General features: G+C 37.0%; 2 protein-coding genes across 4 annotated transcripts; one reads left to right on the top strand and one right to left on the bottom strand.

The window, feature by feature from the left end:
- The first annotated feature begins 7737 nt into the window (after positions 1-7737).
- PLEKHA7 (pleckstrin homology domain containing A7) lies at positions 7738-116781 on the top strand. Of its 2 annotated transcripts, XM_026041123.1 has the most exons (28): positions 7738-7820; positions 7906-7982; positions 8265-8322; positions 67833-67916; positions 74751-74862; positions 76625-76729; positions 78344-78416; positions 79424-79524; positions 85731-85909; positions 87893-88378; positions 90096-90621; positions 91579-91665; positions 93935-93988; positions 98296-98364; positions 98539-98619; positions 99505-99654; positions 100497-100598; positions 104117-104225; positions 104763-105004; positions 105417-105605; positions 105818-105935; positions 106551-106630; positions 107025-107225; positions 110266-110418; positions 111405-111538; positions 112131-112273; positions 114848-114956; positions 115915-116781. In XM_026041123.1, the coding sequence occupies exons 1-27, from the start codon at positions 7738-7740 to the stop codon at positions 114943-114945; spliced, it is 3894 nt and encodes a 1297-aa protein (XP_025896908.1). In that variant the 3' UTR covers positions 114946-114956; positions 115915-116781. The 2 variants fall into 2 exon arrangements, with proteins under 2 accessions (XP_025896908.1, XP_025896907.1); XM_026041122.1 differs by lacking the exon at positions 115915-116781 and having other exon boundaries at positions 114848-115109.
- Positions 116782-123932: 7151 nt separating this feature from the next.
- On the bottom strand, positions 123933-129491 carry CUNH11orf58 (chromosome unknown C11orf58 homolog). 2 transcript variants are annotated; one of them, XM_026041137.1, is made up of 5 exons: positions 129362-129491; positions 129056-129136; positions 127882-127942; positions 126224-126333; positions 123933-124994 (listed from the first exon to the last, which is right to left on the bottom strand). In XM_026041137.1, the coding sequence occupies exons 1-5, from the start codon at positions 129419-129421 to the stop codon at positions 124782-124784; spliced, it is 525 nt and encodes a 174-aa protein (XP_025896922.1). In that variant the 5' UTR covers positions 129422-129491; the 3' UTR covers positions 123933-124781. The 2 variants fall into 2 exon arrangements, with proteins under 2 accessions (XP_025896922.1, XP_025896923.1); XM_026041138.1 differs by having other exon boundaries at positions 126224-126349; positions 129362-129388.
- Between the last annotated feature and the right edge of the window lie 14688 nt (positions 129492-144179).

Consider the following 144179-nt stretch of genomic DNA (forward strand, 5'->3'; position numbering starts at 1 on the left):
ATGTTTAGAAAATGCCATGCAGGCCATTTAGAAAATGCCATGCCTTGAGACAGCCCCGCACTGGGCAAGTGCCCCACGTGAAGCGGTCGGCTGAGCGCCCTGYGTGGCTGCGCTGCTCGTGTCAACACCAGCTCCCCATTTTTTTTCTCCTTAAACCAGGCAAAAGAATGTTTTATTTCTATTTTACCCCGTTTCGGGCTGCAGGGAGAAACCAATAGATGAAGACATGGAGGAGGATATTAAGCAATATTTGGGGAGAAGATAGGTGACTCTTCTCTTGGATTATTTTAGTCATGTTTCTGCTCAAAATATGCTTTTATGTTGCTATAGCTACTAGCTGTGTTATGCTCACAGATGTTTTATCATCTCTAGGAACTGGCTGCTGCTTCAAACTATCCAAGCCAGAGGGGATGTAAATGTGTTGGCAGGAGACTGGAAAACCATGGAAGAACCTGAGTCCAGGATAGGAAGAGAGAAGCCTGGACATAGATGACTGAACAAACCAAGTGCTGACAGTCACGGCCAGATACATGCGTGCTGACGAATGGGGAGGCAGGGGGGTTATCTTCACTACTGTCAATGAAAGGCACTGCCACATATGCTATTTTAGGACAACTCCAGTGCTAAGATTCTGATAGTGTTTTATTCATTTGAACTATTGACTATCAAAAATATCTTAGTTTCAGGATGCTAGCATTACCTATGTAAAGTATTAGGATATTGTGAAGTAAAAAAAGAGGAAAAACAAAGCAAGAACGAATAGGATTGTGTTTTAATTAAACCTATTTACATTAATCATAAAAGCTATTGTGAAAGAAAAACTAAACAGATACAGTGACTAGGAAACAAATTCATTTTTTGCTTTCACGTGCATTTTTCTTTTTGTAAATTTTAAGGGATAAGTTTAAGTCAGTCCCTGAAATATAAATCTTTGGGGCAAAAGTATATTCAGGCAAGTGAGGTAATCGGATATCCTTGGAGATTATCATCCAAAGGTAAATCAGTAGCATATCTTTAAAAACAGTACTTGTAAGGAAAATAAAAGGTGAAATTGTTTTGAAGGTATCTGCTGGATTCCACAAAAAGATATTTTCAGCATGAGCTTGCATCTAAATACTAACTGTGTTTTGGGGAAGAAAAAAAAAMCCAAAAAGATAATTACCATCATTCTTTCTCCTGGGAGACTTCAGCATGTTGTGGAAGGAGAAGTTTGGGTTTATTATGCAGGAGGAGTATTCCCTTCCCAATGTCATTTTCCCATCTGTCTTGCTCAGCAGCGTTACAGTCTCGGCWGGTATCTGTGTGCGGTCATCAGTCAGATCATGCTGCATATTGATACAGTAAGAGTGAATAATCTTCTCGAGCACTGTCTGCAATGTTTGATACCTTTCTCAGAGGGCTTTTGGATACCATTTAAACTTGTTTACATTCTTTCCAGTACCTAGGAAAATGAATAATTCCTTTTTCAGCACTTGAAATTCCCTCAACAAYAGATTTAACTTTCTGTAATGTTACTTACTTTATGAGCTATGCTATGTTCATGAATGGATAGAATTCTACTGCCTGATGCTAGTTGCATAGAAATTTAGGAAAAACTCTCGACCTATTGCAGGGAGAAGAGGCAGTCCTCCTTTGTCTAAAACTTGTCATCACTTTTTGTGCAGCATAAATTGCATTCAGCACAACATGCAAAAGTCCTATTTCATTTAATATCGACGTTTGTGCTAAAGATGTAACACAACTTGTTAGAGATGATACATCTGTTGTTCCATTAAAACTTTATCTGGCATTGCAAGTGATCAGTTACTAATAATTTTTGGATTATGAAGCTTTTTCGCTATGTTTTGTGAAAAAAGTAGCCCTTGTTCTCAGTTTGGTAAAATCTTGTATATGTATGAAACCTGTCCAGGACAGTGCTGATATCGGAAAGGGCTGCTGTCTTTTGTATAAACTTTACCTGCATTTTGTAGAACGTTTTCCTAACTTCTRTAAATATCATTGTGAGATCCAACAGAAAAAAAAATGAGATTGGGGTGAGGTACACATGCTAGTCAGTCCTTCCCTGCTTGTAAATAACTGAGGTCTTTAGTTCATGTGCTTTGATATATTCCTTGGGGGGCTAGAGAGATGACTGATAATGGTACAGTTTAGTAGGTATTAGGTGATAAAGTGTATGATTTTCACTTATTTCCAAAAACCTTATCATTTTGAATCAGTTTATGTTTTCATAGAAATCTAGGCTAAAGGAGATCATGTGAGATTATCTGTTCTGTAGCTTCTGGTCTGATAAAAAAAAAAATAGTATTTTTAGAAACCTTTCTGACATAAGTTTTGCCTGAACAGTCTTTAAATAACTAAGTAGCATCCATCTTGAAATGTATCTTGGCAGAAAACTATCTGATTGCCACTTGTCCTGAAATGGATGAGCATGGAATGCAATTGATTGGAATGCATTAAAACAAAAAAGTTTTCATTTTGAAATAATACAGTAATGCGTTTAATCATTTCTATAGTGAGCAAATTCAGTTCAGATTTGAATCCCATTCTTTTAGATCACTGCTTTATAAATATCTTAAGATGTTTTCTTAAGGATGCAGTCTTAAAGATTAGAGCAATCTCCAAATTATTTGCTTTGAGTAATTTCTCAAATGCCCTGAGATGGATATCAGCAGGTCCCATTAAATATATCTAACTTATTCAAATATTGTCACTTCTTTTCTCCTTATTCTTGATTGTACTTGACATAATTGTCCATATGAATTATGATAAACCAACTCTTTCTGAAGTTTTTTGAGCACAAAATCATTAGCAGTCAGCTTTTTTTTTTTGTAATCTTTTGGCTTTCCGTAGTAAGAATGCTTTATCTTCCTTTGATTTGAATGCCTTTTTATAGTTACAACTCTCGTTGTAGATAATTTTTGGACCTCAGACTTAAAAACAAACAAAAATCTGTTCCTTTATAGTATTTTTTTTATCCCAAGATTAGTCTTTGGCTTTGCTTTGCATGGCCTGCTTTTACTTTTCAGGCCCTTAAGGATTCCTATTCATGTCACTAATATTTCTATTCAGCACTGAGACACTGACTTGAGGTAATCAAGTAAAGATATTCTCCTGTTTCTTCATAGTTCTTCTCCAAGAGACCCTGCTTGTAAATGTTCTAATTTTGAAGCCTGACATTTTTGTGGATGGACAAGGCAACCCATTATTCTTACTGTGCTATTTTTTCCTCTGTGGAATCAATAATGCTATTATCTCGATAGGACTTTCTCTATGCTATTATAGAATTCTGCGGTGAAATTTGAATAAATAAATCATAGCTGTTCCTTATTTCAGATGCTAGAGGATATGCACTAATGCTGCATTTTGGAGAAGAAGCATCAGAAATTTTCCTGGAAAGGTAGGTACTTGCCTACCTTCTCCAAGACTTCTTTCACATTTCCACTTATTTCCTGATTAATATGCTCATTCATCTGTAGGAATCACTGTTTTGATTTCTGATCTCTAAGTACTTGTCATTGTTGAATGGGAATCTCCCTGCATAATCTTGAAGAATATTTCATTTACATATGTATCTGAGCATAAGGAGTAAAAGTTGTGCAAACTGTTCTGAAATAATCCTGCAAATTTATCTCTCTTGCTGTGACACTTTTTGTTATTTTAATTATCAGAGTTGGTAGATCAGGCTTAAAGGCATACTACACATTTTACAGTATGGCTTATAAGCTTTCTTAATGTCGTAATTCAGAGGCATTGCTTTTCAAGTGCTCTGCTTCTGGGCTCATTTTATAGGTTGCACTTGTCCTTTAAAAAGTGTACAAACCATGAAAACTTATGAAATAGTAATAATTAACAGGCTTTTATGTACATTGTAGCTTCAGTTAAGTTTCCCTAAGCAGCTTATGACCTCCGAGATGTTAAAATTCAAATATTAAATCCTTGGAAAAACAAGGAAATAGACCATGCAGCAGCCTGAAATCCAACTTTGATCCTATAATCTCCTAGACTCTGGGTCTAATGGTGGCTAATGAAAAGCATATTTAAGGTCTTCCCCCCGACCCCCCAGTTAGTTAGAAAATCTCATACAGTGTCTCTACTCTTATTTCCGGATTGCTATTGCATATTTCTATGAAAGGTTAGAGCATACGAAGGCCTGAAAAAGTKCAGGGGAACATACAGACCTGAGTGGAGCAGGGGACTCTCTTAATTTCCACTAGTAAATGTTGTGTATGGGGGGGAGCGCGGGGGGGTGGAACAGGATATGAGATTTGGATACCGTCAGTGACAGGGTCATCGATAAAGCTGAGCTTTGAGGAAAAGGGCAGAAAAGAAAGGAAAAGGTGGAAAGGATGCTCTTCTTCAGTTGTTTGACCTTCATTTTGGAAATAGCAAAGTGTAAACACAGATTTAGGCACACTTGAGAAAACATTGTTTCCCAAGGCAGAAGAAACTGAGTGCAGGTCACTCAAGAAGTGTTTTCGGAGGACACAGAGCAAGTAACACTGGAAGTGTGACCGTGGGGTTCAAGCTGGTGGTATTCAGGGACCTCGGCTTTTTTCCCTTGAGTTATCTGGGTATCATGAAAGGGAATCTGGAAACTTTTGTTTTCTGTAGAGCCAAAATCTTGCTGAACATGCATATTTTACTCCCATCAGCCAAGTTCTTGAATTCAACTTACCCCGAAATAACTACTACTGCCCCAGGAAGGCACTGGATAATATATTGTAGAAAATAAAATGCAGGTGGCTGAGATTAGCCAGAGAGAACTGGAACCAGAGTCTGTGTGTCAGCTGTATACAAAAGAAATCAGAAGCAGCCTGGTGGTCTACTTAATGAATGATACTKGGTGACATTCTCACTCCAGTGCCTTACTTAATCGGTCACAAACTTGCCTTCTGATGAGCCCAACAAAAGGTCAACTTGTGGAATTTTATAAATTTAGAATATTTCTCACCTTAATTTTATATTATTTTAATGCTGAAATAGAACTGTGCTAGCTACAGAACGTGAACATGGTTTTCAAATAGAACACGGTTTTCAAGTGTTGTGCATATCTGAACCTAACAAGTAGATCTAATCATCTTCAAATGGTGCTGACTACAGGATGCATCAACTGAACATTTAGTCATATGACAAGAGTCATAAATTGAAGCAGAGGAAGTTCCCACTTGATGTGAGAGGGAAAAAATCATCACAAGGACAGTCAAGCAGTCAAATACTGGAACGGACTGCTGAGAATGCCGTGCAGTCTCTGTCCTTGGAGGTTTTCAAGATCCACCCGAACAAAGCCCTGAAAAACCTGGTCTAAATCCAACGCTGACCGTGCCGGAGGTGTGAGAATAGACAACTTCCCAAGTTCCCTTAATGTCTGAATTGTTCAGTGTTTCAAAGATTAGATATTTGCCTTCATGTTGAGAAAAGAACTTTTTTGGTTTTGTCCCATGTAAATTCTCTTAAAGTACGTAGAATTCAAGGTACATAAGTGGTCCATTCACACTCAAGGTGAAAGAAAGGCAGTTATTCATAATACTATTATCAATAAGATAACTTATCAACTCTCTGGGATAAAAATGGGTCTTTATTATGTAGACTAAAGAAATAAAATTGGTATTAGGAAGCCACTGTCTTTTATAGCAAAATTGTAAAGTAATTTTATAATTTTTTTTTTGAAAAAATAAATCTCATGTGCAACATAGAGGTGGACTTAAAGCTGCATGGAACTGTGAAAAGYATTTCCCAGAATTTTAAAAGGATGCTTTTATGTGATGGAATGGGCCTGACTGTCCACTGTCTTTTCCATTGCAGGAGGATAATCAAATAAAATAGCCAGCTTGAAAACAAACCAAGGAGAGGTGATTCTTCATACAATGTGCAGGTAAGATGAGAAGYTGGGAACAATTTGTCATGGGCTACTTTGGATGAAAAATATTGTGTAGGCTAAAAAGTTAGGAGCTACCAAACGCCTAGATGTTACATGTTGCTGAAGAAGTGTCTGCGTTCATAGCTGCTGGAGGCAAATGCAGGAGGCAAAGGGAGGGAGTGCAGGTGGGGAGTTGGCTCTTAAACTATTTTGTATCTCTTGTTCTGTATTTGAGAGAATGCTTGGCTAAGCAGACCTTTGTCTTGACCCAGTACGGCTGCTCTTAGGACCTGAGATCTACAATTAAATGTTTATTTAATTAATTTAGTACTCATTAGAAATTGAGAAGCCTATATTAACACAGTGGTCTAGTGGCCAAAGTGTGGCAGTTATAAGCTGATTTTAATGAGTTCATGTAATTGACAGAGCATGAAAGGTTTTCTCCATGACATCAAGGTAAATTAATCTCTCCAAAGCAGGAGACTGTTTTATCTCTTCTGCACCAATCTGAACATGCTGTGACACTAAGCAATTTTTGTTTGATGTATTTAGCTGCGTGAGAACAGAACTTAGTACAGGTCCTTAGCACTGCAATAACACACTTCTGACCACATTATCAGAATAATGCAAAGTTGATAGAGTTTCAAAGAAAAGCAGTGCAGAAGTCTTAGATTCAAAATTTAGTTTCAAATTTAGATTTGAACTTGAGTTGTGACAAAGACCTGCTATTTAACTGATGATAAACTAAAATGTGAATTGTTAGAGGGGAGAAATGTTAGTGTATAATAGTGTACTATAAGAGTGAATTCAAATTTTAGTTGTTAGAAACAGCTATGCAAGTGCAAGACTCTTGGACTTTCAAAAGCAGAAGAAAACATTGATCTCTATGCCAAGCCCACACACTGAAATCTAGCCACTTTCCAACGTTTATTCCTTAGCATGGCCCACAAGCACGACCATATTCTGGGTCTATCCCAGTAGTGTCCTCTCCAACAGTGGCCGAGAGGGCCAAGGGCTGACCCAGCAGGCCTGACCCCGCCACTTCCCGGTGCTCTGAGCACAGGCTGTGTTGCCTGAAGCATCTACAGGACCTGCTGCCTGAGGAAGAAACGTTAGAGCCCTGCTTGGAGGGAGAGACCAGCCACGGCACCCTCCCTAATGAGAAGCCTTGCTCCTCCTTACTTTCCACCACGGTTAAAGTACATCTCTGGGCATAATGGAAGTAAAATGCTGTGCCGCTCATGCCCATCATCCCTTTTGTCATGCAGTAGAGTTATGTGAGCTGCTAGGAATTGCACTGCAACACGGGAGATTCAGGTGGGATCTTTTTTAGGAGTAACTTGCATTAAGGCTGTGCTCCTTGCTGCTCAGAGMGTGGAAAGGGGTCTTGTCTGAGCTGTATGTTTCAGCGTTGGCATCCACCACTCCTTAGTGGCTTTGCGACTCCAGTGTAACCCTCGCAGGCTGGAGCGCAGCAGAGACCCTTCAGAGCGGTAAGTGTGACCCCCCTTTGCCAGCACCTTGGTTCTCCCCCTTGCTCTGGGAGGACTGATCCCACTCCCGCCCTGCCCRCAGCGGCCGCCTCGGGGGCGCCACGAGGGCTCCTCGCTCCCGCTCAGGGCGCGAGGCGGCGGCCGGGCACAAAGGCCGGCGCTTCCCACCTCCCCGCCGCGGGGCTCCCTGCGGCCGCTGCCCCCGGCGCGGCGCCGCTCCGGGCTCCTCGTGTCGCCCGCCTCCCGCCCCGGAGGGGCGCCCGCGCGCGGCGGCCGGCGGCGGCGGCGGTGGCGCTGCCGAGCAGAGCCGGGCACTCGGGCGCCGAGCGGCGGCCGCCCGCGCCCGCACCCCCTCCCCGGCCGGCCGGCGGGCTGCGCTGCGCGAACATGGCGGCGGCGGTGGGGCGGGACGCTCTACCTGAGCACTGGTCCTACGGCGTCTGCGGCGACGGCCGCGTCTTCTTCATCGAGTAAGGGGGGCAGCGGGAGGGCGCGGGCAGCCGGCGGCGGCGGGCGGCGCTAACAGGTGCATGTTTGTCCGCCTCTCCCTCCCAGCGACCTGGCCCGCACCACCACTTGGCTGCACCCGCGCACCGGGGAGCCCGTCAACTCCGGCCACATGATCCGCTCAGGTGGGTGCCCCGCGGCGCCCCCGCCTCGCTTCGGCTCCCCTCGCGCTCCCGTAACGGCCGCCCTGCGCCCCCGCCTCGCGCGCGCACCGTTAACGGTCGCCCCCACCCCCYCGCCGCGCGCAGCGCTAACGGCCGCCCCCAGCCTCGCGCACCGTTAACGGTCGCTCCGGGGCCGCTCGCGCCCACCCCGCGGCCACTGAGGCACCTCGAGGGCATGGGCGCAGTTCTCATCCCTTCTTTCCCTTTCTTTTCTCTTTCTTTCTTTCCTTTCCCTCGCTGCAGACCTGCCCCGAGGATGGGAGGAGGGGTTCTCGGAGGAGGGAGCCAGCTACTTCATCGAGTGAGTGTTTGTCCGGCCCGGTGTGTGTGCGCGGGGGGTTGCGTCTCCCTCTTTCCCCCCTTCCCCCACCCGCTTGTACCGTTTAACCTGCCCTTTTCGCCGCTTTAATGATTAACGCGAGGGAAAGTGAAAATGATGCGTGTGTTTGCGGGGGGGGTGGGTGGGGTAACGGGGAAAGTCGGCAACTAGGAGTGGATTTTGCAACGAGGTCGAGGGGAAAGGCAGGCTCCCCCCATTGCTGCCGCCGTGTCTTCTTGGGTGCAAGCAACAGGTTTCCCCCGGCGTGGGAGGCTGCTTTGTTTGTTTTTCCTCTTCCTCCTCCCTTCCTGATGTTTGAAGCYGTTCTTGGCAGGTGGAGCATTGCTGCTGTGTGTGGGTCGTGGTTGAAGGTGGTGGCTTGTTTTTGTGTTAAACAGCAGGTGCTTGTGGATGCAGCGCTGGGAAGTTTTGTGAGCTGCCAGCGCTCGGTGCCTCATCCAAGAGGCAGGGCTAAACGGTTGAATTTGCTTCGCTTGTGCTGGCGGTGCTTGTTGAGTCTTCAGTAGAGCTGACCTTTTTTAGAGATCAGTGAATATGGGATATGCTGTCTGCTGTTTTCTTTTTCTTTCTATGAGATGCAATTAAGTTGTAATAAAATACAGTCATTGAAAGAAAGCTTCTTTCAAGATTAGTATAAGGCTTTTAAGTGTGTAAGCTAGAATGTTTTAGGAATGTAAAACAAGTTCAATCAAATCAGTAAATGTCTAGAGTGTCCTGGATATTTAGTTACATGTCACTTGTGAGGTCTCTTCAGATTTCCAAAAGAAGATGCACACTTGAATTGCTTGCAACTCATGATTACTATCTTTGAGGACTGTGAAACAATTGAACCACCACATTGCTTCAATGCTGGACTGGAATGGTTAGCCCAAGTCATTAAGTGCATTCCCATATAACTTGGCGACTATGTTAAGTGTCTGTTTTGGAGAAGCTTTCAGGGTATTCCCCAAGACCTTGSGGCAAACTTAAAATATATAGTCAAAATTTAACTGCAACACATTATGCCAGCTGAAGAAGGGAGTGACTGAGGGCATTGTGAGTATTTCCAAGAGCAGGATGCATGTTAAGTAAAATTCTGGATTATTCTCTGAGGTCAGGCATCACTCTAAACATGTGGAACAAAACCCAAGGTTCCTCTTTAGCTGACCCAGGAAACTTGGACCAGAGCCAGACTGGACCATTAATTTGCCCTTCGAGAGCAAGAGATATGAGCCAGGCATTGGAAAGAAGCTAAATACCATCCATGGTTGCCATTCTTTAAAAGTGGTCAATCTCCACTGCCTCAAAAAGAAAAATTCTTTCTGGTTCCCCAGATAACTACTAAAATCTTAAAATATCTATATTCAATATAACTGCTGTAAGATAATAAGATAATTTCTGCAGATACAACACAAAATTATGTCATCACAAAAAATGTGCTCTTTGATTCTGTCCATTCCAGAAGCTTACTGCTGAAATTTTAAATCATTTAAGATTTCTTTTCCTGGCATCTTTTTTTTAAGACAATTTGTGTGTATCTTGTCAAGTGATCAAAAAACTTATAATACCCAGCCCGTAAATTCATCTTATGTCCAGTGTGTTCTCACTTCAACTTGGGTTAATAGTGTTAAATGGAAATTGGTACTGGAAATTAAATACAAAATAGACTGTATACTTTACAGAGCGATCAGATAAGCCTGGCTGTTTTACTTAGACTAAACAAAATTTGGAGAGGTATTTTTTGACTTAAATCTGTTCAGCTCTACATCTTCATACCAAGGTTCAGCAGAGAGGCATCCCCTTCTCATCAGTGCTGAAGAGGTTACCCTGTGGAGTGTGGCATGGGATGTTTTCTCTAGCACTATTCAAGCCTTTATGTTTCCATCTTGCTTGGTGGCTTCCTGAGCCAAATTGAGTTTCTCTCTTCATCTTGCACTAACACGTTCACCTTGGGGTCATTTAAACTGCTGTATCTTAGGAAGTTCATAGCTCTTATTTTCATTTTCCATACTGTGCTGCTTCCGACTGATGATTTCTCATGTTTATAGAAAAAAATATTGTTTCTTAAATGCTTTGTCACATGCTCTGCTATTAAATTACATCTTCTAGCACTCTAGTTGTGCAAAACCATGACCTCTTTGGTGTAATAGTCTTTGTACTGGAGATAATTTCCATTTTAGACACACACGTAGAAATTTCTTGAGCACATGCATAGTTCTTCCTTTTTAGCTACTAATGAATTTATGAAATTGCATCAGTGTACTGAGCACCAAGGATTGCTGCTAGTAACATCTTTCTCTCATGATAATTTACAATTTTAAAGTAACCTGTTCTAGTTCTTATTTCCTCAGTTCTTACCTCACGTGTACTTTGAGAAATTTCCTGTGGGATGTTGTATCAAACCTTTTTTTAATATATGTAGACTAACTCTACTTATAAATGATTTCTAGTACAGTAGTAATTAAAAGGTTAGACTATTTGGATATGAGCTTTGATAAAAACATACTGTTATTTATTCTATGTTCAGTTTATTTCTTTGTCTTTACTACTTTTCAGTACTCTGGGCTTCAAACACTGTAGTAAAAGATGGTGAAGCTTAATATTAAAAGTGGATAAGCTATTTCCCCTACCCCAGCAAAGGAGACAAGTTTCTTTGTCTGATCTKTATAAAATGTACTCTCCAGCTGTTTTATCATCATGTAGTCCTCCTTTGGAACTCTTAGTAATATGAGGCTAGGTTGGTTGCATGGAGATGGGCTTTTGTGAAACCTTTGAATTCTTCTGAATTTTAGTTTATTTGCATTTTTGGGAGGCTACCCACATGCAGTGCACACGAAAGCGCTGCCAATTGGCCAATGTATGAAGTTCTTTCTTTTCTTCTGTTGCTTTAGCTGATAAGACCCTAACTTAGATTAGAAAGTCATTTCTGAAGCTGCATTCTTGTTCTTCCTGTTTTGGCACATCCAGTTCTTCCTGAATAATCTTTGTTTTGGTGATTCTTCAGGATTTTCTGGTAGTAGCAAACTCTATTTTCTATTAGCTTAGCATGCCTACTTTTGATCCATTTCAAGAGGACTTTTGCTTTAGGAATGATCCTAGGGCTGGATGTTTCTTTGTCTTCTAGTATCACAGTTCTTGAGCTTCCGAAGTGCTGAAGACAACTTGAAGTACTCTTACCTAATGTTTCAGAACTATGTTCTGTAGGTTGGGCAACTGTTTATGTTGGGAGTCATCACAGAAAGAATGTTGTTGCTGAGCACACCTGTGGGGTTGAATGAAAACCTGTAAGTCTTATGCAGATTTATTTCAGGTAGTTGGCTTGTTGATGTGACCTGTTAAGTCTAGTTGGCAGACTTGTGTTAGGAGGGGAATGTGACACACAGGGAAAAGTAACTGATGATAAAGCCGTGCATATATGCATTAAAATTAAGGTTTTTATTTTAATTTGCTTGTCATCTTTCACTGATGATCTAAAGTTGGAAAGCACTGAGAAACTGATAATGTTTTTTGTTACTTTTTCATAGATTTGAAAAATTGAGGCATGTACTTCTGTATAAAAGGATCCATTCTTTTGGTTTTAGATATTTAGCTGTGACTCGAAGCATTACAAAAATTGTGCTGCAAGCTGCTGAGACTGTTTTAGAATGCTGTAGTAATATTGTACATTATAAAAGTAATATTGTATTGAAGCTGTAGCCTAAAATCAAGAACAAACAAGTGGGAATTGTCAGTTAAATAGCTGAAGCTGTCTCTGTGTTGATTTATTTCTGAAGTCAGAAATAAAGTGTTAAGAGTATGTCTGACTTGGTCTCTTGTTCCGGTAAACCGATGAGGAAGAAATGATTCATAGCCAAAATGTTTGCAACTACTACAATCTAATGTAACATTTAATCTTATTGTTGTATAGAAAATAGAATTTCAAATATACAAGTAATGACTATTTAATCATAAAACCTTGAAGGGGAAAAGACGATCTGGATTATTGAGTGCAGTCCTTTGGATTACCTGAGAGTATTGCTTTGTAATCTCATTAATAAATTTAATCAAAATGTTGCTTAAGTGCTACAGAACTTMCTATCTTCCCTGCTTCTTTTAGAATTTTGAAGGTTGCTTCTCTTCAGTGATGTTTTAGGTGAACTAAAGCACATAATTTAGTATGACTTGAAAAGCCTGATTTTACAGTTTTGTTTCTTTTTTTCTTGTGCTGTTTTCTATGATGATCTTTTCTGTAGGAATAAAATATCTGGAACTCTCAGCTGTGATGAGTAAAGAGTGGTTGTCTTTCTTATAGTGAGATATCCAAATAGGTGATAATCTTTGTCTTTTGGAGCCTGGGCTTGAGATAAAAGGTCTCAGTGTTAGTGTCTGTCTGTAAGTATACAAAATGATGTGAAATGTACCTGTAAATACCTGTGAAGAACAGACCTATGAAATACTTCACTCTGTCATTGCTGTGTATAACCAGTTTTGAGTTGCATGGTGTTCCTGAAGCAGAAAATAAAACGTGTAGCTGAGACCATAGAAACTGGCTAACAGAAACTGAAGTTTCATTGCCATAAGAGAATTTGAGGGTAATCAAGGTACTGTGTATGCTGTGAAAATTTGTGATGAATCTTAAGAGCGGAAACCTGGATTGATTCCACAGCAGAAATGTCAGGCTTGAGTTGTATGAATCTTGAGACAGACTTTGTGCAGCAGATACAGGCACAGGTTATGATTTGTTAGTAGATTTCAATCCAGAATTCTTATGAATAAAATAGATTTTATTGATGTAATTTGTACTGGTGGAAGCACAGGTACAAAATTAAAAAGTGGCAGAAAAACACTAGAGTTTAAATTTTTTTGTTGAAACATAAAGGGAAAAAGATGTTCCATCCTGCAGTTCTGCTGAGATGATAGATGGTCTTTAGCGGCCTCTGCTGGTTTATTAACAGGAAATTAGTCAGTGAGAGAAAAGATGGAGACGGGTTTTTTTAGTTGTTTCAGAAAGTGTTCTCTTAGGCAGATGATTGGGGGCGAGAGAACTATATTCAAAAGTAAATTGTATTGCATCTTAGAGTTTGTCTGCATCTTTTTCTGCAGTCGTGTCTTCACCAGCTCTGGACTTGATCATACAGCATGTTTAATAAGTCATATTGCCTGGAATGGCAGACAGAACTGACATAGGAATATTGAATTTGCTGAGTAGATAGAGTAGTGATGTTTCTTTCAAACACAGAAACACTTGAATTTCCTCTTTTGATGGTTGCTAAAGTGAGAGAAAACTGTTGAAAAATTTGGATGGAGGCAGAGGGATTGCAGAAAATTGCAGGCAGCAAGATAACTGCTTTGTAGTTTAGCTTCCACAAAAAGAAAAAAAGTTCCTGCTTCCTTGAGGTAGTGTGTGATTCCTGGAAGAACATGTTTGGAATTGGGAACAAGGGTGATGCTGAGTGTAGTTTGATGCTGTGATGTATGTGAAGAGGAACATCATGTTTATTCCTTGGGTAAGAGGGAGAAAGTGTGTGAGAGGAGGTGCTGGTCTTTGTTTTTTTTCTAAAGCAAGGTTTCACCAAAGGTGTTTGGTTTGTTTGCCGATCTCTGTTTATCCTTCTTCCAAAATACACACTTGCTGGAAAACTAACAAGACTATAGGAGAACGCAGCAAGGTTAAGCATATTTAAAACGTAGTTCTCATACACTGAAATGTTGAGTGTTGAGTACTTCTGAAAATCAGTGTCTGGAGTTTCAAGGTCTATCTGGGAAGCAGAGGAGTGTTCTTTTGTCCCAGTCTGCGTTTTATGGCTTGCTCATGAGCAAGAGTTAGTCCTTGCCCACAGATTTACAAATAACAGACTTTACATTCTAGTAGTTTTCCTTCCACTTACTGAGCAATGTTCTGCAATATTAATATTTCTGTAAAGTGATTCCATCAGGGAGAACTTCAGTAATAACATCTTCAGGATTTTGTATGTATSTGATGGTTGGATATTTGCAAGAAGACTAGCAGTCACTTATATATGCTGACTGCAGTAAGCAAAATGGCATCTGAACTGTGCATTTCCCTTGGAAGGTTGCAGAGCCAGACCATAGCTAAGCTATAGCTGCAGTGTCTGAACCTGTGATTCCCAGAGCTCTTGCAGTGCTTGCTCCATGTTAGTGCTGCAAACCTGTCAGCCAAGGGGCAGGATGCCCTGTGTGGCAGGCCCAGCAGCTAGTCYGTGATCCCTGGCCCCTTGTACTGGACCAGCAGAATTGTTGTTATGCTGCCAGTTTTAATAATAAAATATAGCCCCAGCATTTGAAGAAGGTATGAATTCAGAGTGCTGCAGTCTGTGAAGAGTGCAGAATTAGATGTGAAGAATTAGAATGGACTTAGTAGTGTTAGGAAAGCCCTTATGTTATCAGCTGATTTGAAATTGATGCGGTTGTTCCTGAATAGCTTTTTTAGGCTGAACTCTAGTTCCACAACTATGAAATGTTTAGGAAACATCCAAACCTACTGTGTAGAAATGTGTGTGTTTAAAATCATAACAATCTTCCTAGAAGTTTTTAATGTCACTGCTAACTTTTTTTCAGGTGACTTGTGTAAGGGCATACCTCTGAAATGTGTTGTCTTATTACTTGGAGTAGCTGCAAACAATGAAGGAACCTATAATAGATGCATTTTCACAAAACTGATACTGCAGATGATATAGTGACAGTTACTGATGGGGAAAATGTTCCTGCTTTGTCGAGAAAACTGTGAGATACAAGTGTGAGATATTAGTGGCCAGCAAAATTTCTTTAGACATGAACATGCTGATGTGAAATTCTAAATGACAGACCTTCTTTAGCATTTAACTGCTCAAAGATAATGAGTTATTTCCTGTAGGGGTTGGGAAACAGCCTGCACTGCATGAAGGTATGAGCTTTGCTCTGGATGGGAGACTTGTTGAGTCCAGATAGGTGGGTACAGTAAACTGAGGATTTCGATCCAGGAACAGAAGAAGGGGCGGGCTAAGAGAGCTGTAGATATCCTGAGATATCTACAAGTTAGTGGGTTAGCGCAGGTTAGTGATGTAGGTTAAATTGTAGGTGGAGGAATTTTTGTGTTACAATATGCCTGAGGAAGGCTGATATGAGATGAAGCCCTGCAGGGCTGTGTCTTTAGTGGTTAGTGACTTCTCTTTTCCAGTCATAGGTGTGGCTAGCTAGCTCTTCTAAGGTATTAAGGAAAAACGTTTTTTTTTTTTTTCTTTCCAGCCCAACCCATCCTGTTCTTTCCTTGAATGTGTTAATGCATATTCTTTTTCAGATATTTTTCAGGCAGTGGGGGCCATTAGACTCCCCCTAAACTTTGGCTTTGGCCAGGTCCTTGACCAGATGCCTACCAGATGCAGTTTTATCCATCTTTCTGTGGACTGGTTTTAGTCACTGCCTTACTGCTCACTTTTCCCTTTAGGTAGCAAGATGGTGAAGYAGAGAATGGACACATCTTAGCATAACAATAGAAAGGAATGTTGACTTATCTGGTTCAAAATGGATGAAAACTTGATTGATCTTGAAAAGAAAAGGGCTATTTTGTTGGACTCCTATGCCTGTAGGATGTAGCATAACAATTCCTGATTTTTACAGTCTTTACTGCAAATGCTGCATGACCAGAGATTGATTGACAATGCCCCAATCCTCCTAATTTTCAGGATAGCTTGTCATGCTAGTAAACTCCTTGACAGTTCTGTTTTCCTGAATTGCCTGAGTAAATTTGCAATGTGGTTAATGGAGTTTTGTCCCAAGGAGGGAAGTTGTTTGTTCAGTGTCCATGAGGTGTTTGTTTCCTTGATGATTTCATGGAAGAGTTCTGTTGTGTTTGTGTATTCTTTAATYGGTGAGGTTGTCAATACTACAAGAATAAATAAATAATTCACTGAACAGTGGAAGACTTAAGTCTCAGTAAAATGCAAAGCAGCTTTGAGAAATTGCTAAATGACACTCCTCAAACACTTTTTTTATTTACAATTTTTCATATGTGATACATGATTCCAGTAAAGTGGAATTCCGKTGATATCTATTTCAGTGATAGAGTATGTATTCCAGTGATAGTTTTGATTTAAAAACATTGTTTTTGTACTGTATTTTATTTTTAATTTCTCATATAATTTGAAACTATAATTGAAAACTTTTCAGGTGCCTTTTTATGAACCAAACATGGAAAGTTTCTGTCTCAAATGAGAAAATTTGATATATTCACATCACTGAAATGTTTTAGTTTCATGTTGACATAAAAGTATTGTTTGGATAACTTGTGAAATGAAAGGAGTTTTTCTCTCAGACCTAACACTTTTAAGCTTCCTTTACAGTCGTCTCTTCTGCTGAGCAGTATATGTCRTAACTAAAACTATGTGTGTTTGTAACAGGCATGTATTAATGAAGTATCATCTTCTTGGTGGCTGTAGATGAATTGGCAGCTGAAATACGGTGATGGTATGCTTGCTTACCAACAACTGTTTTCTACTTCAAAAGCGTTTTGAACAAAGAAAGAGTAACACCTTTTAAAGTAGGCTGTTTACTTAGGAGCAAGACTATGGAAACAAGCAGTTAGTGACTATGCTCATGAATAATTTGGCATACTGCCCAGTAATTTGAATTGCTGTGGGTTGGGAAAATGCAACCAAGAGTGATCTGTTAAAGAATGTGCTTTTAACTGTGCTGTATTGTAGATGCAAGCCGAGAGATACCCCCTCCTCCTTGGGCCTTGGGATTTCCATGCCTGTTGAAATTTGGCCTCAATTGAAAGGCTTTTTTTAGTGTTTTTGGTTTGCTTGCAAATGAACCACTACATTACCGTCTTTTTTTATTTTTTGTAGACTAAGAGATGAAAAGCAACAAAATAAAACTAGTGTGAAATAACGGAATGTAATTGAATTGAATAATAATTGAATTGAAGCCTCCACAGTCACACTTCTGCTATAGAAAAATATGTACTTTGTTAGCTTTGCTTCATGGGAAAACCAATCTTCTATGTATATTCAGGCATTCATTTACATTCTGAACAATGTCTACAGTTTTTTTTTTTTAATACTCTGTCCTGTCCCTTATTTTCTTTTCAAAGTAAGAATAAGCCAACAGAAATAAATCTTTGTTTTAAGTATTTTAGTTTATTCTAAGTGCTGTGGACGAAGTCTTGCAGGGTCCTGCTGTGCCGCTAGGGGGCATTTTTGGTGCCAGTTCTGCAACACTGGTTAGTAAGGGCAGAAAAGTGCTTTTAAATTTTGTGCTTTGGATGAGTTCATCTTGAAAATAAAATAGAAATCCTTTTATACTTCGTTTCATAACTAAGAATAGCTTAAAGATTATATAGTTTTCCCAGCTGATGTGGAATTGATAATTTCATTTTTATAATTACATAAATTACGTATTATAACACATAATACAATATAATATGCAATATATACAATATAATGCATAGTAATACAAAAATTATATATTATGATTAGATATAAATTATGTATTATCACAGAATGGATGAAGTTGGAATGGACCTCTAAAAATCATCTAATTCAACTTCCCTGCTCAAGCAGGGATTTGCAAAGCACGTTGCATAGGATCACATCCAGGCAGATTGGGAATATCTCTGAAGAAGACTCCACAACCTCTCTGGGCAGCATGTTCCAGTGCTCTGTCACTCTAACAGTGAAGAAGTTATTTTTCATTTAGAGATGGAACTTCCTGTGTTTTAATTTGTACCTATTACCCCTTACTCTGTTGATGGCTGTCACAGAGAAGAGTTTGCCCCATCCTCCCTACATTCTCCCCTCAAGTGTTTGTGCATGCTAATAAGATCCCTTCTCACTCGTCTCTTCTCCAAGCTCAACAGGCCCAGCTCACTAATTCTTTCCTCATACAATAGATGTCCAGTCCCTTAATTATTTTTGTTGTATTATATCACTATATATTTAAATATTAAAAATATTATAATATAATTACTTTAAGCCTAAGAATTCAAAATAAAATAGGAATTTGTGGAATTGAGAGTTCTCTGCGTGGCCAAGTTAAATAAAATGATCTGTTGACATGGTACTTACTTGCACAGAATAAATTTGGACAGTTAAGGAAAATGTGCTAGGCCTGTTTCCTTTTTAAGTCAAATAATTTTTAATAATGTAGTTCAATTTGAAGGTTGTGGTTATCAATCAGTGCGTTCAAGGATACTTACCCCTTGTAATGGGATGGGACACAGTTTCTTACAGAAAGCCCTGGAGAGTTGTCTGTGGTTATTCCTTGGGTTTATCCTGGTGGATATCTCTATGCCATTGCTTCATCATGTGAATGGGATGTGCAAGTGATTGTTATGTATGTAACAGAGAGCGCATATACGCTTGGCAGTATAGAAGTGTCTTCTGGACTGTGTTTGTCAGATGAGAAGACACATTCCTGTGCTTCAGTTTCTTGTCCTAACTCAAAAAGTTGTTTTTTTGTTTTGTTTTTCTCGCAAAGTACAGGGGCTTTCCTCTGATCAGATGCAGGATCCAAGTGGTTTTTTTTCGACTTGAAGTACCTGCATTTTTGAGCACCCCTGAGGAAATATGGCAGTTAAAAAGCAGYATATGAGCTAGATTAATTGTTCTGGCAGAGTGAATTTCTTATGTCATCTTACTAATCTTCAATGGCTTTATGATCTCACTGAGCACAGAACATAATTGTAGGGGATCTTGGTTTGTTTTTTTAGATCTAGCAGTTTAAGCCTTACTGAAAGCCTAGTGCTTTCAGGTTGATGAACCAAACTTAGTATGAAGACATTTATAAACATTAAAAAAGCAACATTGAATATTTGGAAAGCTGAAGCTAAAGCTCTCTGCAGCAAAATTTGGCTAGATTATATTTAATGCATTTTTTGGCCAATCAAATAAATGTTTAAAATAAAACATAACTTAATTCTGTAATAAAGCTGTACATAATTAGCCTCAAACTATTAAAATATTTTTAAGAATAAAAATCAGTTATCTGTTCATGACATTTGAAATGTCCGTAGTGTTGTTTTCTTTTTGTTCTCAAATTGAAAGTGAAGTCATTTTTCATTGACATTTTTTGCTGATACTTTACGTTCTAAAATATTGTTATTTATAGGTTAAGTTTGTACTAAGTTGTGCCTATAAAATTCAGTAGTTTGCTCTGTACCAAGTTTTTTTTGTTGTTCCTACATATAGCATCTCTGAATATTCACTTGAAGGATGGTTAAAGTATTTGGAATGCTTCATATGAAGGTCTAGTGGCACCAATAGCTTTGTTTTATCAGTTAAAACAATGTGGATGTTACGTAGTTAGATTTTGCATGGTTCATTATGAAAAACATTTTATCTTCTTCTGAGGTGGTTCTGCTGTGTTTTTGTTTTTATTGTGCTGCGTTGTTTTCTGAAACTTAAGTTCTTTTGTATGTGATATACAACTTTGTGTCTTGTTTACTATAAAAAAATTAGATTTCTTGCAAAGTATATGAAAACAATAATGCATATGCTTTGAAAGAGAAGGTGGAGAGAAAAAAAAAGGCAAAATGAGTACATTTTGGGGAAAGATATTCTGAATAGACTTTTTCAGCTGCATAGTGCTGTGCTACCATGTCTTCACAGCAATTGCATTTGGAGGTGCTGTGGAATTTTAATCTTGTTGGAATGAGAAAGCAGCGCCTGTGCTGGTCATGTCCATTGTTTGCCTTCAAGGAACGAGGTTGTAGTCATTAAAATTTATTAGCTTTGGGATGGCAATTAATGCTGAAAGCTATTTATGTATTTCTATTTTTGATTTTCTTGTTAGATTGTTTTTGCATGCAAATACAAACATTGTTAGTTAACAGCTAAAGATCTATTCTTTTCCCAGGGTTGTGCACTATAGTGAAGCTAGCTGGTGGAGATCTGACTATGTACATATTTTAAGGAAATTCTTTCTGAATAAAAATGAATACAGGCTGAGTATACTCAGTCTTCAGTGCTTTTTGGGTTCTTAAAGCCTCTTCAGATAAGAAGTACTGCTAGAACTGGCACCAAGTAATTATTTTGAAAGTCATAATTAAGGCTTTACTTATATTACTCATGGAATCCAGTTGCTTTCCTTTATAAACTCTGCTATAAATTGGTATAAACTGCAGGGCAGGCTTGTAGAAGTCCRCAGGTATACACCTATGCAACAGATGTGCTTGCCTGCAGATACATACCTGACTTGGATGTATTACTGCCTAGGAAATACTTCAGAAACCTTTCTGTTCTAAATCTCGAGTCTGGGAGTGCTGACAAGTTGTGCTGACTCTATTTAAAAACAAACATTCCCTCCCTCTTCCCACACATGCACATGTATAAAAGACAAGACTTTTACATCAGCACAGATCTGCAAAACTTGTGTCCATACACATGGAAAAAAGTCGCACTAAATTTGTAGAAACAAGATAGCAAATGCCAGAAGTCATGCTCCGAATGGTGAAGTGTTATAAAGCTACTGCTCGTAATATTTTCAGTGAAGATTTATCCAGCAACTAAACAGAAGATTCCAGGGAAGTTCTGTTAAAACTCCAATTGTTTGAACTGGTAAAGCCCTTTACCTCTACAATAAAGAGCCTGTTGTGCTCCTAAGTGTTTGCAGTCAGCCTTCTTTGCACCAGACAATGATAGCATTTTGTTTGTATGTGTAACGTGAATAGTGCTTTTAAAGTAACCGTGTTTAACTTCTGATGCTTTTGAACAACTTTGGTAAATAATATCTTTGGCTAATATGAATTATCTAGCAGGTTTTGCATTTTTGACTGAATATTTTTCATAATAGTTTTCAAATTTGGCACCAGCTTGTTTGGAAAAGCACTTAGTGAAACATGTTCTACATCATACATGCTTTAAAAACTTTTAAAGTGTTAGAAGAATGGATGGTGTTTTTGTGTGGTATCCAAGATACTTTACCTTTTTGCAACTCATAATGTGCAAGAGAGAAGGAATTGATGGATGGTATATATAAAATCCACATGACTGTTTCTAAACATAAAATAATTGGACACAAAGTTTTTCAGGAAATGCCTTGGAGATGAATTATCTGTATTATGTACAAACCAGTAATCTTTAGTCTCTACTGAACTTCTAGGTTTGCTATATGACTAGATTTGGAAAAAAATACAGTACAAAATAGAAACAAAATAGTACATTGGAGGATGTAACTAAAGCAGATTAGCTTCATGGTTTAAAGACTGGGCCAAATCACAGTGTGTTAATTTGGCCATGATACACATTCTTCTATTCATATCTTATGTTGCCATTCTATTGCAGATAAAACAGTAATACAGCGGAAAATGCTTCAACAAGGGTGTCTTACTCTTGTAACGTGATCATATCACATATCGCACCATATGATATTCAAGGAGAAGGCAAGGTGGAAAAGGCTTCTTTAACCTGGAAAAATCTAACTATTTGACTAGAACAAGACATCTTTCGAGTATATTATGCATGAACATTYTCCAGTTTTTGTACTTAAAGCAGTAGCATAGAACAATTAATAGCATGGTGTATTTCAGTCCATAAAGTTTCTTCTGCTAGTACTTAAAAACTGTGAGGTTAATAGAGTTGATAAAGTTAATAAAAGTTGCTTTTATTGGTACTCGGCACACTTTTTTATCTACATGTTCTTACTATATTTGGCACAAAATAATGTATCTGTACTGTCTCCTAGGGAACATACATTATCATAGATGAGCCAGTTGCATTAACTGGATTGTTTCCATGATGATTTTAAAAGAAGAAAACGTTGAAATATTATTGAGTTATCGTTAAATGAATAAAAAGATTATTTGATTATGATTAAATTGGCCATCTTGACAGTACCTTTTTGTAATATGAAGTTTCTTTAGCAGTTGATATCCAAATTTATCAACCATTTTGTGACTTTTTGCCTGAAATTTTATAGAAAGATGACTTGTTTTTATAAAAGAGCATTTAATTTTTTTTATGAAACCATCATCTTGACAAAAGTCTAGATTAGTACAGTCTATATTAGTACTGATATGGTATTTAACTCTTACTGCTTTTAACATCACTGTAATACACTTGTTTTTTACGTGAAGACTTGCAAGATTTGTGTAGTTATAACTGTAGCTGAGATTTAGTGTGACCTTAAATTCAATTGAATTATGTGACTATAATTAAGTCTCATTATGTGTGCCTCACAAATTCCATTCAATTTATCTGGGTTGTAATCATCTGCAAAAGTAGTGGAGATAGAGTATTCAGCAGCCACTCAAAAGAAATGCAGAAATGTGTGAACAGTGATTGATTTTTGTTGGGAAGTGCTCAAGCTTGGTGGCCAGTACAGTAGCCTCCGAGATAAGAAATCTGAGAATGTAACTAAGAAGGAAAAAATATCAGTAACTCAGAATAGTATTGCTAAGGCTAAGGATAGAGGGAAATATATAAATAGAAATACACAACAAAATGAACAAGAAAGATGTTTTATAGCAGTTAATTCTGTCAGTTTCATGGATATAGATTTGGCCATTGCACTTTCAAAGTGAGCAATGAAGCAGTCAACTTTTTAAATAAAAATCAAAGCAATATTGACGGTTTTAAGAACCTTGTCATACCTCTAACTTTTGAGAAGATGCCACCCTTCCTACCCGTGTAAAGCCAGTGAGTCCTCCTTAACTGCAGTGTTTGCTGGAGTGGTGTCCTCTAGTGTCATGAGATTGCTACCAAGTTATCCTTGAATAGTGAGCATTCGTGGAGTATGTAAAAGGTGTAAAAGGTGTCTGGGAAATAGAAGATGACTTTTAAGAAGCCTGTGTTTATTGGCAGACTAATAAATTAGCATACACAGATGTACTGCTGAATAATAATGCTTTTATTCTGTTATTTTTATATCTCAAGCATTGACTTTTTTCCAGAAAATGTCTACCTTCTCTTTTCATTATTTGTATGTTGTTTAACTGTATGCATTTCTAATTGATTTTTTTATGTTATTTTAGTGGATATATTAAAATTGAAAGTGTGATTGTCACAAGTGTGCGTTTTAAAATGGTATCTTTGTAAATGAAACATTTCCAGCTATATGGTAAATATCTTTAACACACCCAAGTGTTTTGATAAAGAGGTAAGRTTTTAGTTTGTGTCAAGAATTGAGACCTCTAGTAAAGTTTTGGAATTTTGTAAAAGGCTATATTAATTGGGATGAATGGAATGAGGAACAGAGAAAAAGAAAATATATCTGCAGGTCCACTGACTTCCAAATATGCTTGTTTTTTAGTTTCTCATAGATAATACACTGACCTACTTTCATTAACAAATATTGGAAAACAAAATGTCAATATTTTAAATATTTTTATAACTATTGCTTTAACCATTTCTTACTAATTAACAGTAGGTGAGACTCTTTTCTTTATTAAATGATCATCCGACTTGCTTTAACATGTGTTTTGCATACTATTCACTCATTTCAGAGTGGTGAGTAGTATGCATTTCATGGGGAAATTCAATTTTATTGAATTTAGTCTTATTTGTATTAAGAATAATTTTTCACCACTTTAGATGATGTATTTTTAACTTATTTGCTAGTGCTGCTACCTTTTACTGTTTGCTGTTAACCTTTAAAGTAAATGAAAAGGAAAATCAAGGGATTATAGAAAGACTTATCTAGATTCTTGCTCCTAGTGTGGATCACATTTGATTCTTGCAAGGTTGAGTTTTGGGAGACCTATATGGATTTTGGCGTATTGAGAGGATATTTTAAAGAGCCAGAGGTGTATTTTGTTATTTTGTTGCCTTCTGTAATGCTTTGAACAAGACTCCTGAAAATGTCATCTTTGGATTCCTGTCTAAAACTTGCTACTATGAATTCTCTTCCCTCTGCTTTTCCAACAGCTTGGTTTTTTTTTTCCATTGAATTTTTCAACTATTCCCCTCACTACATTAAGTTTTCTTTTCTTTCTTTCTTGGTGATTTTTGTGACTTTTGCAATTCTTATAAAGTTTTACTAGTTGAAGTTATGCCAGGTTTAGTGAGACCCCTATTTCTTTGCTTTCCACTGATGAAGTGGATGATTAGCTTGACTATTCATATTTAGAAATGAGAATTAAATCCCACATCATAGCCTAAGAGAAGGCTTTGTGTGCAACTGCTTTCTGGAAGCTCACCCTCCAGCCAACATCTGATTGATAGTGGTTCTCAGTACGGAACTAGAAAAGTTGCTTACTCTGTGGCTATTTTGGGTTAAGAATCCTTCTTTAGGTGCTGTCAATATAATTCTTAAAATCTACTTGCTGATTTGTTGGTTTGTTGATTGGTCCCCAAGAGGAGATCTTGTAAGCCAGTATTTTCAGCTTAATTTTGATACAGGTTCATATTGGTTTGATGGAGTATTGAGAACTTTATAAGAGACAGTAGTGTTACCATTCAAAAAATTACAATATTATTTTTTCAGAATGGATATTTATTCTTCTGTTGTAGCGATTTGTAGTAATTCCAGAGTTTTAGTCATTTCACTGAGATGTTCTTGGAATTAATCAAAATTTAGATTCTAAAATAGAGTCTGAACACAGATCCAGACGATTTTCAGTGTTCACTTTGTCTCTAAAATGTATTCCTGGTACATACAATTAAGCTATTCATCAGAGTCCCCACCTTTCATTTATGACAATAGTTGTTATGAGTTTAGAATTGCAAACAACTGAGCAAATACTTGTTGGCAGAAACATCCACCAAACAGAGCTGATTGGTAAGAAAATACGTAAATTAAATGACTGAGGATGTAACAGGATCTATTCTGAAATGTGCCTGTTTACTCTTTTTTTTTTTCCCCTTTTTTTCCCAGCTTATAGAATGAATGGGAGAGGAGAATCAAGATTTTTGAAAACCAAGTACTTTTGTTCTTTGGCTTTCTGTTTGGAACTTCTTAAATCAGCTCCCACCCCATATGAAGCACATGCGTTGTATTTTTATGTTTCAAATGGTGCCCTGAACATTTCCTGGATACTTTTTAGAACTTGGCAGAAGAGGTGCTTGGTTGAAATAGCTGCTGTTACCAGTCATTATTATGTACTTTTACTTTACACATCGTTAAAGGTGTGATCTAAAACTTACTGATTTTGATGAACTTTGAATTAATGTGTAGTTCAGTTACAGAAGCCAATTAATTCTTCTCCACTATCCCTGGAGGATGGAGGTGTGAAGTTCCTTTTTGACTGCTGTGGAGGAAGTGAACACAAACTGACTAGCTAATAGAGTTTCGTGAGACACATTAAACCATCAAAAAATGAGCTGTCAATGAAAGGGATACTAAAATTTCCCCTGTGTCTTTGCTTTGCAGCCCTTTCCTCACCAGCTCTGAAACATTTGAATAGTAACTTGATCATCTAGCTCACGTTTTGTTTTGATTTAGCTGAAAAAGAAAACGTTCCAGTGAGACATCATTTGCTTTTCACCCTACTGTATGGCTGCATAAGTATTAGTGGTGGTGCAAGAGAAGCATTGTGAAGGCAGGAGTGGGGGCTTTTCTTTCAGTAGCATTTGGACATAATGTTCTTAGTGGCAGTTGAAAACACATGATAAACAGGAACTGAGCAGCACTCATCTTTAGAAGTTGACTTCCCAAGAGACTAAACATTCCCTTAGATTTGGCAATAGCCATGAAGGATTAATATACATCCTATTTGAAGTAATTGATTTGATTCTTTAATGTTTAAAACATTAAGTTCCTTTAGTCTTAGTTCCTTTCATCTGATTTTAGATTTTTTACCCTGTCATTGCTGAGCAAAACTATAATGGCTCTAAGTAACTATAAACAATGTCTAATTAAACAAATTAATTTTACCTGTGAAAGGTTACTTTAGATTTCATGTGAACTTTGAAATGAAGTTGATATGCTGGAAATCGTGTGGGAGAGATAGGAAAGCTTAATGATTTTCAGTTAGATGACATCTGTGTTTAAGCTTTATTGAAAAAGCTGCAGGCTTTTTTTCTAAAACATCAAATGGACAATTTAAAAGGGCATTTAGATAACAAGTGTATTATGAATATATACAGATATGCACAACTTTAACATCTAACTTGGGTTTTAAAGTACCCTTTATGGAGACTTGAGTATCGTGTAAGAATGTGCAGAGCCCTGGGTGCTCTCACTCTTTTGTTCTGATTTTGTTCTGATCATCTCTGTAGATCATAGTGCTTGGTGGTTCATTTGTTTTGCTGCACTTTTTGACTAGGAATCTGAGTAAATTTCCTTTTTTCCTTTTCCAGATCCCTAAAAACATGGTAAGGCATTATGTTGGAGCATAGAGAGTTACTTTTATAAAATTTGGATAATTTCGTTTTTTTTTTTTTTTTTTTTTTTCATTTCAAACAAGAAATACAAAAGGAACATTGAAGTTTACAGTTCTGGTGGGAGGATAGGGACACCATGTACATTCCATTTCATGGAATGTGATATGTCATTTAACATTTGTTAAATGTTAAGTTGTTTTACTTTACAGCTCTTGAAAGTCCAGTTTAATTCTAAAGATTTACTCAGTGAGAGTTTCCTGCTGTTCAACAAAAGATACTTATTGCTAAGATGTGAAATGGGTTTGTGCTGCTGCAGAATGTTCTCCAGGTATTTCTGGTCTAGACCAAATTACAGGAGACATGCTTCTGTGTGTGCTAGTAAGCAGAAGGATTACCTGACCATGTATACTTCATGGTAAGAAAGTGGAAATGATTAATTTGGATAAGTCATAGGAATTGTTTTTTGTTTCTTAAATGTTTATATTGACATATTGAAAATTGCAGTTAATCTGTAGTCTCCTACTTAAGCTACTAAGGTTTTATTAGCAGAGTTCTAAGAAGAAAGCAGAGTATTAAGTTTATTCTGATCTTTTTGGTATTAACTTGATGCAAGATTATTTTTGTAAGTGACAAAATAAACTCGTATTTCTAAATTACGATGATGAATTTGGATGTTACTGTATTTTTATTTCTTAATGAAGTCTGACAAAAACACAGGAAATGTTTTGTCTTTTTTCTAATGAAGTTTACCAAAAGATTTGTTTTAAGTTTTGAGAGCTCTGTTTGACAAAGTATGTCAATCTTGCAGTTTTGGGAATGGAACTGGTAACAGTAACTCTCTCTTCAGAAAGAATTATATACATAAAAAGGGAAAACTATTGGATGTAGACCGTTGAGAGATGATTACAGATTTAAGCTTCAAGAGATATCAGTTGTGAAGATTTCTAAACAGGAGATTGCTGTTTAGTTTAACAGTAGTATTTTTTTTAAAGAACAGTTTTTTTCTAAAGATGTGCCTGACATGCACTAGAAATACCATATTGCAATTAATGCAAGATTACAATGAGGTTAGATGTCTATTTTGATGAGGAGTTAAAGTTTTTGGTATTATAAAAAGTAGCTCAGAGAGAATTGCATTAATTAAAACATCTAACTAGCTAAGCAAGAGTCTTACTGAAACGGTGGTTTGGATAAGTGTATAGATGATGATCTACGTGACTGTGTTTAAATGCACTGTTAATATTTAAGACAGAGGAAATTATTATACTATTGGTAATTCTACTCTCTGTCGGCTAGTTCATGGTAAAAAAAAAAAAAAAAAAAAAAAACTTTCTTCTTTTCTCAAGTCTGTTCCTGGCATGAACTCATGATTTTTCTGCAATGTTGTATCAGACAGTCAAATAAAAATACCGTGGTTCTTCACAGATTATTTTGTTCAGGATTGAATGCTAATATTCTGGCAACTTGTTATAGATGGTGACAGGTAATGGCTGCTGGTGATGATTTGAGTGAAAAATGATGTTAAGGAGCAGCTTTATGACAAAAAAAAGGTGTTTTTCTTGCAAGGTGTGCAATGTAGATTACACAGTTGTTTTTCATAACCTTTCTCTGATGAAAACAAAGGATGTAGAACTAAATTTATTAAGCTATATGTCACTAAGTTGATTTGATACTTAGGTAAACTGCATTTATGTTATTCCCCCAATGATAATGGTAGTTTTTGGAATTTGTGGTGCACATTTGGAATGTGCTACTCTGCCATTTTAGAATCATAACAGAAGGGTTATTTGGGGGGAAATCCCTGAGAGAGAAGATGCAGATTCTTAAGCCTGTAAATGTAAGACCGGCGTTTAAATAAAACATAAATACTCTTCCTTTYCCGTAAGTTTTTACTCTACTTGGGATTGTTTGATTAGGCTGACTAAATAAGACAGTTCTGTATATAAAACTACATTAGAGTTACCTATAGTTTTCCAGTTCTTTTTTATATAAAACCCAAACTTAGCAAGAACAACTCAGTACCAGGAAATGTGTTTTTTTTCTGTAGCTAATTTAACAAAAGTATTAAAATAGGTAGAAYGTTATCACTACACCAGGGAAAGTTGGATTCAGTTACTTTCTTTTCAAATATCAGCTGTTCATTTCATTACAACTCTTTATGTTCATTTGTAATTCTCAAAGCTTAGGAAGGTGCTTATCAGTGTAATTCCTGTAATTTTCTTCTGACTTTGAAGAGCATGTGAGATGATGATGCTCAGAGAGAAAGATCAGGGCAGTGGAAAGCAAACAAGATTTAGTGCAGAGCCAGACTTTTTGTTAGGACTAGTCTGAGCTGCACCTTATGAAAATTGTGATATTTTAAATACGTCTGTTCTATGCTTATAATAATAGCATGCAAGACAAACTAGTTTCATATGTAATTTTAATAGGACAAGATTATGTTGAAATTTTGGTACAGCTTTTTCAAGTAAGGAAAATTCAGTTATTCTTCATTCTACTTATTTTTTTTCACCCATCTGTGTTTGTAAATACATTACAAATTTAGGCTGTAGATAGCCTACTTGTTTGCAGCATTGATATCGTGCGTTTGTTTTAATATTCCTTATGCTAATATTTAATCATCAAAATGTTACTTGGACATTTTGTTCTCTACAAATGCTTATGTAGTGAGAGAGCAGTTCTGGTTCTGAAATTATGCTAAGTGTAAAGCAAAAATACAGTTTTTCATCAATTCCACCCTACTACTGTTTTTTTCTAAAACACTAAAACTGCAGGGTTTGCTGTCTGCTGTCACCACATATATAACATGTACATTGATATAGTATCTGTATATATTTTACTTGTTAAACCACATTCTCATAGGTAAGTGCTTGCATGTTCTGAAAGGTTTTATGACTTCAGAGGTACAGCAAAATGTAAAATATTTATTYGTATTTACAGACAAACATAGGTTCTTTGCATGGGCAACATTACTTCCCCCTGCTCCACCCCCCCGATTTTTGCATACAACAGGCAGTTACCTGTGAGCATCTATTGACTCAATGAGTTGAGTCCTTTTTTTTCATGTCTTTTATAAACTGATTAATCTTCATCTTAACAATGTATTTTTATTTGGCTTTGTTTTTTCAATTTTGTTGTTAGCAGACTGTCTTAGAAATGAAACAATCTTGAGTGCTCTGTTTTATATTTTGATTTGTATTTACTAGTGCCAATATTGTATCTGCTGTTCTCTCGCCATCCATGCAGCTTGATGTAGATAACTTTCCTCCTCTGTGCTATTTGCATTGCTGATGCTTTTTAACAGAGCAATCCTGCACTCCACAAAAGAGGGTTAAATATGCCGTGTGTTAATGTGTGTCTGGGCTGTGCAGTGCGTTGGGTAGTGTGCCCAGCTGCTGCACACCTGGGCAGTGGAAGTCAGGACCATTGCCTTTTAGCTAAAAACAGTATGACCTTATCTGTGTGGTGTTAAATCTTGGCTATCAGATCTGTTGCACAGTTGCATCTTTAGTCAGTCTGGTTTAGACACTCGCTTGGCTGTTTAGCTTAAGTTTTTCTACCTTGTGCTGTGTTTTGCAAAATAGATGTGCCCTGTCTTGTTCCAAATGACAGACTGCTTGTTGGGACCTGATCTGTTTCCCACATCATACAACAGTCTTTCTTTTCAGATGTGACTATTTGATGGTTTTTTTAAATGTAGATAATAGAGAGTTGTGCATGATATTCTTGATAACGTGTTACTGAAACTCTTGAAGACTGCTTAAATTACTGCTTGTCTCTTCTGGAAATACCTGTCCTAACGTATCCTATCATTAAATGTTGTCTCTCTCACTGCTATGTTACAATGGTGGCTAATGGTAGAGAACTTACAGTTTACTGATCAGTTAATACTATCAGACATGCCTTATGCATTTTCTCAGTACTTACTGACTTTCAGTGTTAGGTCATGCTTTGGATCTAATTTTGAATATTATCTTCCTTTTTAAATCTGCAAAGTTTTTTTCTTATAGTTGTTTGCTGACTTATGGTAACACATAAGAAAACTTTTGCCTGACACTTGAAGAGAATTTCTTCATGCTATATTTATTACACTGCTATGTCTCTATAAAAGTGATATTTTCTGTAACAGAGGGAAATTTTCATTACATAACCATCAAAAAACCAAAATAATTTGGGAATGAGACTTTGGCTTGACAAATGCACCTTTGTGTGGGGCCATTTTTGTTCATTCTGATTGAAAGGACAGGCTATTGTGCAGTTCTTCTTACTCTTTGTCAGTTGGTTTTAAGCTCTTCTTTCACAATATAACCATGAATATTTCATTATGTTTTTGAACAAACTCCTTACTCAAAATGGTAGAAGTCATGGTCTCTAATTACATCTGAGTAATTGTTTTATATAAATTCATTGACCTCATCCTACTTCTTGAGCTAAACTCGCATTTCTTAAAGGATCAAAAGCTGTAAATTAGCACAGAACTCATTATTTTGTCACAATGATATAATACTGTACACACAAATTACGTAACAGTGGCAAACTCTTCACTTTAGACTGATGTCCTTAAATTTAAATCTCCCTCTCCCTTCCCAGTGTAAACTGAGAAAGTGGATGGTAACCACCTGAAAAAGTGAATGGTAACCACCTTCCTTACTATAGATACTGAATAAAATTGTCATAAACAGATAGCCAAAACAGGAAACAAAATGGCTAAGGAAATGCTTAATTTCTTTCAGAAAATGTCTAGTTCTGGTTTTGGCTGTCCGATTTTGGGGAAGCACATTTGTTTACTCTGTCCAGGAATGCCATGTTCCAAAATGTCCTGCACCTTAATGTGCAATCAGCATTGGAAAGAGTAAAGTTTTTTCCTATGAATTCCTGCCAGTCGCTCTTTTATCCAGAATAAATTGGATCTTTTTTTCCCCTTTTTCTTCCTGCATATTTGATCTTTCAGTCTTTATCAGTCTAGAAGTAGAGCAAGTGGCAATTTGTCTTCATTTTGACAGAGCTACAAGATTACTTCCTTTAAATAGCAGATAACTAATCCGAGTTGAAACTGCAAACTGATAGGCTTTTTAGAGATATTTAGGCATGCTTAGCATAGTCAGTAAAGTGAATGTGAAATAAATCAAGGTACACTTCCAATATTTAAATTCAGCATAGATATTCTCAAAGAGAAGCAAGTAGGGGCTTAATCTACTTAATGGCTGCAGATGTATGGAAGGTTCTTGCTGGAACTGAGCAGAAGCAAGAGATGGTACCACTTGGTTTCTTATCATTTGTTCATACTTGTCTGTCTTCTCTCCTCCAAGATTTGCTATCGCTTTGGATCAGCCAGCAAAACTGCATCTAGAGCCTCTTCCTAACCCAGTCTGTTTGTGAAATGGGTAGCCTTATACTCTTGGGGATTTTACAAGCAGTCAAACTTTTTTTCCAAAGTACTTAGATCTCACTCTTCCCTGTAAGAATACGTGTGGTCATTTAGTACTTATCAGAATGGTTTATGCTGCCATCAAGAGGAAATTGCATTGCTCCTGCAAAGCAAGTAGTTGCTTTTATGTATTGGTACTCATTGTTTAAAACAATTTTAAACTAAGGTTGGTGAAGCTACTTTTAAATTTACTTGAATGTGCCTACAGAATTAATGGCATACTTTGGATAAATAAATCAGTTTAAAGCCATTTGGGAAATAAAGGTGAAAGGCTGGATAGGTCTGGTGTTTACGTTTCTGKTTTTTTGTGTTGGTTTTGTATCTTAAGAAACTCTGTGAGCATAATGTACAGTTTAAAAGACTAATACTTCACAGAATGTCTGATACTCTATGTATAGTTTCTTTATAGTACCAATTGTGTCATGCATGAGGGGAAATGTTTTATTGGTCTACAGCAGTCCAGGAGAATTCTAGTTTGTGCAAGTGCTGTGTGTGACCTTAAATACTTCTACAGTTATTCTAATTATGGTTTGATCTTAAAAAATTATCTCACCAAAAGCATAAACATTATGAAAGATTTGCTGAGATGCTGTTGCCCTGTATTCTGCCACCATGTATTTAACAGGCTGATTATTAGGCTGTGCAGGGTGCTGCCCTTTGTTTGTTTGTTTTCTTTATTTATCCTTCTATAAATCTCTCAATCATTTTCCTTATAAAACTTTTCTAGCCACCCTGATGTTATTTTTTAACCACTATAAGAACAGAAGCACCTCCCAAATCTATTCTACCTTTTCCTTACACAGATGATCCTGATGCTTCCATGGATTTGTTTCTTCTAGGCAACCTGTCCCAGGCAGGAAAACAGATGCACACAGAATCACATGCATGCAATTTATTGTTCTTGTTCCCTTTCCTTTAAGGACACTGATAACATAGATGAAGTGACATTTAAACTGTTACATTGTTATTGTAACTTGGAAATTTGAAAATTGCATCAGCTTTTATGCCTCACTTTGTTTAGGTTGTTCTGTTCCCCAACAGAACACCTACCCCTTTGTAAGGGAGGAAGCTGATTAGTCTGATAGAGTAACTTTGAAGTAAGTTTGAGACCTTTGATTTGTTGTTAAATGATGGGGGGGGGGAAAAAAAAAGCTAATTTATCTGAGATGGAGGTGGTCACCTATCATGTGTTTTTTGTACTGTATTTATCAAATGTTCTGCTGTAGATATTAGAAGTAACTTGCAAGAAGTTGTGTATTTCCAGTTAATGAAGTGATTCAGTCTTTAAAATAATGGTAAAGAAATTAACCAAGGCTTTCCACAAAGTCAAAATAAAAAAGAAGATTGAGAAGAAATGTTTACATAGGTGTGTCTGGGATTTCTTGCACTCTGTTAAAGAAACAAAGACTCTGGCATTTACAAAGGCCTCAATCTGATGGGCAAATTTTGTGTTACAGATGATTCACAAATTCTAAAGGTGTCAGGGCAGAAGGCATTTATGATGGGCAGAAGCTGCAGCTAAAGTACATTGCAGATCACAAGAGAACACCAGAAAAGGAAAAAAAGTAGGTCCCCAGGATGATGAAGTCATGACAGGAACAGCTGGAAGAGGCTGGATTGTTTGAGTGGGAGGAAATCCAAAAAATGATTGTCTGGAGATATATCTGTGCGAAGCTTCTGTTGTCTCAGCAGTAAGAGTTGCATGGCCAAGGACTAATGTGGAGATTAAAGTAAAATGTTCTAACTTGAATAAAATCAATTTCTTTTGAAAACTCGGCTCAAAGAATTACTTTGGCATGGGATATTTATTCTGCCTTTATTTGAATAAACACAGGAGTGAATGGTAGCGTTAGATGGATGTGGTCATACTAKAGCATCTCCAGAAACGAGCAGTTTTAAATCTGTATACAATCAGCTACCATGAAATGCTCCTACTTGCGTCAGGTACTTAAAAAAAACTCAGTACGTTTTGTTTTTCTTAAGCTAGTCTGAAAAAAAATRTTTTAAAAAATGTAGAAATCAGTTTTAGTACTTTTCCAATGGGTAGATAGGTAGAAATAATGATGGCATGTTAGGTAATATTCTGCTTTGATCTCCTTCCCTATCCTTCCTTTCCTTCCCTAGACAGGAAGACAGGAGTGGAGGTATGAAGGATTATTTTTATTTTTTTCTCTTCTTTTCCCTCAGTGGAGGGGCAGAATTTAGTCCTTTCAATGACTGTACTTCTCATTTGAATGCTTATCAATGCTTCAGGTTTAGTCACGAGAATGGTTAATGACTGACTGAAGCTGATGGTCCATAAACACTGCTATGAAAAAGTATTATGGTAGGTATGTATAGTGTAGTCCTTGCAAGAAGACTGCAAGGGTTCGTTTCAAACCTCCTGTTCCTCCTGTGTTTCAGATGCTAAATTCTTGAGATAATCTAAGAATCTTGTGATCTCTTACTAACCAGCCTTTGATTTTCTGTCCTGTAACTTTAAATGTGCAGTGTTTATTTAATGCCATTTTTTCCAAGTTCATTTTGTGATTAGAATACCTGCCTAGGAGTTGAGGACTGTTATCTGAAATAATTGGGGCATTTGCGTTGGGCATTCCTGGCACACACTGTTAGTGCTGGGAGGGCCTCACAGGACTCGCATTCCACGCCTGGGGAGGTGCTGGCCACAGAAGGGTAGGGATCTTTCTTGCTTATTGCGGACTTGCCTTCAAACTGATCATTGATTCTTATCAAACAGAATAAATATTTTCATAATTTCAAAAATGTTTAAATTTTATTAAGAGTCATGAAGAGGGTGAAAGTATTTCTAATGCCTTCTGAAGTCATTAGACTGCTTTAGCAAACAGAAGCTTAGTTACAAAGTTCAGTGGAAATGTGCCTTATCTTAGAATATATCTAGTTACTTCTCAAAATGACTAAGTTGTATTGTTTTCCGGGTTTGACTCTACATCCTTTACAGTTTCTTTGTCTTTCTCAGGAGAAGCAATAAAGCTTTTTGCTTTTGGACAGAGAACCTACAGTTACGCAGCTGTTGTAAGCATTTATTTCACCAAATTTGAAAGATGAATCAAAACATGATTCAAAACATGATGTATGTAAGTGTATGAGTGTGTGTATGTTATGGGAAGGCCTGGTCATGTTGTGTATTAATTTGGTTTGTTTAGTAATGCTTCCCATGTCCTTGGAAAGCACATGGCCCCTCTTTCCTGGCACTATATTCTTAGTATTGTTAGATGTTTAGTTTTTGTGCTTTCTATAAAACTGTGTTCTTTTAGAATTCTCTGTAGATCATTTAAGTGTGAGTGTGAATAGGTGTTGTGTTATTATTTCATAGTTAAGCTTAATTTCTTCTATGTCAAGAACCTGCATTTTAGTGGAAATCCAAAGGGCGTAACAATTTAAAGGATTCATGAGCATTATTTTTATTTCTGAGATAAAAAATACATGACAAAGAATATATCAACATTAAATACAATTATTTTCTATGGAAAAAAAAATGAAGAGGGATTTAATTTTAATTTTCAAAGAATACACTAGACTCTAGGGTTTTTTTTTTCTGTCATACTGAATTACCATTTACTGGCATATGGATTGACCTGCCAAATGAATATGTTTTGCTATATAAATTAAATTTTTTAGGTGCAGTGACCAAATACTAGCATGATGAATTGTGCCATTTAACTGTTAATTTTTTTTTTTTAGTGGGACTGACATGACAAAAGTTTGTTTAAAAGTTTTGTATGCAACCTTCTTGTCTTATAAGCAGAAATACCCACTATGCTTTTAGAATGGGAACAAATCAATAGAATTCACTATACTTAATACACGAACTGGTAGATGACTTCGGTCTGTTTGTTTTTAACATTCAGATTATAACAAATTGTTAAATGCAAAGAAATAACATTTGATTGATTTTAAAAATCAAATTTTCAATTTTGTGTGCAATTTTTTGAGATCAAAAAMAAAGAAAGCGTTTGTTAGTTTTGATTTATTTACGCTTTCTTGATCCTTATAATGACCTTCAGCTGGTTTGAATATGCTGGAGTCAAATAGTGGCAATACTAAAAATATTTTATCAAGAATATTTCAGATTACTTGTAACAATGACATTAACTGAATGCAAGCCAGCTCTGATTCAGAAGCCTTTAATAGGAAAGCTTGTTTTGGAACTGTTTTTCTTTATCATCCTGATTTAAGAAGTTTGTATGTTCTACAGCTTCTTTTCACYTTTTTTTTCATTCGAGGCACATTGAGTTAGACATACTGCAAACTTTGAATTGACTGAGTTATATTTTTGTTAAATTGTGAAACCTCTTTGTAAATTGTTATGTGATTTGCACAATTTATGAGGCATTACTTATAGTTTGTTAGTAGTAATTTTTGTTTCCAAAGCCAGCAAGAACAAACTGCCAGAAAAGACAGAGTAGTGTGATGTAACACCATGCCACAGCCTGTGGCCTGTGAAGCTTTTGCTTTCCAGCAAGAAGTTTCTCTCTTCACTTAAGGGGCACATGACTGATGACTGACAATGAGTAATGGGTATGAGTGTGGCCAGAGAATGTGTTTTCTCTGTGTCATGGGCAAGGGTCATGGGGATGATAACAATATTGCTCTAGTAACCTTCAACAGAGRACCTGCTTCATGCTACAGGAGCCTTTATGGAATAGGGCGGAATTGGTGCTGGTATCTACCTCCATGCAGGGCTGCTCTCTGTAGCTCACTGTAATGCTGGAACGTGGACAAGCAGGACAGAGTAGTGTGACTTGATATAGAATTGAATTTGTTAAACTGCATCATAACTGCATTTAGCAAGAATGACTTTTGCATAATGGTGCTTAGAGGGTCTTGCAAATCAGGGCTAAGCATCTTTACAGCATATCTAATAGTAAAGCAGATAGAAGCTATCTTAAAGTTGAGCAGAAAACATCTGGTTTTGTTTAGGTGAGAATTTAGTAATGTGATAACTTTTTTTCTAGATTGGAGAAAATACCTTAAAACCCTATTATTTAATTAGAGCAAGAACGTCTGGAAAGACTAAGTAGTAAGCTTGACACATTAGTCCCACTGTAAAAAGACAAATATTTAGAAATAATTCTAGGTTTTGTTTCAAATGGACTTTTTTAAAGCTGGTTTCAGACTTTGACAGAAATRTTCAAACCATATATATTTATATATATATAATATATATAATCCAACTAGCAAAATAAAGTATACTTTGTGGAATTCTTCCAACTCTGCTATGCCTTTTGAAGGTCTTTATATGTCAAGTAGTGTTCAGCTTTTTACTATATGTTTTTAATGACTGATTCTTGGCATGGTGATTAGAACACATGAAATTTAGCCTCTAATTTGGGAACAATTAGTCATAGGTCAGGGGTGGCATTCTGTTGTGTTGTTACCTAGATAATAAAGGTAAAATCCTTTAGTTTAAGATTGTTTAAGATTTGCAGCAGCATGGAGTGAAACAGAATTGCCTGCATTCATTTACAGCATCTTAAAATTAGCAGAATTATGTCTGTTTCTAAATTAAAGCTATACCTTTATATTGCAGTTCATTGTACTTCTTTATTCCTCAAGGGGCTAATCTTTCATAGAAATAAAATTCTTACATTCAGAGACTCTAATCTTCAATTTCTTCTTTCTATTCTAAGCAGTTTCATCTCCTGTCCCAGCCTGCAGGTTGTAGATGGGAATGTGTTGGCATTTCAGCACGAAAGATGCCTTTCTCAAAAATTTCCCATGATGTGCAACTTAACTTCCAATATTTTTGAATTATGACTTTGAATATTTTTTACTATGTAAATGTTCAATAAATCTTTGGCTCTGGATGAGCTTGGGGACCTCAGTGATAATGTCCTTGATCAGTTTTGATTTTTTCCATTCTTCAGTCTTGTTGAAYGAACACTTCTCCTGTGTTTCATGCACAAAGGAAAAGCTTTCTGTTAAGTTTTTTAAGGACCATTCATTATATTGAGTATCTTTGTTATCTATCTTTGTTATCTATGTTATCTGTATCTCCTTCCGCCCCACCCCCCGTCTGTTCTGTCTTATTGTCTCTAATGCATTTCTTGGCAGTCAGGAAAAAATAATGAATACCACATTTTGCATGGGAGGAAATTACTAATTTTTGTCATTGGTGTTACAATAATTTCTTTATGACATTTCATTCTGTTTTTTAAGTGGATGTGAACATTTTATATGCATTTTGATATATCATCATAAAACTATCTACAATATGACTGCTTTAGCATGTTGATTTGATTAAGTTAATTTAGATTCCGTTAATGAGATGAGTGAGTTTCTCTTTCAAACTGCCTTTTTAGTCTTCCTTTCAATTAATTTACCACTGACGTAACTTTTCTGAAATACCTGAGTATTACCATGAGCTTTTTCCTGTGTTTAAAAACCAAATAGTCCTATTTTTTTAAAGTGCCTCAGTTAGTGTGGTACTCATATTTTCAACTAGCAGCCTTAAATGCTGTAATCACTAGCAGGTCAGTTGCTTTAATTGAGGTCATTTTGAATTCTGGAATGCATAGTTTTTGTGCCTCGAGCTTATTTTCGGTTCCGGTTAGGTCGGAAGTACTACACAGTCTGCTAGGCCAAGTAATACCCATGCCATATATATATATATATTTCCCTTAAGTTTGTTGGCACTACAACACGGAAGTAAAATTCAAATGATCGACTGCAATTTGAAATGAAACCCATTTGTTTCTGTTATTGGTGGTGGTGCTTGGCAGGTAACTGCAGGTCCCAGAAGTAGTTCTGCACTGTAATCAAGCTTGCTCGTGGAAAGAAGTCAAAATGGGCACTAGGGAGGTGGTGTGTATCCTTGTGTGGAGCTGTTTTTCTGGTCCTTACCAGATTTTCTCTTTCTCTCTCTCCCTCATATCCACCCTCTTTGCAAATCACTCAACTGATGTGGTGATTATAAACGAGGAATTCTACATCTATAAAGATTATCTTAAATTCCGTCTTTGCCTATTGTGATCTCACTAACTTCCATCTTTAAATGCTACTTAATGCTGTATGCCCTCTAAGAACTGTGTAGTTTCCACCACAATTCAATATTTAAACAGTTTCTGTATTTAAATGGAAATTTCAGATGAGAAATGCTTCTACTACAAGCAGGAGATAAAAAGTTCCATTTTGAATATCCTCACACATCTTTTTTCACCTTTCACAATGCTACAGCTGTTTTATTCCTTCATAAATCTTTTATCAAAGGCTATTGATACTTAATTATACACCAAAAAGTTTAATCTGACATTGTTCTTTTGCTGCCAGTCAGTATTTTTCTTATTACATGGATAAGCTATGCAGTGACTTTTGCAAAGCAAAATAGCAGATCAATGGCAGGCCCTAAGACTCCTGATGCCGTGAGCTTCTACTCTCACAAAACCAACACTCCCTTCAGCTGGTAAATCAAATGGAAATACTGTAAATCCTGGTTGGGACTGATCACAAGTAATCTGTGATAGGGGTTACTGCGTAAATCTGCTAATGGGGTCTTAACCTTCTGTGATGGTCAGTGTATGGAGGGCCAAAGAAAATCAGCAGACACACAGGATAGAAATCTGTTTATTTTAAGGTAATAAGCACAAGATGACTTGTGTCAGCTCCAACTGCAGCAGCCTAGCTGAATGTCTATATGGCCCTGTCCTATGTGTAACGAAACAGCTAAAGAGATAGATCTGAAAACTGTCAGCACTTACCATAACAGCCACAAATTGTATGTTTATGAGAGGAAGAGAAAATTATACCATATTCATTCAAAACTCTGTGCTTTTTGAAATTATTTGTTTTTGGAATTCATATTCTGTGCTAGCATGAGAGAACTTAAAAGATTTTTTTTTCAAGACTGCAAAATTTAACTGATTTCACAATATCATTTGTACATTTTTTCAAGCTTTATCTCTACAGACAGGAGAGATATAAAAAATGTAGGCAAAATTATTTACCCAAAAGCTTTTTTTGTTTTCCACCATATTAGTTGGGCTAGTGAATTATATTATTTTTCTGGGCAGACTTTCTCCGGTTGTGATATTCTGACACTTTGTAGGACTTCAGGACTTCACCCAGTGCTTGCTGAGTGCCACAGTGGCCTATGGAATCTGCGTATTAGTCTGCATGCAAGAGCACATTGTGTCTGTTGTGAGCAGTGGCCTGGGATTCCCCTGGTTGGAGCCAGCAGAAATGGCAATTACATTGATTGAGCATTGTGTGTGAGAATTTGCAGAGCTAATTGGTAAGCATTTCCACTTTCTTGGGGACCAGGTTCTTACTCTGTAGAGTTTGATTGCTATTTATTTATTTATTTATTTATTTAATCTACTGCTTTATTGCCATGTGAAAAGCCAGTAGCAAATCCCCCAAATAAAGAACCTTTTTCTATACCCTAGCAATAATAGATAGGCAATGTAAAACCATAGTGCTGTTAAATGGTATAAAATAGTTAGTTTAGTTAAAGGGTCTTCTAACCTTATATGTGGATTTGAACAAGAAACCAGATACCACCTTGCAGAAATCAGATTTGTTTTTAAATTYAAGAGAAAATTAAGGTGGAAGAATAAGCTTTTATTCTTTTAAGTCAGACTTTAGCAGTTATCTGAAATGTAGTGTTTATACTATTGCCTTAATGAATAAGYAAAGTCAAACTGATTAAAGCTTTTTCCAAAACTGAATGGTAAAGTATAAATATATGCCAGAGTATGGATGCCTTAAATACAGAATTTTAGTCTTCTGCAGTGCAGTTACCACAGATAATGAAACAAATTTTAAATCTTTATTATTTAATATTTTGTTAAAACTTAGTTTTCATGCAAGGGCACTTCACAAATTCTTTAAGGTTAATGTTGATATGAAATCATTTAATTGTGTTTGACATTAATTGCATCACTAGGCTGTACTGCGGCTACTCATGTTTCTTTCTCCCTTTTCCACTGCCTTTTCCTTTCCTAAGGAAGGCATGCATAAAATAAACTTTTATGCAACTTACCTGAGTATTGTATATCACAGGAAATCTTGCATTTGATATTTCTTTGGTCTATTTATGTTGTAGTAAAATACTACCGGAATGCATGCATGTAATTTTATTCCTATTTTAAATAGCTTAAGTATTGTGGTGTAAAATTTCACCTCCCATCCTTGCCTCCTGCCTTCCCATAGTTGTGGGTGTAGTGTGATACAGTTCTGTTCTAGCAGAAGGGAAAATGATTTTCATGCTGCGGTAATGTGCAGCAGTGTGGTTTGATGTTACTGATAAAACAGCAGTATGCATTATGTATTTAACTGGAATAGGACAAATTTGCCATTAAGGTCAAGGTCATGGATTTTATGCATTTTCAAGGAAATGATCATCAGGGCTAAGTCATGTTTCACCTGCAGTCTCGGTCTTCCGTAGCCGATAGGAGGGATTTGCGGCATTGGCAATAAGTTCTGCTGCTTGCTGGCTGCCTGCCAAAGCAGGGCTGCTGTTTAAGGCAGCAGGTCTTTCTGCCTTTCTCCAGCCTGAAAGGCACGGCGCTTTCAAGAAGAATGCGGTGTAGAATTTTGTGTCAAGTCAAAGACGACAGGCTGTCCTTGCTTTACTGAAACAGCAGCATGTTTATGATTTTCTTGTATGTGATGTCATGAGGGTGTTGGCTTTGAGGAATTTCACTGTTGAGGAAGCAGTTTAATGTGCAGGCAGAATTTTCAGGACCTGTGAATGTGCACTTGGTTTCTTTTTACTTGGCTCTGAGCAAATGTATGGATGGATACACAGACACACATGTGTTTTTGGTGAGGAATTAACGTGTGGAACATGGAAGTGATTTAAGTGGATCCAATACCTGAAGGCAATGTCGAGTCAGTCCGGATTTTCAAACTCTGTTCCTCTGCCGGGATATCCATTCTACCAGATGTCATGCAGGTATATCATGTTTTAAGTTTTATCCTTATTTGTGCCCTTATATATAACTGTAGCATGGTGCTTGTGTTGGAGAGAGAGAGAGAGAGAGAGAGAGAGAGAGAGAGAGAGAGAGAGAGGCTTTCTTTAAAGAAAGTGTGTGTGTGTGTGTGTGTATATATATATATAAAATGAAGGAGGTGAAAAATACGTACAGTTTTAAAGTGATTTGTTCCTGACTTTATAATTTGTTTTTCAAAGTCTGTATTTATTCAAAGGATATATTTTGATTTGTTAAGATACTAAGTGTTTTGAGAATGTCGCTACCTGGAAGAATTAAGTTGTAACCTCAGGTTTTTAAACTGAGATATGTATTCCGATATTTCAGTCATTTGTTAGGAGTTAAGATATGTTGCTAGGAATTGTATCACACAGGTATATGGAAAACATGTATCACTTTGAGCGTTTTCCTCCAGAGTTACATAAGGTGAATAAAGATAGGAATTTCTGCTGCAATTCTGCTTTTAAAACTTCATAATTCACAAAAAAAACAGTGGCTATGCAGAAAGGTGATAAATGCTAATGTTGTGGTAAAGCTGAATGCTACATCTTATTGGTTGCTTCTTTGGTTCAACAGTCCTATTAAAAAAAACCTTTCCAGGAGCACTGTAGAACAGTTTTATAGGAAAAGGATTGAATTTTAATGAAGAAATTACTGTTTCCACTACGGAAGGCTAGTACTGCATAATAATTGGAGGGAATGTGTTACAATGTCTGTGACTGAGAGCTCTCAGGTTTCCGGCACACCTTACTAAAGGAATGTAATCTGTTTATTGTGTCTGAAATGTGAAGTGCTGCCTCTCTGGTGCAACAATAACAAAGGGAGGGGGAAATCACAGTTGGAGCTGGAGTTTCGTGCTATTATTACTCATCTTTCTGTAGCACATTTGGAGCTAAGTTAATAATTAGCATATTCCAATCCAGAGAATGTACCCAGCAGATAATCTCCCTAAACTGTTGGCTGTACAGTGGTGCTGGCTAGTTTTGTAAGGAAACAGCGGGAAGGAATCATTGCTGACTAGAAGTAAAGGTACTTTGACATGTTGTTTGTTTAACCACTTTTCYCTGTGATTCTTGGAAAAAATTCACACACTTCTGTATTGGTATCTCAACTTTCCCAGAGGAAAGAAAAATCAGTAGGAGTACAAGGCTGTCTGGTCAAAGGTACTAGCAGAGTTTTATTGGAACCAGTGTTAGCTATTTAAGGTCAACCTCAGTGATTTCTCATGTTTGTTGTTCTTGGCCTTAATTTTAGATGATGCTGAAATCTAGTGTAGCGTTTTCATTTTTTTCCCTTTTTTCTTGCCTTTTAAATTCCAGTAGAAATGGATAGGTTGGTATAAGAACAAACCTCCTCCCAAAGGTATTTTAGTAAAGCATTCACCTTTTCTTTCCTGTTCCTTGATATCGAAATGTCCAAACCTATCTCCTAACCGTCTTGTATGCACAGTTATTTTCTGAACAGGATATTATCTCGTGAGTGAGTTCCAAGTTCTCACCTTTCTGTTGTGAATAAATTGAACTGGTCTTCTGCCTTCCCATCACATATCTGTTCCCATCACATAATTCTCCCATTTCTTGTTTTTAAAAATTTGTTCTGCATGTGAATTAAGGCCATCTTCAGTAATTTTCAGATAAGATGAATCATTTCTTTGGTTTGTAAGAGATCATTAAATACTACATTCCATGTTTAGGCTTGGATGATTTACTTTCTTTTGTTGACTAAATCATTGTGACTTTGACCCATGTTTTTTGTTCCCATATCTGTAAATAGAAGTTCTTTACATAGTGTTCAACCGCTGATACCTTGACTACTCTAACTGTATAAAATTAATATTTCTGCAATTATTTTAGAGCTCATTTGCAACGCAAAATCTTTTTTCAAAATGCAGTCATTTCTAAGTAGAGTGGTTGCATTAGGGTTTTAATTCATTCTGGTTGTTGCAGTAGTTCTGGTTGTTCTGGTGACTGAAGATCTTCCAGAAAACAAAACAGTAAGTAAGGCTGCAGCTTGTGATAACTGGTTTGTGATTGTCATGGAGTGAGCAGCATTAGTATTAATCATGTGGAGTTTGTGTGTGTGTTTAAACTGGCCTTCATCTGGGATGCCGTGAAATCGATGGTTTCTTAGCCTCAAACAGAGCTCTAGAAAAGCTTCACCAAAATTTTGTGTAGACAAGTCTTATTTACTAGAGGCCAGAATTACTTGTRTAAATTACATGGGTTATTACTGGCTTATGATTTCTGTTACTTGCAGAGAGTGATGACTTAGGTCATTARCTCTGGTCTGGTATTTTTGTGAAGGTGGGATCTGATATATTGATGATAGTCTGGTATGGAGAAGCGCCTTRTCAGCATTCTTTGTCGATTGCTTTTTAATGGTTCCTCATGTCTTCAAGGTGAGGAAGGTACACTTCCCAAAACTAGGCTGCTCAGAATGAGGTGCTCTGGTAGTTATAAATTAYGGAATTATGTAATTCAAGAGTTTATCTTTGACTGTTCTTGAGCCATTTTCTAACTCATTATTGGTATCTATGCAAGGTATAACTGCGTTTCTTGGGAGCATTTCCATATTCAGACAATTCAGTGGTGAGAATTTTGTGGATAAATAGCATTCATGTTGAAACTGGTTACAAATTTTTTGTTTGTTTTATGCTACCACGTGAAAGATCTGATCCAGACATTGTAAATGGTGATGCGATTTCCATGTGATTGTAAAACACTTCCTCGGTGTTTTCTTCTGAGATTTAACAGAGTTGGATTTTTATTAGAGAAATTCAAAGAAAATATAACCCATGATTCGTGTAGCTTAAGATAAGTAACAGCAAATGCAAAACTAGAACATGTGCTTATGCTTTAGCTTGTAGGTATTTTCCATTCCCYTCAGCAGTTACCCTAAGCTGACAAGAGGCCTCTTTCCTAAGGATATGCAGTTTTCCCCTGGCCTAGGCTGCTGGGGGAAGAGGGGAAGGAGCTCTGTGGTTTTGGTTGGCCAAGAAGAGGAAGGAATATAGTGTCTTAGCCATGTTTGCCGAGAGAAGGCCAAGATTTAAGCACCACTAGGAAATTAGCTAATTGTAGCTATTTCAGAAAATGCTTGTTCTTTTTGTGTTGCTTAAGTCAACAATAAATTTCAGTATTCTATGTTTTATTTAACTTGCTTTCAGCCGCATAGGCAGTTGCTGCCATGACTATGAGATAATTTCTTCAGACTATTATTTTCAGTTGAAATGTAACTTCTAGACGTATTGATGTATGTGGGATTGTTAGAACAGCCTTTAGAATCACATTGCATTCCTTGCAAGAAAATTAGTAAGGGATCTTTTTCTGTAAAAGCAAAACTCAAGGCTGTCTCAGTTCTGGAAAAATTAGCATTTCTGCAGTATAGTTGCAGTTCTGCTGACAGACTGTGATCTTGTTAATTATGCAGTTGAATGCAACTGGTGTGACTCTTTGGAAGTAGCTATGTATAAGACAAGGATTTAGAATTTCAATTTCTTAGAATAAGTAAAACCCCTGAATAAGATGTTCTATGCTTTCATCTGATGGCTCTCTTATGGTCTTATTTTATTTTCCTGGTGTTGTAGGGAGAGTGACATTTTTGAACAAATCACAGATCCTCCCTGTTCCCCCCACCAAACAAAAACACACACGTATATATATGTGTGTGTTTATATATACATATATGTACATACACATATGTATATATATGTATATGTGTATATATAAACAAAACAAAAACACACACACATATGTGTGTGTGTGTGTATATATAATGTGAATTTCTGGCTGTCCTTAGAGAAGGAGGTAATTGTTTCCTTTTTAGATGGATAAACCAAATTCAGGACTCGAGAAAAACTAGTGAAGAAAGGTAGTGCTGCTTTTACCTTCTATCTCATTTAATTCTATAAAGGAGTATAATACATTCTATTTAAATAAGTGAATTATTAAAATGTGAAGATGACAATTTTGTTATCCTCTGTGATATTTTTGTGTTAAAATGGTTTAAATTTTATATAATTGTTTTATAGACAAATAAAAGATTGCTTTTAAGCAAAAATATTTTTTTTTTACTAAGGGGCCTCATGATTAGGCTGTCAGCAGTTATTTTGGGCTTGACAGAACAACACATTAAAAAGTTTCATGTAATAAAAAGTAGCTCATTAAGCAAGATTGCACTTGAAAAAAGAGTTTTGCTTGCAGGGAGTAAATCTTAAGTACTGGCAGCTCTTTGAGAAGAGAAAATAATAGGAAACCTGTAAAAGACGAAGCAGGTTGCAAGATCACTATTCCTCAACTTTATCCAGAAGATTCAAGCACAAGATTCTAATTGAGAGATGCTGATTAATGTAAGGACTAGTGTTGAGGTTCCTCTACCAGATTCATCAATTGCTTATTTGGAGAAGCGGTGCTAGGTAAGAATGTTGCTTATCAAAATGTTTCTGGTGTGGGAAGTCGCTTTGCTTTTTCTCTCCCCATCTCTTCTTTTTTCCCCTGGTATATTTTATTCACTTTTTACTTATTTAATGTCCCATGTTCCCATAGATGTTAACTGGAAATTAAAAGTGAATGGCTGGTAGCTTGGCACCTTCACAGATGCGGCTGCTTTGTAGCRTATGGCACAAAACTTGACACTGCAAGTGCCTGTACGTTACACCATCCTTAAGCAGCACTTGCGAAACTGCTGGCCCTGGTGTGCTGCCAGTTTTGCTTGTGTTGAGTGATATTGGTTATTGCCTTCTTTAGGCATGTGTGTCACCACTGGCTTCCCTACCCACCTTACCTTCTGGCTGCCAGCTCTCTTCCCAGATTGCAGGCAGGGCTCAGGTTACACCTGATGGCAAGCATGTAATCAGCTTAATGCGCTGGCAGATTGCGGCAATTCACTGTAAATAATTCCGTCAGGAAAGAGGAAAGATGGGAGCATTATAATAGTGCTGTCTGTTAAGTGTCCTTAAAAGGAGACAAAGGTATAAAACTACATTGGTGCATTTGATGCAAAGCAATACCTCTGATGTGGATTACCTGCTTTCATAATTAATTCTGACTGTAACTTTGAATATTTCTTTGTTTACTTTGTGATATCTGGAATTTCAAGCTCTTCATGCAGTGAAATTTAATTGTAGTACTTCTTCTAGTGACATTGATATTTAGCCAGCAGAACCAGTTACAACAAGTTCAGTGTTAGTTTGCCAGCTATTTTCTAGCATATTCTTATATTAAAAAATAAAAATTAAAAGAGGGAAAAGCATGCAATGTAACTAGAGATTCTGACATAGTTTTTTGTGCTTTAATTCATCTGCAGATTTTGGCATGAAAAGGCAGTTGAGTTTTCTGAACTGTTTTGCATTACCTGTATTGCTTCAGAGTAGTTTTTGCATATGTGTTTTGAAACAACGCTGTTGAAGAGTGCTTATGGGGGTTGTAAACATATATAACATTGTTTTTCAAAATGACAGTGGTTCTTCTGAATTCTATTTAGTTCTCATTTTCTTTCTGTTACTATTTTTGCTTCAGTGGTTGACTAATCCACTTACAGAATTAATTACTGCAGTTCTTAGTTTTGTAGTTTGCTATTATATATTTATGATGTAGCATATAGCATTTGGTTACAATATGACTTACAAGATGGAGGGAAAAAAAAAAAAAAAAAGCTGAGGTGCTGGTAGAAAATCTGAAAGGAGCAATTTGCAAGTTTCATGCAATGCAAATTCCGAACTTCCTATTAAATCAGAAATGAGGACGTTGCCATAGCTCAAAGTGTTACTTTTGCAAGAATTCACTACAGGAAAAAATAATTGATACAGTGATGTATGCTTAAATTTGAATAAGTTTCAGCTAATACTTGAATTATAACAATTTGTTAAATAGAGATAATATCTATTCAARTAAGATATAGATTATTTTTAGTCTCTCATTTTTAATGCTGTTGTTTTCACAGAAATATGATTTATGACATTGTTAATCTGGTTTCATCAGTCTTGTAATTCGTCTCAAGAAGGTTCTCTAGGTAAAAATGTCTTGAAGGACATCTTCCTGGGGAAAATAAGCCTAAACTTGAACATTTACTTATATTTTCATTCTTTTTTTTTTTTTGAATTCTTTGCAGAAAATATATTACTGTATTACTGCTTTCTCACGTGCTGAGGATTGCTACCTTAAATTACTGTTTCAAACAAAGAGTCAGTCCTGTTGGCATGCAAATCAGAATGTCTCTGTGCACTGATCAAATGTCTGCAATGCAGATAATGCTGATGATGCCAACACTTCAAAATTTACCTCAGGTTCTCGGTTCTCATTAGTGAAGCACTCCTTCAATTACTCCTAACTTGAGGTGGAAAATAATCAGCCACTAAAGTCGTATAGTTAGAGTGGAGGGGATTGCAATGGCTGAGGACCATGACCCCATCTGAGGAGGATGTCAGGGCTGTGCAAAATCATGGCAGTTGTTCCCGTTTCGCTAACAAGTTTGTCTTGGATAAGACAGGCCTCAGGTGACCAGTAGATAGAAGCACAAATTAGGTGGCAGGGCACGTTGGCAGAAATGAAGGTCTGCATTGTTTTTAGACAGTCTTGAGCACTAGTTGGTTCACTGGAATTTTTCGCATCTGATGATTAAATTTTGTTGGCTGTGACAATTCCTGATTTTTTTTTTCCCTCAGAGTCAAACTGTGTTGAGCTGACGCTGCCTCTGTGTTCCCTGGGTCTATTGCACTCTTCTGCAGTGGGACATCATCTCTATTTCCTCTTGCTCTCCAAATTCCTATATTGTACAGTGCCTTTCCCTAAAATGCTGGAGACCTGTCTGTGATGGTAGCCTTTGGGCTGCTTCTTATAACTATATAACATTAAAAATAATAATAATAATAATAATAATTCCTCGGCTCTCCTGCTAGACTGCATCAAGTTCAGGCTTGTTTTTCTTGCTTTTAAGACGTGTCATAAGATCTGTCCCTACCTTTTTTTTTTTTTTTTAAACAGTTTACGCATTTCATATAAGTCTGTATGGCTATATTGAAAATGGTTTGTTCTTTGTTTGTGTGCTATTGACTAATTAGAGATTACAGCATGGGTTTCTAAATTGAAATAGGGCATTGTTTACAGAATTTGTAACTCTTGCTGTGTAAGAGTAATTATTCCCTTATCATTGTATTAAAAACTTGATTGCATTTTGTCTTAGCCAATTTTAGCTTTTACTCTTCCCTCATGTCCTCCTTGGAGTGAAAGATTTAAGTATTTCCCTTCATTTTCCAAGAGATTTTCTGTCTCACTGTTTTTAAAACATGCCTGAGGTAAATAAAAGACAAGGATTGTAGCTTATAGTTCCAGAGTCTTTAATTGTGTCTTTGTTTTCCATTGAGAAGATGGGGAGAAGTAAGGGAAGATGGGTTCCAGGTGTTGTCAGTGATCCAGAAACATTGTTCTTAAGAGTTTCTCTGTTCCAGATTGTTCAGACTGATGAAAAGAGTTGGCATGCGTGCATACGGTTTACAGAAATCTTTGTATGTTGTCTTGCAAGTTGACTGGACTTCAATTAGAAAGATTTTCAGGTGTGTTCATAAGGTATCTCTGTTGCTTTAGCTCCAGCTTTTGTGAGCTGCTCTGTGGTCTGAAAAAAAAGCAAAAATATTGAAAGAGCTTTTGGAGGAAGAAAGATGCAATTAAGTAGCTCAGATCCTGACTACAGAAAAAAATCATGTGGAAATGTTACAGGCAGKTTTATTTTCTCCCTTTGTTGTGTCACCATAGGTGGATAATAAATCTTTTAAAATACGGAATAATCGGTGTGTAGACGGTGTCAGCTTGTAATATGTAAATCTTGGTTTGCAATTCAGAATTTTTCAAATTGGGAAAAGTAATACTAATCTATTAATACCTACGAGGAGTCTTTTATGTTGCCTTACTGGTAGAATACGTCTATGGATTTATTGCTGCTGTTTGCCAGGCCTGCTGTATTTTTATGCACTGAAGGCATTAGACATTGGCATTGCATTTGCTAATGTAAACTTTTCTGTTGCTATGTACTGTGGTTCTTGATTTCACTCCATTATTCTTTCTCTCCCTATTCTTTTTCTGCCCACTCTCATCCTGCTGGGTCATGATTTTCTGTATTGTACATGCTGAAAGCTCCCAAATAACGACCCCTTGTTTTTAAAGACAAGCTGTTCTGAAAGCCCAAGTGGCTTAAATGCTATAATTTTCCAAGCTTTAAAATGTGTTTTTTTTTTTTTTACCTAACACCTAAGCTACTGGATGTTTGTACTTACTAAATTTAGGCCCATTTAGAGTTGCTTTCAGRTCGCTGCAGTGTGTAGTTTATAAATTCTAAGCTATATTAAATGTTCTCGATTTGGCTTTCTTGTACAGTCAACTGGAAGTTAGATAGAATATGACTTATAGTTAGCAAGTATGCTCTAATAGTCTCTACTTTCTGGATCAGGACTGACTTTTTAGAAGTTACAGCCATTACAGGTATGTAGCAAGTTAGTTGCATCATTTATTGTTTTCCACTGTGGTACTGAAATGACCAGGAATACACTGAGTATTTGAGTCTAGTTGCTTTGAAGCAATACTTACCAAGTCTACTTAGCTTTGTTAAGCTTTCCATCTTTCTGTATTTCCCTCAGAGTGAGGATCTCTACATGAATGTATTCTCTGCTATGTTATTTTAAGACTATTACCTCTTTACTTAGTTGTGTTTTCTTAGTTATGGTTGTCCATGTGGTGTTTGTTTATACTTGACAGTTCATTCATCTCCTCATTGCATCATGTGTGGCATATTAACCTTAGCTTCAGTACTAGTCAGAATTCTTCTGTTGACGAGTCCACTGAATTGGGAAAAAGAAGACTTGTAGCTTTTGGGGCCTAAGTCTCAGATCCAAACCGTAAAGGTTTATATACTTCATTTAAAATTAAAAAAGGTAACTCAGATGGCTGAATTTAGGTCTTCAGAAAAATAATTTCCCTTTCCAGGCATTGGCAAAAGATGTACTGTAGAGCAAATGTATGATGTGAGTTGTCCCACTGGAATCTGCAAAGCTGATTCTCTTAGGCCTAACTAGGCTGATATACCAGTTGCTTTAGCTAGTAAATATAGTAGTAGTAATACAGTAGTAAATATACTGCTTTCTTTAAAAACAGGCAAACAAAACAACCTTGGTACCTGAGTCTGTGCTGTTAAAAGATCTGATGTTCTGAGTTCTAAATGTAAAGATGTGAAAATATCTATAAAACTTGTATGCAGAGCTATAGCAATAACCATAGGTTGTTGGTACCAAGACCTTATCTCAGCAGTTACTCTGGATCTTCTAAACCTTTAAAACATCTTTATTTGTTTCAAAATCACTTTTGTTGTCTCCTTTCAGCTTTTTGATTTACCTAGAGATGTCATGACAAGGCTCAAGCTAATGGTTTCTGTATTGTTTGTGATCTTGTATGGAGAATTCCTATGTATGTGGGACCTCAGGAAAATTTCCATGATAAGGGGGGAAAAAAAAGGTGATACAGGGAAAAGGAGGCAGAAAGTGAGAATTAGAAATGTTAAGATAATTTTTGAATCCTTCAATCAAGAATCTGTAACGCTGTTGTGTGAAATTTGTCAACACAAAAGTTTCTCTTGCCTCGATTAGAGGTGATTGGTAAATCAGCCTTTACTCTAGTAGACATCCTCTCCCACTCCTTGGGAAGAGTCCTGCCAGACATGCAAGAGCAGTGCAGGTGGGGTTTGAAGAAGGAATGAGGCTTCTACCCATGTGTCCTGAAACTGTCATTCCTCCCACATGGCTTGCTCATTTGTTTCTCCTCTTCTGGTCTTATATATTTATTCATTTATTTAAGTAATGATGATTGAGTGTTGTTTTCATGTATTGTACTGTACTGGAATGACATAGGTACTTTTCTAAACTAAACAAAAATTCTAAAGACTATATATAGTCTTGTTTACTGCCTATATGGGTCTCTAAGTTTTGATGCTGCTGTATGAAAATGTGGAAATTTAACCTAGTGGTAAAGGCATGACTGGATAATAGTAATTTTTTACTGGGAAATTATCTTTTGTTTAGTAGAGAGCAAAAGATTTTAGCTACATTTGGTTTTGAACGTTCCATTACGTGAGATGGAAAGGTCCATTACGTGAGATGGATGGTGTAATACATGTCTGAACACACTTTGGAGGAGAAGAATTTGTGCTGTAAATTTGTGAAGCAACTCTTTATTAAGTGTTAGAAGCGTTAAGCACCTTTAAAAAAGTATCATTTTTCTCTTTGCTGTTTTGAAAGAGGTAACTTTTCATTTTGAACTTGCTTTCCACATAATTAAAACATATGCACTCTTTGAAAAAGTGTTTCTRTGCATAGTACAAAACTGCAGCATTTATAGGATTTGATGAATTGCCAAATTTGAGGCTTTTGTAATTCAACCAATAAAACGAAAATCATTTACTGGGTCATTTTTTTTCACTTGAACATTATGAAGTGCATATTGATAGTTGATAGTGTGCTCCATCACTTCATAATTTTCCCAGTAAATTTTAAAAGACGTTTGTGYGCTACATGGTTTTATTTTGAATTTTTTGTTATTAGATATTGCTAGCAGCTGAGATCTGTTTCCCAGGACAAAGGAAAGTCACTGGAGTCATTCTTCTTAACTATTTCATATAGTGTGTAGGCACTGCCTTATTAAAGGGACAAGTCCAAGTCGATATAAAAATAGCTAGCAAAATATTCAGAATGATTTGAGCTAATAATGAGGTGGTCAGCAGAATAATAATTCTTGCTATCTTAAACTGGATATAACTTAAACAAGTGATAACTTTCAGGAATCCCTTATTTGCAGTTAGTCTAGTGATRTGAATGTGTTTGCCCCTGTTAAACAGTACATTTTAGAAAGTCAGCTGAGTAGTGCGATTTGGTCATGATTTGGAACAATGTGCAAAAATTCACTACCAATTCTTGCCATGGTTGTATTAAGTAGCTCAATGCTAACTTAGTGTTTCTCTGAGAGAGACTTTTTCCTGGAAAAACATCCACATATTTTCTGAGAATAGTCAACCCTCCTCTGTTTTGTCCTTTGTTCATTGATTTAGTGCTTTAAAGGATTGCAGATGACACATCCTTGACAAAGAATTTAAAACCAGTAGGAGTTCAATTTGTAAATTTACAAAAATTAAATGTTATTTCCTGTACAGAGTGCTTTTTCCATCTTCTTTTTTTTAAAATGGCTTAACACAGGTCCAGGTCAGTTCGTGTCAAAGAGCCTTTGGACCTTACCTCTTAGACAGACTTGAGGCTTGAAATATTTCTGCAGTATCASACTTTCAAAGTAACAATTTCAGTGTTGTCCTTTCAGTGTTTTTGAGCAGTCTCTAAGTATTTGCGGGAAATTAAACTGTATCTTTAATTTCGATGTGAATTTCTCATAAACAGCCATAAATTCTATTTTTCCAAAAATTCTGGCATTTTGCTGCCTCACCTTTACTGTTGAAGACCTTTAATTAGTTTGGCGTTCTGCATATGACACTGCCCTATTGACGCAAAGGTCTTCTCATCAAATAAAAACTTGAATAAAATCTTTCATACTGTATTGAAAATGGTGTTTTTCTTTCCCTTTGTTGAACTTAGAGCTTTTCAGTATTGATTCTTCTTAAGAATCTGTCTTGAAGAATATTTATTTTGGAACTTTTTCCCCCAAAGTGTTTTCTTAAGTTGAGTCCATGTTTCCTAGTCAGGATATCCTGTACTATCAGAATATGGAACTCTTCCTGCTTGCTTTTGTTCTGTTGTATAGTTTTGTTTCTGTATTGCAGTTTATCATTTACCTTGACTGCAGTCTACACTCTAAATTTTTGTCCAAGCTTCCTTTGTCCTTCAAAATTTGAATTCATTCCCATTCATTGTACCTTTGAACCTCATGAACCTTTTTTTTTTCTTTTTTTCACTTGTTTGAGGGATTAAAAATGTCATTCATTCACACATTCACAGTGAATATTATGCACTTCTGCAACTCTATAAATATGCATATTGATGTATAACAAAATGGCTTTTTGTACATCTGCATGAACAGCTTGAAATAATAGCAAGTTGTGAGATGACCAAGCGGTATCCATTTGCCAACTTGTTAAAGAAAATCACTATCATGTGGTTATACTAAAGAACTCCTGTAATTTGAAGGAAGAATTTACGCTAGAGGATTTCTTTTTTCATTCCTTTGTGTATTTTAGTTAAGGAAAGGAAAATACGTTCTAATTTGCAAGGTTGTTTTTATATACTGTGACTAATGGATAGCCCTGTCAAGCCAGAGGTTTCTGCTTAAAGATTGCAGAATCCAAAATGTGGTTTGTATCTGTAGGTGTGGTTGTTTGTTTGTTTGTTTTGTTGTGGTTTCCTCAGAACAGTATATCAAATATTTAAAAAAGGAAGAGTAGGGAAAGGCCACTTTTTTTTTTTTTTTTCTCCTCTCCTTTGACTAAAATCTTGCATGCTATTGGGGGCAGCTGGAAGAAAGCTGATCTATCTCGTCTGCGGCTTTGCCTACATTCTTTTGCAAAGAGTTGGGTCCCTGATAACATTTTACAATTCACACTGAGCTSACTTAAAGTACTTACGCAACGTTGGTATGAAAAGAATTCTAACAGCCATCTTAAAAGTCATGCTTACAAAAATATTTTGTAAATAGCAAGTGTTAAATGTTTTTTTTTTGGTAGGGAGAACTATAAAAAACAAGAAGCTTGAGGAAAAACAGTATTAATCTGTTCATGACAAAGCTGTTTCTGAAATTTTCAATTGGTATTTTTCTTACAGAGGGTAGAATTTTGTTTTGGTCAAACTGTCAGCAGAATGAATGGCAGTAATTAAAATTCTCGTTGTCTTCTTTACACAAGAAAAGGTTTTTCTTGTTGTCATGGTGACAGTTGAGTGACAACTTCAAAGTGCGTAATTGCTACTCTCAGCTCTATTATGAACGTTCACTACGTTTCAGAAAGGATTTCAGCACAAAACTGGATTTCTTTATTGGACTTTCAAAACATCTTTTTTAACCTGATGTTTTGCGTAAAGAAATATTGTCTATATGATTTTGCTTCAGACGCTTTTTTCCTTTGTCTTTGTTTTGCTTCTGAAGCTTTGTCAGAGGACCAAATACTTAGGAATAGCTCGTTGATGCAGCTAGTTAAAATTTGTACTACCCTGCAGACCCTGTAWATTTAATTTTCTCTCAAGCACTTCCCTTTTACAGCATGAGTATGCATGCTATTTTCGTAGAGGGTGAATATTATGTATATGCATAAGCAGCCTATGTATGTGATACTGTAGTACATTTACACCATTATGACTTGTAGTGTATTTCAATCGATAAGCTTTTATTATTTGCAGAAAGTAGCATTACATTATAAATATTTCCTTATGGTTATAAAATTCTTAAATTTGTTTTAGAAGATTCAATGGAAAAAGTTTCTATAGGAAAAATTGCTTTCTTTTTCTAGTCTAAAAACTGTATAAAAATACATTTTTTCATAATGGAGTTATTTAATGAGCTTAGGGAAGTGAGATTCCTAGGTTGTAAGGGTAGTTTGCGTTGGTACTTGCATTGAGATGTAAGTGAGGTGTCTCAAAGCATTGCATGCAATGGTAGTCCTCTTACGTGGTCCCTGTTCCCATGTACTCAACGTACCTARTTTAAATTCTAAGATACTATCTTATAAGCTCTGGATTTTTTTTATGGAAAAAATAAAATTGGATTAGCTCTTATATTTCATTTTTGCTACACTAATTTGTCTTGGAATTCAAATAGTATTAGTGTTGCAATTTAAACTTTCAGGTGATACTGCTGGTAGCTCTCTGTTATGCTCAGACTATCACTCTTCTATGTGGTAAAGATTTGGTCCATTTATGTCAAAGGCTATTAAAATGTAATGATCTTAATGAAGCTTTGGGGAGGTGATTGGGCAAAACATGTTGATAATGTTTTCCTTGGGACTTGTAGCTTCTGTCAGAGTATTTATTTTAGCTCATTGACGAAGATGGCATGCTTTACTTATTTCATCTTATGAGTATCTTAAAGCAGATTTACAAAATGATTTTATTTTCTTACTAACAAAGTTACCGTTGTTACTGTAGCCCTAGTGCGTGTTACAATTAGTTTGCTTTAAATGAGTTTTAATGTGATGAGTCATTTCTAAATATCTTAATTGAAATAATGTATAAAATACTCGTTGCACAAAATACAGTGGGTTATTTTAGTTTTTTGCCTAGATACAGAGAGTTTGTCATTTAAATAAAAATAAATGGAAAAGATTAGTTCAAAACCAAGCTCCTTTTAACAAGGAGAATATATGCAATGTGAAGTAAAGTAGTTTTGTGATCCAGTCAACAATGATGGAATTTTGCTTTTAAGGTAAAAACCACATTTCACATTGGATAGTTCTAATAAGTTCTAATATAGTTCTAATAAGTTCTAATAACCCAACTTTCTTCCTCAGTCCTCCATAGGAGATGAGCTTCTGGACAGTTATAATTTGATTAGACACTTAAGTACAAAATTCTGAGCAGACAAAAGCGTACACAAGTCGGGAGGAATTAGCATCTTAAAAGTCCTAGCTTAATGTGTGCTTAGCTGCCTGCAGCAGGACAGAGTTTAGTTTGCGATCAGAAAACAGTATCTTCTGTAATTAAGGCTTCTGAAGATCTTTAAGTACTTATGTACTTAAGTACTTATGTACTTAAAGATCTGTACAAGTATAGACTGGACAAGTGGCTGGTGAGAAACCTCATGAAGTTCAAGAAGGGCAGATGGAAGGTCCTGCACTTGGGGAGGAATAACCCCAGACAACAGTTCAGGCTGGGACTGGCCTACTGGAGAGCAGCCCTGCAGAGAGGGACCTGGGCGTCACGGTGGATGACAAGATGACCATGAGGCAACAGGGTGCCCTCATGGCCAAGAAGGGCAGTGGGATCCTGAGATGCATTAGGAAGTGCATCTCCATATTGAGAGACGTGATCGTCCCCCTCTATACAGCCCTGGTGAGGCCACATCTGCAGACTGTGTCCAGTTCTGGGCTCCCCAGTGCAAGAGGGATGTGGAGCTGCTATAGACAGTCCAGGGCAGGGCTACGAGATGCCTGGAACATTTGCCTTATGAGGAGAGGCTGAGAGAGCTGGGCCTATTCAGCCTGAAGAAGAGAAGACTGAGGGGGGATCTGGTAAGCATATACCAATACCTCAAGGGAGAAAGTGATGAGGATGGGGGGAGTGAGGAGGATGGGGTCAGGCTCTTTTCAGTGGGTGGCCACTGACAGAACTAGAGGAAGTGGCCACAAACTGAAGGACCAAAAGTTCCACAGGAACTTAAGGAAAAAGTTCTTAACAATGAGGGTGACAGAGCACTGGAACAGGCTGCCCAGAGACTCTCCTTCTCTGGAGATCTTTAAAACCCACTTGGATGCAGCCCTGTGCTATGTGCTCTACATGACCCTGTGTATGCAGTGGGGTTGGACTACATGATCTCTAAAGGTCCCTTTCAATCTTAAGGATTCTTTGGTTCTATGTGACTTTAGTTGAAATATATTTTATTCAAGCTCTTTAGAAGTATTGACTTAAAATGCGTTCTCAAAACTTCTAAAATAGAAATTCTGAGATATTTTAGTAGAGTTTCTCCTCTTCTGTCATTCTGCCCTTTCAGCAATAAGAAAATGCATGCAAAAGAAAACAGTCAAATACCTAAAACAGTACTGCGGTCAAAGATAAAGGAAGGAGAGCAAGGAGAGTGAAGGGCACTATAGAGCAAGTCATTCTGAACCTTGAAAGATTACCCTGATTTCGTCTGTATGTCGGTGTCATCTTACTGCAGATGTTTCATCAACAAAGACTGGGGAAAAACAGTAGAAAAACCAATTTTTTTTTTAAGATGGTTACATCTGGACCTTTAACTGTTTGCTAGAAAATAAAGTGCATCTGTGCAATCTGTTGGCTTCTAGTAACTTAGGATTTTTGCAGCAATGGTGATGGTGTGGAAGGTTAGTTGGGCTAAAAGTTGCACTGACTGAAAACCCTATTTGGAGCTGAATAGTTTAGAGAGGTTGAGGATGGGAGGGTCTCTAGAGAACAAGTGTGCAGTGTTGTTACAACATTTGGAGATGGGGTAGTCTGGAAAATTACAATAAATACAGACTCTTAGAACAGTAAGTTGAAAAATGTTCTAAAAGCCTATTTTATTAGGTTCTAAGAGAAGCAGTATTGTCAAGACTGAATTGAGTATCCTATTTTAATTATTCCCTGAGAAATCTGGTAATTGATACCACTGAGATTTAATTTGTAGAAAAAAAAAATGCTATTGCTAATGCCCTGCATTCAGAGTTCTAAGTACCTTCCTTCGTTTTAAAAATTCTGCTTCAGAGCAAGCTCAGAGGTGAGCTAATACTTCATTTCAGATTTCTTGAATTTATGAATATATAGTGATCTTGGTTATAGAAGCTGTAGAACCATATAATAGTGCTTATATATGATTGTAATATGGTTATGATTGCAATATGATTATATTAGTTATTGTATGAAGAGCACAGGATACTATTTTGGAGAGCTGGAATTATCTGCAGCCTCAGGAAATATTGGAGAGCTCATGGAACAAAAGAGAATATCTTCTTGTAGAGGTTTAGGAAGCAAGGAAAATCCTTGTAGTGCTTTTATGACTTTTCTAGTTGATGGAATTGCTGTGGTTTTCCTAAGCAGAGATGCTCTGAAGCCTGTGACCTGGGCTGTATGTATTGCCGTGTCATTTGCCTTACTGAAAGATAGTGTAATTTGGAGATTGAATGAAGTATAAAAATCTTAATTGCCTTGAAAATGTTATGAGAATTCATAGAATTTCTATTTCTTAAACTGTATTTGATGTCTGGATTATCAGGCACTAGATTTGCTGCTTTTAAAGTGTAGAAAATTCTGAGCAGTTCAAACTAAATCAACCATGGTAGGCATATATGCAGAAAATCTACGGCAAGAGAAAATCTGTCAAAATATGCTTTAAATGAACTTTGTGGGTTCCAGTGAGTAAATTACGTTGGATTGACATTGCTTCCAAGTACATATGATATAGACACCCTGTTATTTTGACTAAATGCAAGTTCTGCAGAAACCAGATGACAGTGAAATGTGTGGCTTCTGTTTTATCGAAATGTTGCTTGTGGAGTTTAGTTGATGTTGGAACCATATGGTGCTGTAACTGTGGTATGAAATGAAGTGGCTTGTGGTCTGCAATATTGTGGGGTGTTTTTTGTTGTTGTTTTGTTTTTTTGTTTATGTTAGATGATAATAGAGATGGTGATACATATTCCAGGTATTTTTAGTGTTCTCCTCATCTGTTATGTACAGACATACCAACTCTACACGAGTATAATGTGCACCCTTGAACATTAAACTCCTGTGATAGCTTGCAGGTTGTGTAAGCTAATGCAGCTTAAGGTACAGTCCTTCAAAGATTTCAGTTGTTTCCTTTTATGTGTTTTTTGGCAGGTATATTAATGGTCTTGAGAAAGAAGATATAGAGTTTTTCCCTTCTATTGGTCAGTAGTTGAAAAATCTGCTTTATGCACATACCATTCATACTGTTCCTCGTTTTTAAAAATAGTTGGTGTTAGAAATCATGTGTATAGATTTTTTTCTCTGTGCTTTAAAAATCTGTTCAGTTCTTAATTGTAACAGGAGGTAGCATTAAAATGGGGCCATGATCTTTGCATATGTGTTTTTGTGGATGAGGTGAGATCACTTAAATAAAATGGTTCTCCTGTTTTTTATTTATTTATTTATTTATTTATTTATTTATTTATTTTTCTTCAGAAAATCTCTCTGGGAGGATTTTGAGCAACAGGATTCCTGCCTCAGTGTCAAGATTAATTTACTGTAATGGCTATTCAAAGTAAAATGCAGGGAGTAGTTCTCACCATTAACAGAATGAGTCTCAACATAAGGCAGTTTCCTGTGCAGTGGCTCAGCTTTTGCAGCCAGATAGTTTGGGTGTCTTCTGAGGCGCTGTGGAATTTGGGTTTCCCCAGTTGATGAGAACTACTCTGGCACTATTGTTGATAACACTAGTAATAACATACTTAAATTGAGGCCATGGAGATCCAGGAAGACAGCTCTTTGTATCTTTTAAAGCATTAGTCCTGCCCATTTTCCTATGAGAAACAGAAATGGGAATGGGTTTGGGCTTTTTTTTTCTCTTCCTCTTGTCTGTCTTTGTATGGTATGCGCTGACTTAGAAACGTTAGTATTGGACTTTTGCTCAGTTTTGTTGCTTTTGTAGGGGGATCAAGTCATGAAAAGCAGAAGTTTTTATGCTATCTAGTTTGTGTCCATAAAATATAGATCAACTGTTTCCAGATTGGACTCTAGTTTGTTTATTYGCATGAACTCTCCTCTGTCATTTTCTTGTATATCAACAGGACAGCTCTTGTGTCTGCTTTTAGTTCTCATGCAAATAAAATTTGCATTCATTTCAATATACACATTCCAAATGAGAACAGAGAAAGGTATGAAGCATCAGGTCCCCAGAGACTTCAAGGTGAGAAAGGTTCAGCTGCTTTTACTTAATGTTTTAAAAGAGTGCCTTAATCTGCAGCCTACTCATGTCAAAGGAATGATGAGGTATTTGCAGAATTTGAGAATTGTCAGAAAATTATTACTGTTCAGAGCTATTAAAACTTGAGATAATAATATATATGCTAGCCTGAGAAGGCTAGGTGTAAAACAGACATGCTGTTTCATACAAGTTGAGGAGAATCAATTAGTTTATTTTTCCCAGAGAGTCTCTATAAACAAACATTGTTTATCTGTTTTTATTCCTATTTGATGTGAGGCAGTACTGTAGGTGTGGCCTTTTGCTGTTGTACTTTGAGAGGAAAGGATGTTGTCACTTGTAGCATTCTGAAATTCACTTATTGTATTGGCCTCTCTGATGATCACTTATTGTATTGGCATCTCTGATGATATGATTTAATTTAGATTCTTAAATCACTTTTGAAAAGGTTGACAGTAATAAAATGACAGCATGTGATCCCACCTGGAAATGCAAGCAAGTTCTAGGTTATTTTAGGTTGAACTTGAATTGCAAGTAACTTGCAGTTATACTTGTAAGCCATACCTAGGTCAGTTAAGGTAGTACCAATTAGGAAATAAGTAACTGAGGAGAAAGAATGAGAGTTTTGTTGAGTAGTGTGTGAAAGGCGTAATCTCAGAGTGCAAGTTAGCTTTGAGAGGAAGTGCAAGTTTTTGGATGCTTTTGACTGCTTGAATTTTTTTTAAACTGCAGTGGCAACCTTGATAAAAAGACTTTGCTGACTTTGCTTTCTGGGCATCTTGGTGCATTAGGCTATATATTTGTATAGGATTGTATCTTCTTGTGTAGTATGGTACTTCACACCTAAGAAAAAGTAGACGATAGTAAAGGCAGCAGCCTCCTTCCCTTAATATTTGAGGTGAAAAGAATAATTAATGTAACCAAAATATTGTTTTTGGAATAAAGCCGTTTTTCTATGTTGGTTATAAATCTTGCAAAGAGGAAACTTTCATCCATTGAAAGAGGCTTTCTTAAATCTACAAACAATTACACTTGGCAGGCAGCAACGTGTCCTGTCGAACTAAAGTCAGAAATTCCAAYGAGTTCCAGCCTCCTTGTTGTGCAGCAGTTCTCTAGGATGCCAGACAGGGAGACTGAGATAATCCTTGCAAATACAGCAAAATAATAAATATTTTTGTTTATTAGGACTGGAGTAGAAAGCTGCAAATGAGGTGAAGATGCCAATTCAGATGGCACTTGCCTGTCTTTTCAGAGTCGTAAGTGATAATAAAGTGATGGCTTTATGTATTTAAAAACAATTCTAGAAACGTAGCCACTTCTCCCTTCCCTTCTCCTTTCTTTTCCTGCAGGGGAAAACCCCATTACAATGTAAAGAGCCATTTACAGGCCCTTTTCCAGTCCCTGAAATGTCATCGCTGAATAAAGTGAAATTGTTTCAACCTTATATTGTCAAACTGATAAATTTAACCTTTAAGCACAATTGCTGTGTGAATCAGTGATGACGTATTTCTTAAATATCAGTCACACTCAGGTCTTAATCTTTTCTTTATTACTTACATATATTTAAGCAATGTAGCTTCAGTATCTTATAAGAAAAAAAAAGTTTAATTTGTTAGTCACTTTATCAGAAAGAAATAAATATGATTAAGCAATGTTCAGAGTAGTGGTTAATGACCTTGATTATTCTTACACACAATGGAGAAAATAACATGGGATTCATCTGAGATTAAGTTTTCATATTCAGAAAATAAGTGTTTTCAAGAGGAAATGACACAGAGTTTGCCCCATTACTTACTGTCCTCTAATAAGACCCTTTTTCCGTTTGGAAGTTTTGGCTCTCTTCCTCCCAGAGGAATGTCACAGCTAGCTAGCCTTCACATATCATTTTTAATTCTTTTCTGTTTTTGTTGTGGTTGTTGCTGTAAGTTACAACTTTTTCCCAAGTTCCCATTTCTCTGCTTGAAGTTTGTGGACTTCAAGCAGAGAAATGATAGCAAGTTAGCAGCTGCGCAGATTCATTATTCTCCTATTGGTAACTGCATTGGAAGACAGCGAGGATGCTTGTAGAATGAAGGTAACATGCCTTGCAATTAGACAGAGTGAAAAGCAGGTAAATTTAAGAAGATCTTTGAAAGTGTGGTTTTTTTTTTTTTTTTTTTTTTTTTTTTTTTTTTTATTTGGTAGCACACTGACCTTGGAGGTGGAAATAAGTTATAGCTTTACTTTTGATTGCTCTAAATTCAGATAGAGATTTGGAGAGGAGGAAAAGATCCTGAGAGTCCTTGAGGAAATGGTTGCATTGCTGTTGTCTGGTTATTTGACTGGTTATTTGATATTCAGTATCTAAAGAGTACATTGCATCTCTTTTAGAAATAATTACAGTGCTAGATTATTCCCTAATAATTCAGTTAAATAACACTGTGTTTTCTATAAATACCAAATGTAACTGAAAGCTTGTAAAGGTGCTTTTTTTTTCTTTTTTTTCTTTTGGGAATTTTTTAAAACTAGTATTTAGTAAGAACACTAGTACTACACTACTGGACTGAACCTACTTTGGAGTGTCTTGCTCATACTTCCAGCTTTGCTCACTTAAGTGATTTTCAAGCACATTACTTTCAACTGTAATCCACCAGAAGGGAAAACTATCCCTCTAATTCACAAAGATGATGAAGGATTACTTAATACCTACATTCTGAAAAGATTACAAAGCTTTCTGTAAGTTGGAAATACATTTTTCTGGGGCATTCTCTAATTGTATCTGTTGTTAAATAATTATGTAAAGAACAAATATTATTTCATGTGCAGTTACTTCACTTTAAGAGCTGCCAAGTTTCAGTCATGTGCTTAGTAGAGACTTGTTTGGCACTGAAAGGAGTTAACACAGGAGCTGAAAAAGTTTTGGCATTTCTTTCAATCTCTGTAATCCTGCCCAGTGCTGCGTGCCCTCGCCGCAGGCCCCACCAGCAGCGTGGGAGCTTGTGTGCCGCCCAATTCTCTCCCTGCGGCCRCGCTGCTGCCTGCACACTGTCCCACCGCAGAAGAACCAGCCGCACGCCATGATATGTGGCCTGCAACACTCCCCAAGCGCGCAGGCCTGGCGCTGCTGTGTCCCCCCMGCTTGCTGCCTGGGCTGGGGAGACAGCAGGGAGCTAGTCCTTGTGTTGYAGAGGTAAGAGAGGCCTCATTCAAAGAAGTGGTCATGCTTGGACTCTGTGGGCAAGGTCTTATTTAAGGGCACATTTCTTTCGTACTGGAGATAAAGCAGGYGCCCAGCAGTGCCCTTGTACTCTTGGAGGCTTTATCTGCAGCAGCTTCATGATGCCAAGAATCGAGTGCTCTAGCGGGGGCTGTCGGCCAGCAGAGCCACACGATGAGATCCAGACGGAGGGACAGCAACCTGCTCAAGTGGCATAGGAGGAATGCAGCTGATAGTTCCACTATATATAGTGGGGTAGCAGGAGCTGTCTTCTGGCTGGATTTTGCTGCAGTCTTGTTTTCTGAGCCAAAGTTAGGGAGCCTGACCTTGCCTCTTCTGCCAATTCATGTGTTGGATGTCTGAGCTTTGATTTCCAGGCTCACTGTGAAAGATGGGAGTAACTTCACCCTAAGTTACTTTGAAGAATAATAGCACTTCTCATGTGCTGCAGGAAAGACATTTTCATCTTTCTTAATCAGATAATGTAGCTTAATACAGTCTAGTTCAGAGCTGATTTCAAAGATGCACACTGTCCACAAACATGACTGTATGCTATCCAGCAGTGCATGTCGATGTTTGTTTATGTAAGTGAAAGCTTAAAATCACCATGTACAGAACCAGAAAAGTAGCTTTAAAAATGCATTTGCTAGCTCAAGTGATGTGTCAGACTGAGTGTGAAAATGTTTCTCTTGCATRTTCCCTCTGCTATTCTTCTTAGACACTAGATCTTCCTACTGTCATCAGCTTTGTCTTCCACCAGCTCATTCTGAGATGGCTGTGTGGGCACCATGAATATGTCTGTTCAGTGGCACTAAAAAGTGCAAATACTTCTTCCATGACTGTTGCTACTGCCTCTCTTCTCATAGCTGTCTGCTCGTATTTTATGCAGCTTTATAATTTGTGCCAAATTGTCCCAAATAAATTTGTGCCAAAGTGTCCCACATAAATTTGTGCCTTTTGCTGGTGCAATATGATTGTTGAATCAAGAAACTGCACACAACATGATTGTGTGAGAGCTTTCATAAATTTGATAGATCTGAATTGTTCACTCAGATATTTAATGCACTAAAAATAGTGTCATTTATGCTAGTAATGTGCATTGCTATTAACCCATTCTCATGGGTCATGTTGTGATTTGATGAACTGTGATTACAGAGCCTTTGTGGGTTGGGGAGGAGATACTAGATGACTGAAAATAATTGCCTGCTCTTTCTTCAAACTCAGTCCTTTGGCTGGGTTTCTTGCCCTGGGGTTTCTGCATTGAGTTAAATGAGTACTAAAAGCAGAAAAAAATCAGGAGTTCCAAAGTGTTCAGTATACTGAAATTCTTGATGTCTTTTTTTTGGTTGTAAGAAATCTTATCTATTAAGAGTGTACGTAGATGTATTTACCATATTTTTCCTCGTATAGATGCCAAAGAGGATGCTTTGGTCTAATTCTATAGGCATATTAGTGTGATTATGTTTACAGTTTATGAAATTATCCAGAAAATGTCTCTTTAAAAAATAACTGCAGCATAAAGAAAGAATTGTTGCAACTAAGTCAGTGGCCAAGGACTTTAATCAAACCTTGTCAAGAAAAAACCTATGGAGAAATATTTTCATGGACATGCAAAAATGCTCAATGGCCTCAAGTCAACCAAGCAGAGAAATTACTGTAGCATTTTTAAGCATATGGCATTATGTAGTCTCCTCCCACTGTCCCACTCCCAGAATTTTTTTTAAATGTGTCTTACACTTCTAATTCCCAAATTTTTATTGCAGGTAATTTTAAACTTTTGATTGTTCTATGTATCTCACTACACAGTGGGATCATGCCTGGGTAACCCTATGATGGAAATATTTGCATAAAACCCATACTTTTTAGTAAAATTTTATCAGCTTTATAGCTTTGATCTCAGAATCATTTCATATGGTGTAAAAAGGCTGTGTTTGATGCTTGGTGACTCATAATACTATACTGAATATTGGAATGAATGCATTATTACTGTTACTATTTTTAAGATCTAGTCCTGACAGTGGAAATACCACTTTTTGTGACTTTTGGAAACTATTTTAATGGCAGTGGCAGGTATAATGCTTTTGAGCAGGTGAGGGTTCTCCTTCACAATGAGAGGTTCTTGCAAGCACAGTGCTCTTCGTGTGTGCTACCCATGAAGGGGCTCCACGGGGGCTGGCTCTGGAGCTGACTCTGAGGTGGTGGCTTTTGCATCTCACCCTGTTTATTCTCTGTAAGTGCTGACTCTCTTTGGAAAGAAAGTAACTAGAATTTATGTAACTCAAAGCTCTGAAGAACTAATCTAAAAGAATACATTAATTTATGCTCCTTACTGTAAGGAAATGGAGTGTGATGCCAATGCCCCGTTTATTCTTTAACCTGATGCCTGGAGAGATGAAGTTTGCACGATTATAGGGCACTTGTCACTCTCTAGTGACTTCGAATGTTGTTCTTGTATGTGTGTTCTCCTTGTCTGTGAAATGGGTATATTCATTGTATATAGCAAGGTATTTAGGCTTTGGTTTCCCTGCTCGTGTGGTTCAAAGTAGAAAAATGTCCTACTCTGTAATTCTMCTGAAAGTAGTAACAAATCTTCTGAAGATGTAGGCTTGATCATAGAAAATAACCTCAGATTTGTAAAAAGTGCTAGTGCTTTCTATGTGGCATAAGTGCAATGGTACAATAGCCCTTGTTTTTTTCAGTAGTTCTAGCCTAGGTAGTAGCAAAGGTGCTGCAGTCCTCATTTGGAAGGAAATATTTTTAGATTGAAGCTGCTTGGACTGTGTGACTGTATTTCTGTGTGTGGACAGTATTCCTCAGTACATTTAGGAGAAAAAGATCACGGTTGCTTTATGTAACACTGCAGGGTTACACTCAATCTTTTCTCCCCATCTCTGACTTCATGGGGAACTGGGGAATTTGGAAGCTGAAAATGTTCTTCATGAACCCCTTGCCCAGTTAGAGGCCGGTGCTCAGGGGGCCAGGAGATGAGCACTGCCACTAATGCAATGGGGCCGCTGACGGCTTAATGGGCTGGTCACAGCTGTTTGGGGCTGTAAGGCTGGAATTGCTGTAATAGATAAGTCTGGAGAAAGTGCTTTCGGGGTAATGTTAATTGTCCCAGCTCTCGTTGTATCACTGGAAACTTTCCAGTGGTGGTGGCTGCCATAGACCTTCCTGTAGCAAGGTACATCGGAAAAGACATGAGAAGGTGCAGCGTAAGCAGCAGCCTATGCSCCGCTTCGGTTCCTAGTCTCAGTGAGACTTCAGTGATGGGCAAGAAAAGACTCTTGACCACTTCTTCCTTATCAAAGCATGTCCTGTGCTACTTATATTTGAATGTTATAAGGCTATATGTTCTGTTGATTTGGGGGGAGAAGGCGAGGGAATGGGAAGAAGGGGCACTGTTTTCTTTGATTTTGTTTTGATTTTAAGCTTTAAATTCTACAGAAGGGTTTTTATCTTTTTGAGAACTTGTTATTTCGAAGACCCAAAATGTGTGTGTATGCTGCGTTTTGTTTCTGGGAGGTGTCTCGCAATGATAGATACCTGGGTCTGTTCCGGAGGGCTTGAAATGACTGGGCATCATGGGAGGAAAAGACTCAAATCTTCTTCACAACAAAGGTGGTGGATGGTGTGTGTGTTTTGGGCTCTTGAAAATAAAAAACATTTAATAATTCATATTACTGACTTTGTTTTTGGAATATAGTTGTAATACATGAACATGGCCCAGCAGCATTCTGCATGATTTTGCTGCTTCAATTCCATGAAATTTATAGAAATATAAGACAGTAATTTACATGATGCAATTTCTTTGCTAGCATTTAAATAATATAGCAGTGGGAGTCAGAAATTCCAGTGTCTCTCTTGAAGCAAGGATTACAACTAGTTTGTTTCAAAAACATTAACCCGGTTAATAATTAAAGAGTGCAGTGGCATGTTCAACAAGAATGCAAGGAGGAGCTGAAATTTTCTAACTTGAAAGGTACCAAAGAACTGTTTTATCTCTGGACGTAGCATCAGTAAAACCTTGGTAAAAGCAGACCTGCCTCTTAGGGGTCGTGGATATGTTCTACAGTTTAGCATTTAATAATAACTACTTTTTTTTTTTTCTCATTTCAGCCATAATCAGCAGACCACATCATTTAGACATCCTGTGACAGGACAGGTTTCTCCAGAAAATATTGAATTTATTTTGCGAGACGAGTAAGTAGTTTTATAACCACATAAGGAGATTTAAAACAGTAGCATTTTAACGTAGGTTTATACTTCAACAATTCTTCCGGTGTTATGGCAAAAATACCATAAAAATGATTGATATATTCTCATTATGAAAGTGTATTTCTGATACTAGCAATGCTCCATAGAAGATCTAGAATTGAAATCTTTGCCAGATTAAAACGGGGAGGGGAAGAGAGAGATTCTTTGATGGCTTAAGCTTTAGAGGAACGTGAATGTAGACAACAGAAAAGTCCTGGCCTTAAAGGAAGCTAAAAGGTTTATATTGAAACTGAATTATATAAAGTGTTACCAGCTTCCATTGTAATCCCTTGAGCTTTTTATGCTTCAGATGTTCTATGTTAGATACTTCTTGGCTGGTATTTATTCAAAATTCTCATTCTTTGATTTAAATCCATTCTGGAAAAATAAACTAAGAGACACTAGCTTCCAGTGTATTTCATCTTGACTGATGAAAAAAAGTTAAATGCATGTGTTCAAAGTGTGTATAAGTAGGTAAGTATTTGCTCTTGGTTTGGGTCACCTCATCTTCCACTGTAAGGATCTACTATCATCATCATCCACACCACCCCTTAATTTGTTCCTGGTACTGTATTGTAGTAGCCTGGATGTGGTGATTTGTAAAGCTGCTTTTGCTCTTTTGAACACTTTGTGTTTCATATTATTTGACATTTGATTATTATTTTTTGAATTTAATTTAAAGTAGTATTGCTTTTAAAAAGTGATTATTAAGCTCGATGCAAATTTAAGAGTTGAGCCTGGGTTAACCCCTGTGTTGAGAACCAGCGTGAGCTGGAAGAGCAATGGGCTGATCCTGCAGGGTGTCAGACATCAAGGATTTATTTGGAATCAGGCTTGAAGGTCATGTAGCATATATTGCATCTCATGATAAAATTGCTTTTACAATTAGGAAGAGTCTCTTCAATTCTAGACATAGTTTCTGGACTCCATAATCTCTAGAAACTTTTGCGTTGTGCGATCTTTTTGACCAAGAGCACATTTTTCTTACACCTCAAGAATCTCATCTGTGGTAGCAGCACTCTTGAAGTGTATGTAAGGTTCATAAACAGGAACTTGATCTTTAATATTGTAGTGACTTGATTTAGTACTTGTAGGCTGACTTTAAGATTAGGGCCAAAGTCTGGAATTGTTACCCGAAGATGACTGGGAGCTGTTGGGGAGACTTAAGGCAAAGCTTGTTCAGGCTGCAGCAAGCGTATCTTTTAAAAGATCACATTTAACATCAGAAAAGTAATTTATAGTGATCTGAAGATAATAAATGTATAGATTGCTCTGGTCTTTTCTGATCTGAGAAGTTCTAGCAAATAAGATTTGAAAAGAAGATTGGGAAAATGATGTCACTGAATCTTAGCTTGATTTTGAGTCAGGCATGAACCAGAAGCTGTTGTCTCACTTGACAGAATGAGAATTGGATTCCTGCTCTAGCGGCCAAGGCTGTATCTTTCCCAAGGCATTGGGCTCTTTCCCAAGTCATTTCTCCTTTTATACAGTATCACATTAATCCTGTGTTTTTGAGCCAAAATCAGTTTCCTTAAGTCTACTGTAATGGAAGGATAGAGAGTATTGCTCTTACCTGTGATGTTAAATTATCTATCTTTTGATCCTTTTGCAGTTTCTGTTTCTCATCAAGGTTTATTTAGATTTTTGTTTTGAGAAAAAAACAATTGATAAATCCTTATTTTCCAATTGATTCATAATTTCCAAGACCACTGTCGAAATCCTCACTTTTCATTTGAATTTCTAAGATTAGAAGCTGTGACCTCTTACKGTGTCAGTCTACTCTTTTGAGTAGCCTTGTTTTGGGAGCTGTGTGGCTGCTAAGGAGGTGTTAYATCTAAAACTTGCATACCCACCGCAACAAATGTGCATTTCTATGGAAAATCTTGTGTTACAGAATTGTTTATAGTAAATTATATGTAATGTTCAGATTCCGTTTCTGGTATCTTTCTTGAAGTGGCGATCCTTAATTGTGTGGGCAGGAAGGAAAAGGTGCTTAAATAGCCTTGATAGCGACACTTCTAATTGAAACTGTTGCTTAATGGTGGTAGCTGTGTATATAGAAGCTTTAAAATATATTAGCTGTGGTATTGTCTTCACAAGTGAGATGATAGTACTTGAATTTTTAAGCATAAATATAACTATCTGAATATGTATATGGTTTAATAAACATCGTCTTCTTGGTTTTGTCCATTTTTATGCAACTGACAAATCTGTGCATTATCTTTAGGAAGAGGGAGAGAGAGAGACCATCTTATTTCATCTATTGCATTTGGTTACTATAGCAGCAAAATATCAGTAGTGGAGAGAAAGGAGAAAACCCACGGTAGTTCAAAATAAACACCTGACATATTTATATGTATAGAAATACTAGGACAGTTAATTTTAAAGCTAACTGGATGAGATAATTTGTTAATATTGAAACTAGATTAACATCTCACTATTTTGTTCCAGCAAAATAACCTTTCTGTAAAATGTTTTCATACAAATATGGGTCAAGTGGACTACTTTTTATGGGCTTTCAGAGAAAGGAATTGATTCTGTTGTGAGTACTGCACTTTCAGAATGGGGCTATGATTGGGCTCCGGTATAAACTTATTCGTTTGTTTAGTTTTTATTTTGAATAAAACATTTATCGACCATATCCTTTCAGCTGATGAAATGTGTATTTATTTATTTATTTTTAACATATTATTGCAGTTTAGGTATGGTGGGAAGCTGTTTGATAAGTGTTATACAGAGCACTGGTTTTAAGTATTTCACCAAGACTTGTGAAGGCCTGGAGCCTTGCATATGCACATGGCAGTTACGTGCAGGCGTGCRCGCAGCTGTGGAAGGCAGCAAGAAAACAACAGAGAAAAATGGAAAACAAAGGCAATGCTGTGAAGACAAGTATATTTCACTATTACCAAACTACTTGGAAATCGATGATTCCTAGCTAATGTTTTTAAATGCACAGGATTAATGCTTTATCCACTTACTTGTAAAGATGAGTCTGTAAACACTGTTAGGAATGTGTTAGCTCAATACGCAAATGTTGTGAAGTTTCAAGTAATTTTCTACATATTTTTCTTTTTGAAATAGATTAAGAATATCAGCTGTTGAGAAATTTGAATATTTGAATTTGGTTATATTGTAGTTTGATGCAAGTTTGTTATGATTTTTTTTTCCTTGAAATACTTTACATCAGTACCTAAATTTGTCCTAATTTTGTTTGGTATTTTCTCTACATTTCAGGTTCAAAAGTTTGAATCACCAGCTTTTGCCGCTAAACACAGTATTTTAGGAGGATAATATTTCTTTTGTAGTTGTTTAGTCACCTTGTTTGTTTTGCTGGCTATCTAAGTTCTTCCATGGCAGCATCCTAATACTTGAAAAAATGTTTTTCTTGGGGTTTTCTTTTTCTTTTTCCAATTAGAGTTAATCATTAATCTTCATACTTCTGGCAAATGAAAACTTAATTTCTTGACAGTGATTGGTTTCAGGAGGAAGTGGAAAAGATATTGATAAATGGCAAAACAACTAGTTACAAATTTACAATTACAGTTACAAAGGTAATGTCTATCTATTATTCTGTATTGCATTATGATTATCTGAGAGTGGTGATCCTATTAAATGGATAAAGTTCATCTTTCTGCTTCCAGGTGCATGTAGACAGCAATGTATATAGTGTGATTGTTTTATGGGATAAAACCTGATAGTTTGTGGGAGCGGGACAGTGTAGAGAATCTAAACCTCAAGCTTGCATTGGGAAGAAGAGAAGGTTTCTTTTTTCAAAGGCCAGATGTTTTCCTTGGCTATGTGTTGTTTTTGAATGGTTTTAACTCTGGTCCTTGGAGTGGTTCTGAGGAGGCAATGTAGAAAACTGCCATTCTCTTGGGCATTTCAGTGAGGGTAGAAGTCTGCTCTAGGTTTAGTTGCCTTGGGCAGGGAAATGGGACCTTTCTGAGAAGAACAGATTAAGCAAAGGCGAGTAATGGGCTTTTGCAAGTAGAAGACAATGCTAGTCTGCCTCTTCCACTGCTTTGTAGAAAGTGCAGGTTGGAAGGAGAATTAAGTCAAAAGCAAATAAGTCCGGCGAGTCAACAGAAGTGGCTTGGGTAGCATTATATACGGAAAGTGTCTTAATCCGTTCCTTGCAGGAACTGGATATTTCTGAAGGTATCTAAATTCTGAAATGAGATATCTGATCCCTAAGATGTAAAGTACATAGAATCAAACTGAGAGCTGTCACATTTTAAAGACTGCCAGGGGCTTTTAAGGACTTATTGTAGCTAATTTTTGTCTCTTGGACCTGAGCTTGCTTGTGAAAGTTAGAAAAAGATGATTTGTGCCAGATACATACAGAGAAAGAAAGCTAAATTTAAACTATGTGGCCAAAAATTTAAAAATGTGCTTTCTTTGATGTTATCTAGAGAAACTTTTGCACAGTTGTAAGTGAGGAAAAGTAATGGTGGTCATTAGATTGTGGAAACTCTAACTGGGTAATACTTTTGAATTGAGAATCTTTTATTTACAGCTACCACCTCTCCCCTACAAAGGAGAAGGGTTACTGTTGTAAATGTTGACTTAGAGATAAAAATTATTGCTTAAAATGTTTTCCAGTGGTACAATCTAAATGATGATATCCCTGCTTTGTATTTCTAATACAGTAATGAGAGACTAACTAGTGAGGAATCCTCACATGGTTTTTGTTGCTACCTTAAAAAAAATTATGTGTAAATAATTTCTGAYTTAACCTTAAGCAGTATCAATGGCTGCTGCCATCAACAGCATTTATTAAAAAATAAAATTTTATTTTCAAGAATTTTCCATTCAAGATCATTCCTATTTTGGCAAGTAAAATAAGCAGAAAGGTTTGAATTACGCCTGCATACTACTCTCTCTCTTTTCTGTATTTGAGTGACAAATACACCAGTCTTCTAAAGGCTTGGAGTGCTGACAATTGTTTAGATGTTCGAGGAAAGTAGAACTGCTAGATGATGTCTTGAGGGTATGTAACATAAAAAGAGCTTGTGTAAATATGTACACAGAAATATAAATACTGAACTCGCTTAACAAAATAGATCTTGATGTAGAAAATCAGCTAAGTGGAGATGATGAATGTACGGCTTAAATCCCAAATGAAGACGTGTTTTTTTTAAAGCTGCAATGATGCTAGGAGTGTTAAGCTTCTGTAGAGCAGAATAGGACAGTTTGACTAGTGTTTTCTCTCATCTTTTTCACGGGAAGGTTAGACATTCCTGAAGGTTAATGACTTAACACTTAATTTGGTTCTTTTTCAAGAAAGAGTAGTCTAGTTCTTAGTTTTACCAGATGTCACTCTTCATTTTCAAAAGTTTTACCTCARTTCACTTGCTGTACTGTCCATCACTTTGCCTCCAATTCTTTATATGTGTTTACAGAGCGTGGGTTTAAGTTCCCYATTGGTTCCTCTGCAGGGCTGGAGCTGTCCTTCTGCATGTGTATTGGCTTGTGTCGTGAGACTCGCATCTTGTTTTTGGCAGGTGCTAATGGTTTTCTCTTTTGCAAAAATACTGCCATGATAATCGGTGGCTTTCAGTGCACTGCCTCACTGTAGCCCAAAGTCTGTCTTGACGTTGTTTATAACGTGAAGCTTGTTTATGCTTTCTGTACTCTCTTCGGTTAGCTGTTTGGTGTTTGCTTTTAGCTGTTTGTTTTCAGCTTCAGGATCAGCTAACTGGCTGTTGTGTGTTACCAAAGCTGGTGTTTTTGTTGGATCCGAACCAGGATATGGGGAGTTACAATGGAAAGCTCCACCAGAGGAGCCCAGTGGCTGGGAAGCACAGTTTTGGCAATGGCTTATTTAAATAGATGGTGCATTATGCTAGGATTTTTCCTGAGGTTACAAACTCAGCTAAAGGTATTGACTACTGTCTGTGAATGAGTGGTGATGATGGGAGAGGGGGCTTGTTTTTAGTGCAAGCGTAGGCAGAACGGAGATGCTGCTCACAGCTGTGTCTTTGTTGTAGAAAACTGAAGATGAAACTTAGGAAACAGGTCACACCTTCACAGAGGAGACAACTGGGGCAATGTAGTGTGGATCGCTGAATGTGTTAATTTTTACTTGGCCTATAGTTACTGTGTAGAGAATAGGAAATGCATTCCTGAAGATTCAGAGATGTGATATTTCTAGAGATAACTGTCAGGATAACATTATTCTGCTTAAAAGATATTCTTACATTACTAATTCCTGTTGTGATATGAACTGTGTTTTTGGGCAGAGTGAAAAGTTTGTCATTCTAAGGTTATCCTCACCTTTGCTTAAAATAATAAACTTGTTCTTGTTTGTACAGTGTCTGTACAGATTCCTACCCTTCCCTCACTGCAATCAGTTCTTTCGCACGTTGGCAGCAAGATTTCTAAACTGGGCATGATTTGTTGTGCATTGGCCTTATCTGCTGTCATTGTTTTTTGTTAAATCTTGAATCTTTGCTGGATTTGTATACTCCTTGGCAAGTCTTTTCCTTTTGATATTTTTACAAATATCAGTCATCAGATGTCATTGATAGCATCTGCTTGGGAGATGCCTGGGATCAAAATAATATGGACGGTGCAAGAAAAATTGAAGGCAGACACATGGGAAATATTTTCCTTGTACTTGTTGAGCCTGTCACTTGCCGTCTTCGTGTTATATATTAAATTATATAGTTATTAAATTATGTAAATAATTATATAAGCATATATATGTTAGATATAAAAAGTAATGCTGACTATTGGAAATAATGTGCTTCAGAGTACCTGTTTTTATATCTTTTCTAGGCAGAATTCACATATGTCCAAGCAACAAGTAAACCAAAGACCTTCAAGTATGGTCAGTGAAACATCCAYTGCAGTAACTACATCTACTGTTGATGCAAAGCCTTCTGCTAAGGTAAAGGACAAAGACTCTTGTTCGAGCTGTATGATTAGAATGTCACTTGCTTTAAATCATTATTATTTCATTGTTGATTTTACTGGGGCCATGAGTTTAGGCTAGAAGTGTAAGAGAGGAGGTAATAAGGTAGTATCTTCCACCCAAGCAAAAATCTTGACTGTATTAGTTGCTTCTATTTTTTCTTTTAAAAAATGCATCATTTGGCCTGATCCTTGTGATGCTTCTGTGTGTTTGTGTAAAAGTGGTATTTGGGCACAGATATGGAAACAATATTTTGAAGTATTTTAAAGTAGCCAACAAAATGCTAAATGCCTTGTTTCTTCCTTCGTTTTGTGTCAGACTTACTGCTTATTGGTCTGTAACCAAGTACAGAGGGAGACTTTGTGGTCYAGACTGTTGTTGTGTGTGCACAAAGCTGGCCCTCAGTAGTCATGTTAGCCAGCCGTATCCTGGTTATTGCCACTGCCCGCTGAACGGCGTGGGCATCTGCTCATAAACCTGCTGCTGTTCGGTCAGCCTTGTTTAGTCAGACCTCAGTATGCCTCAGGATGCTAGGTCTGAACTAAAAGAGTTACGTTGTGTATTGATGTGCTGTTTATGTTCCTGTTACAGAGGCAGATGTCTATAGGAWACTTCTGGGTCAGAAAGCTGCAAGCACTTTTAGCAATGCCAGTTTGTGCTAGTTTTGGGCATTAGGGCAGTTCAGATGCTCTCCAGTAGCGCTGGATCACAAATAAATCTTGTTCAGGCTTTCTGAGAGAAAAATTATCAGGAAAAAATAACGTAATTCATTTTTATGTTGCCGTATATTGATAGAGCATTATCTAGTTAATTATGCTGTCATTTTGTCCAGATGTTGCCTGGCAGACACATACAGTACAGTATGGGCATGTTTTTGTTTGTTATATCATCCCCCGCATATGACAGATGTGCTCATTTCCAGAGCTGCTGTTTGTGTGCAGCTGAGAGCGCCCCAGTGCCCTGAGCAGCTGACAGGAGAAAAGTGAGCAGAGGAGGCATTGGAGAGGCATTGTAGAGGGAAGACGGAATGAATCTGTAAGCAGGTGTGATTGCACTTGTTTTAGGAACTTTTGCAATAGCCAACTGTGCTGAGGTTGGAAAACAAGAGATAGATTATTCATGCAAGTACTTCCCTTGTCTTTTTCATAGACATTTTCTGCTTGTTTTAATATTGCTTTTCCCATTTGAGTCAAAACTGGGTTTGCAGTAAAACACAGACCTACGGTCCTTAGGATTTTTGCTCTTAAGGTGTCTTTCTTAGCAAGGTCACTCTACATCATCTCCTTTTGTTTGTAGGATCAAAGTCCAAGCTGTATATTTTATTTGAGTTGAAACAGAAGCAGTGGGGAGGAAAGGCAAGCACAGAATTGATTTACAGGAACTCATATGTGGGAGACTTGTACCATGTTGCAGAGAGAGAGTTGCAAGCAGTTCTGTAATGCACTTGGAATTACTTCTGAAGCACAGTGGAACTTCAGCAGTGTTCCAACTTGAGCATTAGGGCTGTTGATCTTCAGGTGGACATTGGAAAACCTTTCTGGCACTGATATGTTGATGAGAAGGGGGAACTGAGTTTACAATATTGTAAAGGTTATTGTTTATTAACCTACCTTTGAAAATGCTTAGAATACTGTTATTGTATAATGAAGCACAAATTATTGCAGTGAAGTTATTTGTGGCATGAAATTTGCCTACAGTACAGTTTAAAAAAGTACTGCTACAGTGTACTTCTTTACAGGTTGTGAAAGCTGGCAGCAAAGTTCATAGCTTTGGAAAGAGGGAGCAAGCGATCAGGAGGAATCCTAATGTTCCTGTTATAGTAAGAGGCTGGTTACACAAACAGGTATGCATATAATCATGAGTTTCTGGCTATGTATTTCAATATAATCCTCAAATTGAAACAAGTGCCTTTCAGGTAAGAGTGAAACAGCAGAGGATGTGGATATTAGTGATGCAGAGTAGCGTTTGGAAATCCCACCATTTCCATCATGAGTGTCAGTAGGAAACCCAAGTTTTATATACAACCTTGACTCAGAAGTGGAAGCAAAGATAAATACATACTGCTGTGATGGTTAAATGTTGAGGCTACAATTTTATTGCCTAAATCTGATTATTTTCCCTTTTTTATCCTTCTTGCTTGCTGCCATGCTGATCTCCTCTCCCAGAGAAGGCTTGCTGGGCATTATGCTTATGCTTTTTTACCCTGGCTGACGACTTAGTTCCAAGTCATTTATCTTCTGTTCTCCAGAAGCAGGAGGCAGAAGATAAAGGGAGGCAGAGACTTGTTCACCATGCTAAACTGTCAGCAAGACCTGTGTCCAGACAAAGRCTGGGTTGTAGGATTTCAGACAGTGCAACCGTCTGAATTTTGCAACTTTTGCATCTCGAACTCTCAAAATGTCTAAAACAGATCTTTGGATGCAAGAAGTAAATAAAGCTATTTGCTTTATGAGAAAATACTTTAATCCTTCAAATTTGAGTTAGTGCTCACCAGATTATTACCAGAGATCCAGCAGCTAAATTAAAGACTGAGGTCCTAGGTTTGCAGCTATGATTCTACRTAGAAAGGAAATGTCTGTTGCTGACAGCAATTCACTTGCTCCTGCATGAAGATCCGTGTTCCATGATCAGTCCTGTTGACATGCACTACCCAAGTCTGTTAGTTGTCAGAACAGAATCAGCACTCAGACACACTGCGTGTTAACAGCATTATAGTAAGAAAAGGGAAGAAAGTTGTTGCGTGCTTAGTATGGCTATAAAAAGAAGAAAAATAATGYGTATATATAACAATTTATCAAAACCTAACTCAGTAAGTTGGACATAAGCTATGGTCTGGCAATCTTACAATCTTCTAAAATCAATTTCAATGTAAATATTATTCATTTTTGCCAAACTAATGTATCTTAAAAATCTGTCTATATATCTTAATGTGCATGTGAAATTTTACTCAAATTAACCTTACATATGGTGTGCCCTATTTCATATCCTAAGGAATAGTTGATTACTCTATATTTTAGCTCTAGGCAGCATATGGGAAATTAGCTGTAGAATGTAGGAGATATTTTCTGAAATATGCAGTCATACTTCAGGCCTGCACAGTGATTTTTATCTTGGTCTASAAGCAGTCCTTTTTGGAGTTCATGCCATCTGGATGCATACTTCATTTCCTCATTGCTGGACAAATTAGCTGAGAAAAAAATTATGCACCTATTGTGTGCAAGATGAATGCTCTTTGATATGATTTTAATGATTTAATAGAAATGTTCACGTTTAATATTGCATTGTGGGCAGTCATTTTATAGATTGATGTAGCTTTCTTAATGCATATTTTGCTAAAATATGAAACACTTATTTTTGCAAATAATCCCCTATTCTGGTAAATTACTAACCGGTGCAACACTGTGATTTAGTTACCTTCCTTAAAATGAATACTTGTATCACATTTCTTGCTTTTCAGGATAGCTCTGGAATGAGATTATGGAAAAGACGGTGGTTTGTGCTTGCTGATTTTTGTTTGTTTTACTACAAAGGTGAGTAGGTAATTCAAAATCTTTTGAGTTTGTAACTATTTTCCTGTTCAAACCACTTTGTAAGGATAAACCAACTTAATTCTTCAGATAAAGCCAGATAGTTTGAGAAGACACATCATGGAGCTATAACTTACCCACATCTTTTCAGCACATAGCAAATTTCATGCCAGTACTTTGGWTCAAGCTCGTGTTGTATGATCTTTCATCACATAATATATTTTTACTTTATGCCAMGATTTATGCTACAAAATATTTGGCAGCAATACCAGTTTAAGATTTTTTTTCTCAACCCCATTCTACCTCACGTTGCTTACTTGCTGGAGCCTGCACGACTGCCTTTGAGAATGTAAGACAGCTTGATCAGGGAAATGATTCAACTTGAAAATGAGGGATAATGTGAGAGTGGAAACTCTGAAGCCAGCATTTCTACGAAAAAAGATTAGATGTAWTCTTAATCTAGGTTAGGAATAATGGCATAATATATTACATGGGGCTGTTATGAAGTTTCAGATACTGTGTTGCACATTACAGTTCTTTGAAAGCATTACCAAATGTGAAGCTTTAGTTCATATTTGTAGCTTCTGCATTTCAGCTGCAAAACCCCTCCAAAATAACAAAGCAAAACAAAGTAACACACCAGATTTTCCATTATTATAAATATTCCAGTATCATTTCTTTAAAAAATTTCTCCATTTATAATTAGTGGAGGGACTTAGGTATCTAGTTCAATCTCCTGACGAAAGCCAGGTAAGCTCAGGGCTTTTTGCTAATGGGTCTTGAAAACTTTCAAAGGCAGAGGCTGCACATTCTCTCTCTCAGCCTGCTCCACTGCTTCACCGTCTTCATGGTGAATTTTTTTTTCCTTATTTTCAGCCTGAACCACTCTTTACCAACGTGCTTATTGCCTTTTGTCTTCCTGTCGGTTACCCCTATGTGTCTGTAAGGAGTGTACGTACTGTTTCCCCACTGAAGAGTGCAGTGAAATACGTTTATTTTTTTTCCAACAGACAGCAGAGAAGAATCTGTTTTGGGTAGCATCCCGTTGCCTAGTTACGTAATATCTCCTGTTGGACCTGAAGATCGCATAAATCGGAAATTTTCTTTTAAGGTACAGTTGCAAAGCTTATTAGCTAGACATATTTGAAAATATCTATCTGCCTGAGAAAAGATGCTCTTGCATATAGAAACATCATCTGCTTGCCTAAATCTTTTTGAAATCAGGCAGGTTTATTGACTCCCTGTTGAAATGTGACATAGCACGTCCTTATCACTAACAGATTCAAATTCGTCCCTTTATTTCTAGGTAAGTGTCTTTAGAACTTCATAATGTTTCTGTGAGCAGATACTTTTTCTAAAAACAGAAATTAATATTGATAAAATTATTATACTTTTATGAATTGGTTGAAATTTGATTTTTTTTAATAGAGTGCTTGATCTCATGGCGGATTTAATTTCTGCTTTTTAGTGATACAAGCTCATTTTTGACAGCTAGGAAAAAACACAGCAATGTGGCTTTTGATGTAAATTTACTTGTTCAAGGAAGGAGGAAAAAGGCCTGACTTTTTTTTCTACTTTCTTCTTTGGGAACTATAGTGTAGCCCAAAGTGATATTGAGTAWTTTTTTTTTTTTTGCATGTTTTTAAAATAAAAATGCTTTTGTGTGCTATAGTTTATATTTTACATGAATTTTATTTGGATAATTTATAGTTTGTTCTATTCATAATTTTTAAATGTATGAAAATGAAATAAAGCATATGTTGTTCTTTGACAGTGGTAAAACCTGCCTTTAATAGATTGTTTAAGCTGCAGCACTTAAATTATACCAAAACTTGGAGCAGAACCAAAAAAATGTTTTGCAGTTCTAGATCACTTATACCTGATCTCTTTTTGATCAGGTATGTTTATCAGAATGTTTTCTTTTTAAACATTCTATTTAAATCTGTGCAAAAATCACAAAAAGTATCCACACATCTGGAACTTCATTTTGATTTTTGTGGAGTTCTAAAAACCCAGGCTGCCTTTTGTTCCTATGAGCAAATAGTGACTTAGAAAAAGTCTTTTTAACAAGGTCCAGTGCATTTTCTGGATAAGTTCACAGTACTTTTTCAAATATACTAAAGGTGAGATAAGAGTGCARGCTACAAAAGAATTCTCTGTAGGATTTTACTCAAATATTTGATGAGTTGTAACTCAAAGCCCCTCTCCTTTAGAGCCTTTATCTAGGAAGAAGCATGTAATGGAAGAGAGAGGATCCAGTGCATGTCTAGACTTCTGTTTCTCTCAAGTAATAGTGCAGAGTGGGGAAGGAGATGAAGAAAATAGCAATAGTATCTGTTTTCATATAGAATATTTCATATATAAAATTTGGGGAATTTTAAAAAGRCTGTTTATTTTCTCCAAAGCATATTTGTAAATGTTAATCAAAAGTAAGTTAAGGGTGTGTTAATGAACGCAGCACTAGGCGTGACGGAGGAAAGGGACATGTATTTCTGTAGGTGTACATCTTTACTTTTCATATGGACTGCTCTGTAGGTAGGCTCTGAAGTCACTGCTGTGTTTTCTGGCAAAACAGAATCCATGCTTGTGATAATGGTGAACCATTTTCAGAAGCAGTTATACTTGCTTTCTAAGTTCCTTCTCAGATGGCTTGAGTTATCATTCTTGTATGAGTTCTAGCAAGTGTTTAGCAAGTATCTGAGTCTTAATGAGGATAGCCAATAACCTGGGATTTCAAAGCACAATGCATTTCAAAAAAAGCTGATAGGGGTTTATAACAAAAAAAAATTTACTGGAAAGCTAATTCAARAAACGTATTTCATGTAGGAGAGTTTGTTGGGCTGGCCTTGACTCTGCTTTGTGGCAGATGATTGAGGACTGCAGGCTTGATGTTACTGTGGTCATTACATGCAAAGCTGATTTCTGCAGCGTTAGGAGGTTTTTGTAAGATTTCTGTAGCATGGATCACACCTACTGCTGAAATTCCACGCTCCCAATGTCAGCCACGGGCACGCAAGGTAGCAGGAATGTGGCGTCATTGGAATGCCATCACTCACCAGCCATTACAGCTATCTAATCGCTTAGTACACTTGGGTATCCGGAGCAGAGATGGACATTCTGTCTCGTGGCAGACAGAAATAGAAAACACAAGAAGATTAAGCCCGACATAAAGATAGGACTTGTACATGTTAAGTCCTGAGTGGGTAGCAGAATGTGCCGTGTCACATTTTACATATGGCCCAGTCAGTTATTCAGATTTTTGTAAGCTGCTTGTTATAATAGAGGTCTCAGCTTCTATTTTAAATGTCTATTTCCAGTAACAGTTATTTTCTGAAGCTAGAGAAGTAGCCAAGCTTGGAGGTGGAGAGGGTAAAAAAATCTTTGCTTTAAAAGAAGAAATTTTACATGGCAAATATACTAATGCGTTTTGTATGTGATTAAGTTAGGAGAATGTATTTAAAATAGTCTTTACTGTAACTGTTTCTATAAACTCTGGTCCTTTAATGATCTCCTGAGGCAAGCTCAGGATTTTGCATCTCTCAGAAGGCTTTTACTGTGATATGCCAATAGAACTGCATAAGGGTGTTCACAGGCAGTTGAGACCGACTTTGAAGTGCAGCAGTGTGTATGTTAAACTGTTTTGTTTAGAAGTTTAGTTTTTAGTATTTTAGTGTCACCAGTTTGTGAAGGTTAATACCATTGCAGTCTTTTTAGAAGCCTCATTGTCTTCACACAGAAAAATTGTTTTTAAGTGATCTTATGTGTATTACGAATATGTGAGAGAGTATATTCTCTATACAAATCTGACACGAATAGAAACTGATAAAATTGGTAGGCCTRTTGACATCTTCAGTAAAGAAACTAACAGCTAGACTTCACAGAGCACCRTGGACACAAGTAGGTGTTTGCATACAAGAACACGCCTCACTACAAATAAAGCCAAGGAAGAAGGCTCTGCCATTTCCCCAAGGGTAGGAGATAACACTGGAGTTTACCCAGTTATATTTTAACTTTGCCTAGTACCTTTTATTAATTTTTATTTCAGAAAGTCACTCTGTGAATATGAGTGTATTCACATGGCCAGATGCCAGGCCAAATCTTTACATTATGCTACTGCAGATTATTTTTTAAATGTCTGTCTTTATTGACACCCTGGTCTTACTAATGGAATTATCTTTTCATGATTGGACCTGCTGGGACCAGGGCAAACCTCYTATCTCTTTGCTTGTGATCTTACTGTTCTCCCACTTTTTGTTGACAGTTTACTTCTTTTATGTACTCTGGAACATTTTTGTTTCCTAAGGCTCCCATATCGTTTATAAAACTTCTAGAAGTCTAGAGAGTCAATGAAAGAAATGTCAAGTGCTAAAAAATTGAGAGGCACCATGTTAATACTCTGAAGAGGGTATGAAACGTCCCAGCTTCTAGAATGCCTAAAAAACCTCAGTCTTATTTGGGACTGAAGATGAGTTGGATTTTAGTGTGCTGTTGTTTGTTYAATAAAGGGATAGGGTATTATTTCATTATTTGTTCGTAAATGTTTCATAAATTTCTAAATTTAGGAGAAAGGAAAATTTGCTGTATTTTTATAGCTCATTAGAAAAACTGCCATTACTGCAGATTTTTCTTGGTACTGTCTTTTGATAAATATTTTCCTTTAAAATATCAATCTTTTCATTATTTTAACCCGTTTTACTTTTTGTCCTTGTCTTGTCCTGTTGATTTGCTCTTGTGRTTTACTGTCCATTTCTCCTGTGCCTTATGGGAGAGAGACTGCTTTTCTTCTCAATCTATCCACATTAAGGCATCTGAATGCATGAATAGGTACCAATATTATTTTTTTCAGTGTGATGTCTGCTGTATGTGTGTGCATGTGCTGTGTTTTAGACCTTTTAGTATGCCGTAGTCATCCTAATAGCTATTGCTTTWATTTGAAAAATGGAGAATCACTAGTCTGTGTCTGCTAGTGGTGWCAGCTACAGGACATTAGCACACATTTCTTTCTCACATCGTGGATGTACTACTAATAAATAACTGAAAAATACTTGAATTTTCCTTTCACCAGTTTTATATGCTAAGAACAGCAGACTGCCAGGTTGGTTTGACAGCAGCACAACACCTCCATTATCCCTTCTGAAGCTTTGAATGTTGATGGCCATGATAGCATTCAGTCCCTCGAGGGAGACTGAGGGAGTATATTTTGCATTTTTATGCCATTTTCACCTACAGTCCCTTAGGCAGTGCTTTTAGTTATGTTTATCACCCACTACTGAAAAAGAACATGAAAAGCAGACTGATCRTGTTGATCAGGACATACAGGTGAATTATGACAGACAACTCTTAAATGCATTTATTAGTCTGCTACTCTACACACTATTTTTTTCTACAAATATTTAATCAAAGAACATGGGGTCTCTATTGTGTAATCCATAGGAGGATATAAAAATCTGCTTTKCTTCCTTCAGTAGGAGAAAGTAGGAGGTGCTTCACTTCTGAATTATAGCTTCTTTTCTAGACTCAAAGTAGTCTATAAAGGAAGCCTGTGGTCATGAGGTCTACCCAAATCACCGATTTCCTTTACTTCTGGATTACCACTTCCAGTCAGTTCTTGCACTGTATATTAATAATATATTTTAGTGAATTAAATCCTATTTGTTTTGAGCGAGTCTGAGCATGAGACTTAGAGACCTTAGTGGTCTCAAGATGGAGGGGGAATAAAAAAAGTGGGAGAAAAAAAACCTAGCAAATCTCAAACACAAAGAACTCAATGAACCAACTGCTTAGTGAAATGAGGAAAAAAAATCTTTCTGATTCCTAAATATGTAATTGATTAGACTTTTTCATAAATGTATGTCCTGTTTTCCTGTATTAGGGGAGCTAATTGCTGGGAAGGGAAAGTCATCTTGTTTTCTCATGCTGCCAGTGTTGCTGGGAAGCAGAGACTCTTGGGAGCAGGAACTAGTCTCGGGCTTCTGTACACCCCCTCCTCATCCTCCTCTTCCTAGCCAGTCTGGTCCTCCTTCTGCTGCAGGTTCGATGGCAGTTGAAGGACTTGTCTGGGTAGCCGGGAAGTAGCCTGGGCATTGTGAGGACTATTGCTGTGTTTCTGAAGTCATCTATGATTGTGGAGTGTTATTTAATTTGGAATAATGAGGGGGAGATGATTCCATCAAAATAATAAGACTTGTCATTTAGGGAATGTACACAAAATATATTTGACCTTGAAAAGATGCAGCTGAATTAAGATGTTCATTTTTTTTTTTTTTTTTTATCCTTTTAAAAAAAAACCAACAATGCTATTTCAGGGTGTTTTGAGCCATTATGTTTTGTTCCTGATGATAATTTTAGATTTATTAATAAAAATAATAAATTACTCTTGTCCTTTAAGTATTCCTGTAAGAGCTTCCAAGCTGAGTACACCAACTTCAGTTTTTTGAGAAGTGATAAAGGAATCTCTTTCAGTTGATTCTGTTAACAGTAGTGGGCTATATCAGAAGCACATTTGTAAATTCGCTTATATGAAACAGTAAAATGTTCAGGACTGGTATGACTTAATACATCCCTTATATAAGTGTTCATGAGTTTTGAACTTAACTGTCTTAAGATTCCAGAGACATTCCATATTAAACATTTTTTWAAAATATAATGTGCATAATGACGGTAATATTTAGTTGTTAAAATGTCAAGAAATGTCAAAGTACCTCTAGTTTTCAATGAAATTTCATGAAATATTTTGGTGTGCACAGGTGCATGTTTGTATCTTGTGTGCTTTGATAATTCCATCAATACTACTAACTTTATCAAAGTCTTGTAATTTTACAGCTAATACAGATGTTTAAGTGCATGCTTTAACTGAAAGATCTTAAAATGCATTATAATCATGCCTTAAATAAGAATTTAATTGCTTGAATTGTAAGATTTTTGTCCTGTTTTGGCATGTGAAATGAGCTGGGAAAATTGGCTCACTTATGCACATCTCAGAATTTGTTTGATTTTTGTATCATATTTATAGCAAATGAAACATTTGAAACTTAAAAAGAGAAAGCTGAAAATCCCTTCTATGGAAAAAAAAAAAAAAAGATTGCTGCACTGTTAATTTAATACTCTGAAAAAAGTCAAGGAATTTAAGTGAAAAATAGAGTACTGTTATATTTGAGTTCRTTGCATTACATTTATAATAGCTTTTCTCTAAGTTCATACACTCTAAAAATTTGRTATATTTTTAAAGGTATCAAGAAAAACTGAATAAATTTTCAGGGAAAATACGATGACTCTGATTTGTTTTTATTTTATTTTTTTCCCCCACTTCCCTTACAGGCTGTTCACACAGGAATGAGGGCTTATATCTACAATAAGAATTCTGTCATTGGCTCTCAGGCAGAGCATTCGGGGATGCGGACGTACTACTTCAGCGCAGACACGCAAGAGGACATGAATGGTTGGATCCGAGCTATGAATCAAGCCGCCCTTATGCAAACTCGYTCTTCACTGAAGAGGCAAGTTCAGTAAACCAGCAGTCAGTTAAGAAAAGCTTGTCAAAAATCAAATTTTTGATTGGTAAATTGTAAAAGTGGTATTTTTAAATGTGTGCGTGGAATTGCTTGGATTTTWAAGAAGGGAAGCTGTTTCTTCTCTTGCAAATTAGTCAGTTGACACAAGCTAAGTAATAAAATCCCATGCACCATATCTGTATCCATATAGAAACGTTATGCCCACATTTGATAACATGGGTGTCCTTTYTGATTTCGTTTTTTTAAGGGAATTTTATTTCAACTGTTGCAGTTTTTGTGAACACATTCATATACCTGCARTTGCTAAATGAAGGAGAGTAGGGAGAAGGGAAAAGACAGAGTAGTGGATTGTTTCAAATGGTTGTTTAGAACTAGGGTTAAAATGCTGGTAAGAGGAAAAGGAATGTTAAAGATGAGTAGATGGTATGTGCTCAGAGTTATGTTCATTTAGTCTTGTGTTTCAATAGTTTAATAGCTAGWTTTTGGCTTGCAGACCTGACCTTACTACCTGTAAGAGGTCTATGGTTTTTCTCAAAGTAGAGRAAAGCATGGCTCCTAGAGAAGGATGTCCATGAGTATTGCCCAACTCCAGAGGCAAGTGAATTCAGTCGGGTCTTTGTGTTTCCAGTTTTTCTTTTCCCTAAAATTGATTTRTCCTCTTCATGTTTACACTTTGGGAATGTGTTATTTTTCCATCCTACCCACTATGAAGGAAGATGCTGTACTGCGAGGAGGCCCTACTTTTAACCCTGGGGCTCTGAGAATTAAGATGTGATGATGCAGTTTCTCAGAGTAMCTTGCAGTAGTGCTTGCTTCTGGCAAATCCATAATACAGTATGAGCAAAGGATCAACATCCATTCCACAGCTTTGCATTTTCTTGTCCTAAATAATTCTCAAAGCTATTATACCTGTCTGATTCTGTATTAGGAATCTTTTAATTGGTTTTAATTTCAATTGCAAATAGCATTTAATCCTTCATGTATTTTTTTATATTCTTTTAAGGATAGGAGTAATTCATTCTGAGACAGTGGGTTTTTTTTTTTGTTTGTTTGTTTTTGTTTTTTGTTTTTTGTTTTTGTTTTTTTTCTTCTTTCAATGGAGTTTGCTCAGATTTTATCTTCCTTAAAGCATTAAAGAAACTGAACTTGATTTCAGCAAGATTAGTTGCTATTTGGAGATCAGTGATCAATATTGAACAGTCAGGAGAAAAAATGTCACAGAGAAGCTTATGCCTATAAGGAGACAAAGTGGCAAGTGAAGTTGTTGAGTTTTCAAAAGCAGCATGAAAACTTGTTCTACCTTTAGATATTGTGTGGCGTTTCGTAAGTTTAAATGAATATCCAAAGAATTCTGTACAATTCTTGAAAGATTTAAAAGATGAAGCAAATAAAGTAGTTTTCATGGGATGCATTTGGAGTGAACTCTTGGAGGCCTTGTTTTCTTTTGTCCTGTTTGTTTGGAATACCCCCCAAGTGAAAGATTGCTGGATCAGTGATACTCTTAAATATCGATACTGTTCTACCTACTTGGACAGAAATAAGGCACCTGGTTCCTAAGGCACCTACCAAAGCCCGAAAGGCTTTTTTTGACCTGAAGATGAAGCGTTGGCAGGGAGTTTTGTTCATTTGTTTTGTTGGCTTTTAATACTTCTCAGAATAAGATTTCTTTTTTATATATAGCTGTTGGTATACAAGTTGAACACTTKGAGTTAATGAGTATTTTCAGTTGATTTTTATAGGTGCACATGAAAGATTGCTGTTTCTTTGATAGCACTGTAAAGACAACTTTTTTCTGACTGGATAACAACTGAGTTTTACTGAGCACATCTATCTTAACATACCTCTCCTGAATTTTTTACATTCTGGAAAGCTTGCTTTTGTGTGTGATCCTTTTTAAAATATTAACAAGACCTCCTCAACTTTTCACAGTTAAGTGGTGTTCATTACAAGCACGTATTTTCTTTTCAGAGAAAGTGAAAAAGTGGATCAGCAAGCTGTTCCCCAAGCCAATCATGTGGATGCCGCTAAAGAGCTTGCGAAGGCAGAGATTTCAGATTTAAATGAAAGTTATCAAAAATCAGCAGAAACATATGGTTATGATAAGCGTGACGAGATAAGAAGAGAAAAAGAGGAGGAGCAGCGTTACATCCACCGAAAAGAAACTCTGGAAGCCAAGAAAGGAAAGGCCAAGCATGCATTAACAGAAGCTGATTCATTATTTCCAGATTTAATGAGCGCACCCCGATCCCAAGGAGCTCAGCCCCAGCCTGTTGAGAAGAATGGGACGCTTCCCAGCTCATTAAATAGGAGCGCTGGTCTAGTGGAGCAGAATGGGACTGGCTCTTATAAAAGAGGGTTTGTTCCCAGAACAAATCCAGATAAACAGATTCAAAGAAAAAGTAACATGGCTCAAGTGGAGCACTGGGTAAAGGTCCAAAAAGGCGATACAAAGAGGTTAGTAACAGGCCAGTGTTGAAATAGACTGCATAATAGAATGCCCTTAAACTAAAGGAAAATATTTATTTGTAACATGCTTAGCGCAAATCAGAGTGATGCTTTGAAGACATGACATATAACAAGACTAACAAGCACAGAATGGTTTGGAGGAATCCTCTCTTTTTCAGTGAAGATGCCAAAAAAAGTTCTGTCCTAGCTTTGATATATTTGATGTCTCATATTTGCTTTGACAGCATGATCTACTCCAAGCTTTCTCAGATTTTGTTCCTAGTGTTGATGTCAGTCCTGCTTTGCATGGGAAGCTGGATTAGAGGATCCCCAAAGGTCTTTTCCAGCCAGCATTTCCAGAATCCTGTGATAACCTGTACAAGAGAGGCTGTCATGGTTGGATGGATTGTTTCCTCGTGTATTATTTTATAGCCGATGAAACTGTGTTTTTTCGTAGTTGCAAAACACTAACTCAGGATTTCATTGCATGCTGCCTCTGTTTAGTATCTCATTAAAATAGCAGATTTGAGTCATGCTACTTTGTGTCAGCTAAAACTATACCATTTGCTTTCCATCTTGTTTCATCTGTGCTTAAGATATTCCCACAATGTTGTGTAAATCATGTGTGAGGCATTCAAAAAAATGTCCTGTATTGTGGAGTTCTGGGTGATACCAAGCCTGTGTGGTGTGAGAGAGCAGAATTTACATAATGTTATAATCCTGTAGATGGAGTAGGGCAATTGTGGTGCTTTCTCATACAAGGAATTGCCTGTCTTCTTAAGAGTGTTCATTTTTCAAGACAGCACCAGCAGTGCCAAAGCCTTCAAGTAGAAAGGCAGAAAGGCAACAACTGAATGACAGTTACTGATAAGGCTTCTCGCTGCCCTACCTCTCTTTGTGAATTTTTTTGTTACTGTTTTTTGTACAGTTACTCTGTGGCAAGCCTAGCAGAATAGTTCTCCACATCAAGATACAGAATCAGTAGTCTGGTAACTACAAGTACAGCCACACATGTTTATTTGGCAAATCAGAAATTAGCAAGTGTGTTCTTACACATCAAACTGCGGAAAGATTTTCATTTCAAAATAGCAACTAGGCATATCTTGTGTCAAAAAGGCTTTTGCTGCTTCTGTGTTACATCTGTTAGCATCCTTTTATATCTGAATTTGCTGGAATTCTATGGCAAAAGCCGTGTGCTAAATWAAAAAATCAGAAAAAAACAGTAGCATTAGGACTTTCTGAGCTGTTCTATAATTATTTTCTTCATGCAAATGAAGTAAAAACATGTGGGATATTACTTCTGTGGTCAAATGTTATCTTSTACTCTTTTAAGGTTTTTTCTTAAATGCATGTGTATCTGCTGTTCTCAAACTGCACCACCTAGTGATGGCAGCGTTAAAAAAAAAAGTTTTAAACGCAATGATAATATTTTATGTTCTTGACATACATTTTCATCTAAGTACAGATAATGAAGCCAAACAGTTTATTTATAGCAGGTCATTCTAGGTTAGCTGTTAAATAAAAAAGTTCTGTTTGGACTTTTCCAGTCTTGGCACAAATATGGTGTAATGTTTGGGGGTTTAAATYGTTTTGTAAAGTCTTGTTAAGGGATCCCCATATAGTCTCTTCTTTTTCTTCTAGTTCCTATGCTAAAGTAATTAGAAGAGGTTTTTGTATCAGTTGCTCCCACTCACAAACATACGCTGAATTTTTCCCCCCTTTCCAGCCTCGCTTCGGATCAGACTCTCACACGCCAGGGTCCCAACCCTTCTCTGCCTCTTGCTGAGAACTATCACACCTTGCCAAAGAACACCAGGCAGCCTTCAGGGAGCTCTTCCCCCCCACCAAACCGCAATTTACCGAGTGATTACAAATACGCGCAGGACCGCGTTAGCCACTTGAAGATGTCGCAGGAAGAAAGGAAGGCAAATAAGGATGGAACAGTTTGGCAGCTGTATGAGTGGCAACAGAGGCAGCAGTTTAAACACGGCAGTCCCACTGCCCCGCTTTATCCAGCCTTTCCAGACTTTGTTGATCGTGGAAAGTCAAAAAGTTCTTTGGATGTTCCACGGTCGATATCTGTCCCGCCGTCTCCATCTGATATTCCTCCGCCTGGACCTCCRAAAAGTTTTCCACCCAGGAGACCCCACACTCCTGCAGAGAGGCTCACAGTTAAACCRTCTGATGAGAGACAAACTGTAGAAGTCCCTTTTGCTGGATCACCCAGGAAGATTCGAAATCAAGCTGTAAAGGTTTGTATGACAGTAACTACATGCTATTTTATAAGTAGTGTCATACATTGATGATTTAATTTAGTCATTTCCACTGCCTCCTTACTTGTGTGGCAAAGATCCTGGAAGTTTTAAAATTTAACACAATAATTTTTTTTGTAGAACTGTATCTTTCCGATCATTACAGTTTTTTTTTTTTGGGGGGGGGGGGGGGGTTTATAAAGGAAGATTTGTGGCAGATCACATTGATTGGGAGTGTTTTTCTCCTAAAATAATAGAATGGCATACACATTAAAATATGTATGTATAGTGTACGTGGGGGAACAAAACAACATTCAGTGAAATTCAGCGACAGGATTAAAAATAAAATGTGAGTCTGTCTTGGAGAAAAATAAGTTTGGCATTAAAAGGAATATATAACTGGAAAAAATATATGYGAAATAAGTTTTCATTATAAAAAGGGACAGATCCAATATTAAATAAGATGTGACATTAATGGAATTCATTGCCACAAGATGTCCCTCATGTCAGTAGCTTAATAGTAGTGACTGTTCAATGCTTAAAAAAAGGGCTTTATGCTATTAGTGTAGTTTATGCAACAAACTTCTGTTTACAGGTGCAAACCAGCCTTCCTTTCTCTAGGAGACATTAGATAGTGGGGTGGGAAGACMTCAAACTCTTTATGAATATTCTTTTTTTTACCCCTTGGAAACTGCTTTGCCCATTCTTCTGAAGCATCTTGTGCTGCCAGCATCCATAGATCTGTTCAGCTTGTCAGTTCTTAACTTTGCATGTATTCATCTACCTTTTGCTTGATCACTGAGGTGTGTCTGGCTCATGAAGGTTATCTTCACCTAAGCRTGCCTGTAGTTCCGGTAGAAAATCTGTGGCAGAGATGCATCTCCTGACTTTTTTCTCCAGTAAAACACCCCTGTCTCTTGAGCTAATCCTCATGGTTCTGGCTGTGGCTTCTTGCAGAGCTCGACCCACGTTGATCGACGCTCCATGCCAGCCATGGGCTACATGACCCATACTGTAAGCGCACCCAGTTTGCATGGCAAGTCGGTAAGTTGTAGGATCCATTTCTTTGTCTTTTCTGTCATCATAATTTTGTAGCTGTTTGCAAATCCTGCTTATTCCTTAGTAGTTGTGTTTTTCTTTGTTAATCCAAATCTAAATCTTCAAATGTAAACCTAAACCACAAAATCACTTGAATATGAAAAAGTCATGACTGGCTCCCAGCAGAGCCTGTGGGAGCATTGTGGTTATCTGCAGTGCGAACAGGAGCGAGCTCTTTGKAGAACCTTCGTGGATTATTGCTAGACTCAGCTTTTTGTTGTGTTTATTTGACCAAATGCAGAGTTGATGAAATAATTGCTTAATCATGTCAAGTAACTGCTTTCTGGGCACTGAGGTGAAAAATGTAATTACAGTTACTCTCCCTGAAGACTGCTAATTTCCTCTTTACAATGTGTCTAAATACCTGCAGCCTGAAGAGCTAACATTGCTTCTCATTCGATTAAGGAGACATCAGGCTAAGTTGGCTAGTATACGAAATTACACAATCGCACAGTTACTGCAGCACTTGCCAACTAATTCCACCTATCAGGTCAGCTGCTGCTTGGCTCGTCTGTGCCTATGACATTTTGTGACTCTGCAAATGCTTCATCAGTGGCATGCTTGAGTCTGTGCTTTTTTACCCTTTCTTTGGTATAGTTCCCAGATTATTGTTTGTGGTTTTCCTTTGCTGTTGTACTTGCTCTTACAGATAAGCATTTTAAGCTATAGGGCACCAGTGCATATGCTGCATCTTCAGAGAATTGAGTTAAATAAATGAGGGATATGTTCATTCTAAAGCCAAAGCATTTTTCTGTGCTGCTTTCATGATGGAATTGGCTCTCTTTACCACGTGCTGTGTCAGCTGCAAACTCAAATGCATTGGCCACTTTGTACATTCATGTGAGCTTGTAACTCTCAGTTCTGCAGGTGAACTTCAGTTCATAAAAGCTCATCTAAAATCATTAGCAGTGCTCTTGATTGCTGTGATCTACGAGGGCTATAAATGTGATAAGAAGCAGAAATGTAGCTATTGTCCTTTTTTGGGTTGTATTAGATCCTTAAAAATGGAACCATCTAGGAATAAAATCTGATGATTATTCTTTGAATTGGGAAGTCCTTCATATTGGCCTAATATTAAAGGATTTTTTTTTCCGTTTTGGAAATACTTAATTTCCCTGTTTACCTCACCTACAGAACAATTGCACTAAGCTGGGTTGTAAAAAAAAAAAAAAAAAAAAAAATGGGCATCCATCCTAGTCAAGTCTGTTGCCAATTTGACAAGTTGCTTGGGTAAGAATCACAAGTGAACACCTCTAAAGAAATGCAAATGAGATGTATTGCTTTTATGCATATATGGGGTTTTTTTTCTGTCTACACATACAAAACTTGAGAAAGRTGTAAAAGTGTTTTTCTTCTACTGTTTTATAAATGCAGAACATAAAATTATGACAAAATAACAGCAAAGATTTTAGGTGTTTTGGCTAATAAAGCACAATTGCAATAGTTAAGTTTTATTTTCTTGCTTAATGCAATTAATCTTTTGAAAAGAAGAACCACTGATTTTATTATGACTGTCCTGAATGCCTTTTCTCAAGCCACTGCAAGCTGCACATGGATTAAGCCAATAGAAGTTGCTGGTGAGCCAGTGCAAAATAGGGATTGAGTTGAATACCATCACTGGGGAAAAAAAAACAAACAAAAAAAAACACTGTTTTTCCAGTTGTATACATGAGATTTTTACTTAGTGTCTATTCATGAAGTTTATTTCTTAAAACTCTTAAAGGGATGCATACTATAAAATGTTTATGAATCTGATCAAAAGTATTCTTATGACTTGTTGTAAAATAGGTGCTTTTTACATGTGACATTAGGTTTGGCTGAAGTCCCACACACAGAGGGTGATGCACTGGGTGGCAGCCCCATAATTTTTTCAATAAAAAGATAGTCAGTAGTTATGGATATTGGAAAAATAACTTTTTCTGTCCAAATTTATTGTTTTCAGTAGTCATGTATCTCATTAGAGGTGGAAAATTAAAAACTATGTGTGTGGAGGGTGGGCATGAGGTAGTAAAGTCCTCATTAAATATTTTGCCCATTTTTCCACTGTAAATATCAATATGCTGGTGAAGCAAATGTGCTTTTTATGTACTTCCTATCCTGTTATTTTGTTTCCTCTTTCATYCATGTTCTTTTGAATAACCACTACAAATATATTGAAATTAATTTTTCAAATATTCAAATATACTGCATTATTTTTCCATGTGCTCATCTGAAGGCTGATGACACTTACATTCAGTTGAAAAAGGATTTGGAGTATCTGGATCTAAAGGTAAGGCATATTTATTAGAATCTACTTCTACTTTTTTCAACTACCGATCTYGTGTCATCTTTGTACCTACAAGTTTTTCAAAGTCTTTTTATCCAGAAACTGAAAGTGTGAATTTTGCCGTCACTTTTGTATCGAGAGTATTGAATGTCTTTATAGGATTAACTATGCAGTTAAAATGTAAACACAGAAAATGTAGGTGTTTCTGTTATTAGGTAGAGTTTGTGTTACTAGGTTTTTTATTTATTTTTCCCGTTTAAATCTAGTAGAGTTGACTTTTTCCTCAACTTTGTAATATTCTGTATGTTATCTCGTGTTTCTCTTGTAACAGTATGTTGATTGATTTGCACCTTTTGTTTGTTTCCATTTATTTTGGCAAAGAGGTTTCAAAACCTTACTGCTGTCCTTCAAGACAGAGATATAATCTGTCAATATCATGTTGACTGTGGCCAGGATATTTTCCTGAAACAATATGACACCAAGCATCAGACTTAATGCTTGTAGATCCAAGCTAAATAATTTCTGCATGTGGCATACCTAATAGGAGGCAATTTGAAAGCAAAACTTCCAATACCAGATTTTTTTGGTGTGAGGGGGACCCACCGCCTAGAATGTAGGCTTTGCGCCTCAGTCTGCCACTTCCCATWGTGTGTAGCCTGTCTCACCATCTATAAATTGCACAGTATCTCTGAAAATCAAGGTGGAGTGAAATTYGGCACCTAATTAACCGTATCATTTACATGGATGTAGTTCACTCTGATGCCAAGGGGCATTGCCTCTGTACAGCTAATGAGCTCGCTGGACCTACTGATAAGCAGATTTGCATTTCATCTGTTTTTTTAAGAACTGAATATATAATCAAATCTATCAAACATAAAACATTAGTAATGATTTGAGTAATATCTCTTGCACATTACATATGTAATGTTTGTATGTATCATGTGTTGCATAATATGCATACTGGTATAATGTATACTACTGAAGTATTAACAATTGCCATCACTAATGCAACAACTTAAAATCGGTTGTATACATTTCACTTCAGGCCTTGTTCTTGGTTGTTCACAGCTTTGCCCAGTTTGACCATGTTACAAGTCTTAGGCTAAATTTTGTGACAACTTGTTACTAAAAAGTTCCTGTGACTTGAGATAGATGTTATGAATAAATGCAGTGTCTTGTCCGTTCTAAAGGATGCTGAAAACAACGGCTGAATTGGAACAGTGTCCTTTGTTAAAAATTTGGCCAGATTAGAAACTTCTGAAAATGTTGTGTGCTTAATTGAATTATTAGGATGGGTAGTTACATTCCGAGAGCATTTGAACTGCCTTGGTTTGACGCACACCAGGAACACAGGCTGTGCATTCCTGCAGCCTGTGYGAATGACCTAATTGTTCAAAATTGTCATTTCTTTCCCAATTAAATATCTTCAAGCTTAAAAGAGCAACCTCTTATCAGTAGTGGTCAGAAAATGCAAAACTGATCTGTTGCTCAAAACATGTTTCTTCTTAGATGTTTTGGAATGTGGTGACTTTGAAATAGTGATTAAACATTTGATTAGCCTCATAAYGCATACGATAGCACTAAAACTGATTACAGGAACTAATTATATGAGATTAAATAATTTCTTGTAGTTCAAGTGCTTTTTCCCCCAAAGAAATCTTGCTGTTACTCTGCTGTGCTATAGTATATGTGAATACTGAAGAGTATTGWACTGTAATCTAAGAAGTAATTCCTGATGTTAGTATCAAGATGGTATCATTCTACATTATAGTTTATTGGCATAATATAAATGAAATTAAAATGCTTTAGAGATATTGATCTGWCAACAGTATTTTTCTCCTCATGCAAGCTGATTCTTAGGTTTTTTAAAAAAAAATAGACTGAAAGTTTTTTTTACTTGCGTTATGAGGAAACTCCCACTCCTTGTAGTTTTGGACTTCTGAAAGGAAGGGGTGTGTGTGTGTACACGCTGTGGCAGGGCAGGGGCTCCTCTGCACACAGACCTGCATGGCTGTCCCCAGACCCAAGAACTGGGTGGGTTGTGCAGAACACCCAGGCAAGCCTCTGTCCGCTCCGTATTGGGAGCTTGTGTGTTCTGCAAGCGTCCATGGAAAGCCACACGGGCGGGTGACCAGCCTGCCCAGGGTGTAACAACCAGGGAAGGTAGCCAGTTGCTCCCGCAGTGGGAGACTGCAAATGCTGAGCATCGCTGTGGAGGAAGAGTAAGTGGTTCCTCTTGCTTGTGAAGTTTTGAGTTTGAAGAGGCTGTTTTTTAAAATATATAATAAGCTATTACTGAACTTCTGTTTGAAACAGATAGAAAATAACGGACCTCTGATCAACATGATTTACAAAGTGCTAAAGAACTCAGCACAGGGGTTACTATCCAGTATACATGTAAGACTGCTTGTATGGCAAGTGTGCTCATCCCATCGCTTTTTCCAATAGCAGTTGATGTTTACGTATGCTGGCTTTTGCAGGTGTCTGGTCACGTATAGAAAAGCTTTCTGTAACTTTTTTTTTGAGTCTGTATGCAAAACAAATGGCTGATTTCAGTCTTTGGTTTCATTTTATCTTTCTTTTAAGTGGTTGTGTTAAGTAGTGACTCCTATGTGTAATTTTGAAAATGTACACGCATGCTGAATCTTACGTTATGTTCTCGTGTTCACTGCTTGAAAGTTAACAACTTCTTCACAGTTGTGATTATGTAACTTGAAATAGCCACAAAATACCTAGCTTGTGTTCTTAGTGTAACTGCAGTGCTTTGAGAGAGACTTTTTTGCAATCCATTAGCTTTCAGGTACTTAAATGTGCAAGATTTGGACTTGGGCATGCTAATATTTGCGCTTATATTATTTCTTACTGTTACAGATAAGATTTAGTATTTAAAGCTATTTCTGTTAATTGTTCTTAAATAAAACTTTTGTTTAAAAAATACTGAACCATTGAAGTTGAAAATATTTGAGAATCAAAACTAAGTACTTKGGAAAAACAGTAAATGTTATTGTATTTGGTGGTAGGATGTAATAAATGTATCGACTAACTACCTGAAATGGGGTCAGCAGATAAAAGGAGAAGAGACATTAAGCAAAATGAGAATTTACTCTTCTGTTTTAAACAGAGTTTATTATTTGGGGAAAAAAAAAGCTGTGTGAAGGTGGCTAACTTCATCTAARGTGGTAAACAGGAAACTAAGGATTTAGTAAAGATTCATCTACACTTACAGAAAAAAATATTTTAAGAAAACTATAGTATGATCCCATAAGATCCTGCTGAGTTAGTAATAAAAGGATATAGCTGTAGTGAGCTCGAAGTCTGTAGATTCCAAGTCCACAAAAAACTTACCTGTTCTCCTTGCAACAGTAATACTTAGATCTACTTCTGTTTATAAACTATTACATGCTTATGGGTAAAATTACACAGTATATTGATACTACATTTTTTTCTTCTTAATGAATCTTAGTATTCTAATAATATTAAGGCTTTTGGTTTTAAGGCTGTTAAAAATTGTGTGTTTAATGAGCATTATTACATTGATAGTTCTGTTAATCTTTATTCAGAAAAAGAATAAAGAGTCAAACTGTGGACAGTGACAAAAATTTCCACCTAAATAAATATGCCTTCATTTTAAGACTGTTCTTGCTAGAAGTTTAGTTTAGTGTCTGCATTAGTTTAAAAAATGAGTTATGTGATAAGATTATCTTCTCACCAGAAAYTGAATGTGGAGTCAATGTTTATTGGACTGAGACTGGTATGCTAGAAAAGAGAATTATCTGTCAAACTAGATTAATAGCACTTAAATTACAATGCTATACTCTTTAAAAATGTAGCATTCTTGTAGAAGTCTCCCTGAGCAAAATTCTCTGTGTACTGTGGAGAAGACTATCCTTTGGAGAAATAAAATGTTGCTGAAAATGTGCATTACAGGTGTTAGGCCTGCAAACATGCATTTAGACAAACTAATAGTTTCCTTTGATTCTATGAGAACTTTCAAACTAATTAAAAACTATTAAAAACGATTAGGTTTTGAGAGATACCTCTGTAGACAAATGGGTTTATGMTCTGTTGTACAGTTTTAAACTATTGCAAGATTTAGTACATAGCCTAATATAACTAGTAATCATATCTGATACAGTCTTTAAACTTCGAAAGTGTGTTTGCAAAGACCTGCGTCCATAATTTTGTTTTATCTTGTATTAATCTTTGTAGATAGCCTTGAATATTTAACTTTTTTTTTCTTTATTGTTGGAGCATATTTCAGGTTTAGTTTGCTCCCAATTTCTTAGATGTTTAAAACCTGTTCCTCCTAGGTGACGGGACGTGACACGTTAAAAGAACGAAGTACAAAACCTGTCAAGATTGCAGAAAGTGATATTGATGTAAGTATGAGATACCACTTTAGTGGATTTCTTTGACTCGTGCATTTCTTTGACTATTTACATTGTTCTGTGTGGGCTCATTTTATTATGTTCTTGGGAGCAAAGCGTTACTAGAGGAGACTTTTTTCTTCTTTTCTAAAATCTAACTTTACATATCTGTGACTTTGTTTTTAGGTCAAGCTAAGTGTTTTCTGTGAGCAAGACAGAATTCTACAAGACTTGGAAGACAAATTAAGAGCCCTGAAGGAAAATAAAGTAAATAGATTTAAAAGCTTGCTATAAAATAATAACTTTCCTATAACCATAAGAAATGGAATTACAAATAAAAAAAAGTTACTGTATGCTGCTTTCATGATGATAATTTTCTTAGAGCCTTTATGTAAACTCTTGTAAAGAAAATTGTTAGGAGTAAGTACCCCCTTTCAGAAAGCATGATTTTGAGAATGAATGTCTTGAAACCACATATCTGGTTTTTTCTGATGTTTATGACTAACTGAAGTACATGAACATTTTGGTATAGCTTGCCTTATGACAAAAGGGTGCATTGCGAGAGGCCAAGTGGTGTTTTAACTGCAGCTCTGCCCAGGTGGATGAGCCCTGTCTGCGTGAAGAGCAGCGTTCCGAGAGGCTCGCGAGGAGGGCGCGCGTTGCGCTCTCACCRAAACCTGGGCAATTGCACTGCTAAAATGAAAGAAAAGGAGGGAGAGAGAAGTGCTTTACTTGGTGTGTTAGATAATATTTTATTTCCTCACATGGCCAATTTAAATATTGCAGTGGAGGAGAATTTTTCCTTAAATTGATTTTTATACTGTGCCGTAGTAAGGTTTCACAGCTGTGTACTGCTTAAGGGGATTTTTCTGCACAGACTGCAAATAGAAAAAAATCTCTTTTGCTGCTTCATGTTTTCCAGAAGTTTATCTACTTACACAGATTTAATAGAAAATGTGAGATAATTTTGATTATAGTCGTTATTAGTGCTTTTTCAGTTTTTCAATTCCATCTTAGCCTCCAAAAGAGGAGACAAATCCTAATATAAGTAGCTTAAAGGAAAGACTGCAGAAGTAGAACATAGCTTTTCCCGCAAGTCAATCAGTAAAATTCCCTGTATCATCCTCAGCTTACTACTGTCTTCTCTGTTAGGATCAGCTGGAGTCTGTCTTGGAGGTTTTACACAGGCAGATGGAACAGTACAAAGACCAGCCACAACATGCAGAAAAGATATCTTACCAGCAGAGACTTTTGCAAGAGGATCTCATACGTATTCGAGCTGAAATATCCAAAGTTTCAACGGTATGTATCTTGGATCTTTCAAGAAAACCAAAACTGAAATGCTAGCTAGAGCAAAACTGAGATTTTTTTTTTTTTTTTTTTTTAATGTTTGAACTGGTTTGGTTAACATACAAGAGAAGTAAAACAAATGAAAATAAATAAATGAATAAACAGTCAACAGTCTCTTCCACACTCTTACCACTCCCCAGCCCACCCTACCCTCCAAAGACTAAACTTTTTTTGTAGATCTGACACTTAAGTATGCCATTGCATTACAAATCTTCCAGCTGCTCCCTTTGGCAGTGCAAGTATAGACAAGATTCTATGGTATTTTCCATGCTATGGATGTTGAAAGAAGTCTAAGTAATGTAAGGGTGATTAGCCTTATTTTCCAGGTGTTTGCATTTGTATTCGCTTCTAATGAAGTTTTATCTCAGTCTGCCATGATATTTAAAGAATATCCTGCTATGTTTCCTATTATGTAGTCTGGTTTAGGTGACTGTTTTGATTCCAGATATAGTCTTGTTAAAAAAAGTAAATGGAAAAATAGAAATGGGATAGATTCGCTTCTGTCATGGCATATTACCGTATTAGTTCAGATTCTGCTAAACTCCAGTTTTATGCTAAAGGAATGATTCTGTGTGAGCAAGCCATAAGACCCTGGTAAGGGATTCTGGACTTAGTCTTCAAGTGCAGCAAAGTATTTTGGTTTTTTTGTGATGAACTTAGACATCGGAACAGATTTCTCATCTTCGTTTGGAACAGCAACATCTTAAAAATAGTCAGATGCTCTGTTAAGAAAGTGATAGAGTAGCTTCCAGGTGTGTTATAATATTGTGTTAGAATATTCCCTTTGCTAACAGGAAATGGAAAATGCCTGGAATCAATATCTGAAATTAGAGAAGGATGTGAACCAGTTGAAGCGAGCCTTGCAGGAGCAGATGAACAGTTCCCTTGTATCTCAGGTGAGTCTGTTCTAAGATGCTGAATTATCCTTGTGAAGACTGTGTCTGAACTTGAAAGCTGTGATCTCATAGGAGAAATCTATGATTTCTGCACTGTGTTCAGCCACCACAGAGCTTAGTTTGCAAAGTTCAGAAATTGTTGCAGCAGAGCTGTTCAGTAACTAGCTATTTTGCAGCAGGTGCCATAAGCTGTCTAGATAAATGTGCCATTATTTTATTGTCTTTATATTACATACTGACATCTTGACATTGATAAGGTATTTAATTTAGAAGACTATGCTGGACTTCTTAGTCTTCCATTTATTTCATCAGACATGGTTCACTTATCCATTTTTAAGAACATCAGTCACGAGCTTGTTACTATCATTACTTGTTCTTTGTCATGTTATTCTGTTTATTGAGTATTTACCTCTGCAAATTGTTTTGTGAAGTGGAATAAGTGTTTAATAGCTATCAGTAATTGAAAGGCATCTGTGTTTTAAGTCAGTTATTCAGTTTTGAATCTTAACAAAGAAGCTTTATTTGAAGCTAAGCTGTTCTGTTTACTGAATTGAATGTGGCCTGCAAGATTATTTCTACATATTTTCTTAGAGCTGATGATTTTATCTTACAGCAAGGAATACGGTCTGTTTGATTTCACCTGTCCAGGCAAAACAGGGTATTTAAGGGAAAAAAACAAGGAACAAATAATTTGTTTAAATCCCAACCTACTTATCCAAATATTCCAGACTAAAAACGCTTACTAGTTAAATTTTTAAATTTGAGAGTTTGTTCCAAACTTCAGATCAAATATGAGTTTATCTTCTCTGTTAATAGATCTTGAATAGGTCTTGAATCAAAATAAGAGTTACAAAACCTTTTCAGATTGCATTGATATTCAAATTCCATATTTGGCTAATCACTTTTAGCTTTTTAATAACTTTTGGTTTTTTTACAGTAGTTTCTAGAGACAGAATATCATTAAACTGAGCTTAACTGTAGAATTAGCTCAGAAGAGCATCCCAGGATTATTTTAGAACAAAATTCTCCATTTACGAAGTTAACTTGATTTTTTTAAAAAGGGAAATTTCAGATTTACACCAAACATACTGTAATGGGATTTCAATTAGGCTTTGAGCATACTTGAAAAGTACCAGCTGTGCAGCATGTGGCTTAGCAATACATTGCACTGCTTTGCGTAGAAAGGAAGAAATGGTTTTGATATTAAAAGAGAGAGTGTGCTAGGTCAGGTTCACCATCTTCTCTAGTCATGTGCATGCGTATGTGTGCGTGTACAGGCAGACAAGCATGCAAAGAACATACCTTATGTACATGCATATGTGTGTATTTTATATTCATTCATACATATGTCTGATGAAGATTTTTAAAAATGTTTCCAATCACTCATTGTGGGCATATTAGAGAGATCTGATTTCTTCGAAAAGTATTCCATAGGCTTATAATTATGCTCCATCAAAGATACCTCAAATATCCATATGCAGTCTCAACCAAAAAATGTGTAGGGTGTTCAAATAGTGTTTGGTAACAGCTTTAAAATAATATACACTGTATATTTAAAAAGCAGTCTTAAAGGCTGTTGCTAAACATTCAATAATTTTTACAGGCTGAAGTAGTTGTAGGAAGTGGAGAACACTATTTCTGTCTAGCAATAATTAAGAGGTTAAAAACTGAAAGTTTTAGCCAGCTCAGTCCAAGTAAATCTTGTTTGTCAGAGGGTCGTTGCCTTTTGCTTACGGGCTGGCTGGAGCTGGGTGTGCTGAAAGTAAAGATGTGGTATTGTGGTTGTGGTCGTGGTGGTTTCTCAGCTGGCAAGTGTTTTTCCTCTGGTTTTGTAAATCATTCTAAATTATGTTTCTGGGTGAAGGAAACTAGAGAAATTGGTTTCTCTCTCCAAACAAACTTCTCATGCTCCCTATAAAGTATATATCTTTAAGATCTAATTAATTTTTGATCCAAAATATTCACAYGAAGATCTAGTTAATGAGAAGAAGTAACGTTAAAAGGTACCGTGTTTTTTGTAAGCTACTGACTGACAGATATTTTATAAGTGGTTTTAATAGGAATTTTTTTATATGTGGCACCTCTAAAAAAAAATTGGAGACTTGATGGTTATAAATCCGTCATTGTRGTATGAATAATCTCAGAACACTGAAATGAAATGTGCAAGTTGATGGTTTGTATTCTGACAATCTTTCATGTTCCACCTATCGAGTGAGTTGACTGCAGGCAAATTACATTGTCCATCACGTAAATGTTTGTTGTCTTGGCACCCTGTTTTCTGATCTATGGCCTGGCTGTACTTATTTTCAGGCCTAAGGTGGAATGTGCAAAGTTACTTATCTGCCTTCCCTGGCTCTGTGAGGTGGAAGGGCTTTTACTTAAAATTTTCTCTTCCAGACTTACAGTCTRGAAATTAGCAGTTCATATGCAGCATATGGCAAGTGATGGGTTTCCAGGTTTGAGTTTGTCAGCAGGTTCACTGTCTTCTGCTTCTTTTGTAAAACCATGAAGGGGGACAATAACTCCATCAGTTTATTCTTAATGCCAGCTTTGGAAAAATTAACATGCATTGATTCCTAAAAACTAACRGATTGCCATAAAGTAACAGGAAGAATCCCAAACTTGGAAAACAGAAACACAGGTGAGAGCAGTTGTTTGCTCCATCGTAATGATGATTACTATAAACTTCTGATTGAAGTAGCAGCTTCAGTAGCCAAGGCTTCTAAGTGCACAATACAATCAAAGGCAGAGTCCACATTGTAGGTAAAACTTCCTTTTCTTTCCTTCGAGAAGGAATTAGTGGAGCAAACAGGTTATGAGATGAAATCAAATTTGCAAACCATTTGGAACAATTTGCAGATTTGCAACRATGTGTTGTTGCAGTCCGTGAGACTATTTAGCCTGGAAGCCAGTACACCTGGTGWGAGCTGCACACCATCCTGGTGTGAGCAGAAAATAAAGTTGTCATTTATTCTGTGAGATTGCTTTGGTCTTGCATTCCAGCCATTAAAAGCTGTTATATACTTCACAGTATTCAGAGAGACTGTACTAGTAAATAAATAACTATGTATACACATGCATATTTTTTCTTTTGTTTTTGTTTTTTAGTATTAGACATTTTTCCAAAATTTGAAGGAGAAGTTTGGTAGGACTGTCTTAGCAGTCTTAAGTATATTTGTGCAGGATATAAGAACAGAATTCAAATTAACAAGGATCTATAAGCTCGTTTTATAGAGAATATTAAACTGCAACAAAAGCCTAGCTGGAGCAATACTACAGAAAAGAGAATAGAGTTCTCTACTATTTTTCCTTGACGTTTGTAGGAAATATAGACCTATATGCAGGTCTTGTTTATCTGTGTATTTTTTTAAATTGACATAATGATTTAACCTATTTGTAGACTCTTTAAGTTGTTATGTAACTTCTAAAATGTTTGATTTTGATATCAAAAGAAGATAAGCCCCTGACAAATAAAAATGGGGTATAATTTATTTTTCTTCCTTTTACCTCAACTTTAGGAGAAAACACAAATACAAAAAGACCTATGGAGAATTGAAGATGTTACAGCTGGCTTGAGTGTAAATAAAGCTAATTACAAAACCATAGTAGAGTCAATCAAGAATCCAGGTAAGAATAACATAATTAAGATAYGCAAATATAGTAGAATCTTTGGAAATGTGTAAACAGTTCAGAAGTCCTAATACTGGTTCTGGTGCAGAAAATCAAGTCAATTCTGCTGTTGATTGTATCAAAAATCCTGTAGCATGAGTATATTCCCTTGGAATTGGTTTGTTTCCCTTTGGTTTTCAGGCGATGAAATGACTGTTTTTTTCCACATAATTTTGGAACTAAAATGTAACGGCTTAAAGGAGAGTAACAGTAATAATGGGATAAGTTTTAAAAAAAAAAAAAAAAATCCTGTGCAGCTCTGTCCCAACCACATAGTTTAAGTAATGGTTTACATTCAAAATAATGTGCGGAGTGTTAGGTGTTTTTTTTTGGTGTTTTTATTTGTGTGTTTGTATTTGTGTGTTTGTGTGTGTGGGGGGGTATTATTGTTATTATTATTAAAGTTGTTAATTTTTATTCCAATGAACATTATTGATAGATTTAAGGATGAGCATATATAATGACATCTAATATATTTACTTATTTTTCCCATAGAGAGAAAAGTAGTGCCTTCGTTTTCTCAGCCTACAGTGCCTTCCTTAGCAACTTCTCTGAAAAGTGCGGAGAACAAACCTTCCATTCCACCATCTAGTCCTCCATCTAGTCCCCTTAAATCTTCTGTGGAAGTCAGGCTATATCCACAGCCTTATTTCCAGGCTAGAACACAGCAGCAAACACAGCAGCTGAAAAAAATCGAGCCCCCTGTTCAGTCACCAGCTAAGCTAGCACCAAAGGTTGTAAGTACAACTGTTTTAAGTTTCCTTCCCTCAGCAGGCTTTGCATTTGCTTCTGGCGGAAACATTGAAAGCTTCATGGTTAGCCAGTGTGCAGTGTGGCTATACARGAGGTATTCAGAGTGCTAGTAATGGGACTGAGCAGCAGCACTTGGAGGAGTATGAGTGTAACTTGGTAGTTGCCACTGGTAGCGATGTTCTGGTAGAGATCCTGTCAAGGCAGAACTTCCTCAGTAGTGATTTTTTGTTGATTTTTTTTTTGTTTACTTTTAAAGCCTCAAGTTTCTAGTGTGGAGGTGGGAGTGCAGGCTATGCTTCTGCCAGTGGCACTYGTAAATAACTCAGAATATAATGAATTTTTTGATGGCTTCTGCCACAAACTGTTTGCTAAATACCTGTGAATTCTTACACTCAGGAAGATGAAGCACCACCCAGACCTCCTCTCCCCCAGCTGTACAGTCCCGATGATCAGCCACCAGCTGTTCCACCCCTGCCCAGAGAAGCCACTGTCATCAGACATACATCAGTGCGGGGCCTGAAGCGTCAGTCGGATGAGAGAAAGAGAGACAGAGAACTAGGACAGTATGTAAATGGCGATTATAGGGTGAGCACTCATTACCTGTGCTTTAAACGTATAGGAAACGTTAATGAAAGATGCTGTCTGTAAAAATCTATACRCCTCTAGGATTTAGAATAACTAGAAAATCTTGCAATCTGGCAGAGAGAGATCCTAGTAATCTAGCAACCAAGTTTGAGCACTGTTAAGACTTGCTACCTGTGTCTTTCCTGTGAGCAACTGAGTATRTGTCTGTGTAGGTAGAGCTGCGCTCGTACATGAGTGAACCAGAGCTAGCAACATTAAGTGGGGACCTCAGCCAGCCTTCCAGTGGTTCAATAACCTTGAACAGTGGATACCAGACGTTACCTACCCGTGGTAAGTCCACAATTGCTACAGTTGATATTTGTTAAAGTGCATTTTGTAGCACTGTACTGGAGCTTTTCTCTCCAGGGATTTGGCTGCATGATTTGGCTTCATCTCTGCATGATGTTTTAGAAACTCAAAGATTTTCATAAAAACTTCTGTTTTTACCAGAGGCATTGAAATGCAAGCGCTAAAAATTAAGAAGAGTGTTAATGATACATTGTGTGTTACAGAATGCCCACAAAAACTATCTGCTACTTATTACTGCACCCTATTGTATCAGTAGTGTAACTACTTCTCAAATGACAATCGGAAGATATAGATGATGTATTTTGGTATTATTTGTCTCTGTTGCACAACTGAGTCCATCTCATTCTTTTTTATAATATAAGCCTCTAAATTATTGAAAGTGTTTGAATTACACTCTGTAGTGAGTGACCTGAAAAATATTATTTGTGGCTGAAATCAAATTGTGTGCCTCTCATGACCTTCTAAACTGAAAAATAGGAAATGTGAACTAAAATAGAAACTGCAGTATGATAGAAAAAATGTAAGATCATTTCTAAAACTCTTATTTGCYTTTTAATCTGCTTTTGGTCGTAAAAGATTTTCCTGTTTCTTGTAAAGGTTTATCTGGATCTACTTCCAGATTGCACCAATCATCTACCATTTCATCATATGCAACACTTCGGCGGGATAGATCCAAGGTAAGCTCTAAAAGAAACTTTTGAAGACAAATGTCTGTATTACTCAAAGTACTTCTAAGTACAGATATGTATTGCATACCAGRAAATGGGCCTCTAATAGCATAGGGTAGAATATCTTCTAATATCTCCTATTTTCTCTTTACTAACAAACCATGACACAAGGAGGCAGCAGTTGGCTACATTTTTAATAGATTTATAAAACAATATTCAGAACATCAGATCAGCTCTACCATCTTAACTGAAATTACAGAGTTGGAATGTGCAAATTAATAAAAAATAAAAGAACTAAATGATCTAACTTAGTGTTAAAGCAAGGAAAAGAGTTGTTTTGTTGTTTACTTCTTACAATGTATTAATTGCGACATATGATTTGCATGCCTTGTGACTTCTTCAGGAGAGACCAAAGAGTGCCTTGGAACGTTTGTACTCTGGAGACCACCAAAGAGGCAGGATGAGTGCAGAAGAGCAGCTGGAGAGGATGAAGCGACATCAGAAGGCTTTAGTTCGTGAACGCAAGAGGACTCTTAGCCAAGGAGAGAGGCAGTCTGGTCCATCTCGGTCTTTCAGCAGGCACATTTCTGCAGACTTAGGCTCAGTATGTTAGATATGCCTTAAAAGGACTAAACTAAAACTATGATCTTTGGATTATTTTTTTTCCTAGCAAGCACTTTCACTTGAGGATGTGTGATGCGTGTAGTCTAGTGAAGTTAGTGCTGTACAGTGCGAAATGAGGGTCAGAGTGTGAATAACAGTGTTTTTCTTGTTTTGTTTTGTTTTTCTAGTAGTCACTAGAAAACTGTAGCAGGTTCAGCAGGTAAGTTGGTCAGAGGTTAGTGTGCTGAGTGGAGACTAGAATATATATTGGAGTGATTTAAGAAATGTGTTTTTTATGAGAATTGTATTCAGAACTTAAGAAGTCTGTACAGTCTTCAAACTGCTGCCTAATGGAATGGGCCTTTTAGAATGTTCTTGTTGGCTACGGATGGATTTTTTTTCTTTTAAGTTTTTAAATTAGGTTGTGAGATAGATGGGGTAATATAAGACAAAGATGGAGAGTTGTGTTCAGTTGCTGGTTTGGTTTTGGTTTTAGATTTGATAAATGGATGATGTGTTTTAAAATCTAATCACTTTTGTTAGAAACTTATGTAAGGGCGAATGTGTTCTAATTATCCATTTGGCTTTAAAGATCAAAATGTAGAATATTCTACTAAGGCTCAACTTGAAGTCGATGAAGAAAAGGACTTTTGTTGCGTTCTGAGATGATGCTATGCAGAATATAAGTTTGTAATGATACATTATGGATACTAACCAAAGCAATTCTAATTAGAGAAGTTGCCCAATTGCTCCCTTGGTGCTAAACCAAGATTGTACTGTAATTGCACTTACGCTGTGGTCTTTTAATTTATTTATTTTTTATTTGGTCCACTAGAGCTTTAGAATGATCACCTTATTTTACCTAATTCATTGCACAAGATCTCTTGCTTTTAGATTTGTCACTCATCATGCCTAATGTGTCTTTTTTGTTGTTTTTTGTTTGTTATTTTTAATTTGCAGAATTTGTAGTTATTTTAAAATTTCTAACTACTCAATTTTTACCAGGCTTAATTGCATTTAGTACATGTTGCTAGCTTTTAAACCCTCGCCCCTATAATATTCAGTCTTTCATTCCCATTTCTTAGAAACASCTAATCTCCAGCTAACCTGTATTCACTTTCCCAGTGAATAGGAATGCGCTACTTGGAGATACTGATCTCTTGTCTTCTGTTGTGTGATCACAATTTTATTCAAGATAGTCCATAGTATTTTGGGAATCGCTGTTATTTTCAGATTTTAATTAGAAGAACTAAACCTGAACTTCTAATGTTTCATGGTTCTAACATACACAAGTCTAATTTAAATGTTTTTGTAAGACTCCATATTAGCATCCATGGCAAACATTTTATCTATAAATTTGAGTGCCATCTGGGACTTTTTGTTGCTGTAAAGACTTGAATTAATCTTTTAGCCCTTGAAATGTTTTGTAATGATCATCTCGTGTGTGTATAGGGCTTCAACACACAACAGGCATGTTTCATAGCACAATTACTTATAGCATTACAGTTATTTAGCAGCCAAAACGGTGAACAGTTAAATGTATAATTGAAGTGCTGCTCAGTATGTAACGGTTGCTTTAAACATGCATTGTGTGTGTAACTCTCAATTTTTAATCAGTCAAGTCTCTAGGATAGTATGGCATTTAAAATACTGATCACAGTACATGAATTCATTTGTTATATAAAATGCCTTTTTAATGTAAAAGTTGCAACATCAAAGCCAATAAAAATATTGCTTCATAATAATGGTTTGATGTTTTTCTTATATATAATAACTTGAAAATAATACTGTGTATTTAAAATACAGCATGTCAATCAGGCCTGGTTCAAATGTGAGTAGAATGAGTTTGAAGAACTAGTACGAGAAAATATTTTTTCTCTTCTGAATTCTAAAAAGAAACATCTCTTTTTTGAGATGTAGTTACCTTTTTAGGTGCTCATTATTTTTGATATAAATAGAAGATATGTATCTTCTGAGTGAATATTGAGAGCTTGTGCATGAATAGGTTTCAGGTAGATACTAATAACTTGGTGGATTCTAAGAACTTCATGTGGAGTTCAATCTTTGGTGAAAATGAGATAGATTTATAATATAAATGACAGATCTACTACAGCATGTTCTCCTACTGGTACTGTCAAACACTGGAGGAGATAGATGCTTTTAGGTCTTCTGTCCACTTTTTTTCTGCTACTTTTAATATCAAGTTTAAACTTTGCTAAATTTGATGAAAACTGCTGGGTAGAGTAATGCTGCAATTGAACTTTTTTCTTGCCATTTATAAGCAAAAATATATTGGTAGTGCTCTTAGGTGTCATCTGTATTATGTACATAGCTGTGAAGGAGCTATTCAAGCATTAGGAACAGAGAACTCTTAAATTATGCTATTTAATATAAATACGTTCTCATTTTATTAATGATAAGTATTTACCCTAGGAATATAGAGCTTTGAAAAAAAAATGCTTTTAGTGAAGCCTTAGATATTTTAAGTTACCGCTATTTTCAATTTCAAGAGAAGTTAATAGTAATATCTAAAATATTATCAGCAGTAGCTACTAAGTATTTTTCTAGGAAGTTGCATAAAATGTATAAGTTGAAATTCTTGCAACTTGTACGCCCTGCAGCGTAAGTGGCCATTCGGTCCAGCAATTCAAATTACCCCGTGTGGTTTCGTCAGGAGACCTAGGACTGTCAGTTCCTCTACTCACTGATATGGACATCTGCGCTTCCACTGAAGCTTACGTGTAAGCCTTATAAATGAGCTTATGTGAAATCAAGACAAATACATTTGTTAGGATTTAATACTACTGAACTGTTGCCTGTAGAATTAATCTACCCTTAGAAATGCATGCAGCACAACAGACATGAAATCTAAAACCAAATGTTCCAAGATGAGAGTTGTTTCGCTCTTCGCATCGGTTACTAGTTTTACTTTGTAGAATCTGTCAGCAGTATAACATTGACAGCAGTAGTTGTAAACATTGCTAAGTAGTGCGTTTGTCAGTGTGGTTGAATGCTGTTAATTCTTTTGTATCTGTTACTAGTGGAAACGAGAGCAAGAATTTGATTTGCAGTTACTGGAGAGAGTAGTTCGTGGAGAAGACAAGGATGAAAACAGCTGGTTGAAAGTTCAGCCAGTGGCAGTAACAGAAACAGACCTGGAGCCTCAAGATTATGATTTAGATATCAGCAGAGAGGTAATGCTCAGACTCTATTGCTGCTTGTTTTGTATTCCAAAATACCAGCCTTCCTGATCTGTAGCTAATGAATGTTAATCCTTTGTGTCCCAAGTTAGCTGGAAGGCCTAACTGGAAGGAAGGAGGCTTTTAGGTATTGAAAACAAGGCATGTTTATCAGCTTGTGCTAAAAGCTTGTGTACTGCTTGTGCAAGTAGTGTGTCTCAGAGGAAAGGAAAAAACCAAAAGGTTGGCTCTTCAAAATGAAGGACTTTATAGGGGAAAAATGATTAAATAGGGTAGTGTTATGTAAATCAGAATCGGTGTATGTAAATATTTACATACATATGTTCATATGCTGTGTATGTAAATATTTACAGTTATGTAAATCAACAAAAGTACTTAAGAAATAGAAGAAGTAGCAGTTCCACAGAGCCACTTTAGTCTTCATGTCATTGTCACAAAATATAATGGATAAGAGTGAGTACTGCATTATGCTGACCAGGAGAAAAGAGGCCATTCTGTTGAGTTTCCAAGTGACTTGGTTGGTACTCTGGGCACTAGATTTTATTTGTAGCTCTAGCTCAAAAGGCATTTTTTTGGAATGCTATTGAGCCATCTGGTGGAAAGGAAAGCATATAGCAAGATTTAAATGCATATATGTAATGTGTAAAATGCCACAGCAAATACAAATTCAGTAAATTAAAGATGTCTAGACTTGTTGAACATACTCTGAAATTTGTTGTCAGCGTATTGTTTTATATAAAGGGATATTTAAAATAAGACCTTCTCAATGCACCCATGAGCCATTATCTTTTGATCTCCACATATGAGTGCACTTTTCTGTTAATTTTTATATTAAAGTTTCACAAAGAATTCAGTGTTCAGGCAAACTTCAGAAATGGAAAAAAAGTATTCAGCATCTTTCCATGTTTCCCTTTGCTTTTGTCTGTTTGCTGTATTGTGTCCTTCTTATTAAAAGCTTGATGCTTGTTTTGTTTCCACAGTTGTCAAAACCCGAGAAGGTGGCAATTCCAGAGCGCTATGTTGAGCTGGAGCCAGAAGAACCTCTTTCTGTGGAAGAGCTGGCAGCAAGGCAGCGTAAAGCAGAAAAGATAAAGAATATTCTTACTAAATCAAGGTCAGTTATTTTTCAAATCCGCTATAGGGGGTGATATTAAATAGTGGAAAGCAGCTTATTACAACAGATCATTTCTAATTCAGTTAGCTAAGTGTAATATTTTGTGATGTGTAGAAAACTCAGGCAGAATTTATTTAGTAACATGCTTGATGTGCTGCCTTTTAAAACCAGATAGAAAAGAGAAGAGCAGCGTTGATGCATATGTCCGCTTTCTTTTTGTAGGATTGTTAATGAGACTGTACCTGAGGACTGTCAGATTGTGCTTCTTTCTCTGGGCACAAACAAGAATTTTAATTATTAACTTTTCAAGTAAATAACTTTCTTGTAAACAGCCTATTTACAACAAACGATTTTCAAATATCTTTAAGGAGATGCACAAATAGTGAATGTGCAATGGCTGCATCATTTGTCTTTGTGTGCTGTAGTTGTTTATTTAGTGTATCAAATGTCATTTTAAAGAACTTCATTGCAATTTGCAACTTCATATGTGGGTTTTGAAACTACTGTATGAACTTGAGCTCTCTTTTCATGTGCACAGTGGATTATTCTTTATGGTTGTAAATGTTAATGTTGTTTTGCACTTTCCCACTAGTATGCACAATCTACAGCCTACTCTTGCCCAGGACAAGCACAACTCAGTTGATTTAGATTCACAGTTGCAAGAGCAGGAACGCATCATTACCATATCATACGCTTTGGCTTCTGAAGCCTCTCAGAAGAGCAAGGAGGTAGCAGGTAATACTTATTTACAAAATAACAGCTATTTTTACCTGCTTCTGCAGTTGTGTGGGGGTGCTGCTAAGCTGCTGGCATAAGAAAGTGTTGTGTTATTCAAAACAATGCATTATGTCTATAGATGCCAAATCTAGAGAAGTTAAAGATGTGTTGGTTAAAGATGGAGAGGTTTAAGTATCTGGCTGTCAGTGGCAAGGACAAAGGGGAGAATATATGATCAAAAGTACATACCTTGGAAGTCAGCTGTTCCTAATGGGGCTAAATAATAAATAAATTGATTTGGAGTTTGAACTGTATGACAGTGGGCCCAAAAAGACGTTGTAAAATGGGTGTCTGGTGAACAAGGTGAGAGGTCAAACATCTGTGCAGTAGTTCTGTTCAGTGCTGCAAAATAGAAGATCCTTTACAATATTTTTTCTAAAAAATGATCATTTCACTCTTGCTTTATAGTTGACATACAAGAAACATGAGCCAAGTTGTATCACACGTGACAGCGAACACACAGCAGCTAATGTTAGCAAGGGTCTGACTTGTCATTTGTAACTGGCACAGTTCACTGTTGCAGCGCAGAATAGAAATGATGGGAACATAAGCTGATGGAGAAAAAATATGCTCATTTCTCACCTGAAGTTGTCAGTTGAAGCTTACAGCACTTGCCACAGAAACCGTGAGGACCTTTCTATTAAAGACAGCTTATTCCAGTGTCCAGATATGTAGCCTACATTATAGTAACAGACTGTCAATTGAATGTGGCTGCATCAAGGGTGCCATAGCAGCTAAACCAGAGAGRAATGTGATTTTGAGGAGATGAAATATATTCTCAAGTTACAATYTTGAGAGTTTGGAGAGATTCTATGGGTAATTTTCTCATTGAAAAGAATAAAATGATTCACAGATGAAGTAGAATAGAGTAGAAATGCATGGAAGGTGGGGAAAGTGTTCTGTTGTGTTTAGTTTCAGCGCCTTTTACAAAGACCAAAGTTCAGCTTCCATTAAGAGTGGAATTTTTCTTGTGTGTTAAATAAAGATACAGAAACCATTCCGGCTTCCTTTTGGCTTACGTGCCTAACGACCTGAACATTAGAAAGGAACAGAATGGTGAGGTCTTGGGAGGATTTCAGCAACGGCCTTTTGGATCCAGAGGCCTCTGTGCAAAGGAACTGCTTCTTGGCCCTCAGTCTGGCTCTCCTGTTAATGAGCAGGGCATTTAAGCACTGGCASTGGCTTGGGTTTTGCGTGGGACTTCGTCCCAGGAGGAATCCAGTCTTTCCCATGCGAGTTCTAGCTGCTTCTGCGAAAAGGTGACAGAGAAGCAAAGATTAGCAGGGGTAAACCGTTGCTTACTTGGTCCCTGCCACATGGCACAGACTTCATGTGGACTTCATTGGTACGATTTGCAGTATCTGAATATATGAAAAATACRTTTGTGGTCATCTTTTTAAATAATGTTTTTATGAAGTTCAACAGTTCTTTAGTCTTTTTAGACACTTCAAAAATGCAGATATTTCCTAAGGACTTAATCAACTATAGAATTTCATACATCTACCTCCAGGCACACATGTTTTCACGCAAGTTTYCCATGCAACATTTACATCCAAAATAATCATCTCTTTCAATATGTCTTGCTTAGATTTCAATTATTATTTTTCCTTAAAAAAAAAATACTCAGGGAGTTCTAAAAGAAGCACATGTAGTGTGTTTTAATAACAATGGGACACCAGGCATTTTATGGTGATCTGAAGTGATTAAGAGAAAAATCATGTGCTGATTTGCACAGCTAATTGTGCRTTCCCATTTATTCTAATTTTACAGATCAGTAAATTCATTCACATTGTTATAGTTTGATTTTTAAAGTTTGGTTTCTCAACATGTCCCTTTACTGACCAAGCAGACTATATCTGAAATCCAAAACTAAATGCCCAGATTTTGTACGAAAAGATTGAAACTTTACTTCCCCCGCTTTTTTTTTTTTTTTTGAAGCCATTGATACACTTTAGGATGCTATGATAACTTTTTCATTGCTCTGTTATACTCTTTATTCTGTAATTTCATGCTTAAGTAAGATGTGTTTATTGTATCATACACTGTATTAAGTAACATTACATACATTTTAAATGATTTCTTAATCTTGTGGTTTCCTATATATCATCTTTATTTCTGTTTATTGGTATTGTTATTAAAGGAAATACTGAAAACCTGTAGCTTAGAGAAACGTTGAAACAAAACTAGCAAATACAGGTGCTATTTCAGAATTTCCACATTTAAAAGCAGAGTTTCATTAGGGTATATCAGTTTTGTGTGCCTTAATGTTCCAGTAAAACTTCATCTTAATATAGGTTGCCTATTTCTCGTCCGAATCAGAATGKTTTTTTTCACAATTTAATGCAACTGATGAGGGGAGAAAAGAGCTGGTGGAAATGTTGTTGTTTAAATTGTTTTCCATGTAACTAAAACAGTGTATCACCTCTTGCATTACTAATCAGGTTTCCTGTGTGGTTATAAAAATTAGGGTGGCTGTGTTTTAATATGTATGTTTGATTGTGCTGCCTAATTCCTGTGTGTGATCCCTTCTAGCTCATCAGTTGACCTATCCATCTAAAGCACCCTCACCTTCTGTACCACAACCACCTCACTCTCCCTTAAGCAATGGATTTCACTACACATTTGTCTAAACACCTTAAAAGTAAGAACTAACTGCTCTTGGCATRTCTGATTTGCCGTTGTATCTTTGCTGTGACTTGCTGAATTTTAACATGTCTTACTAGCCCTAAATTAGATCCAAATGTATGCATGCGTGTGTTTTTCAGAAACCAGGAAATGTTGTTAGTGTGTAGTAAATACCGCTTCTAATGAGCTAACACGTGAGCTAATAAAGTCTCAAGTAACCACCATGGCTTTACAGAAAAGATCCTGCTCCAGAGTGCATGGGAGGGAGGGAGGGAGGCATCTTTACTGCTGGTAGTTTGGGGCCAGATTCTCAGCAGCAGTTGGTACTTGCATCACTAGACTCGGCACTGCTGTGGCCAGAGTAAGGGTGTGTAGGGACCTCTGCCCRTGCCCAGGAGCATCTGACATGTCAGTGAATGAAAGTCATTGCAAGCAGGCATTTCTCTTAGGGCCAATACCTTATGCTTGAACTAAYACTTGAGGCTTCTTTAAGGTGAGCTAAAAATTTAGCCCTTTAACTAATTTTGCAATATTTTCTTTGTTTATGGGTTCAATATTTTTTTTCACTGAATTATGTTAACAGAAGAATGCCATTGTCGCTGTTTTGCCATTTCGAATAGAACAGAGGCTTTATTAAATATAATTTTCTTGCCCTTAAGTATGTCTATATACATATGYATATATGTATATAGATATGTAGATATACATGTATATTATAAATCCTACTAGATTTTCTTCAGGAAAAGTGTCAAGGAAAAACGGCAGCAGCTATAGCAATAAGCAAGAGGGGCAGTAGTTTGGGTGTTAGCTCCGTGGCATCGTGTAATAGCTGTTCCTTGATGTGTCTGTATTAGYTTTGTCCTGGCAATTGCAGAAGGAGTTAACGCAAAGCACGTTTCCTGCCAGTGCTTGTTACTCAGCCTTAGTAGGGCTCCCCTCAGTTTTTAACCAYGTTTCATTTTACTTTGTACCAGCCAAAGCAGTAATTGAGCATTGACATAAGCCTCAAAGCGAAACCCACCTAGCAATGCCACATGGAAGGAAGAAAAGCCCTTGCCCAGCTTTCTGTGGAGAAACTCAGCAGCCGACCACCACGCGTTCCTGTGAACACATACTCTGAGAAGAAAAGGGGGATTTTCTGTGAAAACTAAGCAAGTTGCATATCRCTTTATTTTGACTTCAGTTTAGTTCAGACTTTTTATATGAATAAATGGCACTTTTAACAAACTCTGTAAGATACTGACAGTGTATTTTTAGGACAGAATATATTTTAGATTTTTTTAATCAAGGGCTGAATTCATTTCAAGAGGAACTACTTACATAAATGTTACAAGATGCTGTTACTCCCCCCTCAGGCTTAGATACACAATGTCAAGTTGCATGAAGAAATGCAAATTGAACCATGCTAGAAGCACTTCCATAGCATGTGGGTAAAGCTAACTCTGTCCAGAGGTTCACTGCCAGAGTTGCTCGCGAGGGATGTGTTCTGGAGTTAATCACTCGCTCTCATGTCCGTTAAAGGGTTCCTTGCAAGTAGCTTCTAGCCTGTGTTTCTGCATGTCACTAATCCCGACTAGCTAAAATGGTCTGCGAAGGGCATGAGGACACTTGGTTTTAACTCAGCTTCCTTTTTGATCCTGAATGAGGAACTTGCCATTGTCAACATACAGTGTGTTACGCTGCTCTGACAGTAATGCTGTCCCCTCAGTAATAAACAGCTAACAAATTATATTTTTTCATAAAAGTTGAGATGTGGAAGAAAAAACTTTAATTAAAGTATGTGAAGYAAGCAATAAATGTAATAGCATATATCATTTTACTAGTAAATATATATTTTTTCTTCTGATTTTTTTTCAATAATGGAATATGAGGTGTATTAACTAGTATTTATCCAGGAAACAGCAAAGCTAATGTAATGTGGCACCTGCTAATTTTGTGCGTAAACTCAGTGGTGCTTGACTTTGCCAAACTTTCATATACAGTGTTCTGCTTATGTTTAGGGCAAAGAGTGAGGTGGTTACATGGGGGGAAAATGAAATTAAATGAATTGCTGAGATTCCTTTACTTGAAAAAAATGGACCCACTGAATGCAAGAAATTGTCCAATAATAATATGTAATTATTAGTTGAGTTCAGCTCTGAATAAGAATGTCTGAGAAATACTCCTGCAGTATTTTAGGAAGAATGTTTATTTGCTGTATTCAAATAATAGTTACAAAACCCTTGGAATTGATTGATTTTCAAGTTTCATACTGTAAGATGAATCATATTATATTAACACTATACTCAGAAATATTCTTAAAAGTATATATTTAGCTAATGCAATCTATTTTACCTCAATACTGCCAGTATCAACTTCGAAACATTTTGCCAAAATAATGATTTATTTTTGCCTTTATAAAAAGTTTGGAAAAATAAATATTTTGCAAGAAAACATTAATTTAAATAAAATGTAACAGTTTGGAAAATGGTCTATGTACAGATTAAAATATTAACATAACTCCCTTTTGCCTCTGTCTTTCTAATTATCATTCATATATTTAAAGGGTCATTCATGTATTTATAAGGGTCATATATTTAAAATTCTCGAGTTTTGGGCTGTTCTAGCATTTTGTGCTGCTTTGGCTCACATCCCCGATGTCAATAGGACTTAGACCAAGCTTCCTTCTTTTWTTTTTTTTTCTCTAAGTATATCATGGCAACTGATAAAATCTATATTTATTCTTAAACAGAGATTTTTCAGAGTTGCGTCTTTAATAGTGCTGCAACAATACTGTCATTACTGTCTTATGTCTCACGTCTGACTTGTTATCTGGCACCTTCTTGGTCATTTAACTTTTGCTGAAGTTAGTACTAAAGAGTAACTTATTTTGGGAAGAAACGTCATTTTGATCTAGGGTAAATGAAATGTCTGTGTTCGTAATTAATCCCTTATACTGAGAAGAAAAAAAAGAAAGGAATTTTGTCTAAAATATTTTCTGGAATGTGTGTAATCCTCTTCTCCAGTGACCATCTTTTTGCAGGCCTGGATGTGTACAACTGAAAATTAGCTGTAATTGTTTGAAGATAAAAGAGTTTGTTTTAGGCTGATTTCCTTGTAATCAAAATGTTGATTTGTAGGTGTAACACACCACTGCCCTATTATCAAGGTTAGAAAAATATAATGTGTGCTAGAAGAGTAAAGCATTGATCAATCTGTTTTCTGTCAGAAAGTAGCATTTTTTTCCCTTCTGTTAAACAACGTAAGTATTTGTGACTCTAAAAGAAGGAGGAATATACTAGAGCGCAGTAGTAGTTCTTGCATAGTGTTGTGTGATGTTATACCAAGCAAACATTGTATAGGTTGAATTCTCTCTTTTTACACTGGACTGTATTTTCAGTTTGTTGCATTAAGGCTATGAAAATTTTATAGCATCGATGAATTTTGAAACGACAGCCTAATGTTCATGTATAGCACTGCTTTAACATCTTTGAACTTGCATGAAGCCTTTCCACTTCCCCACATTTTTCTGAAAGATGTTACCAGATCTGAGCTGCTGTTTCAAAAACCTTGTCAAGGGTCAAGTGAGGTGCTCTCGAGTAGCCTGCAGCCTTAGGAAGGGTTGGTGTTTGGGGGAAGTGAGTACTCCCAGCACGTTTCRGTACGGCTTACAGAGTTGGTTTTGCACCTGCACCATTTAATTAACTAATTTCCRAATCTTAAAGTATATAGATAATATTATATCAGTATCTGTGCTTCTCTATAAAATTTCCAATGTCACATGTGTCACAGCAGTTAATTTCTGGGTGCTATATGAAGGAAAAACTGGATTTATTTAGTCTCAAAACTTTGAAGATAACCAAGGCATGATCTTTTTGATGCTTTACTCATCTGATTTATGTCTGGGCATTTAAAAGTACTGGCTTGTGCAACATGTTTGTATGTATTGCATAGTTATAAAATGAACAAAGACGTGCTCAGCAAAGACATAAAAAATTGCTGTATTTTCCAAACCTGGTAAACATCCCCGTTGATTATTTGGCTGTATTCAAAAGGCTAAGACTTTTATTGCTCTACTAGCAAAAGCAACCTTTCTTCATAGTGGAGCAGTACAAAGAAAGAGCACAAAATGTGCACACATCACAGTGCCTGAAATTCTGTTTGAACAACTGTATTGATTGGGTCTGACCTCGTTGCATTTTTTTCTATTATTTGAAAAGGTGCATCTAACTGGAGCTGAATTGAACCAACTGAGATGAACTTTCCATGAAAACTTTTTGAGAGATTTCTCTAGTTCAAAGCTTGGGAATTTTAAAGAGCATTTTTAATACACGTCTGTTAAGGTATTCTGTGCCACAGCTGTATTTTGAATGTTAAGCTCTACAGGTAACCCTAGCAGGAAGGTAAAATTTTAAAACCTACCATAAAATTCCAGAGAGATGACAGAAGAATTTTGAGTGTTAACTATAAAACAAAATCAAACCAGAAAGCATTGCATATGGAATAGCCCGTTTGTGTACTGTTTACCTGGCGTTAACCTAATAGTATCATGTTTCTTGTTGCCCTGGGGAAATCAACAGCCTCCAGAAAAGAAAGTTAAAACATGTGGACATCATTTACTGAGCAACTACAAAAACTGTAAACTGTTATGCAAGCTTGAAGGACAACAGTGTTTTCTTGTTACCTGCTAGGAGAAGCTCTTTATCAGAAGCTATAGCATAAGAAAGTACCTAAGGAAGGAAGAGATTAGGAAGACAAAGGTGAGTAGTGGGTTTTTAAGGTAAATGCAGTGATGTATCTGCAACCGGGAGTAAGATGGGGGTGAGGGTGGAGAGCAGTCTAGTAATTTAAAATAAGGTAATTGTAAAAAGATTGAAGGAGCTGGAATGTGTGAGGAGAGAATGTGAATCCCAATCCTAGTACAAAAAATACTCTGTGAATGGGATAAATGCAAGCAGAAGTATTGATGGTGCCAGAGGACARAGAGATGACTAATGACTCTGAGTATAGTAGGAACTCTTGTCTTTGTCGTGTGCTGATGTTTCTCTGTGCTTTCAAGTAATTTTTAATTCTTTATTCCAGCTAGGAATAGCTAGTATCAGTAAAGCCCTCTTTTTCCAAGGAAACAGCTTTCCTGGGAGCCCAGGGTGGCTCCAGTCTCTTGCSTCAGTTTTGCTGTGCTGTGAGGGCTTTGGGGCTGGCTAGACTGTCTCTCTAATGCCACAGCTGAGAAAAGCTCTTACATCATTTTYGAATTCATCTTTTGAGATACCTGAGGGGTTTTGAGGGGTTTTTTGAAGCCCCAATTTGATAAGTTATGCAAGATGTAACCTTAATGAAATGAAGTAGTTGGAGGTGCTTCGTTACAAGTTTGTTGAACTTTTTCAGTGGTCTTTAATGTGATTTGATTCACCAATTTAAAAAGCTCACAGCTCACTTCCGATAAACATACCTGAAAATCTSTCAAAGACCCTATGTCTTTGACCACTGTGAGAGTGGTTTAATGAGATTTTGCTGCTGATCAAGATGGGCAATTGGAAAGAAGCTGAAATAAGTAAGTTTTATTTAGATGAGCCCCATTAACTTGACTGATGATAAAAAAGCTTTTGTCATCTGTTACTTTTTTTTTTTATTTTCTCTCCTCAACTAGATCTTTTTGAGCTATGGACATCTTAAGTAATAATGGAGTTCAATAGATAATAGCACAGACTGTTGGTATGAGGCTATTCTGCACCTGTACTTGAAAAACAAGTCAAATCAGTGAGTGTTTGAGTGTTTCTTTAGTGTTGTGCAAAAGCTGAGGAAACTTTTAGCTGTCCATCATGAGTGGACACCTTTGTACTACTTCAATATTTTTCTCAGGAAAAAGGTAGCTTGGGTGGCAGTCTGAAGAACAAACATAAACAAACCCAACGTGCTCTTTGCGCCATGAGTGGCTGTACAGATGTTCCTTAATCCCCTGACAGCTTCTGAGAAACTGATGCAAATGACTGTGCCAGACTTTGATTATGGGATATTGTACTGCCACTTCTTCTCTTTGTCTCCTGCAGTTTACAGAGGCAGCTTCAGTGCATAATTTAATCCTTGTTCTGGGGACTGTAGTAAATCCACAGAGGTTTCTACCAACATCCGCTCTGACATCAGAACAACACGTGCACATCATGTTTGATGTGAATTCCCCAACCAGAGCCTTAGAAGGACCTATAGCTTTGAAGCTAGCCTATAAATTGTGCTTTCGGGAATCAAGTTGTCAGCTTCCTCTTCAGGATAAAAAGAGAACGTAAACTGTAAAGCAGCTGCATAAAGGTATGGGGCACCTTATAGATCAGTTTCCTTGGCCTCAAAAACTCGTGTATGCCTCATGGTAAGAAAGAAGCATCCCTTTTACCTGGCATAGAAGCGTCCTCTCCTGTCACCGCAGGACTCGTGGGTTGCAGTGGTTCTCTTCTTGCCTTGTTCTCCAGGGAAATGCAAGGGCACAAACATACACATGCTCGATCAAGTGCTTTCCATCTTCCAAAGCCAAATGCTTTGGGAGCATTTGGAAAGTATTAGCTAATGCTTATAATGTATTAATCTTTGTGTAGGTCAAGATAAATATCACTTGCAGGGTTTAGAAACAGGTGAAAACTTACACAAGGCCTTTCCTTGATCAATCTGTCTCGTATCAGTTGTTTCCAAAGGCGTATAGAAGCAAGTGTGATCAGACTTCTGCCTTTCTTGTTGAGATGGAAGTGAACTGGTCACCAAGTTGAGGAGTTTCAGTGGCCAAATCTTGTCTGAAAAGACAAAAACAGTTTTTTCTTTCCAATTCCTCTCCTTAATTTTCTGCTGTCACCTCTGGTGGCATCTTTGTCAACCTGAAAAGAACAGAACTAGCAACAGAATCAGCTGAGAGCAGCCTTGGTTGTCCTCTGTGTTCTCTGTCTCCAGTAAATGAGAGCTGTATTAATTCTGCTTTTATCCATTCCACTAATGCTTGGAGCTATTATGCCAAATACTGGTAAAACTGATTCCTGAATTAATTTCAGAATCTGTAGAACTCAGTTCACCTTTTCATGCATGCATGAAGAAATGTCCTGGACAGAGACTGCTTTGTGGATCTTGGTAGTCCATTTCTGAATGTTACACAGAAGCAGATATGATTATGTAGATTTTATTTTCTTATTCTGAGATTGGTTTTAGTTGAGCATCAGAGATCAGTTGACTAAACCTCCTCAGCTATTCAGAGTAGTGTCATGTATTTGGGGAATGGAAGTTACACTGTTTTGACTTGTTCTGGTAAGAGCTGCTCCAAGAATAGTTTAATTTCAGTTTTCTTTTTATCCWACTTTTTATCTGTTACTTTCTATTTCAGACAAAAGGCCAAATCCCTTGACAAAGACAAGAGGCTGTGATCAGATCAGGGCAGAGAGGAAGTGGTGGTAGCCCCTTCTGTGGGGCGAAGACCCATGCACTGACTGCCAGGTGGGTCTGCTTTTCCTGTGCCTTCCCAGGGCSGCTGCACTGGGCAGAAAAGCCACCCAGTCAGGTTCTTTCTTGCCCTTCCCTAGAGGGAAGCTTGTGGAAGGGCAGCRAGGCCCCTGTCGTGCAGCTCATTTCTGCAATGACCAAAGCCGTTATGTCAAGTTTGGAAGTGGGAATCCTGGTTTAGATGCGCGCTGAGGCTGTCTGAGCAGCGAGGAGGGTTGGGAGAGCAGCAGTCCCTTCACTGCTGAGATGGAGAAGGCAGAGGGGTCAGTGTATGGCAGCTCTTTCTGCCAAAACCTTCATTTTATAATTGCATTCCAAGAAATAATAGAACAGCAATCATGGTTAAAGGTATTTAACTGAAATGCTGATGCATGCACAGCTTTTGTCCTAACTAGAACAAAATTGGTATCAATCTGTAGAGAAAATGCATCAGCTTGACCACCCCCTCCCCTGTTAACACCAACTAGAATATAAAATTTGGAGGGGAGAAAGGAATGGGAAAGAGACCGAACRGCTTCACTTCGTTATCATGTCTTCAAGGGATGAATCTGATTTAAACTAYGTTGGATCAATAACTTTGTTCTGCATTTTTTTTTTAAGAAAAGAGTTTAAGACTATTTTAGAAATTTTAAATTGAGGGGGAAAAAACCCCCACATTTAAGTGGTAACACAGGTATCATATTCTTACTCACTGGGGTTTTTTTCAGATTTCACACTGCTCTTAACTCAAACCTCTGCTAAAGCCACGTCTTGAAGGTATTAAAGGCTTTACTAAAACTGTTCTCTGCAAAACAAATGCTCTCAAAGAAACTTACCATCAATCTTAAGTCTGGTTTTGAATCAGACTCTCCCTTCTTCACCTTTTATACTTTTACATTTTCTTGGAGATAGAGTATAGCTCTCAAACTGTTTCTTCAGTTMAAGAACAATATTTTTAATATATGCTTTAGAAGTCTGGAATATTAGGAAAATAAGAAAAATCCATGAGAGAAGTACAAAAGACTAAACTTTGGTGTGCACTGTAACACGTGGTTACCTTAATCAATATGTACAGTCAACTTTTATTTAAAATRWTATTGCTTTTATTTTTYCCAAAATGTAACTAAGTTCAAGTCCCCCCTCATAACTGATGCTACCATGTTTGTGTTCAGTACATCTTTTAACATGAGAGTACATGCTGCTTTCCCAGAAGCTGACCTGCGAATGTTATCTGTGTACCATAAACTGTGTACAGAAATGGAAGATCCCCCCCCAGCTTCTCAAAACACAGTTGTGGATGAATTAGGTTGTACTTGAGGTACAGAGGTCACTGAGGTTCTCTCAGCAAGGAGAGGCAATTGATGTCTGTATGCTGAAGCAGCCAACTTGACAACGTTTTGCTGTTTTATTAGTTCTTTACTACAATGAGAACTTGCACAGTTGTGGAAGAATGGGACAGTTAGGAGGACTCTTAACCTTTGAAGCACATAAACTTGAGGGGTGGAACCTCCTCTTAGTAATTTATTCTAGACATCCCATTGGTGCATATGTGGTAAGGAAAGAAAGGAGGACTTACATACTTAATTCTATCTTACTTTTAAAAAGCTAGATTATTTATTAAAGTATATTTTTCTGTCCAAGAAAACTAATTTTTTCAGGAGGAATTATTAAAATCAACCTAACGCGGCAAACTTCAAGCCAGTCTTCAAGCTAGTAATTTGAAGAAAATGACTCTTTTCTAGTGAGAAATATTTAGAGCTACAGCTTATGCTCAATGTACAGTTCCTTGTTAGTACTTCAACRAACTCGAAGCAGCAACTAGTGTCTTTTGCTGTATTAACGTATTTCTAAAATCTCCTAAAACCTTACCCTACAACTGCTATAGGTCTTCAGATGAACACAGCAATATCATCACCAGCTGAGTGATTGCTGTTGTTAACCCTGTCAAGATGAGCAGCTAGAAACAGAATCACTGCTTAAAACTACAGTACAACACAGAATAGAGTGATATTGGTTTATAACTAATCATCCAATCATCAACAGTAAACATCCAGTACTTAACATGTAAWATTATATTTAAATTTCAAGACTAGGCTATTCCTTAAAAGAAACCACTAACAAGATCTGACGTGGAACAAGGGTAGAGACTGTTTAGATAACATCAGAGATAGGGCAGAAACAAAAAGAATTTATTTCTTCATCCAGTACTTTATACACTTTACAAAAACAGGAATACCACTGTGCCCATAAAAACGTTATCCATGGCAACTGAAAGCAAATACTACTTATTGTCATCTAACGGGGTCTTCTTAAAATCATAATACAAAGATTTGTGCTGTAGCAGTCCTCCACTTTGCACTGTAACCATAAGGCTTACTGTACTTTCAATACAAAGCTGTTACATCTGCAGTTATGAACCACTGGCTTTAACAAACATCATTTTGTAATTGCTTTTTGCTTCTTTTTTGTTTTCTGGAACCTCAGCTTCCTCATGTTTCTGAGCAGTGTGTAGCTCTTCTGCAGATTCCTCTTGCTCAGACTCWGAGCCACTTTCAGAATCCTCTGAACTCTCATGGTCAGAGGAGTCTCCAACTCCTTCTTCTTGTTCATCACCATCCTGAAACTAGAAATTCAGATTATGAGATAGATAAACCATTATGTACTAGCGATTCCTTGTAGTGTCCAGTGAGAATATTTTGCTTAATGGCTTTCATTTTAATATTAAAGTGTGGGATGTGTTGTTAAACGCAGCTCTTGGACAAATTATCAGACAGAAAACGACTCCAGTGGAGTGTTTAACAGTACCAGATATAACATCCATGGAGTCGCCAGGCACACCTTCATGCAGTTGCAACAGAAATCCTTAAGACACCATTACATTAATTTGAAGAGTTTCAGAATCCATCAATTCAGTAATTCTTTACTGTGGCTGACATGATAGATGGCATGTCACTTTGAATATCTATTACAAAATGAAACATACTGAAGCTAAGGGCCAATATCTTCAAAAATTCATATTCACAACTAATATTTGGAAGTAAGTTTAGCACACAACATTACAGGGTAGTGGTTGGAATACTGCAGAGTCATCCAGTGATACTGCTGCCACCAAGGATGGCCTTGACMTGGATTGCTGTTCATAGCCCCGAAGAACAAAGCCTCTCTGTTCATAATACTGTGAATTCCCGGCACTACAGTTTCCTCTACTCCACTGGGAAACATTTAGCTGATGTTCTTTACAGTAGTTAGTGCTACAAGTTAGAAAAAAAATCATTAGTGCACCTTTCCACTTGCAGGTGAAGTAGCTTCCAATAACCTCTTTCTGTTGTTTACCCTCACACTTCCCCTGTTTATCCACCTAGGATAACTTGTAGCTATGTGACCAGTCAGGTGGCAACTTAATGAACAACTGTGGCTCTTTGTACAGCTAATTTCCCTACTCTGTCCCCCTCTGGTGTTCTAGAAAGTACAATAGAGAGGTAGATGCACAACAAGAAGCTAAAATATTAATTATTTAGCTCTCAGTGACAGTGTAGGTGGTCACCTTACCTTCTCATGTATTCCCTGGCATGAGCCTGATTTAATAGATTTGTTACTTTCTGTCCTAACCTGTCTTGACTACTATAGAGCATTATGCATGTCATATCACTTCTCAGAATATGAATCATTCAAGGCATTTAAATAGTTACCACAGTGTACACAAATAGGGCTCAAAGGAATGCAGCAGGTTTGTGCCTTAACCTAAATTGTCTATGTTTGCTGCTGCTCATGGTCATTAAGCATTTAAGCCATGTATCACCTTGTCCTAGTGAAGCACAGGAGAAATCATTAAGGGGCTGAACAACTTAGTACCTCATTGAAACCGAGTCCGCAGTGGCGCCGGTTCCGCCCAGACATCGTGCTGTCCATGCTTTGCTGGTACTGAGACTCTAGTTCTTCATTCATTTTCTTGTCTTCTTCCCCTGCATGTCCAGGGTACTTTGGTTATGGTTCATTCAAATCAACAAAGATATCCAATTACACAAAGTCATCGGACTTCTGAAGTTCACAGCTATATATGTGAAAGAGTTGAAATTTAGCCTGCTTGGAAACTATAGAGTTGACTAATGTAATTACATGCAAACYGCCAGGTTTATAGGCAAAGGATGCCAGTAAAGTTGCTCTAATAAAAAGATCGGACAGTGTGTTACTAAGACTTGACACATTCAGACAGAGGTACTATGCATGGTATATATTTCTACTTAACAAGCAAAACCTCAATATTACAACTTCTCTGTGCTTCTTGCTACTGATGACTTGCCACAGCAGAGAGAAAGCTTTCAGCCTTCGCTGTACAGCGCATGCTCTAAAGCAGCTGTCAGGACAATATCAGTGCTCTCGTTTTAGAGCTGTATCGGGGACTATTTTATGCATCTTGAATTTTCAGAAAGAGTAGCTACAGCTCTTTTGTCTAGTTAGCACAACATTGGCTAACTTTACAGGCCTTTTGTTGCTACATATTTCAGCAAGTAAATAAAGGGGCTTATTGTTAATGGTCTTAGAATAGCCGAGAATTCCTTGACCTTGTCAGAGGTAGGAACCTCAATTTTTTTTCTCCTCAGGCTTACAATACTAACTTTTAATTTGTGCCTTTGTAAAATGAAACTTTGTATTGCAAATTAATGTTTGCTTAATGGAAAGCAGAGCTGTGTGTTATGATAGAAGGACAAAGACATACTGGGAAAAAAAAAACAGTAAGAAAGCAATTGCTCTGGTAGTCTGCTGCTGAAAAAGCAGCATCTTGACCTTCTACTAGTAACAAAGTAGTAAAGAGCATTTATGACTCCTTAGAGGAAACATCATTGCATTTCTAGAAAACTTAGGTACAGGGAAATGATTGTGAGTCACTCAGCAGCTTACAGAATATGGAACTGATCCTCAGSCTTTGCTAGAGTTTTGCTCTGGTAGGTTTTTGTTTGTTTGTTTTAATATTGATATGGGGATTGGGGGATATTGGGAAAGAAGTTTTCTGGAATGGTGGCAGTTACTGTTTTTCACAGCTTTATCAGAGCTTCTCTCAAGTAGCCAAAGACATAGGTTGACTTTAGTGTACTTTTAACTTATTACCCAAGCAAACTTGATAAGAACTAAGTTACTGTGGTCATATCTTACATGATACCAACTCACTACTAATTACCAAGATAACTTTGCAGGGACTTTTGCAGGTATCTTTTACCTTGCTGCTGTGAGGCAGAGATCATTATCTGTTCAGTAATTAAGAGAAGGACTGGGGATGGGATGGGCAGTGGAAATCAACCTTGTTTTCTCTCATAMACAAGGATATTAGAGGTTTGGATGGCCGTACCTGGCAACGATGAAGACTTACGATAACACTCCAAGATCTCAACAGTAACAAGATACTATTTTTAGTTCATTTGCAGAGCAAGACTGAGGCACTATAGACCCTATAAGTCTGTAGACCCTGTAAGTGTTTAATTTCCAACACTGTATCAGCTATTGGAAAAACTGACCTGTCCTGAAGTGAGAGGTTGATCTGTGGTCTCCAATAACAAGGCGGCCAGTATGTTCTTTCTAAAAGAAAACGCAGTTTGTTTTGGAGCTTTAGGGTGCACTGACAGCTCTGCCAACATTCTGGAAATCTCGGAACAGAAAAGGTCTGCTGTCAAACCTTGACAACCAACGGTAAGACAGTAAGTTTCAATAGCTAACAAATGTGGTCTTAGACAAAAGAATTATCTGCAAAAAGAAACCCCAACCATTACATATTCTTTTACTCTTCCCACCTGCCCAGAACTAGTTCCATTTTCTTTCCTGTTTTTTGCCTCTTTAAAGAGAAAGTCATCACACCATACTGGTATGTCAGACAAATAAGAATGAACAGCAATCATGYGCTATGAAAGCTGCACTACAAAACAGCATGCAGGTGTGTGAATTTAGATTCTGGCGGTTTAACCTCATGGTCCATTTCTCTGATACTATGTTCAGCCTCTGCAGCTTACACGTACACAATCCTGTTTAGAGGCTGTTCCCAGCATCAGGCAAGATCTCCATGCTGCTCATCACTATGCTGGCTACRTCCTGGAGGCTTTTCAGATACACCCCTAGGGGCAAGACGCAGCCTAACAGGCACAGTGAGTATCCATGTAGACTTGCAGTTGGTTGTAGTGGGATGTTTTAAGGCACTGCTGCATTTCTATCTGCYAGTAAGTTTGAGTTTCCACCCTTTTATTACAGCACTTTAGAATTCTCTAGGAATGTAAACTGAAAGAGATAAAAATCTTCCTTTTCAGGGTGACTTAAATAGACTTTCAATATCAAAGTTACCCTTTCTACATGCAAGAAAAAAGAAAAAAGTCCATTATATTTTTGGACAATCTTGTGCAGCAAGCCTGACACAAGAATTGATTTACTGCATCTCTTCTTTAAATAATCTGGCTATCTGTTATTTTTAAGTCCCGAGGGGCAATCCACTATTATTTTTTAACCACCCCCTGCTGTAGGGGTTAAAASCCTCCACTTCCAGTCCCGGGCGAGGCTGTGTTATTTACACATGCACGTATAACCTTTTCTACGTCTCAGCTCCGTTTCCCCCAGCGGCCGGGGCCCAGGCAGGCCCGGGGCGCGCAGGGGAAGGAGCCGCAGCGGGAGGCCCCGGCGGGAGCCGCGGGGCCGGGGCCGCCTCACCTTGGCCGCTCCCATGAGCCGCAGGAACTTCTGCTTGCGCTCCTCGTTGCCCAGGTCCGCCGCCTCCCAGCTGCTCGAGCCCTGCGGGAAGCGCCACCGTCACCGCGGCCCGCGCTCCGGCCGCGAGCCCTCCCGGCAGCCCCGCAGCCCGCGCCGCGAGGGCCCCGCTCCGCCCAGGCCCGGCCGAGACCACCCCCACGCCAAATGGCGGCCGGGCCCAGCCGCGGCCTCGCGGCCTTCTCCCCTCCTCCTCCTCCTCCTCCTCCTCTTCCTCTCCCTCCCCCGCGCCGCGCTGCGCCCGTTTACATCGGGGGAGGCCGCCCGCTTGAGGCCGTGCTGCGCCTGGGACTCCCTGGCCGAGCTCATGGCCGCGCCGCCGTCCAGGCCCCCGAGCCGCCTCAGCCGCCGCCTTCCTGCTGCGCCCGGCGCAGCCGCTGCCTCCCGCCCCTCGCGCCGCCGGGTCAGGGCGCCGCGCGGGGCGCCCCGGGACCGGTAGTTCCGGCGCTACCGCTCTGCGCGGCGCCCGCCGCCGCCAGCACTACCCACCCCACAACCCCCCGCGCTCCCTCCGCACCATTGGTCGCAGCGCGGCGCCCGCCTCACGCTCCGCCTCCAGGGGGCGGTGAGGGCGTGGCTCGCGGCGCGCGGGCGACCGTTGGGCGGCCGTTAGACGACCGTTAGGCGGCAGCTTTTGTAGTAGTCGCTTGATGTCTTTGTGGTCCCTGACTGACCTTAGGGAGGCTCTCGGGCACCTGTAGCCCTGTCGGTATCGGCACCGGAGCCTATTACAGGCGTCAGTGGCGGGACTGCTCCAGTCAGGCGCTACGTGCCGCTGGGAAAGGTGGCTACGTTGCTCGCCGTCGTGTGGTGGGCTGCAAGCACGCGCGTCTGCTGGCGGCGGGCTGCGAGCCTGAGGTAATCTCTGAAGAGAGAAGGCGAGCGCCAGAGAGCCCGAGCCGGGGCTTCCATCAAGTGTGTGGGGGCTCCGGTGCAGAGGCCAGTGGCGGCACCGGCGTCCTCCCGGCGAGGCCTGCGGCATCACGAGCCCGGTGACGGTTGTGTGAAGGCGGCTGCAGGCTGACGCCTTGCATATGAGCCTCGTGCAAGAGCCGCCATCCCAGGGGCTTGAGGGAGCTCCCCGAGCATCCCTTTCTTGGTTTTGAGTTATGTGATGTGCACAGAAACAGATGAGGCTTTTATTTTATTTTATTTTATTTTATTTTATTTTATTTTATTTTATTTTATTTTATTTTATTTTATTTTATTTTATTTTAATTTTCCTCTCCTATCGGCAGGAATAGGAGAACCCACTTTTTTTTTTCAGCAACAGCATAAAAAGATGCTTCCTATGTGATTAAATTGCGGTAGTTTTTATCTATGTGGAAGATGGGAGAATTTGTGGGCTCTAATGGCAGCCCTTGCATTTTCTAAACTCATCCTAAATTCATTCCTTAAGGTTATTTCCAAGTTCTGTGCAAGTAGTGAGATCTGCCTGAGGCTTTTTTTTTTTTTTTTTTTTTTTTTTTTTTTTTTTTTTTTTAATTTCTTTGTTTTCCTTTTATATCTTTTGGTACTAAAAATGCTTTCACCTGGCTGCCAGTCAGGTACACTCTTGTCTCTTTACTTTACTTGATGAGATGACTTGCTCAGAAAGATGCCATGCATCTTTCTTGCTCTGTGTTAGAAAAATACTGAGCTATAACTGTTTCAATTTAGAGAATGCCCCAAGGGGTTACAGATTGGAACACCTCATGAAACTGTGGTGATGTTTGAGTCCTGAGCTCTTCAAAGTAGTTATCTGTAATTCCAGCTGTATCCTGAAGGGGTTAGGAAGACTGCAGCAGTGTTTAACAGGGCAGTCTTTGGGACAGGGCCTCTCTGGAGCCTCCAGCTGCCTCTGTAGAGGACTATAACTTGGGGAGCTGGGGGAAATCTACAGGTCACCTATATATGCATACAAATAGTCAAATGGCATATCCATGAGGTGTGATGTCCGTGTATGCACATGCAGTCTACCTGCTTTCCTCTCTTGTACCATCCTCCATTTTGGTTTTGGAGATTAGAGGAAAGAAGTGTAAGGTAGTCAGTGCMGTTAATGCCTTATGTAGCCAGTTGTATGCAAGCAAAAGTCTGTGCCCTGCAAATACTMATTGAAGTAACCACATACATCTGCTGTTGATGGACAACACCTTTCAAAGGGTATCCAGGTCCTTGCAAGTGATGGCTCTTCATGCTGAAGCAGCTGAAGAAGGTTGGGATTTCGTTGCCTACCTGGAGGTGTATGTGGGGGCGGGGGGGAAAGTTGGTTCTGTGGACTCATTAAGACCCTCTGACTGTCCATCAGAGCTGGGGATGCAAAATATGAGTCTTTCTTTCAAAGGATTTTTGGGTAACRGGGTAGTATTTAACTTTAGTTTCCTGAAGTTTATGCTGTGCCTGTAGAGAATTCAGAGTTCCTATAGGCCTTCTAAAATTAAATTTCTGCTCAAAAATGTCCTTGAGATCAATCTTTGTGTTTAGAGGATAAATTGTTATATGAGTTTGTCTGTGAATTTGCTTATAGATTTAGAAATGTGATGTTGCATCTCTTTTTGAGGATGCGAATTAAGTTATTTAGATGCTGTGATACTTTATAACACTCCGTAGTTTATTATTCAGTAACACTCTACTTCATTATTCAGATATCCCCATCATTCTTTTGTAGGCTTGAAATACAAATAAAGAAGAGCTGATAAGAAAAAGCTCTGGAAGATGGAACATAAAATTCAGCAGATCTAATAATGTAGAGAGGTGCTGATATCCTTGCCAATCCTAGGTAGGTGGATTTAGAGTTCAAGGTGCCTGTAGGAGGTCATTACGTTCAATTATTAATCATACAAAACAACATGGGGATGGTGATATTTAAATTCCTAGTCATGTGTATGATGTCACCAAAGTATGCATAATCAAGTAGAAAGACATGGCTGTTATACTGGTTGGTCAAAACCTCCATTATATATATATATATAATATTATATAATAATATAATATATATATAATATTATATTATATATATATATATATAATATATATATATATAATATAATATATATATATATATATAATATTATATATATATATATATAATTATATAATAATATAATATATATAATATTATATATATATATATTATATATATATAAAAATTTATATGTATAAATTATATATTTATATATATAAATATATATAATTTATATGTATGTATGAATTTTTATATCTATATATTTGCAATGATAAAGAATAGAAGGGAGCATTAGCATATGAGAATGTTGTATTTATGACTTGAATTACCTTTTCATATATTTTAATATATAAAATACTTTCTTTTATCRTTACTGTAATTGCAACTTAATTGGAATGACAGTTCTTAAAATGTTTTTTCACACAAAGAGCGTTAAATATGAAATTCATATAAAATATAAAAATAATATAGAAAATAAAATATTATCACTTTATATTAGAGAAAAAACGTGTTTTATAGTGTGCCACTGCATTTCCAGATTTCTAGTGTATGAAATTGTCTCCGTTTGTACTCCTCCTATGGAGTAAAGATAATTATGAGAATGTAAGACTAAGCCTGATTTAATTCCGGTAAGGATAGCAAATGGAGGGGGATTAAAAAAGTAGAAAGGAGAGAGTTAGGAGAAACCTATCATACTAGAGTTTAGTGCTGTATTTGCTGCTGTCTTTTGAAGAAATTAAAATAAAATAAAATCATGGGAAAAGAGACTGTATTGGGCTTCTAAGAAGAGATCCATCTTTTCTGATTTGTACAACTACTTTGGCATATAAACAATATAGAAGGTAAGTGTTCTGGGATGTGAGTTTTCCACATTTCTTTGAGGCAGTCCTTCACAAGAGACTACTGTGAAGTGAGTGTTGAAGACATAGAGGTAAGATGCACACACCAAAACATCATCTATTTTAGAGCAGGAAGAAGGGAAGAAGGGATTTTGACATGTCTTATTGGAAATTATGAACAGAGACAAACAAACAATGAGGTGAAAAGACCAAGAGGTGACAGATTTGGTCGCTGTTATGTACCATTGTAGCTCTGGATCTTGTACTTTTGTCTGTATTTCTGCTTCTGTAGCGAGCTCCGGTCTTTGAATGGGCCCCATCTTTGGGAGTTGGTAGTATGCAAAATATCAGAGGAAAACACATTATGTTAAGCGTGTGTCCAGCACTTGGAAGTTTCAGACCTCAGTAATTCCCATTTAAAACTTTGAGGCAGACTCAAAGGGAAGCTTTGGAAGGAGGCAGACTCAAAGGCAGACTTGGGCAAGCTGAGTATGGGAAAGTTTTCCTATAGTAGATCTTGCAAGATCTCAAGTAGATCTTGCAGAAACATTTCTGTCTTTGAAGATTCTTTTGTAGGATCTTAGGGCAAATAAAATGTTGAGAACTTGGTGTAGATGCGTAGATAAAGCAAAACTAGATCTGACAGTCAAAACTTTTTTTTTTTTTTTTTTATTGTGTAATGTTGTAAGGATTTCTTTGTCATGCAGTCACTGAGTAAGGAGAAGTAATGAAACCATCGAACAGGAACTGAGAAATTGGATAGCCATGGCTTGGGAGCCGTGAATTTGGAGTCAAATCTTGCCCTGTTATTGTCCTGGCTCTGCCCAAGACTAAGTGGCAAATTTGGCAAATTTTCTCACCTCTCTGCTTTATCTGTGAAATAAATTAGGGTAAAAATCTACTTGCTGGTGGTTAGAATTTAATTAATGATTGCACAGTGTGCATTCAAAGCAACATAAAATTACTAAATATTAGCTAAAGTGTAATTGGACTACTGTAGCTGAAAATATGCCAATAGACACTGGCATATAAAATGGAATTGACCTCTTCTCAAGCACTGTAGAGTTTTCAATTGTTACTAACGAAATTCTGATGCTTAAAGTAACTATCACTGAGGCAGGAAACGCTGCTATGGAAAAGACACGACAACTCTATTTTTTTAATATTGAACTAATTTTTTACGTATTTGTGTGTGTACACATACACACAATTTAAACATAGAATAATTTAAACTGAAAATAATTCCTGGTTTGTTAGTAGCTTTGCTTAGTAGTTCTTGCTGCAATGTACAGAGGTTGCCACAGAGCAGAGTGAAGAGGGGAAAAACAAAAAACAAAACCCTTCATATCAGTGGAAATGGGAGAGAGTTTTTTTCATTGTTGGCTTCCGAACTACACTTATTCAGTGTGTTTTTGTTTCATGATGCCTGTCAAAAGTTCACTTCCAAGCTTGGAATTGAAAACTCTTGCAAAGTTTTGTTTTAAGGAGTTGGGAAGAAGGAGGAAACAAGTTAAGAGTAAACAAAGAAATATCAACAAAAGCATTGGTGAGAAGTGAGCATCAGTTGAGCCAAGACAGATGTAGCTGTTAACATTTAAGAAGACCTTTCAAGGGCTAACAAAATAAGGAGTAGAGATGTCCTCATCCTTAAATGGCTTTTATATTTCTGAATCTTTTATAAAAGCTTTTCTTAGAACACTTCCTTTCTATAAACAAAATAGTTTTTGTTGTGAAGTAGACAGGCAGCACATCAATACACACAAGGCTATCTTCACATACTTTCATTTCTGGGCTGGCAGAGCAGTCTGTTTATTATTCATATTACAAGGGAAAAAAACCTGTTGCCTCAGTTTAACGACCAAAGAAAACAAAGAAGGAAAAAACTATGTCCTTCAACCCAACACCGTTCAAGCTTGCTGTACTGCTGTATGTATTAGGCTTTGTCCTCAACACAGATATTAAAAAAGAAACATTCTTTTTAATATTGTAAGAGGTAAGTTAGTTAGTAAGTTAGTCTAAGTTCAGTCCTAGTGGAGACAAGACACAAATTTKTATATCCAGGTAGCCAGTCAAGGCCAATCATGTGTCTCTTATTTGAAGCTGGTATCAACCAGCTATATCAAAATAAGAAAATTCAGCACAAGACTATGTGATTGAAATCTGCTCTGAGATCAAAAATAACTGTAGAAATGGTCAGTAAAAAAGAATAAGAAATAAAATCAGGTGTCTTTAGACTGWTAATTTCCTCTTAGTCCAAAATAGTTTGAAAAAGATTTTCAAAATGTGGAAAAAAAATGGGTGCATCAACATTGTACTCTGCCATATGTGCATAGCWCCCCAATTATACAGCCATATTATTTTTTTGAAAAGAAATGTTTCCTCACTTTCATGCTGAGTAGAACACATAAGGCTTCTCACATGCACCCAAATTGCAAGTAAACTCTGAAGACTAATGAAATATTTTTTTCTGCTCAAACAATAATTTACATCTCTGCGATAGAGCTGTGTTGCAATACCATCTGCTGCCATTGTATCACAAAAAGAAAAAACCCTCATGTGAACCCTCATTAATTTGTTTATTTATTACAGCAACCTAAAAGAAGATTAACCGTGTCCATTGCAGCCGCTTTATATGTGCATTGGTGTCTTACGTTACTGAAAAAGTAGACATTTCTCCCTAGCCATACTGATTTTTTGCTCTTTTTAGTTACTGTAACATCTTTACTGCACTAAAAGACATAAAACCAGAAATTTTTTCTTTTTAGGTTGCCCAGGTCCTAGGCCTTTGGATTAATAATTGGATATCAGCCATAGACTGTTGGCATTGAGTGACTAATAAATTAATTTTTAAAATATCATTACTCCTGTCTTACTTATTCAAGATCAAAATCTTATTTTTGTATCAGCTCTTTAAATTTAATGTAATGATTTTTTTTTTCACGTTATATACAGTATTAGTAAACCATAAAATCTCTGGCAATTTTGCTAGGAACCCACTGTGGGCTCTTCATGCGCTGTAGTTGACTTTAACATTTGGGTATGCCTTCTCTTATGATAAATTACAATTAAGTTGCAGGTGCAATACTGTAGCAATTTATATGCACTTTGGCTTTGAGAATAGAAGTTTGTGGCTCAAGCATCAGGATATTTTTGTCTGTCTGAAATAATAGTTTTTGAATATATTGATTAACCTAGGCAAGATCATATCTTACTTTATATGGTGATATTTATGATGGATATGAAAAATGTAACAGTATTGCAGTTTTGTGCCTGGAGAGCAGCTGCAGTGTTTCAATGTCTTCTGTGCAGTGGAGAGATGAAAATTGCAGTCACTGCTCCTSATGCCGCGTCACAAGCGCCCAGCGCGTCCCTTGATGTGCCGGCCCCGTTCCTGTTTATGCAGCCTAGAATGCACTTGGCTCGCTTGGCCGGGCGCGCTGCCGGCTTGCGGCCGGCTTCTTGTCCACTGCACCCCCGGGGGTTCTCTGCAAACAAGCTCTCTAGCCAGTTGGCCTTTACTGTTGTAAGAGATTATTCCCTCTCAGATACAGGACTCTGCATTTTAATGTATTGRAATATAATCATAGAATTTAATGTATCGATTCATTATTTTGTGCTAGTGTGAATTAATAGCTTAGGGTTTGGGTCATTTGGGAATATCAGTGGCATAATCTAAATAATTCAGAATTATGCATAATATGATCCTCTGCGTTTGGGTAGTTGATTTAACAAAATCACCAAAAGCTGCTGATACAGCAGGTGGATCCTGGGATAAATAAATTGCAGAAGTCATGTTAAATTGCCAAAAAAAGAATAGTGAGTCTTCTCTTGAAAGCAGTTTTTTTTTTTTTTTTTTTTTTTACAGTAATGATGCTGATTTTTGTGGTATATATACATTTATAAATAGATTCTGCTAATCCCAATATTACTTTGAGATTATTGTGTTTGTTTATCAGCTGATTTTTAAGTTTTTTTGTTGGATTAATTTTGTGTGCAACTTTCATGAAAAAAGTTCAAAATATATTTTATTCAGAGAATATTAAGATCCCATTTAATATCGCATTATATCACCATCACTTTATCTTTGATGGTTTTCACATAATAGTTGCTCAATTGTTCTTATATCAGTTTTTCTAATATAAATATTTGACTATCTTATGAATTTCTAAATTATATGAGGAATTTGGTAATTGAAAACAAGTGTTGGAGGGAGGTGGCAATCATAATATAGAAACTCTCTTATTTATGTCTTTAAGAGGCAATGCAAATCTTTACTTACACTTTTCCTCCACTGTTAACCCATTTCTCCTGTTTAAAAACCCTGGAATTTGTCAGAAGTCAATCTGAAAGGATCATTTCAACGTATCTTTATTCATGGTCTACTGCAATTTTCTGAAATGGGATGTGTCTGCAGTGTTGGGGAGATTTGGTGCTTTGTAAATTAAACGTTGGTGTTAAAGACTGTCAGCTAAGAAATCCTGTACAGAAAAACAGCATTTCTGGTGCTGCCTCTGATTTTCAGAAGATGACCCCCTTTGCTAATGAAGCATGCACTCCTAATTTGGCATGGGTCAGAAGTAGGACGATCTTCTTGCAGGTGAAATGTTGTTTGYCACATTTTGCAGAGTATTAGTCTAAACCTATATTTGGTTGGCACCTGTGCTCCAAAACTGGCATCCCACCTTGTGAGAAGGCAGGTTGCCACTCTGACAGATGGGGAGGAATGCAAGCATGCCAGCAAACCAGTGTATGCATCAAGGGGTCACATTTCTCTCCAGGAATGTTGAAATACCGGTACATGCAGAGCTTCTGTATCTGAGGCACACGTGTTTCTTGGCAACGACTGAGGTTCCTGCTGAATATCTTGGCACAGTGCGTAAAGAAGCTTAGTGAATTTTCATGGCTTTCATAGGGTTTCTACACCATGGGAGCCTGTATATAATTTCTGCTAAGAATGGCCCTATGAATATAAAAAGGAGATGGAATATATTTTGCAAATTGTTCTTTCTTATTAATAGATTAGGAACTGTTAAAATGCCATCATTGCTTTCATGGATGATGATTCTTTTGATTAGTTTAATGGTTGGTTTATCCTGGTCTGAGAGCAATAGAATGTGTGGTTTGGCAATCAACCCAAAGTGTGAATGTCACAGCTTAAAACTTACACCATTTCTTTTTCATACTTCATTTTATTTTAACCTAAAAGTAAATTCTGGAATCCCTTCACACTTTTGTACTTCATCAAGAAATTTAGGTTTTTTTTCTGTGTTCCCCAAAATGTTATAGTGAATTAAAATTAACTCTAGGGCATTGCTTTCTGTTGCTGAAGGTATTTCTGAATGGTTTATTTCAATGTTTTTACTTTTTTTTTTGCCTCCAGAATTACTGTAAAGCTTTTCTATTTCATCCATTACAGCACAGTGTTTTTCACATTTGAATAGCTGCATCAACATGAATCCTTTATAAGGACCTTAAAAACAAACTTTGCCAAGTCCCAGAATACAGAAGCTAATTCACATCCCAATACTCAGCTGCCTCATGAATAAAGGAGAGTCTGTGCCTGACACTTTGAAGCTGTAGCTGTTAAACCATACAGACTATTTACCTCAATAAATCATTATAAGAAACTAAGGTACAATTATACCCACAGAGAAATAGAATTCAAAACACTGATTTATGTGGTTCAGTGCCTGTTCCCTTTTCCATCATGTTTTGAATTTTATGCATGTTTGTCATCTTTGGCTGCTTCCATGTATCTTTAAACTAATGGATCTTGCTTTTTTAACATTCCTCATTAGGTTTGTTATTTTACTTTGACATACAGGCATGATTTGCACACTGTACAAAGTTTTGCATTTAAAATTAACTATCTAATTTTTTATGATGTAGCCCAAAAATGGAAAATGTGAGTAATTTGTTTAAACTAACTTATACCCTTTTCTGGTTAATTTGTGACCATCTAAGTTGAAATTCCATATTAGTTAAGACTTTTTTTGGCTCTGTTTGTGAGATCTGGAGAAAGATAACTGTACACAGGAAGGCATCATTGTGCTTTTAAGAATGTTTAGGGGAGTTAAAAGAACAGACAGAAGGCATATGAAAGGAAATTTGGAATTCCTCAATGTCTTTATTCAGAGTGAAAATTAGAGTGAAAGCTCTGGCTCAAAGGAAGGAATGGCACTGAGGGTGACAAAGACTTCCGTATGAAATGGTAGCAGTAAGGTAAATATGTCTAGCAAGTGGAATTAAAGACCTGACACATAATGTGTTAGGCCACCCAAGCCTTGAAGAGAATGAATGAGTTTGCAGTGTTGCCCTGTAGAGCGATGGGATGGGGAATGCTTTAATAACCAGTAGGTGTTCCTTAATAAAACTTCTTAAAGTTACTTAAATTAAGATTTTAAGTGTGAACAGTAGTGAATATGCTGCAGGTCCAAACGCTTTGCACTTTGCTTATAACCTTCAGAGCTGATGAAGCTAAAGCAATATTGAATTGGCATGTATCATGCTACTTGCCTCGCTTTGGTGCTTTGCATTAGAATAGCGTTATTGAGAGGGAGTTATAAATCCATTGTTAGTGCAGAAGTGACTAAAATTTCAAAGGTTTTAGGACATAGGTGGCCTTCATATATTTAGTTGAAAACATATATCTACTGAAGACARTTTTGATAATTTCAGATTATTGTTGCTCTGCAGATCATAACAGTATAAGGGAAGTCTATGTGTTCATCCGTAAGTCTTTCTGTACTTTACCCATCATTTACTAAGGTTCTTAAGATTTTCAGCTTAATATAAGTAACAGCATACAATCTTTTCATTTTCTGTCATTTGCATAGATATGTAATTCTTGTGTTTCCGTATGTCAGTATCTGTGAATCTACAGGCAAATTTTATGAGGAAATGATATTATATCTAAAAAACTTTTACACCCAAACAGCTGCTATGCAAACCATGTTACTTGCCCACAGTTGGAAGCTAATCTAGGATCATTGGTATCTTGTTGCTCAGCTTTTTTGGGCAATGCTCTTTTGCAGTCTTTTTCTGCATTGCAAGTGTTTCTATTATATCTATATAATTAATATGTTTTTATACTACTGAAGTGGTGGATTATTTTGAAATATAGGTGGGGATGATTGTGAAATTTAATAAATGACTAGATACAGCATTTTACTGCCGACTGTAGTGGCTCTGTAATGTGATGTAATCTCATGTACTAACCTTATATAAAGGGATAAAGTTCGGTATTATGGAAGCAGAAAACTGTGACAATTTCCTCCAGAAATGTGAGTTGTCTTTACCATCTTTGACAAGTGTTTATTAATCTAGTCTCGAAGAAACACAACTGCTACAATTGTCTTTTGGCTGTACTTTTGTTKCTATTTCAGAAAAAATTGGCTGACTTCAATCAAATGTATTAGAGTGAATGGGGTTTTAAAGTTTAAAAACTTTCATAAGCTTCCAAAAAATTGGTGACTAGATAGAAAAGGAGGGTGATCCCAAGTGTTCCTGTAGCTCTAAGCATGCAATGAAAGCGCAGCAGGACTACTAGCCATCCAGGCAGCTAGTCTGCCTTTTTGCATTAGCCACATGTTGCATCTTGCCCTGCTCCTGGCTGTAGACCAGCCTGGGGACTCTAGGGAAGAGCTCAAGGGAATCAAAGCAGCCAGGAGAAAGGGGAGGGAGAGGCCACAGGAGATCAATGAATGGCAGGATGAATGAATGGCAGGTTTTCATGGCAGAACTTAAGTGAGGGTGAAGCAACACAAACCTCCTGGTAGCCACTCTGTGAATTTTTCCATTGCTCTCAGAGAGCATTGGAAACATGCTCTCTGGAACATTTGCATTGTTCATTTAAAAACAAGTCTACCTGTTGAAATTCTGTAAATGACACTGTGTTATAGAGGTTGTATAATACCTCAATATTGTGTTTTTCTCTGTTCTTCATCCCTTAAGTGGAGATCAATGATCACTACTCAAAAAAAAAAAAATCAAAGATTGAAGCTTCTTATAAGATATTTCCATCAAAATTATTTCAAATTATTATTTTTTGTATTGTTGTTGTTCAATGCCAGTACTAGCATGTAGCAAAGAGCCATTATATTTTGCAGAATTCTGAAAAACCTTATTCTAAATTGAAAGAGATTCTGGGATGTATTCAACACTTTCTGAAATTTCAAATACTGGGATTTGTTAACTCAGGTGATTTGATGGCATTTTTCATTTTTTTTAAGAAGCAAGAGTAAATACTTTAGGAATGCATTTATCCAAAGTTTGTGACTGGTTGCCAGGAAAATGGAACCACCTTTTCATCCATTATCATGATACTGGCAGGCTCAGCTTTCCAAGTTCCTATATCAGGGACATTTTTCCTTCTGGTAGAGCAGGTCTGTTAGATCTGGTGCTTTATGTGAGTAAAATAACTTTTCACTTGCTGAACCTTTGAGTTCGAAGGTTCTTTAATTTTTGCACTGGTTCTTCAGAACATCTAGAGATTAAATAACACATTGTGCATATAGCATAAGCAAGCAAAGCATCAGTAATAACCTCATAGGATTTTGTTTGATATACTGAATTGCAAGGAAAACAGTTTTGGATTTTTTTCTAAGTCTCATGAATCACAGATTGCATGTTTGAAAGTGAAAAGGGGGTAGCCAAAAGAAAAGGAACAATATAAAAAGCCTGAAGKTTACATGGCTTGCACTATGCTGAAATCTTGGCTTGAAATGCATACGAAGTTCTTTATCTGCCAGTTACTGAAGGATTATGAACTCAACGTTGTAGAGGAGGCGTTTGAACAGCATTGACATCAAAACCTTCTGAAAACTCCAGGTGGATTATAAACTGTGTACTGTTTATATCTGAAGTATAAGCAGCTGAAGAGTTGTTTCTGAGTCTGCTATCAACACTTTTGCAAGCATGCTGTGTTTACTTCTTAGGAAGCAATTATTAAGGAATGGTGGGGTATTCGTGTTGGTCTAGTGGTTAAAACGTAAGAACTGAAGAGGTCAGGGTTTTCCTTGCAGTTATGCTCAGAAATTCTTTGTGAATGTGATAAATCAAGTGCTTTGGTCTGTTTCTATCTAGGCAGAGCAGAGAGAGGATTTGCAGCATCTGATGGGATATTAAAATATTTGTTTTATTATATTTGCAAATTGCATGCAATAACTTTTAAAGATAACATAGAACTACTTTATGTGTTAGGGTTTAAAAATATATTTCTTAATGTGTAATGCCACTCTTGCTAAAAAGAGCAGTTTTGGGAAAACAAGTAATTGTATTTTTCAATAGCCTGTACCTACTGAGTCTGGAAACTGCATTGATGGAGTGCTGCGTAAACAATTGTAATTCAGATATACAAAAAGTGAAGGAGTTTGAGCAAGCTTGTTTTTCTGTAAGGAGTGTCAAGAATGTTGAACACTTCTATGCAATGTCATTTATTTGGCAGAGGAGAGGATGGAGTAATGTAGCATATTTTATGGTGTTTGGAAAAAAAAATGTATCAGTAAGTTCCTACCACATATTCTGGGCCTTAGGAAAGGTGATGAATCAAATACATACTAAAGACAAAAAAAAAGAAAAGAAAATGAAAAGAAAATGTCCATAAAGAACAGATTATTGGTCTCTTGTCTCATGTGCTACAGTCTTGAGCAAATGCTTTGATATTTGATTTAGGAGATACCCACTCAAATGTGCCTTAGGGAGTTTGCAGGGTGTCCTGGGGATTGTTCTAACAGTTTGAATCCACCGTTGCATAGAGATGCTTAACTTAAAATATTCAACTTTTAAAAATGAATGTAGGTAGCAAAAAACTGTTATCTACTCTGTATTTAGGAGGAAGTTGTTGTTGCATATTGGAAAAAAGTAGTGTGAGATACTGCTAGCAGAATGTTTATGGTATTCCTAAAATTAGTCTTCTGTTCATTTTCATGTCAAATGCAGTAGCAAAGGGACTCATCAGTGGCAGCAACGTAGTTAAGAAAAATCAGGAGAACTGTGGACTAGTGAAAGTAAAAATGAACAGCACTGAATTTGAAATTAGTAATATTCCTTCTGTTTGACAAGTCTATGCATTTTATATCAAATTCTTGCTTTCTGCTTTTAAATGCATTTTGATCATTCAGAGTATTCTCATCACTGAGAAATAGGACATTTAATTCCATTTTACAGCTGTGGGACTTTTTTTTTTTTTTTCCCCCCAAAGTTTTAAAAACAGATTTTCATCATTTTTATGTCAGGATAAATGAAAACTTTCTGGTTTTAAGAGCTGAAAAAAATCAAGCATATTTCATTCATTTGTGATCAGGCTTTATTAGGTTACTTTTTAACCAGTGCAAAACTGCGTAAAGGCAACTTACTTGTAACTATTTATTGTTCTGGCTAGTGGCTTTAGGCATTAGCAACAAAAAATCTCTTGAAAAAAAAAAGTGTAATTTGATGATAAACTATTGTGGGTATATATGCCTGCAGAAATGCAGCAGAAGAGAATAAGAATAGGTTCCCTCTAAAATAAAATCTTGCATTTGATTGAAAGGTTGTTCTTTAATTTACCTGTCAGGGTAAGTATGTACAGTGCTGCCAAGTTCTTTCAGGGCTTCAGTGGCTCTAGTTCTGTACAGAGCTGAACATAATAAATAATTTACCTTGTTTTCTATAACTACTGAACTATTTTCCCACTTTAATCTATCATTTTGTGAGAAGCTGGCTGCAACAGCAGTTTGATGACCTTAATGGTGATACCTGTGCACTTATGAAGCTGAACGGTGGGGCTGAACAATGACTGCAACACATAGGCAGGAGGAGACACTTTGTATGAAGTCATGTTAAAGCAGGGGCTGAATCTTGACATGGGCTTTGATTTCGTTATCTCTATGAGTGTTTTGACCTTCTCTKGGAATGTATCTGTGTTACTAAGAAGTTTTGCCTTGGCTGTCACAAAACTAATGTTTTTCATAACGCCGGCAAGGATTGCACAGAGGAGAACTGACTGACATAGGATATTTTAATTTCTTGAAGAAATGTACATAGCTATCTACCTATGTATATTTGTCTTTCTTTTTCTCTATGTATAGGCATATATATGAACAAATGTGAATGTGTGCATATTCTGATACACTTTTTWAAATGTAGTGGGATTATATAGATTTTATTTTATGTCTTTACAGGTGGATGGATGAATTGAGGATTAGGCACATAATGAGAAGRAGGGATTAATGGTAGCAATTAATTTCGCTAGTCTTATTTCTGTGCTCCCTATTTTCAGAAGATATCATGGTAGTCTCATTCT

Source organism: Nothoprocta perdicaria, unplaced genomic scaffold, assembly GCF_003342845.1.
Source record: "Nothoprocta perdicaria isolate Ctin4 unplaced genomic scaffold, notPer1 scaffold_28, whole genome shotgun sequence".
Classification (NCBI taxonomy): domain Eukaryota; kingdom Metazoa; phylum Chordata; class Aves; order Tinamiformes; family Tinamidae; genus Nothoprocta; species Nothoprocta perdicaria.